Source organism: Agelaius phoeniceus, chromosome 5 (genome assembly GCF_051311805.1).
Source record: "Agelaius phoeniceus isolate bAgePho1 chromosome 5, bAgePho1.hap1, whole genome shotgun sequence".
Classification (NCBI taxonomy): Eukaryota; Metazoa; Chordata; class Aves; order Passeriformes; family Icteridae; genus Agelaius; species Agelaius phoeniceus.
In genome coordinates this window covers 48285451-48429629 of record NC_135269.1, presented here as the reverse complement: position 1 = coordinate 48429629, position 144179 = coordinate 48285451, and the positions used below count along the sequence as shown (strand labels likewise).

Sequence of the window (144179 nt, the reverse complement as noted above, 5' to 3'; positions counted from 1 at the left end):
TCTCTGGATTTCAGTTTATAGAAATCAGAAATATTTGTTTTTTCATTAGATTTTATGTACTAAATTACATAAATTATACCATATAAATGATTCCTGGATTTCCAAATAATTTGTTACACAGCATGACAAACCAGAAAAAAGGGAGTCTTATTTGAAGATTTTGATGCACAGCTAAGAGAATTCATTATATCTTCCTAACCTTGGGTCTGGCCTCTCTATTTGGAAGTACAAAATTGTCTACAAAACGAAATGAGAGGTGAATCATCCATTTGCTCTCTGTCTGTGCCACATCTCTGCTGCTTCTGGAATGACATTTCTTGGATGAGGCAGAGTGAAGAAGAAAGGGAACTGGTGAAGTGCCTTTCACTTCATTAACACACCTGTCAACAACATCCATACCTACTTCTATCGACAGTCTTCCATTGCAATTCAGTTTGGTTTCCCATGCAGGCATAAGTTCATCTCTATGGTGAATACTGCCAAAAAATCAGCACTGTCTAAGGAGTAATTATTTGAGAGACTTGGACTCATTCAAATACTGCCTGCATGCAAACAGGTGGCTTATGAACTAGCTTCATCCAAGTACTAAACAAAAAAATAAAGTGTTCTGCTAAAAAAAAAAAATCAGCAAGAATATTTTTTGAAAGAATAGAGAAAACATCACCATCTCATTTTAATCAATATAAAACACTCCATTCCAAACCCAGTAGTTTTGGCACACTTCTGATAATATGAAAGCAAAGAAAGGAATAAATTCACAACTGTTCCAGAGAGCAGGTTCCTTAATTAATAGCCTAGCAGGTGGGAAATTCACCCAAACTTTGCAAGACCTGTCTTCCAATCTAGATACATTCTCACCTGCCAAGAGAGTGTACTGACCAGCCTGCCCCAGCAAAGCTAGCCAGCCCCCAGGGCTGATCCATTTTGTATGTGTCTCTGTGAAAGAGGTTGGAGCCCAGCAATTGCTTCTGTAATGCACCTCCTCTGCAATGCTAGAGAGCCTTCTTTCCTTTGCTCCATGAATATTTAGGCACCCCAGGCAAGCTGGAACAACTTTCCTCAGAAAGGTGTTGGTTCCAGCATTGTCCCGAATCAGACAGAGTGAGTTTGGACAGGGTCCTGTGCCACTCAGGAGAGCAGCCTAACCACCACACTATTAGGTGTTCGAGTGTGGAGCTCCTGAAATCCCTCCTGTGGGAGCAGTGGCACTTGCCATAATGTATTTAAATATTAATTGAGCAAGAGAATGTGAATGACTCTTTAAGCCTGACTAGCAGCTAAGGTGCTCTCCTGGGACATGGGAGCTGCGATTTCAGATACCCTCAGGCAGAGTAAGGAATTGAACCCAAGGCTCCCACAGCTGCATCTCTCTTTTTGCCTACATCTGAAGCCAGCCTGAATCCATTCAAAACCACTGAGGTCCATGGACAGCTAAATAACCCAAACTACATTGCTCAGTGAATTTATTGTTCGCCCAGAAATCTCTGCCCCACTTACAACCCACCCCACTTTTGCCTGCCTGTAGAGTCAAGGGTCCCAACATAAGGCACCTCACTGATCCTATGGGGGTACATGTGACTTCATTTTTAAAATATTGGCACTCTTTTGAAGCACAGTTTCCCTTTACTTTCTCCTGGTGAGTGATCAGTGAGCTGAGACTGGTCAAGATGATTTGCCACAGGTGGCATTACCAGTTGCCACACTGATAATGCCACCTGTGTAGTATATGATATTTCAAGAGTGTGTCTGAAGGTAAGACAAAAGCCTGAGAGGTCTGGGGAATGAACTGGGGGTAGTTCCAAAGTCCCTTAATGTCCTTTAAAGGGAAAGCCAATACGGGAATGTCTTTACAGTACAAATTATGTGGGCAGAAACTGTAAGCCCATTCATGTCTCTGATTGTTCCACATCTGAAGGAGACCACTGCACATCTGTTATTCCACCACAAGAGTGGAATATATTATGAATTTGCCTGCACCTATCAAGCTGAGGGAAGGTTTCACTGAGTAGAAAAGGATTGTTTTGCCAAATTGTGCATCCTTTTGGAAATTAACTGGGGCCAACACAGATGTGCAGAGCAGCAAAAATCCCTCTTTGGAGCATAGTTGGTTCCAGAAGAAGCATCATTTTTCTACTGCTGGCAAGGAGCTGTTAACTCATTTATATTATTTTCTGAGAATAAAGAGTGGACGTTAATGCCAAGTGTCTCAGTGTATTTGCTATTTTAATGCTATTAAGTGACTAGGAAAAAAGAGTGATGCCACATGCAACTGCGTTCTCAACCTGTGAGAACTTTGCCATAAAGCATGGTAAAAAATACAGTATTACGAGGGGAAATTGGCAATGACACCTATGGTCTGAGTTATTCATCCAGTGGAAGGAGCAAGGAGCAGATATTTTGATGGCTTATATGAAATGATGTATTCTCAAAAAAATGCCTAATAGCCCTTACCAGCACATTTTTGGCTCTCTTACTACTCCCAGAGAAATTTACCTAAGTCAGACGAAGTTAAATACTTTGTACTACCTGAGACAGTCTTCTGCAGTTAATATTGAGGCAATACACCTGCTGCCAGGTTGGGACAGCCTGACATGTTCTTGTCTTTTCTCTGATCTTTGCATTAAGAGACCAATTTGTTTTCTACCATTATTAAATGATCATATATCTAACACATAAAGAGATAAAATGCTAAATGTCTTAGGTGAGTGCTCCGGCTTCTTAGGTCTACTAACATGGATTAAAGCATGAATTTCCTTTATAAGAAGAATTGCACAAATAATAAATTGTTTTTATGCCTTCACATCAAAAATAAAAAAAAATAATTTGGGCTTCAAAACAAAAACAAACAAACAAACAAAAAGCCCCAAAATCAAAGAAGCAATGTATGTGTGTGAGTATTTTAATTACTCTTTAATTTATCCTGTGCTGAAAAACACATATCTTTCAGTATTATTTTATTTTGAAGTCCTTATTAAAACATAAGTATTGTCAACTTTGTAATAAATTATTTGAAACATATCAGAGCAAAATAGTTGAGAATTGTTTAGTTTATATCCCCTCTTTTAAACTCAAACTATTAAGTGAAAACAACATAAAACATATGTTTAGCCTCCTGAAGTTTCCTTTTCTGCTAAGTATTTTGTTAGTAGCCTAATAAAAATTTAGAATAGCCAACATCATTCATATTAGTATTTTTGTCTTCTTTTGAGGTGATGCTGCTGGGCAGTATTTATCCTCCAAAAGTAACACATGGGGAGATATTTAGAATATTAAAAAATACAGTAAATAGTAATTATAAAAACCCTATCATTTTCATCCCTTGTAAAAAGTCAGATTAATGTATTTGCAGCAAAAATTAACAAGCAACCACAGTGTTGCATTCTGAAGCGTGCTTAGAAAAAACAAAATTTCTTACTGTACACAAAATGGTGTATTAGAGACAAAAAAAAATCATACCATCATATCTTACCATTACACTATGATCTGCTTCCCTTTAAATCTTTTGTTATGCCAAATGTACAGGCTGAAGTGGAGTGTCTGGTTTTCAAGAGCTGAATGTTACATCCTATACATGAATTAATTGTCAGGTCTATGCCATTTTTAAAGCACTGTTCAACAGGTGTTAATCTACCTGCTGATCACCCAGAAGGAAGCCTCCATTCCACAGAGGAAATTATTAGCCAGAAGCACATATTGGAAGGTCATCTCTTGACTTTTACTGAACAGCTCTCCTGACATAAAGGGTTAACAAGCAAAAATCAGTGTGATTCAAAGAGATTTGTCTTCAATAAACGAGCTGCATCCTTCTCTTGTGAAAGATTTTGTAAGACAGCAATCCTATACAAATACCACTGGTGCTTTTTTATTAGCCAACAGTCTCTGTAACTAGCACAGTTTACAGAAGTAAAAGGATTTTATTGGACATCATATTTGCACAGTTATCAATAACTTCATACACAGCCCAAAAATTGAAACAGTGAAATGGGTGTGTGTAAATGGAGGAAGAAAGGAGAAAAAAAAGAGGAAAAGTAGAGGGGATGACAAGGGCTGTTTAAGCACGAAAAATCACAGTTCCAAGGAAAAATCTGCAGAGGTCTACATAGGCATTGACTGTGCAGCTCTTCAAAAGGCTCTGAGCTCTAAAAGACATCTATTTTGTTAATATTTCTTATATTTGGATAATATCTTCTTATTTTATCTGAACAGCAGTTGCACGTGCAATGCATAGAGAATATACACCAGCAACAAGAGGGTTTATATTTAACAAAGTTTCATGATATCTAATATTTTGTCAAACATTTTATAGGTTTTAGCTTAGGGATAAATTTGAAGCTGGCTTTTCCCCAGTGAAACCTGTAACAATAGAGAAATATATATTGGAGGAAAAAAGAAACTAGGATATTGAGAAAGCCTAACAGAAATCTAACATTTCATTTTATACTTAATAATTACTTTCTACAGATCCCTTTGACTGGGAAAGCTTTTATATCTCAAAGTTGTATCTCAAACTGCTCAGCTATGATGCTGAAAATCTCCAGATTTTTCCTTGCTTCAGATTCTAAAGTATACATATGGTCTGTTTTCTGACATGAGACAGTAGTTTCAATTTCAAATAGTAACATCTCACCTGCCAATTCTTTACATAAGATTTAATGGCTAAAAAACACTTTAAGTCAACCTGTAAAACTCACTATTGAGCAGGAAACAGCTAATTTGTCCTTATACAAACAGAAACTTCATGTTTTGTTGTATAACTATGGCAACTTCTACAAATTACTCATCCAGGACTTTTGTTATGCTATGTTATGACTCAGACTTATTAGTGTTCACCTCCCTCAACTTCCAGTACGGTATCATCTTTCTGAAATTGCTCTGAGCTGCATTAATAGGTCTGAATGTCCCTATTCAGCTGCCCATTAAAAATTACAAACACACAAAAATCCTTTCTGGATGGGTGTGAGCAGTGCCCATAAACTCCAAGTTTTAACTCTGTGCACCCATACTGTTAGGTTGTGGTCTATGGCATGGTGACAAGACCTATTTTATATTCAAACTAGCAAAATTGCTATAGTATGTGACAAGGAGATAAGTACACCCACCTAGTTTGTTTCGAAGTAGAGCAGTTCTTCAGCATGTATTAAGCCCTTCCAGATTTATCCCCGGTGGCTGGCTCTTTGCCAGGGCTTGGATTCTGTTCTGGTGTGCAGTGTGTTGAGTATTCCCAGGTGCTGGTATATTTTTATGCCTTAGTCCTTATTTACAGTTTTTCTAAGGGTTACTTTGAAGTCTGAACAATCGCGATGCAGTGCACTACAAAGTTCTCTCCACATCCAGCAATCTTTTCATGTTGCCTTAAGTTAAGCCGTTTCTAAATGAGAAAATACAAGGATGAGCACTAATAAATTGCGAAAGAAAAGAGCCTGTTTCTTGCATAAAATTAATAATTTCAGTGTACCAGAAGCTATGCCAGCAAGATATCGCAGAACAAGATTAATAACTTAAAATACTCATTCACTCCATCTTCTGAAAACTCTTTCACAATGGCTACTAATACAGTACTACTTTCAACTTTATAGCTCCCCTTTTTACCAGCCCCACTATTATAACACCTGACATGCTTGGCTGCCACGGTGTAATAAAGAGGGGTAAAATGATGCATTAAAGGTCCCTGGTGCAAATTCTATTCAAAATTTTTCGGTCTGGAATAGGCAGCACAAAAAGGCAATACCGGGAATTTAAGGGTCATAAAGTAGTACAAGGCACTCAGCTCTCCAAGTTTCAGTTAACTTTCCAAAAGCCAAAGCAACAATAGCAAAAGCTGTAACTATATGTACAACTTTCTTTTGGAGAACAGGCACCTAGAGAATTGTAAGGGAGGGCGAGCGGGGAAGCGGCCGCATTATGCTGCAGTGTTAGCCAGCATCACTCAAATGTGACTCTCGGCAGCTGTCTGATGCAGTAACTGCTCAGTGCCTGGGCAAACAACATGCCATGGTAGCATGCTTCACACCGTGAGGCAAACAGCACTCTGCGGAACAAGAAAATTCAGAATACAGCTCTGGAAAATCAATCCAAGGTTTTGGGGGTTTAGTGCATTCACTCCTCAAAATTAAATTCTCATTTCTTACAGTTATTCTCACAGATTCTTTTCCTATTAAAATGCAAGTTTCTCAGTTGAGTGTATATTTATTTTTCAAAGCTTTATTTGAGAAAAAAAAATTTAAAAAATCTTTAGAATCATGTATTTGTGGCTCCAAAGTGCTTTATTTTGTAGAAAACATACCTTACTCTATACAAGCTATGGGACTTTGGTCACCAGATATTAAAAGTTTTTATATTTCAGCAAAATTGTGGTTTTGATAAATTTGAGAAGGCAGCTCTGGTTTACTGTCAAAGGACAGAAAAAGCTAAGGGTCTGTGCCCAGATACAGGGTTTCCACTTATGGACAAACCTGAGATCCTTAGCAGTCTTTGCCTTAGGTTTACCAGATGGGATATTAAATAACTGAACAAGGCTGTAAAAAGACAAACTGTACAGTGTACATTATTATATTTTGGGGGAGAAATGTACCAGTGAGTTAACTGAGGAAAAGAATACTGGTGAGAGTCAAAGCCCAGTCAAGTTTCTGACATGCTTCAGTTAACTTCTACAGTTTTCAGAGGGGACATTACACAATTTCTAACAGGTTGTGATGCTGTATAAACTGAACAATACTTTCATCTGCCTCAAAAAGACATGGAGACTAAACCAGAGGAGAAATAACAGAGAAGAATATGCTCTATTTTACCATCACAGGAATACATGTATAACAGATAAACATCCTCCCTTAGACACTGGATCAAGAGCCAAGGGAGATCCTGCATACTTGAAGCCATCAACCACTTAAAACTGCTTTTGTCAAAGCAATTTTTTACAGCAGACTGATTTGTATGCAGACCGTTTTTAATAGCACAGAAAGAGTTTGGGACCATGTGTTAGAGTACACAAGTGATTTCCAAAAGACATTTGAAATGTAAAAATTCTGGAGGCTGCCTCCTTCCTTTCTCCCCTTCCCTGCAACATGCATACACATGCACACACGCACCATCAACTTCCACTGACATTTCTTCATTACTATGAAGAAGCTCAGGCTCTCTTGAGGGATTTTGCAAAGCACTGCTCCTCTTTTTAAGTAAGGCTACACTTGCGTCTCTCAAAATGATTTCCATAAGTTTATATTCCATCAAAACACATGATTTCAGATCTTAAGGTGTAGAAGTAGTGTTAACAAGGTCCTCCTATGAAGATTTTAAGCTCTTTTGAATGCAATTTTATTCTTTCTGGTGTCTTCTGCTTGTTAAATTTGCACAGGGCATTGGGACATTCTTTGGCATCAGAAGGTGCAGTTGGGGAATAAAATGTCCTCAAATCCACGCTGCTGCACGGAAACCTTTGCTTCTTCAGTCTAGGAAAAGGCCATACCCTGGGTTCAGTGTTATCAAATCATGATATCTGCAGGAGATGCTCTCTTTCTCTAAGAAGAGTAACATTAAAATGCATTAAATTAAATTTATAAATAAAGTAAAACAAAATAATAAAATACTAAAATACTCCCCTCTGGTATCAAGCCCTATCAACTCCTTTAGGCTTTCACTTGGTCACCACATCCTTTAGGGTAGATAGAGTGATTTGTCTTTTAAAAACTAGCATGTTAAGACAGAACCCCATTTCCCTCTTAGATGAGGGAAATTACACAGGGTTAATATTGTACTAGGTTAGGATTTTAGTGGGGATAAACAAGAACCTTTTTTTCCAACTGTGAAGCTACTTAGAACCATGCAGTCCAGCTGTAAGCATCAAAAGAGGGACTCAAGAAACCTGACACTTTGCAATTCCATTTTGCTGCACTTTCGAGGTACAGTAGCAAAGGTTACAAAAGGATGTTTATTTCCTTTGTGTAACAGACAAAGGAAGCTGCAGTAGCACCTACTGTTTAAGTTTCAAGATAAGCACAATACATCCACACCAGTGACAAGAAAAAACAGAGATGCTGTGAATTGTAGGGTGGTCTGTACAAAAAAATCAATATTATGGTAATGTGTAGTAATTCAGCACTTCTACAATAAACTACTATTTCAACAGTGGTATAAATTAAGAAAAATCTTATAAATGTTTTGTGATTCTTACCTGTTCTGTCTATCATCACAGTAAAAAATTTAGTTTATAGAAACATCATATTAATTATTTTTAGGTAGTACCACTGGAGGAAGGAAAAAATAGAAATTAGTTCATTTTCCCTTTATGTGGTGCTGTAAGACAGCAAAATCTAGGGGAATGAGGAGAAAAAATGGAAATTGGGACTTGGAAGTTTTATTTCTTGCTCTTAAAATGATACACGGTTTGAATCTCAGTGAAGCACTAAACTCCCTGCCTCATCTTCACTGACTGTATCAGGAGAATAATGATGGTTTGTCAAAGTTCTGCAAAGCTTTGGACACCAGATCTGTAGTGTAAGGCTCTCCACAGTGAGCCACCAGTCCTGCTCTTGCCTGGCTCCACAGAGCACAGTCCCAGACTGAGCATCCCGGTAGCATCTGCCCGGGCTCTGTTAGTCCTCACATGCATTCCTCATGGCCCATATTTGCTGTGCAAGGACATGGTGTCCCAAAGCACCACGTGGTGAACATGAAACTAGAAATACGTGTGTACCCCTGTTACTTTGCTTCTTTTTGATTCTCTGAACTTACTGATTTTTATGCTGAATATTCTTTCAAATTTTCACCTTTTTCAGGGGTTTTAAATTCCACCTTTGCCTATGGAGAGAGCTTTTTTAAGTGTAGAATTTTGTAATGGAAACATACTTCTGTTTGGGAGACAAACTGTATTCCATTTAAACACATTTTCAATCTCTCTTGAGGAAAAAATATCCTTTTAAATAACAAGATAATTTAAGAGAGTTAAATGCAGAAGAACCTTAAATATACAGAGTACTCTCATTATGAATATTTTAGAAAAGAGGTCTTCATGTCTAGATAACATAGCTTGAGCACTGGAGAGTGTATATGAGTTACAAGGAATACAGATTGAAGCCACAAAAGTTTCTTAGCATTAGGTGTTATTTCCTAAAATTAAGTTGAAATTTTGAAAGAAAGAGACATGTTTTTGTGGTGGACTTAGCAGTGCTAGGTTAACAGTTGGACTTGATGTTCTTAAAGGTCTTTTCATACTTAAAGAATTCTATGAACCTGTGAATCTTCCCTCCCTTGGGCTTGACCATTTTGCAGAAAGAAAAGAGTAGCTGCAGCAGTACCATCCATATGACTACTCCAACATTCATTCACTCAACATGACTCCCTTTTTGATTTTTCTGCTGTCTCCACCACTTAATGAAGAGAGCACAATTCACAGTCTTATAAAAGATACTGAAATACTTCTACAAAAGGAACTTCAGTATTCTCTGAGTGTGCTATTGTGGTTCATTAGGAAAAATGTCATGGGATAACCACCCACTTCATGACAAATGCAATCAATGTCTCCCTGAGCCTACATTCTCAAATGTGCCCTAAATAGGTCTATTTACACACAAGGCACAGTAACATCGAGCCACTGCCATGAACCAGGAAAAATATACTGAAAAATATTACCCTGAACTTGCATGTTTTGTACTTCCCAGATTTAATATATTCTCACATCATTTTTAAATGACTCAGACATATTTCTAGAGAGTGGCCTAGATGACTAAAATAGGTCTTAACTGCAATAGAAAACTAGAAAAGCTGCTAATGTCTGTGGACACACAAAAATCTGGGCTGCTCACAAAAATTTCCCGAGTTAGACATGCTGGTCAGTCCTGTAAGATCATCTCAAAGAAGTGCCAAACTGTTAGAAGTAAATGAAAATAGTAGCACTGTGTTATCAGACTTTGCACATATATTCTATCTTTTCAGATCAAGTTATTTTCCCATATTAACTGGAATTGTAAATTACAAAGCTTCTTTCTCTTATAACATAAACTTCCTGAGCTTTCCCTCACTTACATTCACAGCTGCTCTACCGCTTTTTGTCTAGGGATAATTTATATTATTTTAAGATAGATGATATTTTAGAACTGAAGACCATTTCTCATAATTAAAGTAATATCTAAATTGACACTAAATACTATGACCCACTCCCCATTTAACATTGTATAGGCTTTGGTGCTCTAAGCTTAGGTACTAAGGACTCCCTGTGAGGGGAAGAAACGTATAAATGCCAGTAGATTCAATTTCTGTGGTCCAGCTGGGTATTCTGACCACATTCCATGATGAAATGCAGATGCTGATGGTTTCCTCTCCCTTCATCTTGACAGTGAACTGCATCATGAAAATCTAAAGCTATGGAGAAGGAGGCTTTGGTTCACCCCAGCTGGCCCCACAGCCCAGACCCTGACCACAGCAGTTCTCAGGCTGTCATAGAGCTGACAGCCTGGGGGAGCTCCATCTTTCACTTTGTTCTCCAAATTAATCTCTAAAAAAAAGCAAAACCAAGATAACTTTCCCTTTTTGCCAGCAGCAAATCTACTTGATAGATTCATTGGCAGGAGGAAGTCAAAAAGCCCTGCTACCATTATTTTAAAATGTACTGTAAAATATTCAAAGCTGTGTTGAACAGATGAAACCTCTTTGGAAATTGGGTTGAAGAAATACTATTGCTCAAGTGCTCAGTCCTTCAGACCACACAGCCATGCACACATTTAGTTCTTAGGCATGTGCTGCAAGGCCATCCTGGATCAAGCCCTTTATTCCTCATTTCGGTCAAAATTTGAAAATATATGCCACCGTGCAGTGGTAGATAATTCAGCTCTATTTGAGAGGGCTAAGGCAAGAGAAAGTCATTGCTGGCAAAAAAAGAAACTAGAAAAGAACTGCCTTTGCATTATCCTGTACTGTCCATTTTGTATTTCAGACTGAAATATACTTATTTCTAAGATACTTTCAAACATATTCTTTTGGTTTCCTTTGATATGACTAGTGCAATCCAATGCAGCATTTCATATGGAATACATATGAAAATCACTTGGTTGGGTTCTTAGTTTGAGTTTTTTGACTTTATTTTTTAAAAATTAGGGAAGAAAATATGAAAATAATAAAATGCTGATAGCCAAACCTGGTAGAAACATATGGACAGTCATGCTGTAGTTTCACTTATGGCAGAAAAACAATGAAACATGAGCAAGGCAACATAAAAAATTAACTCATTCACTCAAAAAACTGAAATAATCTACTCAGCTGTGACCAGTTGGAAACATGGTTTTGTCTACTCATACATTGTATCTTAATGCTTAGAAAAGTTTCCAAATGCCTTCCTGTGCTTCTGCTCAAGGTAACAGGTTTTACATATCAACAAAAATCTTTCAGAAATGTGAGTGTAAGTTGCTCTATCTGTCCACACAGAACACCAAGAGTAATTTAAAGATAATTCATCTAGTCTTTGATCCTGGCTTAACAGTGGAACCATGACCATAAAGCATAAGAAAGAGAAGTAAGTCCTGTGCAATTAGCTGTATGGGTAGTTCTTGGAGTAGCAAACTGAACCCTGCAGATCAGAAATATCAGCAGAAACAAAGTCAGAGCAATTTGATGAGCACTTTGTAGGTACCACAGTGTAAAGATATAAAATCATGTACCATAGGAGCCAGCAGAGGGTGCTTCCATTTTAGGGCTGGAATAAGAGTGAGTCTCAGCCACAGGAGCAAAAAAAAATCCTTTGCCTATCTTTCATCTGCTAAAATATTTCTCCCTAGTTCAGATACCTTTAATTTCTTTGTAAAAATGGGGGTTTCAAATATAAGGTGGTTGCAGAGTCAATCATATGCATATTTTAAAAAACGCCACCTTTCCCAAATGTATGTGTGTTGTGTCATAAGGTAAAGATTGCACAGTTTGCATGTAACTTTTTTGGTTTTTAGCAGAAACAATTCCCCTCACTTAAAGCAAGGTAAGTTTTACCTAGGCTATGTTTTCATTGCAGCAACTCCCACTCTGAGAAGCAATATGAAGGGTCACTGACATTTTTTAAACTGCTGTTTGCCTTTGAACAGTTTTTTCAGATTTCCTCAGGATTTCTCTATAATGAATATAACACTGCTGTCTCTACATCACCACCAGATGACCAAGTATGCTCACCAGCAAAAAAACCCCAGAGCGATAGGATTTCCAAAACAGCATATTGTCTAGTTCAAGGTGAGCTGCACAGATAAATACAATGACCTTAGACTTCCCAGTATGTGCCACTATTACCCCAGATTCCCTTCCCTAGGGAAGAACTATGTCTTTAATTAAAAAAAAAAAAAAAAAAAAAAGCAGTCAAAGTTAAAATTTGTAAAAGCAGCTTTTATTTAGCAGCCTAAGTGAAAATTTGCCTGGCAGTGCTGGCCCTGATAGCCTGACTGCCCAGCTCAGAGCCTCACGTTGGCAGGAGTCACAGCCCTCAGAAGAGCAAACCACAAGTACTAGATAGGATTAGAGGGCTGAGCCATGAAGCTAGCTTCAATATTTTTCATTTCCCTTTATTTTTATGTTTGATAGCACATTTAAATTAAATACTTGTAAGATTGAATTTCAATAAATATGTTGCAAGAAAACGCATCCTGTAGTCCCTTGGTTCTTTCACCCAGGAACATTTATCTTGAAAAGGTAGCACATTTCCTTGGACAGGAGCCATTCCTGGCAGCAGATCTCAGCACTCAGTAGGGAACCCATGTCTTTGAGTTCTGAACTAGCCCATACTGGAATTAAAACACAACACTAACAGCCAGAATCGGTTGTTCTTGGTGGGTAAATGTTTTATAACTGCATGGGGATATAAGAGCAGGGCTTCGAGTTTAATTCCTTTTTTACAAAATGCTGTGATTAACTGCATGACTTCACTTATTGTTAAGGTAACAGATGGAAGTGCCACAGTGAAATATTTCCTTTTTATTTACAAACAATAGAAAGTCTTTCTGCTGATAGGAATTAAAACATTACAGGAGCATTTGTTCCACAAGCTTAAATTCTTTCATGCTACCACATGCATTTTTCATGGAAAGTCAACATCTTTAACATTTTTGCACTGTCTGAATTTATCATCCATAACTTTTTTCTGATTCCTGTTCAAATGAATTTGCTTAAAGAATTATGTACCTACAGTATAATGAGCTAATTAACTAAAGAACAAAAGGTGCCTTCTGTTATATATGAGACATAACTAGGTCTCAGACAGAGGCAACACATTCTTTATTTTTAAAGGCAATCTGTATTGCTGATTTTGATGTCAGACACCCTGTATCATTTTGTACAGTGACACAAAAGGACTGATAAAACATTAAAATGAAAATTGGCTTTAAAAAAACCCATGCGCCACATCTTACCACCAGTATTATGAATTTTGAGAGGTTTGTAAAAGATGTGCACTTTGATCAATTGCAGGGTTTCTAAGAAAAAAATCACTTTTATGCTCTTTGACTGGCAATAGCACTGAGCAATGGACAAAACTGACAGAGACAGAAGTTGCATAAACAAAATAATTCAGGGATTTTATTAAATATTAATTCTATTAATTCACAGCAAAAATCTTTGTTTATTATTGTATATTAAAAATATATTTTCTTTATTCTAAATCATTTCTCCACAGACACAGTACAACTTGTCAATGCCTGTAAAGATCTTTTAGCTTGCTAGAAATGCCTCAAGCACAAAGAGCAGCAAAATATTTTTTACACTGTAGACTTAGATCTCACCACATTTAACAAAATATATTAAAATAATGATTTACAATGTGGTTAAAAGAGAATGGTAAAGAACACATTTACTTTTAACCAGCAATAATTGTCATTGTACCATTGAAAGACATCAAAAGAATTAAAAACATTGTGCAATGAAACTTGGCAGATTCTGTGAGCTGTTGTAAGAACACATTACCTGCGTTCAGTGTTCACAAATCAGCATGTGAAGCAGAAGGATGCTGCACTTCTGCATACACACAAAAGAAAAACTCTCTTATTCCAGGGTTCCTATAGGAATTACAACAGTAAATGCATTGTCAGTATAAAAGTTGTGTGGATTAGAGTTGCAGACACAACAATGACCATTCTATCCATGGCTTTCTGGGTCCCTTACACACCTTCTGTGTGAGGCACAGGGTTTTGGCTCCTCTGCTGTGCTATGGGTCAGCTCAGCCCAAAAACCTGTGATCAGCTGCACTGCGAAATCACAATAAGTCTTAGACGGTAACTGTTTGATTCTTCCTCTTCTAGGTGTCTCCAGAAATCAATTTAAAAAATAAGCTTTCTACTTTAGGAACATTCATTACTAGCCATGTATTTCTATTAAACCTAATCTCTATACTTGCAACATCAAACACCTAAATGGATCCCATGTATTCAATGGGATACCATCCTCATGGCATAGACTTTCTGCTATCCTTAATAAAAGCTCATATTTATGGTGCCTCCTGCCTATGTTGTGACAGCAAAAGGCATGAACTCCTCTGACATATAATTTCATAGTAATTCCCCTTCCTAAAGTTGTCTTGCAAAAGAGATCCAAGCATCATGCAGAGCGGTATTTGATTTTCAGGTATAGGCATACACTATAACGATTTTTTAAAAATGTAAAAAGGCAGCTATCCACCAGTTTAATTTCTGATTTTACAGAATCTAAAATGGTGATTAATACATACCATTAGAACCAAGGAAGAGTTTCCTATCATCATTAATAACCACCTTCCTTCTCTGTGGACACTCATTCACTTGGGGCAATATGAGTACACACACAGAGAACCAGAAACTCCCTTCCCACTGTCATCTAAGTTCCACAAAAGTTCTTATCCAAAGGTCAGCTGCCAATCAGTATATACATATATACACACATGGGTCCTTGGTGGGAATAAATTCCAAGTTAGTTGGCTACAAGAGCGTATAGGTACTACTACTTGAGGTAAAGAAGAATAAATATTTCTTATTTGATCTTTTCTCCTTCCTGGAGGATGGGATGTTCATATATCCTGTCTCTGTATATCTCAACAATAAATGGTAGCATATAAAAGATAGAGATAAATTTTAATTAGAATATCTAAAAAACATTAAAATGCCTCTGCGTAGCAGTCATCAGCCTCTATTATACCTTGACTATCAGGTCTTCTAACAGGTCTTAAAATCAACTTAAGCAGTAAAGGAGGAGTCTTTGCAGGGTAATTTCAAAGTTATGAATCCATCTTGGAAATCACCAGCAACCTCTTCATCTTTATGAAATCATCTCTAGAAGGTTGTGTTTAGTTGAGACAACAATTATAGAAGCCTCTGCTGCTGCTCCTTGTCCCTACAGAAAGAGCACAATAGAGTAACTGCTTCATGGCCTTCACTTACAAAGCTGGAACTGTTTTGAATGGAGAAGCTGTACAATCTTCAGAAGAGTGGAAAGGCTGAGAGTGACAGCTATGAACATTCCAAGGCAGAAGAAACAAGCAAAGTGCAACCACGTGGGATCTTAGGCCATTGTTTAGGAGAATTTACCTTAAAAATTTTGATTTTCTGTCTTCGGAAGTTACGAAATTATTGGTAATTTTGCAAATAATTTCTAATTAAAAATCAGAAGCAGTTTCCCTTTCTTGGTGAATCTGCAATGTAGTGAAGGCTTTTTGTAGCAGTGTTATAGTGCACCCAGATTTTTTCAGGCAGATGTTTAAAAACAGCAAGAAGGTGGAGATTCAGTCCTCTTACAAAATCAGAGAGCACTAGTTTGGGAGCACTTGTAGAGAGTAACATTTGCTCTTAGAACAAGAAAGGAGAAGCATTCAAAAAAATTTTAGAAAAATTAAAGTATGTCAATATCTTGGCTCTTACACCCTTATTACTCTCTCAATGATTTCTGCAGGGGACTGCTTCAAATAGTGAGAAGACATATATTCCCTTGAAAAAAATGAAAGTACAAGAAATGGTCTGTGTTGGTTTTGAATGGCCTGGTTTTTGGTAGCAGGGGGACACAGAGGTGGCTTCTGTGAGAAGCTGCTGGAAGCTTCCACCATGTCCAGCGGAGGCAATCCCTGATGGCTCTGAAGATGGACATGCTGCTGCTGGCCAAGGCTGGCCAATTAGAGATTGTGGTAATGCCTCTGGGACAACATATTTAAGAAGGAAATCAAAACAAAGACACACAGTTTTGTTTCTAGTCAAAGAGGAGGAGGTGAGAACATGTGAGGGAAATGAACTGGTGACACCAAGGTCAGAGGAGAAGGAGGGACAGGAGGTGCTCCAGGTGCCAGAGCCCAGATTTCTCTGCAGGCTGTGGTGAGACCATGGTGAAGCAGCTGTGCCCCCACAGCCCCTGGGGATCCACGGGGGATGCAGAGAGCCACCCACAGCCCCTGGGGATCCATGAGAATGCAGAGAGCCACCCACAGCCCCTGGGGATCCACGGGGGATGCAGAGATCCACCCACAGCCCCTGGGGATCCATGGGGGATGCAGAGAGCCACCCACAGCCCCTGGGGATCCACGGGGGATGCAGAGATCCACCCACAGCCCCTGGGGATCCACGGGGAATGCAGAGAGCCACCCACAGCCCCTGGGGATCCACAGGGGATGCAGAGAGCCACCCACAGCCCCTGGGGATCCACAGGGGATGCAGAGATCCACCCACAGCCCCTGAGGATCCACGGGGGATGCAGAGATCCACCCACAGCCCCTGGGGATCCATGAGGATGCAGAGATCCACCCACAGCCCATGGGGGAGGTGCCCATGCTGGAGCGAGTGGATGCCTGGGGAAGGCTCTGATGCAGTGGGAGACTCGGTGGAGAGAGGAGCCCTTGCTTCCAGGCTGGAGCCCTTGCTTCCTGTCCTTAGAGGTTTGTACTCTGGGGAAGAGTGACCCACACTGCAGCAGTTTTGGGAGGACTGCTGTTTGTGAGGGTGGACCCAGGCTGGAGAAGTTCATGGAGGTGGAGGGACCCCATGGTGTTACAGGGGAAGGCCTGTTCTTCTGGAGCAGCAGAAGAAAGCCTCAGGTGATAAACTGACCAAACCCCTGTCTCCCTGTGCTGTCAGTAGGATGGAAAGAGGGGCTGGGGGAAGATAAGGTGTTTTTAAAGTGTCTCTTTTACTTCTTCCTCTGAGTCTGTTAGTAATAAAGTCACTTTGCAACTTGAAGTTGAACCTGTTTTGCCCTTGAGGTGTTTCCTCCCAGTCCTTATCTCAACTCATGAAGCCTTTGTTAATTTTTGTTCTCTCCTCTGCCCAGCTGTGGCAGGGCAGGGTGAGCGAGCAACATTCAGGGGTTACTGGCATTGGGCCAGTGTCAAACCATGACAAGGTTTCACTTGGTAAGCTTGCTATTCCTGCCCTAAAGAACATGTTTTCTGTGGAAATTTTTCTTGCTGCACAATCTTAAAAGAAAAACCAAAATAATATAATCATGTACATACAATACAATAGAATACATACAATAGTACCATCAATACAATCTTACAGTTCCAAGAGTCGTAAATAACCCAATTAATAATTTTCCAGCTGCATGGACATGTCATAAAGAAAGGTTGATGCTTCTCTCACTTGATTACATTAGGAACACCTATAACAAGACATGGAACAGAAATATTCAAGGAGAATAGAATCAGAATCAGAAACTTTATTAATATGGGTTTAAAATTCTGTCATTTTTTGCATTGCCACACACTTCTGTTCAGGCCATATGAAAGCATGCATTTTTACAAGCAAAACTATCTGAAAAATTCTTCTTTCTTGAGGAAGATAAATAGCTGATAGCTTTTTATATTTATTACTGATTTCAGTATACAGATTTTCTGTTAAATTAACATAAATAAAATTACTTGAATCACTGTATAACTTAATGAAAAACCTTTTTTATGCATGATGATATTAAAAAGCGTCTGATTATGTATTGGCAGCAGATTCATATACTTCAGCCACTGATATCATACTATTAATTTTAATAATCAGCAATGATTCTAACCCATTTAATGAATTGCTTAGTAGTAGATATAACAAAGTTTAATCCATGTTGCAACTACTTGAAAAATAAACCCAACAGTACTATAATTTGATATGACAGTCAGGACTGCAAGTGTAAGATCATTAACACTTCACAGGTTATACCCTGAAGTAAATCTTACAAGAAGTTCACATAAATAAGGACAGATTTACACAATTATGTAGTTATGAATATCGCTGCATTTCTAACCATAAGTGAATTCTTCTCAATTTGCTGTTCATTTGACTTTGATATGCATAAAAACCGCAATCCAACAAAAAACAAGTCAACCCATTTTTCCTTTTTTCTTATTTGGTTTCAGGACATTTATATATCAGGTAGAGGTATATGAACCCAGACAGTTTCATCTTGGAGAATTTTTGCTTGTGAAAGAATTCCAAAAAGTTTCGTTTGTTCCACTTAGGTTTGCATTTTTGCCTGTTGTTTTACTGAAATGCTACAAAAGACTTACAAGGAGTTTAAGAAAAGTAAAATTTGGCAAATATAAGACCCTCTCTGGAAATAAAAAAAAAAAAAAAAAGAAAAAAAAGAAAAGGAAAAAGAAGAAACTGCTGAGAATAATCATAAAAAATTTAGATAACCCCTATGGTAACATCAATATTTTTGAATGTTTTTTAAAATAAAAAATGGAAAGACAAGGGAACTCTCTACTTTGTCAAAGAGCTTTTCATTGATATTTGAAACTGAACAACTCAAAAATGTTACACTAGCACACCATACTGCTCTTGTAATTTACATTATCTTGTAAAATTCCTCACCTCTGTGGAGCCACTGATGACATTGTTTGGTTTTTATCTGATAGGGAGAGAAGGGAATTAGAAAGGTATTATTTCAGGATATTATAAATAACTCTACATTAAACACATAGCCTTGAAATATGGAGGAGGAGGAGGTTAAATTTGCAGTGATAATGACTTTGTCACAATCAGACTTTGAGAACTAGTAGATTTCTTCTCATTTTTTTTTCAAAATACACACATACACACACAAATAATATTTTATGCAACTGTTTTAATATTTGTGGTTATCACCATTCTGAACTATTTGACCCCACCACTTTATAACACAGTTTTTCTAATGAAATATAAGAGCAACTGATTGCTCAGAACCATTATATGTGAAACTGTGAGAGACTGTATTTTTATTAATCAGAATTGAAAGTTATTTATTTTTTGCACTCCGCTTTCAGAGAGCTCACATTTAGAGCAGTTTGGAACAGTACTCAAAGCCATTCCATTATTGCTTCCAACATTTTGGAGCCTTTTGTTTTACAGACAAACTTTGTGTTACTTCACTGCACAATACACTGAAGGCTAGTAATTACTGGGACATGTGGTAGGCGTTTATCACCACTAACATCACACAACCCACTCTATGATCAAGATAAAATAGGGCAAGTGGTTCAATTAAAGGCACATTCTTTGGTGCACAACAATAGAAGGCTTGTGACATGGCAAGATTAAGAAAAGACTCAAATATCTTTAAAACTACTTATTATCACCAGTTAAAATGTGCATGTCTGACCTTTATGGTAATCAGTAATACTCCATTTGCACACTATAGAACTAAATAAGCTTTATTTTAGACACAAAGAGTTACTTGTGGTGGCCTGCAGTTAACTTAGCTGATCTCAGAGCTTATGCTTGCAATGAATCAATGGCCATAATGATAGGCCATCATCTTTATCAACCCATTTATGATGACAGGAAGAAAACAGGACTGTAGATTTTCCTGACAAGTGGAGTAGTATTTAAATGTTGACTGCTACATACATCAGATTAACAAGGTTGCAAAGTTACTGAGAATCCCTTTCCCTGAGGTACAGATTCACCCTGTGGTGCTATAATACCATAAGGTATATCAAAGATAATTGCTTAGTTTATTATCCTGTTGTCTTTTATGTCAACCCTTAATTGTGAATTCAGAAGCCTCTTGATCTCCCTGTTCCTTATGGACCTGTTATTAACCCCAATCATTTTCATTAGGATTTATTACTATTTTTATTATTAAAGTGCAGATTTTTTAACAATTATGTTTCCAAATAACCCGCAACTCCTTCATATGGCTTCAGTAAAAGAGAAATTGATGAGATATTCAGTCAGCATTGTAAATACCAGTCCCTCAAGCTCTTTTCCTTCCTCTGATAAAATTTTGCATATAAAAGTTCAGAATTTTTTACTCAGTTACTTCAATATTCAGTTAAATATCTTGTAAACATACAAAGAATTCTGTGGTAAAATTAGATTACTGTAGCTCTATTTGACTTTATAGAATTATCCCAACAGGAAAGTGCAAAGGTGGCAATGTCACTGCTACTATCTTTCCCCACGGTCCTGAAGTATGGTGGTCAAGCTTTCATATTTCTTGTGCTGCACTTCCAGAGAACAATTTAAGCAATATTCCCATAAAATACCACATGAAACCTACAGAACCTAGAAACAGTTAAAAAACTATGGCCTGGCTAGTACAGATAAGTAGTCATTCATAATTCTTCCTAATGTATACAATATTAATCTGTATGTACCTAGAAAATCTGACTACTTCCTATACTTCAAAGTCATTGCCTTTGCTACGAGGCCTAGAAAGTGCTTCAGGATTCATTATGACATGTGGAATATATAAGCAATAAGGCATGACAGGGAGTGTGGTTATCATAAGATAATCACACCCCTGGGTCATTACAAAGCATGAGGTGCAGCCGAGCACCTCTCATTCCCCCTGGGGTGTGATTATATCATGATAAGCACACTTCATGCAGTTACCTTATTGCTTTTATAAAAAGTCTTTGTTGGGAAGAAAAACTGTATTTTTTACTTAAAGATGATAAAGTTGGCAGTTTACAGTCTTGAGCACTACTTTCTGCTAAGCTCCATGGTTTATATGTATTCATCTACTCTTTTTTAATGTGCATCTGCTAAAGGTGATCTGAACTCATCAATCAAAAGGAGTTTTCATAATTCAGTATGTGTTTGACTGATCCAGTTGGAAAAGAACAACTGCATGTCCCAGACAATCTCAACAATCTCATTGTCATTGGCTGTTCACTGGACACCTATTTATTTTCTGAGAAATTAAAAAAAAAGACAATAAAGTTGCTTAACTAACAGTTTAAATGATTATATATATTACAAGTAAGAGAGTTCAGCAACTGGAATACTTGAATCTGTAAAAGAAGAAAAACTTTCTAACTTGTTTTTGCCCCTGGTAGATGTTATCCCACAAATTAAGGGTGACAACTTAATTTAGGGTCCTAGATAAACTACAAAATCCCACTGCTGTCATTCAGATTGTAGCCTAAGGGGTCTAATGTGATCTTTTGGATTTACAAACACCTGCCTTGGATTATGCCATATGTCTTCTGAGTGGCTCCAGGGGTGTATGCTCTGTCCAGTACTCAGCTCATTTCGTGGCTTAAGAATGCATAACTGAACACAGAAATATGAAGGTTTGCATCCATTTACAATTTATCAAGTGTGATGGCCATGTTCTGATTTTGGAGGCATTCAGTGGTCTGGAAAGGGACATATGTATGGGCTGAATTTGGCCCTGGGCCATTTATGAATATAGGTAACACTTTTCACCTAACATGAGCAAGTCACAAATTCAACTGTTTAATTTAAATAGGTCGTTATCACCACATCTTCCAGATTTAAGAGGCAGGGCTAGGAATACTGTCAGTATCCTGGATGAAAAGGAAAAATTCTACTAGCCTTCTATCTTCCAATATTTGGTTTGACACAGTGCTCTCACTACATAAAGATGCATACAATTTTGCTTCTTCCAATGACTGTTTGAACTCTATCATTTTGCCTTTACATTTTAATCATATAGTGGTACAATATTTTTTTTTCTCTGAAATGTTTATAGTTTGTATTTCAACTAGAAATTTGTTTCTTAATGCAGAATGGTATGCTAAAAGTATTATATATAAAAATATTTTATAGAAATACATGTATGTACATATATTATATTAAGGTTATTCCCAAAAAATGTAAATTAAATCAAAATATGTATTTCTTATCCATTTCCTTAATGGTCTGTAGACTTATAACAAAGAAATAATCTAGTCTTTCAAAAAACAATGATACTTATTACAAGTTAATTTAAAAGACATAACAGAAAGTAGTTAAACAAGTATGGATGCAACAAGATAATCTTAAGCTAGTAATTTTTGTCCAGTTTTAGAATTTTTTCAGATGAAACTTTATATGTAATAAATTTGAAGTGATTTTTTAAATAACTTTGGAAGCAGGATGGGTTAAAGTTGAGAATTGTGTCTTCTCACTTCATTACAATTAAATGGAAGGAGTAAGATGTTGAAACAGTAGAGGAGAAGTAAACTTTAGCTGCTTTGTCCTTATAGCTGTTATTTTAAAAATTGCAGCTAATAAAATTACTGTCTTATGGTTCCTAAAAGCATTCCTAGCATTTTCTAACACTAGAGGTACTAACATAGATACTGACCTCTGTTAATACATTTGTGTTCAGAAAAGAAAATTTTGCTTCCAAACTCTTACTCCACATTTTAGATTAATTCTTCATTAATTAAATGGGAACCTGAATGTGCAAGGGATACCAACCTGAATCACACTAATTTGGAGAAATGCTGTTTAGGAGTTTCCAGTGTATTTGAGGCTATAGAAAAGGTTATGTATGCAGAGTTCATCTTAATTGTGTTAATGTCTAATTTGAGTTTTACTTGTGGATATAAGTATTTTAATATAGAACTATTGTGTATGGTATAAAGTACCTTGGTTCCACAGGTCAGTAAATTATTCATAACAGTATCATGAAGCTTGTGTTGATGAATTACAGGATAGAAAGGATGGAATGAAGAAAAAAAACAGGAGGTGGGAATTTGGGAAGAAACATGGTTTGTATTAATGAAGTACTATATAAAATAAATGCAGTACCAGTGAAATTTATTTATTAATGCACTTCTACATATTCAATTTGTTCATGTCCTTATCTGCAACAAGGACTTTCCATACAGGGATGAAAATCCTGATGTTACACAACATAAGTGGAGGTACATGCAAGTAGCTCTCAATGGATAGGTGACTACCGTCTTGGGAGAATTGGCTATTAGAATGCATTTGCCCAAAAGATTTTTCAGTACTTTTTGCATAAAAGCATCACTGGGTATTAGCATATTTAAACTCTGTTCATTCCCTGGACTGGTAACCATGGCTACACTTGCCCAGATTTTCCCTCCTCCTCTGCAGCTGGAGCCCAGAACAGCTGGGGGTAGGTAGGCTTGGAAGTGGCTAGTGGTGGCTAGCCAGGGCAGCCGTACTCCAAGGAGTCCAGGGAAGGCTTTTCTACTAGAAATGATTTAGCAGGAGCACAGGAAATATCTTACTAGACAATAGCTTGCCAAAAATTCCCTTCATTTATTGTAGCAACTGCTACCCTGACACTTGTCAACACTACATGCCTCCTCGGAAAGTGGGGCAAGAAACTCCACTCTAGTCAGAAAGCCAACCACCTGTCCCCAGGAAAACAGCCTCTATATTCCTAATGGCTAAAGTTTGGAACAAAATCTGAATCTGAAGAATTTATGTTCTTTCCAAGATTGGATTCTTTTCGGATGAGTGAGGTTCTGTGTTCCAGGGGTTTTTAGTTCTTTCAGGATTATCTGGATACATTTGTTAATTTGATAAATTTCCACACCCTCCTGGATTTCTTTCAAATTTGTGACCTCGCAACACCAGTTCCTTGGCTTAATCTGTATGTGAAGATATATTTCTATTTACAAGATTTGGATTCACTGCCCCTCAATTTTGACCATCTTGCTTTGCAAGGCAAGAACAGACCATTACCATCTCTTTTTCTTTTACCTGATTCTAAAATGTTCTTTGTTATTCTTGTCTCTAAAGCAAAAAACACTAAATTGCCATTGCACAGGTTTAAGATGCCACTCTTGTTCCTCGGTGCTTTCCCCCACATCTCTCCAAGGGCAGCAATGACCCCGCACAGTGTCTTGTACAAAATCATACCTTCATTTCATATTCTGACACTAGAAAGTTTTAAACTCTTTCTCCATCTTGTTAATATATGAATATTTAATTCCCTTTTTAACAACAATCATACACCAAGCAGATAAATTTCTTGAACTGCCCATAAAGTTTTCAAGGTTTCTGAAATGATAATATTTTTTGAGTTTTGTTTGTCGTGGTGTTTCCTATTACCTACTTTAAATAGGTCCTCTTGAAATTCCTCACAAGCTTTACTAATTTACTTTTCTGCAAGGTTTGATTACTTGCTTTACTCAACCCCTGAGGCAATCACATCCTGATTCTATAGTTATCTTCTGTTCATTTATAATATATTTTCAAAGGTAATTTATTAATAACTATATTACATAATACAGGACCACAGATTAATCCATGAACCATTGCTACCCTTTCTTGTGGAAAAAAAAATCTTCCTATTCCTTAAGTCTTGAAAGTCTTTTTTCCTAAAATAATTCTTGTCCATTATCCAACAACTACTTAGAGGCTATAATAGTCGACCTCGAGGAAGGTAAAAGCCTTTTTAAATACAGAATTTAGAATATAAAAATTTCTTCTCCTTTTGAAAAATCTATGAATTTTGCTTTGTAAAGCTTGCTCTACTACAACCCCCTCATTATCCTCCAGTGACTTTGCTACTCTTTTCTACATTATGCCAACAAATTAGGTTCATGAAACTTTTGCTGGCCTTTAATTATTTTTCTAAAAACAAATATGACTTTTGATGCATTTCAAATTTTTGTCCCATAACTGCTTCCTAACAAGAAAAGAAGACAATATAAGTGCTAGCCATTTGGCCTGTTCATAGTAAAACTCCTTACAGCTTTAAAAGATTCCTCCAGGTACAGGACATGGCATTTACACATATGACACCTTCAAGTCTTCAAGGTATAAACAGGTGTTGCACTTTCTGTAAGTAGAGACAACAGGAACAAAGGTAGTTGGAATAAAATGGCTAGAATGAGAAAATACTTACCTAGTAAGCAAATAGAAGATTCATAAAAAAATTAAACAAATAATAAACATATAGGTAAATTCAGGTTACTGGTTCAAATGAAAAATATATAGCTAGGTCCCACAGTTGCCCACTTGGTCCCAGGTACAGAGTCCAGGTCATTCTGCTTCACCAGCAGTGTATCTGAGAACAAAATATTTTTTTCTTCTCTCAGACAGAGTGTTGCTGACATATAAAATATATTCAGATTAGAGTGAAATTGTAATTAGGATAAATATTTGATGTCCAAAGTGCCATCATGATAATATAGGTGGAGAAGACAGAGATTTGTACGTAGGTATTGTTGCAGTCTTACATATCTGCTGTGTTTTTAAAGATTAAACAAATAAGAAAGATGGACAGAAGCAGGCAATATGAAAGCAGCTTTACTTCAGCAGAGTTGTTAAAAGAATCTTTCAGAAAATGGAAGCAGCAAACCAAATATTTACACCTCGGTAACAATACAGTATTGCAATTTATTGGTAATGATGGAATTAGGCTCAGTAGAAACAAATTCCTGCTTTTTTACTGAGATCTCATCTATTTGGAACATCTGGGCTTATTATAGGGGATGATGTAGAAAACATCAAAAGGCCAGATAGGCTCCTGTAATGCTAGGGCTAATTTGATGTATCTTGCTTTAGTTTCAAAACTGAGCACTGCTACTCTACCTCAATACTGGATCAGTCTAGCATTCCCTAAATACTCAAATTTGCCCCTTAAATTAAGGGGCAACTAACAGCTTCAACTAATTGTGAAGCAAAGGTTTAGTAAACAAATAAAGGTTATTTTTAAATTTTATATTATATTTTTAAATAAAGGTTATTTTTTTCCAAATATAGATATATTATCAGAAACATATATCTGTGCTTAATCATGTCCATAATTATAAAATCTTATTAATGATTGTATGTAACACAATTACATAAGTGTTAATAGTGGTAATTTTAAAGGCAAAAACCTGCAAAATGAAAGGGTATAGATTTCTCTTTTTACAGGGATTTACAGTACTCATCAACTTGTATAGTTCACATTAGCATCCAGTGACATTGCTTTGTCTGTATATATTTCTAGCTGTCAACAGAATGTCCTGAGGCAATCGCATCCTGATTCTATAGCTATCTTCTATTCTTTTATAATACACAAGGGTCTAATTTTCCATCGGCAAAGCATGAAATCATGTAAGAATGCCACATAACCAGCATGTGCAAACAAGTAGCACTTTTTCTACACATAAAAATGCTTCATAAAATAACAAATAAATTAAATCTTCTTGTTCAAGTAAAGTGCTTGAAAACCTAGACTCTTTTTAGAAATTAGAGTACTGTGCATAATTTGCCATACCACACTGTTTCTTTAAACACGTGCACCACCTTGCAGCATTATTTTCTGTGGTAAAAATCATTTCACTCGGGCTGATGCAGGAGCTTTCTTTTTCCTGGATAAATAATACAGTTGCAAATATCAGGCATATTAATTGAATTATTATAAATAATAATCAGCTAGGAAGTCAACAAAAGAAGAGCATTTGTAATTGATGATGCCAGCTTATTGTTCCAACAGTAGCAGCCTTGCCCTACACCTTTGGAGATTTCTACAAAGTGCTTTTAACAGAATCCATGGGAGCAAAATGGGTACAGTGACTGCCATTTGCTACTTACAGCATATTTCTGTGGAGTTACCAGAGGAACCACTAAAGCTCAGCAGTTAAGTGATTTTAAAATGTACCAGAACATATGTGCCTATGTGGTAAGCAGACTCCAGCTCCCTGTCTGGAACTTATGCCTCGTTCTGCAGCACCATCTGCCAACAGCAATGACCTCTGTATCAGCTTGCATTGGCAATACACTCAAATCACATTCAAGACATATGTCTTTCTTCTTAGAAGGACCATGTAAGCAAAGCTCAGTTCAGTCTCAATGTATTGACTACGACTGCCAAAATCATCATCTTCTTCTTTGCCTCTCATATTTCTACAACTTCAGGGGATTTTTAACACCCTTCCTACATAATGTACAGTTTATTTAGCACATGGCTTTCAGATGTCTGGCTGCAAAGTAATTTATTGTAATTTAAGTCAAACATGTTTTGAATAAAGCAGCTAGTGTTTTTAATCTCTACTTCATCTAGCACAATGGAAGCTTTAAGAAAAAATGGATTTTCCAGGAGGAAGAGAACCACATAGTCTCTACTCATGAAAAGAACTGACCCAGAATTTATATATAAAACTTTCAATAAATTTGCCTTTGTCAAGTCCTCACCATTATAGCAATACCTCTGAGAAATGAGCCTGCCTGTGATAAAGTCAGACAACATCCACCTGTTTTTCCAACACACTCTTTGTTTATGGAAATATTTTCTAAACATTACAAAATAAAACAGGATTGATTTTATTTGCCTGTTAAGTACAGGGGATAGGAACAAGGGTGCTAGTTGCCAAAGCATAATGGACATGACTGAAGATGAGTCACTGCAAGCAAACAGCCCTGAGCTTGCAGGGAAAGTCCTGACCCCCCTCCACAGCTGGGCAGCCCTGCCCACACTGGAACTAATGAGCTTGTGAGGCTGCTGGCCCACACAGGTGCAAGGATTAGCTCTGAAATCAATCCTACAGAGCAGGAGTACAGAGACCTGGCATCACTACAACCAAGACTATGTGCTCATTAATCAGGGACAGTTTTCAGCAAGTTTTCACTGTTGCTGGTCCACAGAGGCCGAGGAAAAAAGGACCATCTGCAACATATGAAAATCTGCCCCTCCAATGTTCCTCTCATTAAAAATGGAATTAAAGGAAATAATTATGTAGCACACAAATAACCTTCAGGAAAGAAAACTCACCCCACAGAATGGAATTAATCTTGGATTTGAGTGTATTCATTTCAGCACTAGATCTTTTCTAGGCTAGATGTGTGACTTTGTAGTCCACAGTGAGGGAGCATCTGTGTAAGCAGAAGCTGGGTAAAAGGTGAAGCTAGCCTGTGTCCCATACATGTGCTGTTGCTGTGAATCAAGACTCAGTTCGTCTTTGCCTCCAAAAGCAGAGGGATGCCTCTGTTTTTACAATCATGCTGTCTGCATTGTGAAAAAAGCCAGAATAGTATCTCCCTTCTTCCCACTAATACTACAGGAGCCAAAAAAATGGAATACTGAAAGGTTCAGCCACTCTGTCTGTGGGTTACCTACCTGAGATGCAGATAAATCTTCCAAGTGTGGTAAGGCATGGTGTCTCCTCCAAGCAAGCTTTAACTTTCCTGCAAGTTATATGTCTTCTCAGCAACAACAGCAAATTAAACCTTCCTTCATCCAGATCAACAGCAAGAAAATCAGAAAATTTGTGGTAGTTATAAGTTGGAAAAAAAAGTCATAGACAATACAATCACCTATGCAATCCTGCCTCTACTACTTTTTTATGGTTTAGCAGCTGTCAAATTATCTTATGTGCATATTTAGACTGTGTTGACAGGCATGCATATTCAGAATATGCTCCTTTTCAGAAGCAAAGTTCTATCTATCTATCTATCTATCTATCTATCTATCTATCTATCTATCATCTATCTATCTATCATCTATCATCTATCATCATCTACCTACCTACCTGTCTACCTACCTATATACCTACCTATCCCATTCTGCAACTAAATACATCGTAATAACATACAATTTTTAGGGTTGGAAAAGACCTATAAGATCACCAAGTTCAACTGTTAACCTAAAACTCCAATCTTCACCACTAAACCATGCCTCCAAGTGCCACATCTATATGTTTTTTGCAGACTTCCAGGGATGGTGATTCCACCAATCCCCTGAGGAGCTTGCTCTAATTACTGGCCACCCTCTCAGTGAAGAAAATTGTGATCCTAAAAGCACATATTCAAATTTTACATTTCTCATTTAACATACAATACAGATGATGACTCAACTGCATGCAGATTTTCTGATTTACACCACTGCTTGTGCTCCAGTGGTGTCAAAGGACCAGTTGAGCTTTAAGGCAATAGGCCAAATTTATTTATTTCACATAATCTGTAGCCCATATGTTACACTGAAATTTTCCATATTCTAAATTTTAGTATAAAATCTTTTCCATGAAAAGAAAAATATTATTTCTTTCTTTTATAGTTATGAAGTAAACCTGCAATTGCTAACAGACTGCAGTAAATGGATGCAATGTCTAAGGCTGGAAACAGATGGAAAACTGGGCTTGGGAAGGCGATGACACAACTTCTCTCATTAAGCTGTCTCAATGTTGATATTAAAACCTAATTATATCTCTTTAAAACTTAGCACTATGTGTTTAGGTGAACATTCAAATACACAAGGAAGAAAGTGGGAATTAAGACCTCTGAAATCATAATGGGAAGCTATGAAGAAGAGATACAAGACTGGAAAAAAAATTGTGGAAATTCTTGTGATTATGTAATGCATGATGAGGAAATAAGAAATGAATTATAGACTTTAAAAAGTTAAAAGAATGACAGAATTAGGAAATAGTAGAATGAGGACAAATGGTAGCCATAGATTTACATCTTAAAATAAGAAACTTAAAATAGTTTCAATAAGTTTTTAGTTTAAAATATTTGGTTTTAATTGTAGCTTCTTTTAAGAACATTTACTGAATCTATCCTATTTTTTTTAATGGTGTTGGTTGAAATTGGCTATTTCAGTCATACTTTCAATAAACAGGCATCTGAAACAGTGGGATGGATAAGTTCACCCAAAAACAAAGATAATTTCTGCTGTACCTGTAGAAGGAGTGCACAACTTGGCAATGGTGGATTTGTGGAATGATACCACTGATATGTGGAATAGACATCAAATTCTATGTGGTTTGGAGCCTTTATGCTGGCTGGCTGTGATGGGGTCCCAGAGCCTGGATGCCTATTATCAGGTGAACAGGAGAACATCAGTTCCAGCGTTGTTTATCTAAAAAGAATAGAGAGCTGTGATCCCCAAGATACTCCACAAAGTGAATGAAAGCTCAGCAAAAGAGGGTTATCTGGAAATTTGCTCTTGAGGTCAACTAAAACATGAAAGTTGGTGTGTCTTTGATTTGGTTGTGTAATACTGTGCAAATCTGTACCAAAATCTGGGTGGAAGGTAAGGGTTGTGCACGTGTTGTGTACTTGCCTGTTGTATTACTATGAGCCAGATCTTCCCATCTGTTCTTTCCTGAATGGGAAATTACTGGAGGAACCTTAAGAAGGGTGCCTAACCACTTAGCTCACCCAGACCTTCCCAGGGCACAGCTAGAGGGTGAAACTCAATGCAGGCATTTCCTGCCTTGCTGCAAAGTGACTGCACATAGCCATGCACTCCTGAAACACTAAGGCACATGAGTGTTCTGTGCATGCCCTCTTCATTCATTTAACATACAATTTACCTCTGCTTTGCTATCTTCTTTCACTCCTTTCCTGCACTGTCATCTGCTGACACATAGCTACACTTATGATAGTCTTTGCACTTCCACAGGAGACACTGGGAGCACAAAACTAGGGTTGCTGGACCTTCTCCCACCTCTTTTCTTCTCACAACTTCCTCTGTCTTTTTCTTTGGCTGCCAGATGCACTGTCCTGGCAGCAGGTCAGTACAGTGAGCAGCAAGGGAGGGAGATGAGGCTTTCTGCTCCATTAGTACCAAAAGTGGTCCCTGGCAGGTAGGACAAACCATGGTAGAACTTTATTACACCCAATTCTCCAAATGTTTCTGTGTCTGTATTTCAGATAGATACAGCTTGGGAGCAGAGGGGTAAAGAATGAGGAGAAAGTTTATAAACAGTGCAAAATGCTTGACAGGAGTTAGCTGCCTCTCAGAAGAGCTCCTCAGCAGCCTCCTCAGTAAAGGCAGATTATTTGCTCACCTGAAGACAACACATGGGCTACAAGAAAGGGAGAGGGAGTACAATGAGATTCCCAGAAGGGCTGAAAGATTATAGACTCAGCTCTTCATCTCAGTACAACGTGCTCCCATCTCATCCTTTCCAGAGGCCCTATCACACACAGCTTGTGGTTTTGCAGGAGGAGAATTAACCTCTTCCCCTGTACATTTACTCAGACTCTGTCTACTCAAACCATTCACACAAAAAATTCTCAAGGGTAAAATGTGCAGGCAGATGCAATTTTAAGAATTACTTAATTTCAGAGTTAGATCTGGCCAGAAAACAGATTACATGTCCCAGGAAAATGATGGCGTTTAAGATATTTAAATGATTTTTAAAAACCAAAAAAACTCAATGAAAATTAAGGCAGAAGAAAAGAGCTTTCAAATTTCTCTTTAAGTATCATGACAAGGAATATGTTGTAATATTTTGAAATAATTTGAAATAACTTTTTTTTTAATTTGTATCTATATCTTCAGAAAAGCAGATTAAATTTTAAAACAAAACTGCTTGAAAATAAATAATTGCTTAGTTGACAAAGAGAAAAAAGTGGCTCCACCACTTCAAAAAGTTTTCCTTACTCTCCCTGCCAGCCTATATTCTTATAGGAAAATTATCTAAAATTTGTTATAACATGAAAGCATTTGTCTGTCTGTCTTCAAGTGAACAGACATGTCTGTCTGTTTATGTCTATATATTATGTTTTTATTTGGCCCACAACCTTTCTCAAAATTTGTTTTCCTAATAAAAATGAATGTGAACTGAAATCCAAACTGGTTACTCACCACTAGTTTTGGGAGAATATTAAAAGGTTTCATTCAGCTTCAGGAATTATCAAGTCTCTTGAATATAACAGTAGTTGAGAACAATTCACAACTTCAAGCTTTTCAGGATTTTATATCAGAAAGGATATCACAAGGATATCAGGATATCACAATATATTTATAAACCAACAGTGATGGGTTTCACTTGCTCTGAGTAATAATGTAATTAAGAATGCTACTAAAGCCTAAGGAGAGCCTTTTCCCTAAAACCATCTCACATTCAAACTGCCTTAATGACTTTTTTATATTTGATTTTTATTATTATTATTCCTGAGACAGTCTGAAATTGTATCAATACCAGCTCCTTTTCAAGATATGTATCAAAAAATAGCACCACACCACCTCCAAACAGATTTATTAAATGCGGTGCTAAGCTGACAGGGCACCAACAATATAAGCAGATGTTCATTTCTCATCAGGCCTTCCCCATTCAAACCATTCATCCAGAGCCACTGCAGCACCAGTTTTTAAGACAGAACCTTTTAAAGATATATTATGCACTTTTCCTCGGAATGGGCTAAAACCTCGTTGCATGATTTTTTATTATATGCAAATGATCAGTATCTGATTAGGTCCTGAGGCAGCTTCACCTAGGTGTCCATGGGAATAGTAATGGGAGATGGGGAAGAATATTTCATAACTGAAGTATATTTTCCCTTGGGGGACACCACCATTTGATTTTGACATTTATTTGTCCTGTGCTGTTAAGGACAAAACTACAATTACACTTTTTTTTTTCTACTGTGCAGTGGGCATAGTGTCAAAAAAATTAAATCAAAGGTAGTGTGTTCTCACAGAAAAAAAAGAAAAAATAATAAGCTTTAAAAGCAAATTTAAAAAACATATTCAGTTAAGTCACACTAAGTTAGAACAGCCTAAGTGATTGAAAATACATATAATAAATATATTTTTAAAAATACAAATAAGAATAAAATTAATATATAGCCCTGTTCTTGCTTTTTCTTACTTTATTTTTAACATTATTAATATTCACATATTCAACATTTTGATTTATTAATAATTTCATTAACAGCTTTAAAAATAAGATGCATAAAAAATAAATAGGTTGCTTGAGTTCATTTCTATTTTAATTCCTACAGTTTTCTCCATATTTGGAGAGAGTTGGTGTAAATTAATTGAATACAAGATTAAATGAATGGTACACATGATGACTCTTGCATTTTGCATTTCAACTGTATACAAATCTATTTTTATTATGTACATTATCATGCAACAAATAGTTTTTCTTTATTTATTTCCACTGGAAAAAAATCACAGAAGCTGAAAAGAAGTTTGTCCACATTTTATACAGAGCATGCCTGGAATTTACCAATATTAGAAACAATTATAAGCTACCACTGCATGTTTTATTCCAAGAGTTCCAAAATTCATTGCACATAATTTCACAAACTGACCTAATGTTTCCAGAAGAATTCTAGAATAAAAGTGATAGAGAGCTAGTCAAAAAGTGACACTTCATCCTCAAATTAGTAATATGTTCTTATCTGCAAATCTCATCCAAATCTCAGTCCAAACTAAAACAGTCAAACATGTCTGAATTCCCACTGAATTTAAATGCAGTTGAACATGAAGAGTTCCTAACACATCTCTAGTACATGAAATTAACTTCTTATATCTTATTGAACTCCATTAGTTGGAATAAATAGCAACAAACATGAAAAAAATAGATACCTCTTGGTAAAAATGTGAAAAAAGCACATTAAACAAAATTCAAGAAAATTTAAACCAGCATTTGGAGTAGAGATAGGCTGAACTACAATCTCAACATGTCTGCAAAAAGCAGACATGGTCACTTTGATCTGAATGCTGGTAATACCTGATAGGAAAATAGGATGAGATGGAAACAAGTACAATACATAAAAACTTGGAAGGTTTAGTTTTTTTTCATTTTCATTTAATTTGGTTTCGAATCTTTCATCCATTGCTGATTTAAACAGTGGTGTTTGATCAGCAGATCGGAGTGAGGACTTCTCTACTAGAAGGAGAAGTAAATGAACGTGTACATTTACTTTGCTCCTGCATTGGGCTTAGTTCAAATAAGAGTTGCACACTATCACTAAATCCTGCTAAAGAAATAGTACTATTTGTATGCTTTCATTGCTCACTTGCATTCCATACACATATTTTAAGCAGGTCACCAAAAAGAAAACAACTTATTGGTATGCAAGAATCCACCTAAGATCTGGAATACGTGTGTTTTTATGAATTGCGTATACAAGAGACATTACATTCAAGTCATTTAAAGTGGTTGCTCTCTGTTTCTAGAGAGGATTTGTAGTAACAACAGTCACAGCAGTTCTCTATGCCAGTTGTGTCTTTAGTCCAAAAAGAGGCCACCCCTCAAGAGTTGGAAGGCCAGGTGATCTTCTATTCACTTACTTGGCCTCTGACACTGACGCTGATGACATTGCTCATAGGAACACTAACAGATTCTAGGGAAAAGTGGGTTTTTTGCAAAAGATTTATCAGTGAAATTCCTTATGTTTTGGTTGGATACATATTTAAATGATTTGATAATAAATAAGAAATTTCTGAAAGGGCAAAAAAAATTATTCTGTTTAATATTAGCCTTAGTTTTGCTCTCAGCAGTGCAATAATGTGGAAAGTTTCCTTACCTGGATAGCTCTCAGTATGGCATGACATATTATGTGATAGATTGTACAATCAGCTTCAATTCTAGTATTAGAGAGAGGTAATATTGCTTGTTATACACATCCTCATACTGAAAGAAAGTATTATTATAATATATTTTTTTCATAACAGTCCATGCTTTCTACTGAAGGTTTCAAAATTTCGCTGAATCTCCTAGAAAACTGAAATCTACATACTGTTATAATTTCACATGGCAAATTTTAATAAAATCCCCACACATCTTTGCTCTTTAAAATGCGGTAGTTTATAATAGTATATTTTAACATTTAGGATTTCAATACCAATGTTTCACTGTAATAAAACTTTTAGTGATTCCCTGGCATATCTTGTTCAGGCTTAAGTTCCTCATTTACATATCTGATGTCCCCCAAGAGACAGACAAGCTTCAAGTTAATTATCCATGTAGCTGTAAGAACTCCTGTTTCCTTGGTAAGAACTCTCTAAAAGAAAACTAACAGTTATTAAATATTACTTTGAGTTTTAAAGAGTAATCAAATTGCATTTAAAGAGACACTAAAGAGATACTTAAATTTAATACTCTTTGCAGACTAAATAATATATAAACCATGTACAGCTTGCATGCAATTCACAAATAAAACCGTTGAAAACTAGCAACAAGCCCAAACTTCAAGGACCAATATTTTGCAAAAGAAGCAGAAGGGCTCTTCAGCAGACTCACTGCTTCATAACACAGTCATTTTACATGAAGGCAAGACAGCACCTGTTGAAAGCAATGACACATTCCTGACTGCTTCTAGTGGAGCAAGATTGCATTACTAATAGTTCAGAAAAATGTGGAGCCAATCATGCTTTTTACAGAAAATAACAAGTGAGAGAACACATAGTTCTGAAATGAAATTAAACTACAGTAAAGACACAAACATATCTCTTTAATCTCACTAAACTACAATTACAGCGAGGAGCAGTGGATAAATACTGTAGTGTATATGTTGTCATTTGTGACCAAATGCATCTTTAAAAAACTGGTTTGATGTAGCATGGAAAAGAGGAACACAATAACTGGCAAGCATAAAATGGGCTTTAATTCTAACCTTTCTACAGTGTTTCCACTCATGTAGTATCAAAATGCCTTCAGTAGAGTGGTAGACCATACCTAACATGTGTCATCCATGGCTCATTGTCATCCTCAGCTTCAGTTGGCAGTTTACAAGTACAGATATCAGGTGAAATAATTAATCTGAGTATTTTACAATAAATGAACATGTGCATCTATTTCCCACAGTCCTGTGATGACTTGCATGAGAGGCAAATTCATTGACTGTCTCCAAATTATTACATGCATCCTATAATTAAGTTACAATAAATGAATAGAGTGTGGAGGCTCCTCTGTACACAGAAGACAACAATCTCATTCCACAAGGACCTTGGAGGTCATTCAAGAAACAATTAGATGTCCTGCTTCATATACTATAAAGAAAGAAGGTTGAAGGCAGAATAGCCTTTCTTCTGTTTCCTACATCTTCAGTGCTCGTGCACTCAAATGAAGCCAAACAATATTAAGTCACAGAGCAACACACATAGAATACAAATACAAATGCCTTTGTATTTGTATTTGTACAAATACAAATACAATACAAATGCCTTTGAAAGTTGGTGCTCTTCCCAGCAAAATGAGATGGGAAGAATCATGCCTGACATTTTACAGAAAGGCATTTGTTAACAAATTTCTGTTGTTTCAGTCTCTCAGCATTACTGAGTACCAAGTTAAAAACACTAACTAAAACCATAGTATTGTTCTGTTAGGTTAAGACAGAAGAGGATACATACTGATGTCAGCTATGCACACATTCAGCTCTGGGTTAAAAGCATTACCATGAGAACAGAAAGAGGTAAGACCTAACTTTTACATATCAACCAGGAGTCTTCTATACTATGTAAGAAATCATATCTGATATTTTCTGGCAGTTTACATTTGATCAGAGTTTTGATCTAATGCAATAAAGACAGTTAAAACTCAGTAATGCTCACAGACTTTGGGAATGCAAAATCTTGCAATCCTTAGGCAGACAGTGCTGCCACTGACTTCAAAGAAGACAAAAGAAGACTTCAAATAGACAAAGTCTATTGTCACCCTGGGATGATGCCTTCTGGCTGAAACACAAAACAATGTTGACAGACAACTTCAAAATAGCAATTTCCAGGTCTCCTCAGTCAAAAGAAGGGTCACAGAGTAGCAGACCTTTAAGGGTACTTGCAGGACTTATATGGAACTGGTTCCTCCAGGAGCCTCTCCTGAACTGGGGAAATCTTAGCCTGTGAAGCTTACTTCTATAGGATTGAACTAAAATGAAAAAAATTACAAAAAAACATCCTCTAAGATACAAATGGTTCACAACTCACTACCCTGAAATATTTCAACATTTCTCTCCTTTCTTTTCAGTTTTTTCCCTCGGCCTTCCTCTTTCTAGCAGAACCAAGAAATAATTACGGGGTGAGTGGAGCAAGTATCAGTAATGAGGTAGGCTTTGCAGCTTGATCTGAACAGTTGCCTAGGTGAAGTTCAAAGAGCAATGCAGGCCACTAGAAGATTTGTTAGTAGAAGATTTGCCACTAGAAGATTTGTCTCAGAAATAATGGCTTGTTTAATGTCCATCTTTTGATCAGAGATACACAAAATAGTAAGAAGATGGCATAGTCCTGGACTCTCACTAGAGTGAGATTTTTGGAAAAAAAACCCATTAAATCCAACCACAAAAGTAAATGAAGTTAATAAAGAAAAATGCTTCTAGGTTGCCTATTATTTTTCCAATGTAAGCATTAACATTTATTCTCTTTTCATAGTCAAGTCCACCAATAAATAGTCGAAATTTCCAAGACCTGAGTACTGACTTAACTAGAGAAATTGAACAATATGGAGCAAATAGGAGAGGACATTAAATGACTACTCCTGCAAAGAAGATATGATATTTTCCCTTGGTCTGGATGAGGACCATGAGTGATTACACCCAGCACTCCCATTATCTAGAATACAGATCCAGTGTCTAGCAAGAGAGAACTTATTCTAAAGAGGAGATGTGAAATAATATGTTTTTCAAAGAAGATCAAGCTGCCTACTTGCTCTGAAGATTGAAGCTGGATTTTCCCTCATCAGAACAGTGTGTAATTGCCTTTGGATTCTTACTGTTGTTTTCAGTCCATGCAGTAGTTATTTCAAATGAAGAATCTGAAGTTAAACAGAGCTCTCTGTGCTATTGATCTTATGTATGACAGTCTTGATCCTGTAGTGAAATGAGTTCACACACAGACAGAGCACATTCTTGGATCTGCAACTAAAATGAATTGTGAAAGCGCCCGATTAATAAGAGCTAGGTTCCATATTTGTACCCTTGCATCATTCTCAAGGCAATATCTCATCACATCCTTCATAGCAAAACAAAATTAAGATTTTAATTCATTCCACAGCACAGCATTTATTATTTGCCACCCATTGAGTTTGTGTGGTAGAGAATACTCAAATTCACTTCAAATTTCATGTCTAACAAGAATTGGAACATTTTGTCCTGTATTAAAATTTACACCAGTGTTGATGGCATAAATCTCCTCACACTTCATTACAGTATGTGAGATTATTTGGACACCATAGTCAAAAGGCAAAGCATACATCCTGTCTCCTCCTTGTGGCACAGAGAGAGGCGATCAATCAAAAAGGTGCTCAGAGTCAGACAAAATGGCCGTATGGTGCTTCAGTGTTCAAATTATGTGTGTTCTTTAAAAAATTGAATGCTGGATAATGATTTTCCACACTGCTATACTACAGGTAAGTTCAAAAGCAGTCATTGTCAGTATGCTGATTGATGTAAAGCCTTCAGTCTCTGGGGGGAAGAGTATAGCACTTCCTACTGCTTGATCCATAAAGCAGCATTTACTGCAGCCCACCTTCCTGGTCTGCGCTGCATAATACATTGCCAGATTATGGGAGTTAGGGAATTAAAAGGCAAAGAAAAGAATGGATGAAAAAGCCCTGACCCCCTCCTCCACAGGTGAAATATTTGAGTCCCTGCCTCAGGGTATTGGAAGTTGACACTAATTGCCATCCAGGTACCCACTACTCACATTCACCTAAATATTTCCCACTTCTGGCTGATCAACCAATGTAAAATTTAATTGAAAAAGTTTTCATTTAACGTTTGCATCCTGTGATGACTAGCTGGGACTGGAAGCATTCACTATCAGAGCTACAGTATAAAAAGGGAGAATAGCACTGCGTGAAGGAGCCCAAGTAAAAGGGAAGAAGTGAGAAGGGGGGGAAAAGGCTCTTAAGGATACACACTTCAAGTTTCTTTCACTAAGAACCAACAACTTCCTCTTCATGTGATACTTCATGTGCCAGGTACTGTGCCAGTTGTTTGATTCTGTATTTGCTACTTAGCGATCACTATCTGGATTTTTGTAGGCATTTTCTTATGGCTGTTGAACAGAAACCTGCAACACTATCCACAGATAGGAAGGGGAAAGTATTATTGATCTGTGTCTGCTTTGATGTGCTGCTTTCTGGGAGTGAAAACCAATCTGTTACAATCAGATGCTGCACAGCCTGAATTATATTGAGGTTCCCATCAATATATAGAATATATGGGAGCAAATAAACAGTAGTCACAAAAGAAAGACTTGACCAGGTTATTAACCAACTCTGGGTGTTGAAAAAAAGAAATTCATGTGGGATCCAGACAGGTCTCATTCTTAAAGACCTTTTGGGGACAAAAGTACAAGAAAGGAAACGTTTGATATTGGAGACCATGCAGAGAAGCCAAAGAAGAGGATTTGTGCTTTATGAAGCATTAAAGTTACTTCTGTAATGACAGTCTATTTGGAACAGAAATGCCCCATTAAAAAAAAAAAAAAAAAGGAATGAAAGCAACCGACATTTAGAACTTGCAAACCTTGTTGGCAGCCTTAGAGATATTTTCTATGTTAGAGTTTTACCTGAAAGGGACAAATGGAATACGGAGCACCAAACCCGCAAATCCTTGCTCAAAATTATTTGCAATCCAAGAGAAGGAATATAAGCACAATCAGTCTTAAGAATTACTCAAAGGCAATGATTAGAAACAAGGGAACAAGATCTGAAAGACAAAAGAGTAAAGAGATTGATAGTTTTGAGCAGATAACATTCTCTCTACCCCCTCAGAGCTTGCTACCATCTGCATATCAGCCTCCAGGAAGGGCAAGCAGGCAAAAGGAAATATTGGTTACTAATGGGAATGTATGCCAAAATAAGAATTGTCAGAGCAGAAGGAACAAGTGACAGAATGAAATTTATTTAGAAACAAAATATTCATGGTAATGATTAACAGTTAAGCAACAAAGTTGAAATGCAAGACTGTGTGTGTGTGTGTGTGTGTGTGTGTGTGTGTGTGTGTCTTACAGATTTAAAATATGTTTGGATATAATTACACAATATTTTGCATCTTGCTTTCTTCCTTAAAAATCACCTGCAAATCAAAACAATTTTTTCAGAGATCTAACTACAAAAATTTTAAGTGTTATCCTTGCGCAAAACAACTTCCAGCTGCCTCTGCACATTAAGATTTCTTGTACATATCTCACTGTAAATGCAGAGATGCTAATGCTTTGCCAAGCCAAAAGTATTCCATAACAGTGGTAAACTGTGCTATGGAGGCTGAATTCATCAGTAAAACAGGTAAAATGGCCAAATATATGTTAATGAAAATAGCTGAATAGAAACAGAACTACATAGGCCTAAGGACATGATGAAAATATTGGAGGGTGGAATCCAAGGAAGATTAAGGAATATCACTTGCATGCCAAGCACATGTACTAGAGGGACAAAGTAATATAAGGAACAATCTTTCATTTTGCTTAGCTCATTCAATGCATCTTTTCAGTGTGCAACAGTAGAAAACAGAGATAATTGGAACAAAACAGGAGAGGCAACTTAGGGACTCTAAATACTGCCAATGAATTACAGTTTCTGGGACAATATATCTTCTTCTGTCAGAAGACTCCTAATATTAAAGACAAGCAGATTACCTTAGAATGAATCAAATGGCACTTGACATCTACAATGAGGCACCAGAAATATTCTCAAAGAGCCAAAACAAAAAAAAAAAAAAAAAAAAAGCTCTATTGAAATATCTCGAAGTGGAGTTCTTAAAAGAAAAGTCAAGTTCCAGAGATTGGGTTGATGCCTCTGTACACAGGTTATTTCTCCTGAAAATGTATGTGGTCATGACCTAATGAGATGCAGATAATACTGCATAATAAAGACAGAGGACTCTGAAACAGGGTCTTAACTTTAATTTTCTGGAGAAGTTTATGGCAATCATCTATTCTTGGGGCTTCAATTTTTCTTTGAAAGAGTAAATAACTCAACTTCCAGCTGTGGACAGGTTGTGAGCAGATAGATATTAACCTGCCATACCTGTGTGTAGCCAACTTCCCCCATTGTTCAGTAGCATTTGAATGGTTTGCCTTATGTCTCACTGGCTTTGACTTTGTTGAGAAGAATGCAGGTGACATTTATTTCTTAGCACAAACACATATTTGCAAGCTGTTTTTAGAGATGCAGCTCAAATGAGGGACCATAAGGCACACATATGGACAGACACATTATAGCAATTTTAGTAATAACAAAGATCAGAAGGAAATTGTTACATTTGGAGAGAATGTGATTGAAAATTAAAGGATTCAGGCATGTGTCACTATTCTCTCGATGCTAAAAGAAAGCAGGAAGATAATGACCTGTAATTCCAACAGGGAGCAAAAAAGAATCAGACCTTCTACAGCCAATAGGGGTGCTTCACCCCATATTCCTCTTTTGATTTCCACAAGAAGCCATACACTGAGTAAATTCCTGACATAGTTCTGTCAAATCTCCTATCACTGTAGCTAGCTATTAAATAGCTGGGTTCCTCAAGAGAAGGGATAAATGAGTATTACATGAAAAGGAAGTATTTTGGCATTTTGGTAGTGTCTTGACACGCCTGCTATAACCAATAAGAGCTTGATTAATCTGGACAGCAATGACTTAACGTTAAGACATTACATTAGCACTTAAAGAGCTACAAAAAGCAGGTATGCAACTGACCTCATTCAGGAGATATAGAAAGTGCTACCCTGGTACCAAAATGCCTTACAATCAATAGACAGATTGAAACTACTTAGAAGAGGGATCAAAAAAGCCCAGGGTTGGCTAGAGTTGGTCAGGATCAGGTGTGTGTCTGAGCTTTGGCCCTCACAAAAGTTCAGGCGTGGTTCTGCCATGAGGCTTCGGCCCCAGACATGATGAATGGCTTTTTGCAAATTTCTTAATGATGAGAGCACTCAGAGGAGTGATATCTGTGTTCCAGCTACTCCTCAGCTTAAGGAGATTTGATTCCCCAAAATTTTATGCCCAATGATCAACTAGAGCTAACTGCAAGAATGAAAGAGGCTCATGAAAAGATTCTCTCTAACCCTTCTTTCCAGGCTGAGCCATTGTGTAGTCAAAAGAGAAAACGTCTTGAAGTCAAAAGACAACACAGAATTGAGAGTCTGTGGATAGGTGCAGATAGGTGCAGTCCACCTGTGTATAGATAGGTAGAGTCTACTCCCTAACCATTTGTAACACTTTTAAAAATTTCTTTATGAGACATACCGTGGATAAAGACAGAAAAGATAATGTCCATTCTAGTAGCTTTCAATATTCTGCAAGATGGAAGATGACATCAAGAAATGTGTATGATTAGAAAGTTAGTCAAGCTGAGTGTTTTTTAGTATTAAGTCACAAGCGATGATAGAAACCAACACCTGACATATTAATGTCTAGAGTTAGGGATAAATTCTTCTGAATAATTAATTTGATTGCTTTATAAATTCATAGTATTTCAAAATTAAAAGGTTTGAAATTGTATAAAATTAGATAAAATTTCAGTATCTTATCTGTACTTTTTTTTTATTATCACTTTCAAATGATACATTATAGGAAGGCAAAAAAATGCCTTCACTCTCAACTCTAAACAAGAATATGGAGGTAGTTAAGAATGAACAGAATAGGAAAATGGTGTGACATCTGAGACCTGGCTTTGACAGAAATATTTCTAGCATTAATTGGAGCATTGTAAGTAAAATGTGGAAGACTTTGCACAGACTCATAGTCAGTACAGCAGTAATAATCCTTGACACACATTAGTTTTGAGCCACTGCTGCCCCTATGCAATGTGTTAAAATGAACTTCCAAACCCAGTCAGAGGATGTCACAAACATTAGTGCTCCACTCCTCTGCACAGGGTGGTGAGGCAGGGCAGGCCTCCGGGAGTGCTGAAGTACGGCAGCAAGGCAGGAGAAGCCCTCAGAGCTCTAAACTCTCACACTTCTGTAACTTGGTCTGACTGGGAACCAGCAAACACTGCAGCTGCTGCTCTTTTGTATGCTGTCTGTAAGCACATGTGCCTTGTGCATTTGGCAGGGTCTCAATTAAAAGGAAAAAAACACAACTAAACCCCCATGTTTTTTCAGATCAGAAAGAACGATCTTTCTTGTATTCTGTATTAACCACAGATTTTACTTAATCAGGCTTCTTTTTATATTTTCTTACAGTATTGTACTCCATCGCAGTTTAAAAGAAAGTGAATTTATATATGCATATATGTGTATATATATATATACACATACACATATATGGCCTATATGGACCCCAAAATTTTTCTGCATGTGTTCTCTGCTACTCAGTTTACATGGGCAATAAAGATGATAGGATTTCCACAGTTTTTGCACCTTTCATACCCATTCCAGATTCTTTAAGGTTCTCTGAGGGACTACTTTTAAGCATGCTATTTAATCATCCACAGAAAATACAAATCCACCAATCTGAATTCAAAAATGCTCACTTACTTTGCTATATAAAGCTGTTTGAAAAGTTTTTTTTTTTTACCAGAACATATGTGATGCTATTTTGAGTAATTACAGGAATTGTGAAAATACAAATTCAAAATATAAAATATTTGTTGTGTATAAAATTCCTACATAGGTGGAGCCAGGTATCGCTACCTGCTCCTTATTTAAAGTTGTCATTAACATAAACAAAAGGAAAATACTCTCCTATTACTCCATACCCCTTCTATCCTTAGAGGGTCAGAGTCTACAAGTATCCAACTCAGTTCCAGAGGGATCCATTTTCCACTGGCTCAAACTGTAGCATCAGCATCTAGCACTGGAATATGTTGAATGGCTGAGCATGTCAAGGGGTGAGATTTAAGCCTGAAGCAAATCTCAATTTGCAGATTGAGTTCATCTCTAATATATGCTCAGGTTCAAATACATACTTATTTTTAAAATGGTTCCAGAGCAGATGGAACATGGTTCCAAACTAGATGAAAAAATCAAGGTTGCATTGGTTTTTCTTTGCCTGTCTCCTGAAGAATACAGTAGTGCTGTTCAGTGGGTGGGCATGTGGAGAGGATCAGTCATCTGTGTGATTATAGTTGAGAGGCATGGGGTCCCATACTCACGTGTATGAAATGCTGGACTGAGGAAAGTCCTGAATATAAAGCTGTGTATTAGTGGGCACTTTTTACACAGTAATATTTATCTCTAGTACAGTATTTTCTGTATTTTAGTAAGAAACACTACAAACACGATAGCAAACAAAATTACATACAGGCCTCACTGTGTTTTTTTCATAAACAAGGAGGTGCTAACAAATTAAACCTTTTATGGTTCATTTGACCTGGACAACCACAAAAATTCTTCCTTCCAACTAAATTCTGAAGTAGTTACAGGCCAAATAGTTTTATCAACTGCTGATTCATCTAAAGCTGAAAATTGCTCATTCATCTGATGGTCATGACCATCATTACCAAATGTCTTGCTCTTCTACCAGTCTCACCAGAATGCAAAGGATCAGATTCATACACTCAAAAACCCCTCCTGCTTTCACAGGTCAAAACCATTCAAGCCAGCTCTTCTGAGCTGGCCCTCATTGTTACAGATCAGGGCCAAATTGTGGACTTAAATGCAGGTATTTATATGTTATGACAAAGCCATTCCTTGCTTCTCAGAGTGAGATTTAGGCAGAAACGATTCTATTCAAAACAAATCTGATAAAAGGGAAAATGACAGGAGTGAGACATGGCTCCTCCTTCCACAAAGGATGCTTCCTCACTAGCAGAATCCTACTCTCCTTTTCCCTCCCTCAGTTTGACAATTGAAGAGTGCCAAGACATGGAAATCATCTTTCCACTGGTGACATCTGTCTCCCCAAAGAGCTCTGGAGGCCGTTATTGTGAGAGCTTTGGAGTCTGTCATATTATTAGGTGAATATCGAACAATCTGGGACTTCATTTTCTTAATGCCAGTGGCTCACATTTGCCTGTCTGGTGTCCTGGTTTCAGCTGGGATAGATTTAATTTGCTTCCTAGTAGCTGGTACAGTCCTGTGTTTTGGATTTAGAATGAGAATAATGTTGATAACACACTGAAGTTCTAGTTGTTGCTAAGCAGTATTTACACTAAATCAAGGACTTATCTGCTTCTCACACTACCCCATCAGTAAGGAGACTGAGGGGCACAAGAAGCTGGGAGGGGACCTAGCTGGGACAGATGACCCAAACTGGCCAAAGTGATATTTCAGACTATATGACATTGTGCTCAGTGGAGGGGAGGGGGAAGAGAGCATCTGTGTGGTGTTCAGCTACCTCTGGGTTAAAGTTCAAGAGCTTGAATTAATACTATATGTGATTTTATTTTCATTTTTGGTGCTAAAAGCAAGGGAAGGAAAAGTTTTAACTAAATTTATGTATTTATAGAGCTTGTAGTTTAGGAATAGCTTCTCTTTCATTTATTGTGTGGTGTATATATATCAGTCATAACTATTGATCAGCATTGTCCATTTACACATCTACTAAAAATATTGAGTTTTCATTGTGGAAAGCATGATGCTTATGAACATATTAGAAAGCTTTATCTGCCACTTGTTTTGCAAACAGAGACTTCAGAATACTCTCATTAATGAAACGTAAGTGAAAAAGATTGTTTAAAGTAATAGCTCTCTTAAGGAATGGCATTTAAAAGGAGTAGTGATAAATATCAGAAAAAAGTCAAAAGAGTTGAAGAAGTTTTAAGCATTATCCTTTTCAGCATGTCTATCAATAGAAAGCTGACAATAGTATTATTGCTATTTACATATTGGTAACACACTGGTATGAATTTGCATAACGTATTGTAGTTCTGTGCTCTAGGGACTTGCATTGTAACATATTGGTGCTTAATGAACTCTGAAAAAATTGATTTTCCACAGAGTAAATTAAGGAATGCATTATAGCTGTTAAAGCAATCTTAAGGGAAATCTGAGGCTTCCACTGCAGCACCGTGCTTAGTAAGTAATAAATTACATGTTATACTTATTTGCCTTAATTCATGCTAATTTTGTCCAATTAATGTATCACAGTAATTCAGAAGCCTGTCACAGGAGAGCTAATTATTTATTGGATTTTTGTGTTCAGCTCCCTAGGAGTCTACTAGCAAACAAACTTGCGACTGTCTTTCTGTTAGGTCCACAATGACAATCTTATGTCTTACTGGGGAAAGAAAAAGAATGTTATTCTTTTTTTGTTTCAGTTATATAAATGGATCATCACTCATTTAAGTTAGTTTTTGTTTACAAATTGGTGTCACGTCATGACAGACTGGCATACTGTTAGGATGAAATCCAATGTTTTTCCTCTTCCTGTAAATGCCTAAACACGACATAATTCTTCTAAAAGACCATGGCAGTACTTTTCACCATCTGAAAGCTTTTTCCTAGTGGTGTGTAAAGTTAAAGAAAAAAAATGTTATCATTCTTTTCACTGCAACTTTCTTTTCAAAATCCACTGGCTTGAAAAATCACAACGTGCCCATAGCAATTGATACTGTTTCAAAAAAATTAGATTTTTAACTGTGGCAGAATGTTAATTCACAGCAAAAAATGAATTATTTATGATATTAATTTGTGCAATTCATACCTATAAATAATATGGCAGTTGCTAAATAATTTGCACAGTGTGATAAGATGCAGACATCACAGTTAAACAATAAGAGAGTCACCAGCTGTGAAATACCCACTATCTGCTGGCATTCTGTCATGCAGAAGCGTTTACAGAAAATTATTTGTTGGGGGTGGAAAGTATTAGATCTGATACTTGGCTTTTTCTCATGGGTAGCAGGAGAATACTTGTCAGTTGATTACTGTCTTCTACCCTACGTGAAAAGAAGTGGTATTTCTTTAAATGTATAATGCAAAGTGATGTTACCAGCAGGCTACATAAAATCATGTGATGTAACCTGCCATAATATGATGCACATGACCGACTGTGTCACAAATTTAAAGAGACTTATTTTCGGAGAGCTGCTGAGGAAAAAAAATATTACCCCTTCTTCTTTTCAGTCAGTTGCCATTGATCTGTGTTTGCCTATAGCCAAATGAATACCTGGTAGTTGGGTAAACGTTCCTGAGCAATATACAATCTTACATTACAGCTATTATGATCACTTTAAAAGCCTTTGTCAAGTACTTCATAGTTTTCTATCATTGTTCTTCAATCTCTACCTTCCTAGCAAGCACAAAATAGCTCATCAAGGAATTAATTATCCAGTCCTCGTTTCTTGGAAAACAGTTGTTTAATTGTTTATGGCATTTAGAATTTGAAATTGTTTTCTTCATTTTTGTTCTTGATTTCTGCACTCTGCAAAATATAAAGGCTGCATTTAATTTTAAGCATGTTTTAAATCCCATCAAAGCCAGAAGAGATAATGACTGAGCTCTCCTCTTAACTAGGAGGTTTATTTCCAACCTGCATTGCCATGACATTTTGGACAAGGGAGCAGAGTATGTGCACACCTTTCAAGGGTGGGAGCACATGTGGCCAACCATGCCATTCAAACATGATGCTGTTTTACAACTGATTCAGACAAAAGGGTGAACTATGCAAAAAAGCAGCAATCAATAAAGAAAACTCAAGAATCAGGAAGAAAAAAATCTTTTGGCAGTGTCAGAAAATTCTTCCTGTCAGCAAATACATCAGTTTTGAAAGCCCACTTTCCTAAAAGTATTTGTAACTTTTTTCACTTCTCAATCCTTTCTTCCTATGAGTAGTCTGCATCATTGCCTGTGTGGATAGCCTCTACTTGTGAGCCAAAATGCACATAACCTGACACACAGCACCACCTTAAACATCACTGATATGGAACAGGTGACAGAGGGTTTGCCTTGTAAAGATGTCACACTGTGGATTGATAGAATAGGAAAAAGTCTAAAATCTAAACCAAGAACTGGAATCCCTAGTTAGGACAGAAGTTTAAAATGGCCACGCTTACTCTCTTGTTAAGCTGGTACGTTTGCATCTGCTAGATGCAGCGGAAACTCATAAGCTAACATTTGTGTTACTTTAACCTAATATATGAAGTTCTAAAGAAACCCCACAGTATCAAAATACCCTTGGAGAGGGAAGGTTGGTGATATTCATTAGATATTCATTAGAGACAGTCTCTCTCTGTAACAGAGACTATGTTTGCTCCTTCCTTCTCCAGGCCACCTTCCTGTAGAGCCCAGCTGCATAAGGAAGGTCGGGAGGAATAGTATTGTGCTTTCCTCCTGCTTCTTGCTGGCTGTGCCTTCTAATAAGGACCTCTCCTTAAAACCCTATTCTTTCCATGGAGGCAGCTGCTTTTCTGCTAGCTGTTTCATTGGGTTCTTTTCTGGTCATTCAGAATATGGCAAAAGAAATCCAATTTCAAACACCTTCTTGTACCTCAGAAATGTATGGGCATCTTGAGTTACACAGCAGCAAATCACACAGCAGTGGTGTCAGCTTTAACAGCCCAAGAGTTCACCTGCAGCCTCCTGTAGATGCTAATTTCTGCATCTGCAATTTTTCCAGCACGAGTGTATTTTCTCATTTCTCCTGACACAACACAAGTCCCAACACACTATTTCTTTCCAATGCGGAGACAAGCACCTTTCTCTACACTCGGAATGTCTTTGTCTCCCTTACTTTTCTCCCATGCCCTCTTGCCACCTCTGTGGCAAAGACCCGTCAGTAAAGTGTTTTATATCTTTCTTTTCAGACTGCCTAGATTTTAGTGGTCTTTCACCACACAAAAAATTAGGAAAAGCTTCTCATGAAAGCAGAAATATTTACTTAAGAGAGCATTTACAATGTAGATTATTTTTGTATTCAGTCCCTATAGTGTTTCCTGCCACACAAAGTCTGTCCTGTTATGCCAATAGGTCGTCTTTGACAGAGCATAAAACTTATTTAAAGAAAAAGAGAAGTTTTTACAAATTGTTAAGATTCCCAGATCAATCCTGGTCTCAGTGGTTTCAGTAAACAGTGAAGTGCTATTCAAAATAGCTTCATCCTTCTAAGCCACAGCTGGATGCAGAGCCTGCACAAATGTCTTTTTGGCAGTTCATATTATCATGAACAAAATCAGTGCAGGTATCACTAGAGAGAGAGAGAAAGAAAGATGTGGAAACTCTAAGAAAACTGCAAGCTTACCTAAACTGCTTTCATTTACTCACTGAATTCAGAAACAGATTATTTAAAGACATGGAGAGCAATGACAGTAACACTTCTAAATAACTAAGCAGCAGCTAGGCCTCAATTACAATACTAAACTAAAGGAGGAGTCGTATAAAGGAAAAGACAGCCTGACTCAGCATTAATTGTAGAATGACGAGACCACGTGGGTTAGAAGGAAGCTCCAGAAGTCATCTGGTTTGACTTTCTGCTCAAAGCAAATCCAGTAAATGAGGCTGCCCTCCCAGTGAATGATTATCACAATGGAAATCAGAGATGGCTAGTCAAGTAAGGAAGTTTGGGTTTGTTATAGAGTGAATTGTAGCAATTGTAGGGAAGACATGAGAAATTAAACTCAAAAGAAGATATAAAAATGAGGCAAACTATGGCTACAAAGAGAAGTTGCAGGTAGCTACACATCCTACATCTTGCTTCCACGTTGCCTTATAACACAGGTGATTGAATGAATTGTGCTAATAGACACCCATTGCAGATTTTGCTTTCCTGCCCACCAGCAGTCAGTCAAGGTGAAGGATACCCAGATTCTTCCTTAGAGGAATTTATGACCATATGCATCATCCTGAGCACCATGAGCAGTTCTAGTTCCTGTCACACGGATGAAACTCTTGCAGTCCTGTTTCATGTCTCTCAAAACACTTATCAAAATAAACTGTAACTCTTTGTCTGTAATTTGAAAGGTGACTTTCCAATTTTGTCTGGTTTGAAAACAAGTTTATTTCTTTCTTTTGATGAAATCAAGCTGGTGAGCAGAAATAGCAGGAGTTCTGCTTGCTTATCGGGATTTCATATTATTGTGGATTCCCTTTTTTCCATCTTGGCATTCTGGTTATATATAGTTAAGTGCCTCCTCAAGAGAGAGGAAAGAACACAGGCATTGATTGTATGCTGCTTGGTGCTACAACTGCAATTGCCAACTTTCTAGAAAACTGTTTCTTGCAAATGATGGTTCCATATGTAAACACAGGATGTGCAATAGTCATCTTCAAAACTATAGTTCAATAAAATCACTTATGAAGAGACCCATTATGCAAGTGATTCCCCCTGTAGTTTATTGGAGGGCTGCACCTCACCTGCTGCTCATACAAAACTCCTTTTTCCAGCATGTTACCGCAGTTCACTGGGTTTTTTTCAAATGTTTTATATAGTTCTGCTGGAATTAACAGAGGTACTGGCTTGAGATCTTCAGGTGAATTGGGTGATAGAAATGCAAATAAACTACTAGCTTACTATTTGATGCAGAGACAGCTATATAGCTCTACTTAGACATTACATTTGCTTTCCATGCCTATCAGTATGCACTCAGAGATTGATAGATGATGGTTTCATAATTCTTAAATACTTTTTTGATATCCTAAACCTATAGAGCCTTCAGACATTTTCTTCAGGAGATCTGGAATACTTTGCTACTTGAAATAAAAAGAGCTTCAATTGGCAGGGTTTTACATCCAAACATTTAAGGCATTGATTTTACTTAGTTTTTCTAAAGTAACTCCTTTAGGAAATTGAGTGCTACATTGCTAATTTTAACTTTATTCATTTTAAAGTGCTCCAGGATACTAGCACAAAGGGCACTGTAAAAATTGCATTGTGATGTATTAGGATTGAATAGGATGAGTTATAGAACTGTTTGAGACTTTGAATTTCCAGGAATGTAGTTATTACAATGCTTATAATAATAAAGGCTTCTTATGTGTGCATTTTATGTTTGGGTTTTTTTTAATAACCATAACTTCTAAGAAATATCAACTATACATAGTCTGTAACTAATATTTTATAATTTCTTCTATTGCAATACATCTGTACAAGAGGATTTTATAGAACAGTTATTCAACCTTCATAAATATAATTTAAAATGTAAATATTCATGGTTTAATTACAGGGGAAATTCACTTTTTTTTTTTTTTTTGCAATGAATCTTTACAGTATTTCCAGTCTTGATTAATCTGCAATGGGATTTTTCTTGTGCAATACAATAAATATATTCACCTTGCATAAATCTGAGTACAGCATTCAAAAATCTCTCTGAATATCACATGGTAAGTGGAAGTGTATTCTGAATAAACAATGCAAAATGAAGCAATTTGTAATGTATTTTGAATTTTAGAGCATTTTTCCAAAAGCGATTTGGAGGCTTATGACATACAGAAGCTTAATTAAATACACAATAAAAGTGCAACGGATTGTACTCCTTTTCATTTGGTGATTATACAAATTTATCCTGAATTGTTTATTGATTTCAGTAAAAACTGGTTCAGAATACTTTAACTTTTAGAAGAATAATGTAATTTCATAGGTGGATCATTCCCATAAGAATTCACTGAAAAAGATTACAGTGTGAAAATGTAAATGATGATGATAAAAAGAGATTCTCTTTTTTCCCTATTATTCATCCCATTGTCACCTATAATTCACTGGAAGAGAGAAATATCTAACACAAGAAAGCATAGAATTACTTTAAAGGAAATGAGCTAAATTTGAAAAATACTATGAGTAGAGAGAGGAAAATAAAAAAAATATCTAAACAGATAAATATTGGCTTTGGAAGAATAAATAGAACATTCTTTATTGCTCTTTCAAGACCAGTGGAAAATATTGCTCACAGACACAGGATTTTTTTTTCCTGCTCCCTCTCAACACCGGATAATTTGTGAAGGAATAACTTAGTGTAGAAAAAACAACAAAGATGAGCTTAAGCAATGTTTTAATAGATATACCACCAAACTTCAGCAGGTCATTGGGGAGACAGATCGATGGAATGTATGTTATCACTAACATCAAAAAGAATAGATCTATCACAGAAAAAACACCCCAAACTATTTAAAAATTTAAAGCATTATCTATAGAATTTTTATTCAGAGGCTTTTTTGAACAATTGTGTTTGCTTGCACATTTCTTTGACAATAGACAGTTCCCACAAACCCTATCCTCATGGTCAAAATACTACATGAAGTTTTTAGATTTCTTGTGTAATTAGATTTGATTTGTACTTCCATTTTGTTAAAAAATATACATGCATTACTGATTATAAATTGTCTTTAAAGAAAAAGAGGAATATTGCGGCCATCCAACAGAAGAAAAACCCCAAAAACTAAACCAATTTCAGAAAATGTCAGAAAACACATTTTTTGCTTTTATGTTCTCTATATTAAAATACATATTTACTACAATAAATCTTGCACTACACAGGATATCTTGTATTGTCTGCCTGAGTCATATCCAAAAGAGACTGAAATCCATGGTTGCTTTCTCCCTGGTGTCCATATTTCTTGGAGCATGTCTTCTTTGTATTTCCAGTGTGTCCTTCACCCTGATGCTGTAGATCTGCCTTTTCCCTTCCTCCCTGGGCCAAGGGAATTTGTGAGTTTTTCACTGCCCACTTGTTTCAGTGCTGCAGTACAGTAGGCCCTTTATTGATGAACTGAAAGTGCAGAGTTTGTGGAGAAAGACCCCTTGACTTGAATAGCACAGGAGTTCCAGAGACCTTCACCCTGCTCCTCAGACATGGGCCAAGGAGACTGGGGAGAAGAGCACTCAGTAGCAACACAAACCAGGAGCATCACCTGGAGCCACCAGCGTGTGTGTAACATTCATGTCCTGCTGGTAAGCTGGGGAGACCGGAGAATTCTTTTCCTGAGAGAAATAATAATCACAAATTAATAGAATTTTGTGAAAGCCAGAAGGTGTAATGGAGATACATGATGTGTTATACAGCTTTTACTGTAAAATAATCTGATTCATCTGAATTAGTCTAATGTAATAAACTATTACTTTTCCAGTGGTGAAATCTGCAGTGGGCTAGAGAAGAAGAAAACTGTTTTACACTTCTTTTACAAGCTGTATAATTGGCTGCTTTCTTATTTAGACAATAGAATTTTACATACAAGTGGGAAATGTTGCTCATCCCCATAGAGAAAAATTTTCATTAAAATATTCTGGTTGTCCAATGAAAAGTCAAAACATTGTCTATCAAGCAGGAAATAAAGTTATTTTTAAAATTTCTTGCTTTTTCCATCACATGAGTTTTGAGTAAGCATATTCAATTTTATTTCTATGAGTTGCTTTGCTGGAACAAAATATTTGTACAAAACAATCAATGTTTAAAATAAAATCATTTTTGTTGGCTGAATTCAGCCTTTTTCATGTCCTAATCAGGCCTCAAGTTTCATTCATCATGGTTATTTTGGATAACTCAAACCATTTTTCCCGTTGTGATTGGGATAAAAAGCAGAATACTGGAACAAATTCATTGAAACGTATTTACAGTCAGAATTAGTCAGAAAATTCACCTAATGGAAAATTTCAATTAGGAAAGAAAATGTAAGAAGTGGAAATATTTTCATATGGAAATCCTGCCATATTGTCTGCCAAGAGTTGTCCCCCAAGTCTCCCTTTCCAGAGGAGTATTGCATGACCAGGACATTATACATCCAGTGGCAGCCTTTCTTAGCTAATCTGACTAAAGGAAATCCCCAGATGTAATGTAGCTTGGCAATCCAGCTCTCCATTTATTAGTGGAGAGACAGGGAAGACGACCTGCTGCCCTTCTAATCACTGCACTAAAGGCACTGGAGTAGCAGCCTTCCAGCCTTCTGACACGTGGCTCTTACACTCTTTTTTAATACAAAAACCAGATCTCTTCTATGAGAAAAGAAATGGGTTTAGGTCACAAACCCAGCTGGCCATTAAAAAAAAAGCCCAAATATGAAATATAACTTCTTACACTGTTTTGACCCAAGACTCTCTTCATAGTTAGTGAGAGCAGCAGTCACCTCTGAGCCACAATTCCTCTAAAAGAGGTCAGATACATTTTACCCAAAAGTGCCTATTTGTCTCCACGGACTCCGAAAATTGTTGGGGTAACTCCTTCAGATATAGATCTACAACACTATGTGAGATTAGTCCTCTCTCTGGTCTTCAGTCATATATTGGTCTAGAGGAAGAAGAGAAAATAAAGGGAAAAAAGATTTCACTTGAATTAGGAAGTTACTTTTACTATCTCTTCTAAGCTCTTTTTGCCTGGGCCTTGATGCTGTTTCACAGACCTCTTTCAGAAGACTTTTATACTATTTCCTGAAGAGTGGCGACACAGAAATTTTCAGTCCCAAATCTTCTCTGTACTTCCATGTGGCTCCCACAAAATTTCAGCAATCAAAGCTACACTAATATTCTGTAAAAAAAACCAAAACCCATCTTTGTTCTGAGTAGTGGTTTTGGTTCAACTTCCATATTCAGCTCAGTGAAGTAAACCATAAAATTATGTATGTACATTTTCATATATTTCTGCAATTCTAATTAATTTAACTGTATTAATATTTTTCAATTAATAGTTTCAAGAAATACTAGTTTGTGCTCTGCATTTTGCATCTCAAGTGCAACATTTTAAATTTATATGGACTTCTCTGAAGTCAGTGGGCTCAGTCCACTGTAAGTGACAACAAAGTCTGCTCTGTGGCCATAACTGTCTCCTAGTAGAACTCCATCTGTAATTGTACTTTATGGCATATTACAATGGAGGATAAAAATTGCTGCAGAAATCCAGTTTTGAACTTTGATTTTTTTCACTTAAACTGCTAGCTTAATGAAAGAATTTAAGGATATTTTGCCAGCAAAGTATGTAAAAAAGAGATAAATGCACTCATTATGCTCTTTATTCTTCATTCATTCAAATCCCTTCAACACCCCTAAACAGCTATTCTTGCACTTATACAATTAAGATAGAAAACAACTATGATGATCTGGAGAGATCACTCAACTCATTGTCTACCTCAAAAGAGGGATCAGAATTTAGGATGTTAACCAAGATATACAATATAGCTTTCTTTTTTCCTATCACAACATGAAGGTAGCAAGAAAGTAATATTTTCAATATTTTTCAGGAGTTCAGTCCAGGAGCTGAGATATATAAGGCAAATGAAATAGCAGTTACCTCAATGTTTGTATTTTCTAGTTCCAGTTGGCAAATTATCTACATCTGTGCATAAGGCCTGACCTAACATCCATTGAAATTGATGTTGATTACTTTACCATTACATTTCATGAACTTAGGAGTAATCCCCTATCCAGGCCCCATGTGAAAAAATTACACACACAACTGCAAACATGCAATGTTTCAAGCGAATTTGACTACTTAAAACTTTTTTACTGGAAGATTGACCCTCAAACAAGCAAAAATCACCTTGTTAGAAGAAAATGTCTCCTGCTAAATTGAAGCATCATTTTTTAAATCAGAATATATTAATTAATAAAATCAATAATGAAGGGTATTTTCATCTCTTCTCACATATTATTGCTGCAGATGACTTCATACACCTGAATAACTTGGAGTTTCTTCAAGCAGCTCTAATAACTGCTCTTAACAAAGCAACAAAGACACACATGAAAAATTTAGATATCTATAGAGAACCTTTAAAAAACACTAAAGCTGTGTTTTACTTCTTGTTTCTTGAACAGCAGCCTTTACCATTCTGAGTATTTGCTGTACAATGGAGATGTTAATAGTTACCCTCAGACTGTACCTTATCTTTTAATGTAAACCTCTTAGGCAGTGCATTCACGTTTCATGTCCTTTCACAGTGCAGCTCACTTAGAGACAAAAGCAAGAGGAATTTGTTTCAGTTGAACTATTCCTTTTTAACAGACACTTTCCACCTCCCTTGCAGAAACTGCCAAAAGGAAAATCAAGGATTGATACTACCTTTTTTTTCCTCAAGATCTGAAAAACCTGTAAGGTCGTGGAGATGTTTAAAACTTATTTGTTTGTTGTTAAAGTGTCATAAAAGCATTTGCTAGTTGATGGGCTGTCAACTATGAGACAATCCTACACCTCTAATTCTCTAATTGTACAGTCTTTTAAGATGCTATCATCAAATCTTAAATTTGTCCAAGTGGAAACTGCTTCCAAGTTTTACACTTTTCCAACCACTGCTAATGAATTTGTTTTTCTACAAGAACAATAAAAGACTAATTATGTTGATCATATATTAGTCTCAGGCTGGGCATTCTAGACAAAGTGCTGAACTTTCATTTGTTGACATGTTCAAATCTAATGTTATTATAGATGTGTATGAATAGGAAGTATTCAGTACAGATATTTTTAAATATCCTACTAAAATTAGAATAGTAAATTTTTATAAGCTTTTCTATTTTCGTATGTATGTTGCTTATACATAATAAAGAATGAAGTCTCATCCAATCAGAATTTAACCAACTTAGAAAAGTATGCTTTTGCTATTGATGTTACACAGAACATAACAGAAAAATATGTATTTCCTAAAGACTTTAAGAATTATTATGACCTTGTAATACAAAATATTACTCTAAGCAGAGGTGTTCCCAGTCACTAATTGAAAGCCTCATAATGAGGGAATTTATTTCATCAAGAATTTGTGACGGACCTTTTGTCTCTCACTTTCCTCTGCAGAAATGCTGGAAATCATATAATAATGCTCATATCCATCTTTCTACTGTATTTGCAGACCCTGCACAAAATCTCAACGCAGAGGGACTGCGGGTGTTCATGGAGTCAAAAGTTCAACAATTTTTCTTGTCTCTAAATGGAGAAGGGAAGGTAAGGTTATCTCCAACATACATCCTAGCACTAGGTAAGCACAGAGTAGAAAAACCTCTGTATCAATACTCAGAATGGGGCTACAGCTGTTTTCATGCTATATTCTCTAAAGCTCCAACAGAGTGACCTATCTCCAACCCCTTTTGATAACAAGATCTGGTTCCCTGGCTTAAAACCACAACAAGGTCATAAGTAACAAAATTACTTTAATATTTCTTGTATTAAAATATACCACATAAACGTACAAAATTTTCAAAATTATTAAGCAGCAGGAGGAGCAGAAATAGAATATACTGTAGCAAGTAATACAGTATGTTTCAATAATTTCTTTTAAGATTTGCAACCAGATCGTGCAAGATGTATTTAATCAGTGTAAATATTATCTTTTGGTATTTTCTATAGATCTTCCAAACTGGGGTGTTGCTTCTTTCTCCATCAGAGGTCTGTGCTGAGCACTATTGTCAACATTCCCACCAAGAAAAATATGACCAAAACTGGTTCATAATATCTTAGACCGACACAAGGGACACGGCTGCTTTTGGGAGACTTTACCTTAATACTGGCATTGGACATAAGCCTTGATTTAAGTTCCCAGGCAACGGATCTATTAAAGCTGTATTACTGAGGTTCACACTGCCCCTGAAAGCTTTATTAAATGATTATTTCATAGCATGGAGGGAAATGTATTGAAAATTAATATGCAGCATCAGCCAGTCATGGCTCATAGCTGAGATATGCTCTTTGTATCCAAAAGTAGAAATTTCCAAATAAGATAGGGTGAGTGAAATTCCTCTGATTAACTTGACTTTTCTAATCTGACTTCTACAGCTACAGTGAGTGGGAGAAATGGCCATTTCTAGAGCTGATTCCATTTTTCTTCTGCCTTCAGAGCCCAATTTCACACTGGGTGCATTGCTCTTTGGCCGGCCCCTCTGCTTCTGCAGACCATAGAAGGAGCCCAGCAGCCTCACTTTAATGGCTGAAGTGGAACAACAAGAACCACAACTTATATCAGAAAAGTGAGATTTGATGTATCCATCCAACCCATGGGATTCTGACAGACTCAAAGAAGCATCTTGAATATTTACAGATCTCGGTGCATTAAGCCATTCTTTTTGTAGAAAACAATCTGAGGCAACTAATTCCAAGTAAAATCATGTACTTCTTCAAAAGGATTTTTCAGAAACAGCTAATTAGTTAAACTTCTACAGTGTTGCTACACTCAGAATATACATAATTTCTTCTATAAAAACACAATTACATGTTTTATGAAAGTGATTTTTAATGAATAGTTAAGACCTCTAAATAATTTAAAGATACAATTTCAACCTAACAAAGTTTGTCATTTTACATTATTAAGCTGCTAAGAAATATATTAATTCGGATCATACAGTTCTAAAGTTATGATCAATTAAGAAAATGGGCAGGTTCTCTTGTTGACTCCCAATGAATTTGGAAGGTGAGGGCGAGGAAAAGCCCAGGCTGGCAGCTCCTGCCCTGCGAGCACCAGGTGGCAGTCCAGCGTTGACTGACAGCTCTTCAAGTTCTCCTGCACTCCCCAGGCCAAAAGCTTTCCTTGCTAGAGTACTTGTCTGCCTAACCCTGTTCTGAAAGTCTTCCATGCTTTTCTCTATGCTAAATAACATATATTCACTCTGGGATTTAAGGGCAGAGAATAAAATTAATGTCTTTCATAAACTTGCCCACACTGCCTTACTGATGCTGAAACGACAGGGAATTACTTAAAGTGTATTTCCACAAACTGAGCTCTGAATTTTGCTGGTCAAACAGACCACATTAGTACACCCCAAAAGTTTAAACAATCTGTAAAACCATGTACAGGAAATATGAGGCATATAAGTCTTTTATCTACTAGAGCATGATGTTTTTCACAAAATATATGGCAAAGATAATTTCAAGTCTCTCTTACTCAAAATAAAAAAAAAGTAAAAAAGTAAAAAATCTTGCAAAATTGGGATTACATGTACAAATAGCTTTAATTTCTAAGAAGGAACAATTCTGATAATAATTTAAGTCCTTTCAATGTTTGTTGGGATGGTCATTCTCCTAAAATGCTGCAGAACTGTCCTATGAGGAAATAAACTTTGAAGTAAATACAAACTACAGATCTTTGCCATAGCTGTGAAATGGATCTCACTGTCATACTTCACCTATCTGTTTTCAGGGATCTACAGTTTTTACTATTTAATTACAGTTTATCATTCGGTATCAACAGACTCAAATACTATTCAATAAAGTTCAAATAAATAAAAAAAGAGGAAATATCTACACAAATAAAAGAAAGTAAAGTCATATATTCTAGAAAATATCACTAGTGATGACCAAAGGAATAGCAATTTGACAAACTGCACTAGCTAACATCAATGAGCCACAGTTAAAATGGAGTAGTCCTGCCCTTCTCAAGTCTTTTTTACTCTTCTATCCTGAAGTGGTACAATTTCTGAGTAATAATGGCATGGTTTTATTCCACAGAGCCAGTCCTTTTGAGCATTCTGAGTGGGGTCTGCTAACTACAGTAAGGAGGTAAAAGAAAGTTTTAATGTTTTTTAATGCAGCTAGACCTACAAAGCCATCACAGCTGAGAAAGATGGATTCTCTTCCTTCCTGTTCATCTTCAATAGAATTCTTCAAAATGGCAATGAAAAAATGCCTAGTTGATATAGGTCATTAAATGTGGAAGTTCTCAGGCCTGAACTGTGCTAAAGAAGCAGGATTCTGTGCCTGCAAATAGGCTTTCAGGACAGGGACCTCATAAATGACTTGGAAGCAATACAGATTTTACCTCAATAAAACATAGAAGGGGACACACACTATGCACTGAAAAGCAGCTCCCCAAGAGTAACCACATTTCACTTAAAAGTAATCACAGGACTTTCCCAACCAGAATCCTGCTGGCTCTGAAGCAGCTGAGGCAACTCCATATCAAGCCTCGTATGTACAATTCCAGGCCAGGCTTTTGCGTGCAGGGATTTTGTGTGCAGGCAGTTCCCCACCATCTCCCTACCATCCAGTTTCATATAATCCAGAATGCTGACTCTCCTTAGTATCAGAGGGAGAGGACTGCTGGCAGAAGGCTGTTTCCAAAGGTATGCTGACACAGGAACTGTCTTTTGCTGCCCATCTGTCCCAGCTTTGAGTTGCTTGTCATCAGTATGTAACAAAGCCTGCTTTCCTCTTGGGTCATCTTTAGCACAACTCTGAGCTTCATTTAGAGGGATGGATTTTTGTTATGAACTATTTTCTATTATAGTTGCCTTCAAATTTTATCCATAGCACAAATTGAGCCAATGACTGTTAATATTAACATGGCAAATAGTGCATAATGTAGGCACCTACTGAGACTTTTTCATCAATCAGAAATAAACATTTTTCTAACCACACATGCAACACTTGTTTTGCCATGTCTTTAATAATGTGAACTATTTGCCTGTCAATTTAAAAGCAACTTTAATTGATTTTCAGATTTCAAGCACCTTTACAAAGAACTATTTTATTTTATTGCACTGGTTTCTACTTTATTGTTTCATTTTACATTAGTCTGTTGAGGTTTATTTATGTGATGTCTTTTCTTCTTAACCATATTATATTGAAATGCCAACTAGGACTAGGGAGCTTTCCATAATTCTTTTGAAATTTAGAAATAGCACGGCTCTTACATGATACTGTCATAATGTTACCAATCCTCTGATAAGTTGTTCACATCAGATATTTAGCCCCAATACCTACTTCTTGAGAATCTGCACTGATTCTCTTCACGTTTTGCCTCTGCATTTCAAGATTTATGAATATTAAGTTGTGCTTGCCCCAAAGCAAAAGTATACTCACTAAGATATTTGCTGAGATCAGGAGTCTCTCTGCCCCATTTTTAAAACAAAGGCATTAACAAGGAAGCACTATAAAATGTACGACATTGAAAAATAAGGAAAATTCAGTATTTTTAATAAAGTGAGAAAAAAAATCCTCTAGTTCAAAGCACCCTATCTGAGCTACCCTAAATAATGCAAAAGAGTAACAATTTATGGCACTTGTACAGGATTATTTCTGCTAAGTGTGAATATACCCTGATTTCTAAAACTATGACCATTATTTTCAAAAACAATGGTCACATAGGGTAAAAGATATAATTATCTATCATTTTAACCCCTAGAAACACATGGGCAGATACTATATAGAGCATCTATGTAGGTCAATTAGACCCAGTGGCAATGGTTGCATCATTACCCAGCACACACATAATTACTTTGTGTACCAAGCACAAAAAAAAAAAGTTATGGACACATTCAGAGGGTACACACTTACATATTATAATACTGAGACATCTTTCACAAGGACTCAAACAACTTCAGAATTTAAAATGCATACATAAACGTGAACTTTAAAAAATTCCTGAAATATCTTCTTTTTTATTATATTTCTTAAATTCTATTCCAAATGGTCTCAGTCTTTGTGCCTTTGTGATTTGGTCTATTTTTATGTGTACATGAAAATAAGGAAGTTATATAAAGCAAGTTAAAATTGGTCCATGTTAAAATGAAAAAAAAAATCGCAGAATGAAGAATATGAATGAAGATGTTTATAGGACTACAAACAGGTGGAATAAATGTGCTGTGGGGAAAACATCCTATTGAGATGAATGCTGAAACAAACTAATGGAGACTTGGTTTCTAAACTGTGACTACACAATATTACTTCTGCCCCTCTGTTTGTAATTACATTCCTTTCAGTTTTATATATTAAACAGTTCCCCAGCTGCTCTTTAGAATATAATAAATTGGTTAATTCTAAGAGCAACCACATATGGTTAAGATAATTCAAGAGAGAAAACTGAGTTGTGCAATTCATCTCTTTTTTTCTTTTTTTTTACACAAATCTTTTTATTAAACTGAAAATAGAGCTCTATTGTGTTTATTACAGTAGATATTCTTACTGAAGTCAACAGTATATGGATATTCACAGCGGGTTCTGTACAAGTCATTATTGAAATATCTTATTGCAATTATTTTTCAGCAATTTCCTCCCACTGTTATTCTATATATTACAATATATCGAGCACAAAATAAGATGTGGGTATCTGTCAGTATAGCTTCTATTGGGTTATAAATGAAGATAAGTTGGATTGTCAATTAAGAAACTCAAAAAAGTCAAGGCACCCCTTGGATTTAGAATTCTCACTCTGCAACAGAGCCCTCCCCACCAGCATCAGGGCTGAAGCTTGAGCCACTTCAGGATAATTCTCTCGCTCAGCATACAGGCAGAAAGAAGAAATTTCCCTGGCTTCAAGAAGTAATGTTAGAGAATTTTTTCCCCCTTTACTGGCAATTGCTATGTAGGACATTATATGGATTCCCAGATAGCATTAATGGTTCTGTTTTCTGCATGCCTCAGGCCACAGGGCTGTGATTACTTTTAATCAGTTTCAAGACTCCCCAACCTCAGCTGTGCTTTGGTTATCTTCAGACTGGATCAGTACTTTGTAGCCTACCTACCATAACACTTGGAAGTTTCCCTGAGGCTTTCAGGCTATGCAGAATGCAGCCAAAATGAAAGTTAGGTCCCTTTCCTTCCCCTTCCTCTCCCTACAGGAACTTTTCTGGCTGTTCCCTGTTTCCCATCACTAGTCCCCAGTACAACATAGCAAGCAGATATCCCACCCTTTTTTCTATAAGGTTTTATGCAATACCATAAAACAAAACCAAAACCAAATCAAACCAAAGCAAAAGCAAAATGAAAATAAAAATATAATATGTAAAATAAAATTTGCCTGGAAGTTTGCAATGCTTATTTATGCCACTCTTAAATTCCTTCTGATTACATATGAAAATACACATAAATTCACTTCACACAGATTCCTTATTAAAAAGTAGTCACAAAATGATCACTTTGTATTATCAGAAATAAATTTTTTTAGTCAGAACCTCCAAAAATCAGTCTAATGAGTGTAATGGGGAGACAGTGTGTGGTACTTGCCCATAAACAGTGAAAATGATTCTGTCATTCACTCACACACACTTGTTCCTCACTCATTAGCCTTCTTCATTTCAGTCAAACTTATGTGTAATTGACCTCTACCAATGTAACAAGCCTGCTTTCTGTTTCATGTGATCTCTAAGATAACTGTCCCTGTACAGGGATGCTGAAACTTAATGCAAGTGCTTAAAGAGGGTGAATATTATTGAAAACAGTAATTTTCATTATCATATGCTAACTATCACCAGCATAACAAACACTAATTTTTCTGTCATTGTAGTAAAATCATATCAGGGTGGGTGGGGGGGGGGAATGGGAAGATGTAGTGACAGTACTCTGAATATCCAATTGCTATTATTCAGAAAAAGAAGGGAAGGGTGGAGGAAATTTATTTATAAAAATCCCCAGTAAATAATATATTAATTATCAAAAGGGGCTCAGCCAAACACTCCAACAGTTTATATAGGACATCAAACAATAGAGAGCAGCTATTCAGAAAAGCGAGGCAGATGAGATGAGGTTTGTGCAGGTTGTGTCACTGACATGCAGCCTTCCAGACAGCCAAGTGAACATGCTACTAGACAAGCAAGTGAACATATTACACAAGGACCTACGCAAACTACAAAACGATCAAAGACTGCTTCAATATCATAATGTAAAATTGTAATGGGAATGCAGACAGGATGATAAAAAGAAGCAAATCTCTTTGAAATGTGAATCAAGAGGAAAAAAAAATGACAGGCTCATAACATTTTCAGATGAGGGTTTAAGACTATGGCACTTTCTGCAAGAGCAACACAGAAAGTGAACACTAACACATACAGCTCTTAAAACAACAAGATTAGCATATTTTTTACAAGCTGTAAAACTCCACTATTAGAGGACTCAGCTAATTTAGAAAGGAAAATATCCCAGGACAGGGGGATGGAAGGTTTGGTTAAATGGAGAGTAGTGCTGCTAAATAAAGGGTAGTGGTTTTCAGCCTTCAGTACAGAAACTATCTCCTATAAAATAACCAGACTGGCCTTCACTGATTTCCCAGCAGTAATTCCAAAAGGAAATGCAGTTAAATAGCATTGTCTTTTGGTACTTTGGCGATGACAGCCACAAACTTGAGTTTAGTCAAAAGGAGAGTTTTGCAATTGCATGGGCTGAAGTACCACCAGTGTTTAAGGGCTGCCACTTGCAGCTCTGACTGTGGGAAGCCTCATGCAAGACTAGCTGCAGGAAATCATGTTTTTATTTACTGTTGACTACAATACTTCTCTTTACTCACTGTTGAAACGTGTTGCCAGAAGAATAGGTTTGTCCTTCAACTGTAAAAGTACCCAAGTTCCAGTTAGCTTCACTCTAAAATACTGGCTGACTGGCCTTGCTGTGATGAAAAGAATGACAGAATATCTGTACAAAGAGAGGAGACTATCATGAGCAGCCATGAAAAAGACAGGCCTAAACACAGTGCAATAAAGGTGAAAGAACAATAAATAAATAAAGACAATTAAGATAAAAGACACAGCCAAGTTACACTGGAAAAAGCAAATCCACTAAACCACTGTTGTACCATCCATGGGAAAACATGCATTTCAAATTATGGGGAAAGGTGTACTTGGGCTGCCCCAAGTACAGGTGTTATAACTGTCTGGTTTCAAAGTAGCACAAATATTTCTGTTAAAATCACCAGTACAATAAGAGGACAATTGGGACAATTTGATAATTTTTGATGGATTCTTAGTTTGGCTGCCTCCTATAGTTATTCCATAACATAAATCTTCATCTTGAGGCATAAAAAAACACCAGACAGCAGGATAAAAATGCTTCTTGAAGTAGCAGTCAATTTGGTCCTACCAAATTGGGACAGTCTCATATATAAACACAGCACTATAGAAAAAGAAACAGCAAAAAGAAGTTGCAGATTCAGATTAAAGTTCTTATAATTTCATGATAATTAAGAAGCACTTGCTATTAACCAGAAAACAAAGCAAACAATTTGTGATCAAGCTTATAGGGACAGACCTGCACACAGATGTAGGAGGTTTTGCAAGGTCTTGTGTGGCCTCAAGCACAGGATTCAAATACTTCAGCATGTGTGTTGGTTACTTTTCAATCTGAAATATTGTGATAACCTCTTTGAATATCTCTTTTTTTTCTAGTGAACATTGGCTCAAGCCCGAAGTAGCTACAACAAGAAATCAAAGCAACATAAAAAATAAATATTTGCAAGCTTGCATAGCAGGGAAGCCAAAATGGGAGTAAGATAAGAAGCAGTAGACTTTCTCTCAGTGCCAGGTGGTAGGAGGCATGCTGCTAGCCCCATGAGGAGGCAGGCTGTCTGGCCCACAGGAGCTCCAGTACCCACAACTGTGATTTGAGACAGGGAGTAAACTCTAAAACACTTAAATCAAGAAGGAAAAATTCAACAATTCATAGTACCAATGACTGAAAAATAGATTAAAGCCCCCACAACTGGATGCTTATTCAAAAAATAAATCTCTTTTTTTTTTCCAGAGAAAACAGCAATTTACTCCTGCTGTGTATTGCTTTCTACTAAGAGTGGTGATTTGCCAGTGTATGCAGGGAGGGGGAGGACAGAAAAGGAGTTCCAGTTTTTAAAATACATGTTTATGAACAAGTATGTGGCTTTGGTTCAAGTCTTTTTGTTTACTCATTCTGACCTTAATACAGTCCTAAGCAAAGTAGTTTCTACAGAACTAGGAGAATCCTGCATTTAGAAGGGGTACAAGTTTTGTTGCCTTGACAGGGGAAGGTGGAGGGCTTTTTGGATGCTCGTGGGACTTTCACTTTTCCTCATTTTGAGCTTAAAAGAAAGACAAATGTTAATAATTCTTCATTTCTGTTGAATCCTTAGGAATGTTTTTCTGCAGCTTAGCTACTATTGTGAATGATTCCTTTACATAGCTCCACAAGCTACTCCCATACAAGAAACAGAAGAGCAAGTTAAGAAAATGATAAGAGAACTGCCTAGGGAAGACAGCACTGCACTGTACATTACAAAGATCAGAGGCAGCCCAGAAGCAGAATTAGGAAAAACCCCTCTGCTCACAACTTTCATCACAATGCAGAAATTCTCACAAATCTCAAATACCATCATTGTCATTTCTGAAATCAAGAAAGCTGGAGGGAAAAAATTGCAGGAGGGACCTGATAAAAGTGTAAGTTAACAAGTCTCTTTTGCAGAAGGTTTTACTGAGACATTTGACCTTAAATAACAGATACAGTAGATTTTAAGTCAAGTCAAAAGACTATCTGTCCATAAATCCAAACCACTTTCATATCTGGTGAAGAAAGCTACTAAAAATGAACGTTTTCTTGGCTTCTTTGGAAGGAATTCACTGAAACAACAAACCAAACAAAAAACACATTCAGCCCAAGCAAACAAACAGAAATTGTGTTAGGAAGAATTCTGAGCAGCTTATCCTTCCTAATATGCTGATCATGACAGAGGAGTATGAAGTAGGTGAAAGAACTAAAGGATCTGTGCAAAACAGAGAACGTGACAGGAAATAATCCTGAAGTTTGTACATACACAACAATATTAGCCCTATTTCATTTGCTGTCACCTCTCATTGACTGGCAACCTCAATCCATGGAAGTAGTTAAGAGAGCATATTTTTGTGATGTGTTAACATATCATACCTATGTCTATGATTGTAAGAGAGAACACCAAGAATAGAAAGCAAGTGACTGGTTTCTTAGAAATAGAAACAAAATTTTCGAGAAATAGTGCTTTAAATAGCTAACTGTAAGAAACTGGAATAAAATTTTCAGACCAACAGACAGAAATTAGAAATTTTCATGATCACTTAGTGGACTAAATCACTTGGAAGACCTTTCAGAAAAGATGAGACACAGAGATCCATGCTGAACTTTATCCTACTCTACATGAATTATAGATCAATAAACTAAGATACACAGAGGCTTATTAATTCATAATATTTACAACGCTTCTCTGAGAAGCATGCTGAGAGTTTACCGTGTTCAAGAGGCATCTGGATCTGGCACTGGGTGATGCTGATCAGTGGTTTAGGGGTGGATGGTTAGACTGGATGATCCTAGAGGTCTCTTTCAGCCCTGATGATTCTTATGAGTTTGAGCAAAGTTTACTTGTCAGCATAAGAAGGAGAAAGATGAGGCCCAGCTAATGCAAACATTGCTAATGAAATAAAGATAAACCTTTGTGCTGATGCCTGGTATTTCACTGCAATTTGTATAGTATCTTGCATTGTCTTTTGAATGTCAGCTATTGCAATAAGCAGTTCACAGAATCACAGACTTATTTTAGATTAAAAATGACTTTGAGATCATCAGGTCCCACCTATCACTGAACATCATGTCAACTAGACCATGGCACTGAGTGACATATCCCATCTTTCCCTAAACACCTCTAGGGATGGTGGGCAGCCCATTCCAATGCTAAATCACCATTTCTGTGAAGGATTCCTTTCTAATGTCCAACCTAAACCTCCCCTGGCAGAACTTAAGACCAAGTCCTCTTGTCCTATTTCTTGTTGTCTGGAAGAAAAGGCCAATCCCCACACAGAGACAACCTCCCTTCATATGAGAATCTTTGTTTTCTTGACTTTTTCTTTAAAATAATTTGTGCTACAGCTTTTTAAGGAAATATAAATCTCTGGATTCCAAAGATTGAAAATAGAAGCTGTGTTCTCAGGCATCCAGCTACTTATCTGTCACCCCAAATCTGGATAGTTGTAGATCATTCAGTCACAGATCAGTGATCTCTATTGTTAAAGATATTCTAATATAGAATCAGTTCATAAACATTAATACATATGGATTTTTTTTCTACATAAAATAATCTAGACATAAATCTAATGATGATATTCTGACATTTTGTTTATTTGATGGAGGAAAAATAACCCCAAATCAAATATGAATTACAGTGTGGCTAAGTTGGGAATTAGAAGTTCTACAGGATGATGCAGTCTACATCTGTGTCAACTGGGAAGCACACATTAACATAAATTTTGCTCTTTCCTGGATGGCTAGACTTGTGATGCTGCTACCAACCAGAGAAGTCCAACTTGTACATGCTTGCATGTGATATTCCCTTGATGCAGTCTCCACTAATCTTCTAAGTGTTGTGTGTGATTCCTTCTGTGTGCAAAAGCTACAGGGCAAACAGCAATCAATGTGTAATTTGACTTGATGCCCTTTGAGTTTCCCAGTACTCTGAAACAGGCAAAATCACTTAGAGCAGATGATTCAATTTGTCAGGCAGCACTGTGGGTAATGTGCATCGGCCTTAATTCAGCTGTAGCAGAAGAGGGTGTCTTGTCAGTCCGTCAGCATATTGGGCTGGTAATTCACAGGAGCAAGGCAGGGTAGGATGTGAGCCATAAGCAATCCAAGCAAGAATATTTAGTTAGAGAGGAACTCATGTGCATGAACAAATATTAACATTTATAGTCACATAGCAATACATTTATAAACATAAATACAGTGATTGTAGCTATTGAAAGGAAAGCTCACAGACAGGTGCTTTCCCACATACCTCACCAAAGCTCATCAAAGGAACAAAGAAATTCTCCCTTTGGCTGTTTATGAACAATTTGGCTTCACCTGTCCCAGAACTCTGAAGAACAATTCTGAGAATGGGAAGGTAAGAGGGAAATGCAGGTTCGTCCATTCAATATGGGTTTCAATGGTGAAGTTTTTTCCATATATATTAGCAAAGACAGAAGGACCCCTTGCTACACTTCTGCCAGATCTTTATACACAGTGTTTGAGATCATGTAACAACAGAAAATGATAACAGAGCAAACAATGCATATCTGTTTAGTATATTAATCTCAGGAAATAATAATTTACACTAATTGTATCTACATATGAACAATCAGCTCTGCTGTCTAGGGTTTAAAAGCCCATTAAAGAAGACTATGTTTTAATATGATACCCTTGATTCCAGGATTTACCTGAAGGTTATAGTAATATTCATACATGTAGGCAGACAGTAGGCCTATGCAGATGCAGATTTATAAATCCCTTTCATAAAAAATAGTTTTATAAAATATACAAATATGGTGATTGAGAATATCCCAGGATCACATCTTAGCTCCTATTTGAAATATGCTAGAATATCTTTGGCCTCTATTGAAAATACAAAAAGATCTAATCTGAGAAAATAGTGAGATATCCTACAATTACTTAAACCACATAAGACACTGAAGAATCTTTTATCAGAGATCTAGGAGTACTTACCTTTCCTAATAGACTATTGCTTGAAATGTCAGGATGCTAGAGAATTACCATTAAGCCTCCAGAGAGCATGTACTTTTCCTTATTGCCTCTTCTATTGTTTATCTGAGCTCAAATTTGGCCCAAATCACTCATACACAAGATTTCAACAAGCACATTAACCCAAGCAGTGCTGGAAAGAGTGTTTCGTACATAATTAAAAAATCAAGCATGTGTAATACAGTCACCACAGAGGATGTCACAAACAAGTGTGGCCTTCCCATTTTAGTTTTAACAAAAAGCCTCAGAAAGCCTTTACACTTTTGTGCAAATTGCCTGCCCTTTTTGCAGCAGTGTCCTCGCTGGGATGCTGATAACCTACGCAGGGCACCTACAGTCAACATGACTTTGCCTTTCACTACCCTGATTAAGTAAGTAATGTTCACTTCCCAGGAATCCCCCATGGAGCAGCAGCATTCCTATGTGCCCAGCCGTAACAGCAGTAATGACTGGATTCTGAGAGAATTTGAAAACCTTCCTCAACACACTTATTTCTGTTTTTCAACCTATATTCAAAGCGATAGTTTGGCATTGCTATGTAATTTTTGACAGGGTTACAGTAAATTCATCATGCTAAACTGAAATGTTTCTGGCAGATGTCTACTCTGCACCAATCAAGCTGTGTGTACAGTAAGATATGACAGCCACAGAGATACTTCTAGTTGTAAAAATTACACATATAATACTTTATTAATGCTAACTTGGAGCACAATTATGCAGTATATTATTTATTATTTTAATTAGGGAATATTTATTTCAGAAACTTGCTTTAGGTTGTTATATGGATAAACATTTTTAAATTTAGTCTTGAGTCAAAAAGTATTATTGATAAAAAGGAAATAAGCAAATCTTTTAATATCAACAGAGCTCCTTTTTCAATCCTTCAGTCTTTTCTTTCTTGACTACTAGCAAATTATTTTTTCAGTAATTTCTACTTTTCTTCCTCAAGACTTCCTTGGAACAACGGATTTTGAAATCTGTTTTGGGGGAGAGAGGGGGAAACCTTGAATCATTAGAGGGGAGTACCACAACATTTCCAAAAGTAAATGCTACAAAACAGGAGACAAAAGAAGGAGAATTTATTTTGAAAATAATTTCAAAACAGCAGGTTTTGCCACTATTAAATATTTTTGGTAAGTCTCCCTTCTGTGGATTCCCGGACAGCTTACAGGAGCTGCCCAAATTCTGCCAGTGTCCTCTCACTGGGGTAAGAATAAGATCAGTTTCCTTTTGATTTTCTTTGGCTTTTTTTAATTGCTCTCACTTTTCATTTCATTTAAAGGAGACCACAAGGCTTAAAATCCTTAGTAGGGACTAAGAAAATGGAGTAGGAGGGAGTAAGAAAATAGATAAGCACACATAGGGAGTAAGAAAATGGATAAGCACACATAGGGAGTAAGAAAATGGATAAGCACACATGCAAGCATATAATCACAGTGGATTATTAAACCCTTTTCTCTCTGGAAACCAGGAAAAGAAAAGGGTAAAATTCATTTGGTCATTGCAGAAATCCCCATGTCACATAATACAGTCTTACAAACTACTAATGATTTCCATAGGGGTCAATTTTCATTTTATCATTTGACTCCCGTAAGAATAACACAGGACCAAGATAGCCTAAGGGAAATAAATAAATAAATAAACCTAATGGTATAGTTTGTGAGCTAAATTTCTCCTGGAGTAGGGGAATGCAAAATTACAGCTGAATCAATGTAACACAGCATTTTATTAACCTCTAACTAAGGAGCAGGGAAGTGAAATATGCAGGAAAGTCTCCACACACGTCTGACCTCTCCACCTGCTCTATAATTTCCTGCATTGCAAGGTGTGGAGGGATAGTGTACAAAGAACAGTCAGTATCCACTTCCTTTTCTCAGCCCAGAGGAATTGGTCCTTCTAGCTCTGTATTTTTGCTTTTTTAACATTTCAGAGTAGATCTGTAACAGTTATGATGGGCCTACTGGCAGTTCACAACACACAAATCCCATTGGTCCTTTGTTTAATACACCAGAATGCATTTTGTCTTGTGAATTTTCCATAAACTTCTATATCATAGATGAACTTTCATGCTTTATTTCACTATGAGCGAACTATTTATCTTAACACTGCTGCTTATCTTCCTTTCACAGCCCATTTTATTAACTTTTTTTATATTAAGCAAATTCACTTTTTATCTGTGATGTTTGTTTTACAGGTAATTCATCCAATTTAAGGTATTTTCTTAGGGACTTCAATTTCATTTTGCCCTTGAAATTAACATCTAATGTGTTTTACATTTTTGAAATAGAAATTAATCTTTATTTGAATTATTAGTCCAGAACTATAACCAACATGCACCATATTTGAATGTTGGTATGAGAATCATCTGTGACCACATATTATCCTGGACAACTACTGTGATAGAGAACATACATATTTGTGTTGTGGAGATCCTGCAGTGACAAAAAACATATTTCTTTTATTTTAATGTTTGACAAAAGTTAGAATTCGACAAACCCATTCACACAGGGTAATCTCTTCCTGCCACCAGATGAATCCATGAGGTAGTACTGTAACATCTCATCTAAGCTCTCTAAGATGAAAAGAAATAAAATTCTCTCCAGCTCAGCATTTCTTGCCTACATTTTTGCTCTGTATGTGCTATATATATATATATATATATTCATATCCACACACAGCCTTTTAAAGGTAAATGTAACTCTGAGAAAAGCATCAGTTGTGGACCAAGACTGCCAAGAGGTGAGTAATCAAATGCTGGGTTTGATGGTTTGTTCAACTCATTACTATCTTCACAGGTACATTTGGGTAAGAAATTGGACATCCATTTATGTTTGACTATAGAGCTTAGTTCTTTCTGTATCTCTCTGTCTGAATATGATAATCTTCAAAGCACTGTAATTTGTGCCTGAGAAGATACCAGGACAGTGTGATGGAGTCTTCTGCTGGATAAACTTGAGTAGAATAAGCTCTGAAATTCTCTCTTGCTAAAAGTGATTCTATATCTCTAAGTAATTTCTGATGTTCTGTTTTGACCTTTCTGTTTTTCAAAACATGAAAGCCTGAAAGTGTGTTTTTCCTTAGCACACTCACTCTTCCTTGCTTCCACTCACTATCCATTGAAATATTGAAAGGTCACCATGAAAGGCTGCAGGATTTCAGCTGAAACTCATTGTTCAGTACCTTTGTCACCATGATCCTCAAGTCCTTTCAAAGTGTTTGAAATTATTCTTTTTTATATGAAGTAAATTCTGAATATTTCCTTTCTGTTTCATAGCATGGAGAAGCATTTTCTGAGAAGAGATCCATCCTACCAGGTTCAGATTGCTCTAAATAAGCACCTTGTAATGATACGTATTCAATTAACTGTTCCATCAGCTATTGATTAATCTACAAATTCTGCTAGAAATGTTTCCAGATCATTGATTAAAATGTTGAAGAGTTCCAGGCACAGTACCAATTTCCTCAGAACCTCTCTAAAATCACCCTTTTAACATGTTTTCATTGGACAACTATGGCTCTGAGAGCTATCAGTGACTTGGTTTCAGTCTACATCACCTGTACATATTAAAGAATAATACTGCAAGTCAGGCTGTCATATCAGTCCTAAATCAAAAGTGTTAAGAACTCAGGTACATAATTTGGAAAATTATTTTTATTAAACTTTTATTCTTATTAGTGAATTATAATTGAGAAGTATTATAAAACTACACTGAAATACATTAGATCTTCTCTGTGAATAAATTTTTTTCTAATTACCATGTTTGGACATGAAGAGTAGTAAGGGAGCACTAACCTTTTGAAACAAAGTTTGTTTATATTAAAATTCATTCTCACCTTTGTTCTTAAAACCATATTGCAAGGCTACTACAAGGTTACAGGTAAGTTCAATAAGAAAAAACATCACTCTTCAAGTAGCTTTTTTTTCTTTCATAAATATGTATTAAGCATCAATGAAGAAATGAGACCCAACAGAACTGGACAAGAAGTTTCAGTGAGAACACAGAGGACGCTGGATTAGTAAACAAAGTGCCCAAAAGAGTGGCAAGAAGCTGAAAGCTGAGATGGAGTGAAAATACAGAAGTAACAAATATAGATAAGCTTTAATGATAGGGTCGATTCATTTTCTCAGTTTGTTTGCTAATACAACACTTGCAGGTCTCCATCCTGGAAATTTTTTAAAGTGTTCTGCAAATCCCACAAAAATCTTTTAAGGGATTATGTAGATGATCATAATGCTGATTCTTTGGACTGTTTCCTTTGCAGAAGTTAAGCTGCAAATTAAATACTGTCACTTTCATGCCACAGAAATCCATGCACATTATTGACATGAATGTATCTCTTACCTCAATACACTACCCAACATTCTTATTAGCAGAAAAAAAATTCCTTCATGGGTTGCTCCCTCAGTCTTTTCATACTTTGAAATGAGAAGCACAGCTCATACAGTTTTATAATGCTTGAAATTAATGTTGCACTGAAAAACAACAGGTTGGGACTATACTTTGAATTAGTCAAGAGAAGCTAGGCAGGAGTATACAAACTATATGAAAGGTTATGATATGAGAATGGTGATTGTTCTACACATCCACTGGGAATAGAACATGGATACATCAGTTTTATTTGCAGAAATGAAAATAAGATTAAATGGGATGTAAGGAAAAAAGCTTTCTTTTACTGTATCACAAGTGAGAACTACCTCTAGTGTCTCCCTTCATCAGAGGCTTCCAAGAAATGTCCTTAGACACTGTTACAGCCTAGACGGGCTGAACTGGAAGTTCTCTAGAAGTTTCATCCAATCATGTAATTCTGTGTTTCTGCAAGATTTGTATGCACATTTTGAGATTAATAACTTTCAGTATTAGCCTTATTTATACAAGTGATTATGCAAAGTAATGTCCAGAAAACTTGGAAGTTAATATTACTAAGAAACACAATAAATTTTTGTTGTTTCCAAACAATGTGTAAGGTAGGAGTTCAGTATGAAATAACCTTTTTTTTTTTCATTTACATGTACTACAAAAATACTATGGATCTGCTTTCAGACATTATAGAAATTAATATCAGCTTTAAAGGTATGTGATACATGCAAAATTACCATTTTAACACCAAAAAAGAAAAGAGATTTTCACCACAGATTTTGTAACAAGACTTGCATATGCAATACATGGAACAATTTAAAAATCATTTTGATGCATTATGAATTACCTGTAAAAGAATAAGTAAGTGAGGACATTCTCAATTTTGGTAAATATTTATAGAGCCAAACAATATGAAGTATATGTAACAATCAAATTTCTAGTGAAAATGTGTGCAAGAAGGTTTATTTTGAAAGGAAAATTCCTACTCCCAGTGTCATACCCAATTAAATTCTCCAGGTAATGACCCCATTTGCATAGAGAGCTGAACCCACAAGTGGGAATTTTAATGGGCACAGCACCTGAGTACATTAATTGAGAGTGACACTACTTGAACTAGTTTTGTGCTTACCCCACTGAAAATTCTACTCATATTATTTTTAATGTCAAGCTACAAGTCAAATTTCAAGATGATGGATTTGTTCTTTTTTAAGCATTGAATTTGAATAAAAGGCGGCTTTAATTCTGTTATGCATTGCATAGCTTTAACTAATATGTAGTTCTGATTCTCACCATTACCTCATTTTTTCAGTGATTGGAATTTAATTTTATTCATTAATTTGCAAATAATTAGATAGAAAATAATGCCTTCTGCAGCTAAATTGCTTCTGGATCGCTGTTTAATGTACTTTAACCAGAATATGTGTTATAGTTAAGCTGACATAATAGTTTACTAAAATGTAATTGTGTAAATATGTCTAATTACTCCTTCTGAAGAAACAAGAGTGAATATAAAATTTCAGTCATGGATATCCTAATTTTCTTTCACTTAACCCCATGAAAGCTTGGTAGTTGCAAAGCAGATTACTGAGGCAGAGACAGCAGTTGTCAAGAGTAGTGGGAACCTCGTAACACATTTCCCTTTATCTTTCACATGCTACTTCTAATGACCTTGAAGTTATTGTGGATTCTAAACCACTGCTGTTAGTCTACATTAAATATGTAATCAAGGTGTCTCCTCCTCACATGAAGAAACAGACAAATGGACTTGCATTTCCTAGGGAGGAAAGAAATATCGCATTGTTTAATACATTTATTCTTTCTAGCTTGTTCTTAATTAGTCCTCAGTAACTGAAGATAGCTCTGAATCAAAAAACTAGCATATATATATATATATATATATATATATATATATACATATACACACACAGAGATATATATATATTGCCACTCTCAAATGTGCTAGTTTGAAACTAACATGCTAGTTTATTCTTGTAAGCAGAACTATTTTAAAGATTGTCAGTTTGCAAAATTCTGCGGAATCCATCTTGATAGAACTTCTGGCGCTTTATTTAAGCAAGAAAGACATAATCAATTCATCTTCGTTTTTAAATATTTCAATACTATTGAGCTTCAGCTATTTAGATGCTAAGTCCAAAGTTCCAAAGACATCATTTTTACAAGTCTCTGACTAGAAGTTGCATATAACAGAGAACATAGAAAAAATGAAGAAACAACTTACAATGCAACATGTATCTTGATATTGTCCCAGATTTCCATAATGAAGACCCTTTCCATTCTCTTTGAACCAAAATTTAAAAGCAAAACAAAACCAAACATACTACCTTGCAAAAAAAGCTAAGGAAAAAAAGGTAGGCACTGTGAATCTGGTGCCTCAAAAAGTAGGAGTGTAACATGAAATATATTGGAGTACAGCATATTCACAGTGTGGTCACTTTGTGCAACTTGGAGATGAGACAAATTTCTGAATCCTATATCACTGATTGAAGAGGAATTGTGTAGTGCTTGGGCACCAATTACATACCCTACTGAGATGATATAAAGAGCCCCAATTACAGTGGAGTACTTTGTCAGTTAAAATAGCATACGCATACCAGAATAAAAATCAGTAGGGCACTATAAAATGTATAAAAGGTATTATACAGTCTTACATTCCCTTTTTATGAGTACTGAATGGAAATGTACTAACAAATGCTATAATATGCGTACTTAAAATAAGAAAACAAGATTGTACACAGTGTTTTATGAAGTGTGCTGAACTGATAGGAGAATTGGAATTGTTCAGCCTGAAAAAGGAGCTTTTGGGTGGCCTAACTGCAGTCTTCCAGTTACCTGAAGGGAGCCTAAAAGGCAAATGGAGAGAGACTATTTACAAGGTCATGTAGTCATAAGATGAAAGGGAATGGGCTTTAAGCTGAAAGAGGGGAGGTTTAGATTAGATATTGGGAAGCAATTCCCAATGTGAGGGTGACAAGGCATGAAAATAGCTTGTCCAGAGAAGTTGTGGCTGCCCCACCCCTGGAAGTGTTGAAAGCCTGGTTGGATGGGGCTCTGAGCAACATGATCTAGTTGAAGATGTCCTTGCCTATGGCAAGCAGGTTGGAATCAGATGATGCTTAAGGTCCCTCCCAGCTTAAGCCCTTCTATGAACCTATGATTAAAAACCATAAAGACATTAAGAACATCTAATTAAACATCTGCCTGTTTTGCAGACTGATAATTCAGAGAATGTTCTCTTTCCAACTATAGTAGAAAAAACCCATCATATTAAAGATTTCAAAAGGTGAGAAAACCCATCCTTTTATGACACTAGCACCAAATCACTGGTAAATAGCATCAGCAAGTGTTTAAGAGTAGGCTAAACTTTGTACAAGCAATCAACTTCACATTCAAGTGCATTGAGCACAGCCAACAAGTGCATCTTGGAAGTGAGTGCAGCGTATTATTTTTACTGAACTTCTTTCAGTGTTAAAATTGAGTTAAGGTCTTCCTGCTTTCTTTGGAAGTGCTAAGAGCTGGCAGAAGGTTTGGAAGGTAAGGGAAAATGCAAGATTAATGTCTGTCGGATTCTAGAGCTACTACTGTTACCATCAACAGTTTGTCCAGTCTTCCAGTATGTGGTGTAGGCACTCAAACGCTAAGATAAGACACTAGGGAGATATTTCTCTAATGTTTAACTTAATTTTGGTGCCAAGAGTAAGATTTCAGATACATCATTCATTCTATGATCTGTTTCCTTTTAGAAAGTTACAAGACTGAAGACAATAAAAGCTTTAACATGGAGATACATCAATACAATTGGCACTGCCCTCCAAGAATATACACCAAATATTGCAACCATTAAGATAATGTAAAAAAAGTCCAAGTGTGGGAAGAACTCAGGAAATTTTCTCTTTTAGAATATTATAAAATCAGTGATTCATCTAAGTCAACATACAATTCTTAACATGAGAACTATGATTGAAATAGAGCCATTAATCAATCCAAAACTCCTGGATGCTCCTGATCCTTCTTCAGGAGCCATTTTTTTCTACAAATCTTATGTATTATAGATACTGGCTAGACCAACTAAGATAGGTGTCAAATGATGCTATTTTTTCTATGCATTTATAAGTTCTTTTACTAAAACAAATATTTTGGTGTACAGTCTCAATGCAAGACTTCATGATACACACTCAAACACCATTTCTGCCAGTTTTATCATCTTTTCTCTGTAATGGCCAGAGAAGCAAGTTTTTTTGACCCTCTATGGTGGTATAGATGTAGAAAAATTAGTGCAAAAGACTGCAGACATGCAGTTTCTGCAGTTTTAAAGTATTATAGGATGTTCACACTCAGCTTAAGCTGACATGAAAAAAAAATAATATGAATACTAAGAGCCAATGAACTTGCACTCCCAGTTCAGCTTGTTTTTAGTAAACTGAAGACTTGCAATGGATGTATTAAAATAACTTTCATTTTGATAAAATTTAATCATTACCATAATTTCACCTAATTAATCCAATTTCACCAAGGAATGCTTACTGACAAACTTTTTTACTGCTGGAGGCTTCATGTTAGCACAGCTTCTAGTGCCTGAGCTGGCTCAGCTCCATCTGTAGGACAACTTCTACACCCAGTCACCCTCTGTGCAAGTTATCCAAGGGTTAAAGTAGAAGAAAAAACACAAAAAGACATTAAATTATTGTTTAGAGGAGTAACAAGGCAAGACTACTAAAGAGTGATATCCAAAAGTTTCAAAATAAAGATCTTTATTTCAAAATAGTGTTTGCAAGTAGCACATCCAATTGATATAAAGTACAAACATCATGTCTTTCAAATGGGCCAGTTTGCAGAATAAACACTGTACAAGTTCACAAGTACTATTATAAAATAGACAATTAAATTCTAATGTTTTCATTTTATTTAAACTCTATTTTCACATTTGATTTCTGATTCTGTTTTTTTTTATTACACAAGGTGCTTACAAGACTGATTATAGAGTGAAAATTACAAAACAGAATTTAAGGATGTAAATATTGAAAGGAATTCCTTAAACTACATGCTAATATTCTCTGCTACAAAGATACATTTTTCAAAAGTGCTAATATCTCTATGAAAACAGCAGCAGATTACATTTAAATGTCAAACAAAATACACAATTTTTTATTTTTTTCAATTGTCTGTAATAACACTATTTTCACTTCCTTGTATTTCACAAAAAAAGTGGGAAAAGACATATCTGTGTGTGCATATCCAGGTGTGTGAGAAAAAGTATATACACATATGCATGAACAAAGTTCTCATAATTATTGCTTTTATAATTTCAATAAATCAAAAACCCACTAAGTTCCAGTAAGTAGAAACAAGGCCTTGTGCAGGACAAACTCTGAAGATAACTTTTACACAGAAAAATAACTCCCTAGATTGGTATTTTTTTTTTTTTAACCACATCAATCTGTGGTAAAAGTAATTTTTAGTAAAATCTAGCATTCACTAAAAGCATGATAACAAATGTGCATTTTCCAAGCACAGAACTGGACCTGTTCCAGCAGGGCATGGATATATTGGGGCAGCACAAGAGACAAGGAGTCCTCTTCCCTGTCCCAAAAGCACAATCAGACAAGAAACAGCCCTAATTCACCTCTGTGACCAGAAGGACATGAGGAAAGACAGTTCATGGTGCTGTCTAGCCCCAGAGAACATGTTCCCACAACCACGGTGTCAACCACACACCTACAATGGACAAAGTACTGTCTAGACTTTTTCCAAGGTGCATTGAGTCCCAATGCTCACTGTGATGCCCCCAATTTCCCCAGAGGCATTATGCCTTACAAAGACAAAATGCCTCCAGGCAATGCCACTCAACCAAGGCACCTCTTCCCCCTTCCCAATGTGGTTCAGCCTTTTAGGAGTCATAATTGAGCCCCATGAGCCTGATTCTGAGCACTGGGAATTTATCAATTTAACTATATTATTCCTTATTAGCCTGCCTATTACCATAATATTTTTGTGCTCTCTAACTGGAATTTAACCAATAAAAAATTCTGACATGAATGGGAATGCACTTAGTTTATGGAATACAGATCAGAATCTGGCCCAATATACAGAAAGAAAAAAAAACATAATAAGAATAATACTTGTAGTAACTATCAAAAAAACAGATTAGGAAACCCTCTGAGGGTGAATCTGCATTGCATCAGAATACACCACAATATTGCATATGCTAAGGCAATATGTAACACTTCCCAGCTCCCTAGCAGAGTTAAGGATTTGGCTTCAGTGATAACTTGCAGTAGTAGGCACTACTAGTCAGTGTTCACAAGAAGAAGCTTTGGTTAATATCAGACCATTTGTCGACTTAGCTTCACACTCCTGTGATCTTTAGCTTGTCACATTTGCATAAACTGAATTCACTATAGTAGAAAGAGACACTTATGGCCAATTCACTCAACCCACATGCTATTGGCTATTGATGACTCCTGTAACAAGAACTGAATTTAGGACATCTACAAATCTATGCTCTACAAATGGAATACCTGGAGTGTAAACAGGAAAGTTTAAGTATGTGAGATCAAGATATGTGGGTGGTTTACAAAGAACAGTTTGTGAGCTACACACCTGGAGGATAGAAATGAGCAGATGGTGAAGAAAATGGGTGGACTGATTCCCTAAATCTGGGAATGCCACAAACCTCTTTGTGTTCGACAACTACAATTACAAAAGAGAGATATTTCTTGGAAAACCTTAATGGTGTAAACAGGGAATATACAGTTAGGTCCAACAGATCCTAACTGTATTTTTCAAATATTTTAAATACCAGTCCTTTTATTTTTAAAGCATATAATATATTTTTATATGATCTTTTTTTACACCGTTATTTAAAAATAACATTTAAAATGTATCTGAGAATAAACATTTTTCACTTGCTTTTTGCATGTAAGAATATGAAAGAATTCCTTAATAAAGTCAATTTTAATTTGTTTTTATGCCCTGTTTAAATTCTACAACCCTCTGTAGGTCTTTCCTACACCATAAAGAAATAAACAGTAAGTTATGTAACACTGGCTCCAAAGCCACAAAGAGCCATGATCAGGCCACTGGCTGGTGGCCACTGGCCACCACTTTATGCACTGGTTTAGATTCTTGAGTTAACTTCTAATAATTTTCCTCTAATAGCCAATTTTTGAAGTATCGTTAGTCTATTAGTTGGTTACTCTGAGGATGTGTTTCATGTCTACACAGATTTCCAAAGTCTCTTTTAAGAGAAAGCATTTCAAGTAATCATAGTACTGAACTAAAATGATAAGGTGTCTATTCTGTCTTGACTGATGACAAAAAAATCCTGGTACTCTTCTAGCCCAGGGCAAAACTTTTATTTTACTTTAGATTGTCAGATAATCTCAGCAATGGAAAATACCAGGAACTTCTCTCTAATCAATGAGATATTCAAAACAAAAGACATATTGCCGACACGACCGCTATAGCAAAACCAGTGCAAGACTTCTGGCTTTTGAATTAAGTTTAAAACAACAGAGCAAAGTTGCTTTCAACCCAAAGAGAGAGAAACAGAGATATCTTGATTTTCAGAATGCCTGTAAAGGCATGTTATGCATGGAGGCATTTGAGTGTTTAAACATTAAAGTAGGTAAAGGCAAATACTTAAGGTTTGCCTTGCAGTCTGTTCTCTGACCAAAACCTATCACTCGATTCAAATGGGAATTTTGCCTTCATATGGCCTGCAGTATCAGGCCTATAATTCACTTTCAATAAACTCTTCCATTTGCAAAGCCAAAAGGAAGCTGGAATGTAGCTTTAGTTTCACATACAAAACTATACAATTTGTATTAGAATACAGATTTGAGGATTGCTTTTTAAAAAAAATATTTATATAAAGGGAATTAACAGTGCAAGTGTGAAAATCTTACCTTGTCTTTCTTCAAATTTACTTAAAGAAAAGCTCTCCAGTTTTATAGAGAATAAAATAGAAAGGGATAAATTTTCACGATGGGAAGCAGATCCCACAGCATTCCATGCAGATCTCCAAGCAATCTGAAGATTCACAACAGGCGTCCATGATGCCACAGTCCATGTCACATGGGCAGTTACAGTCATCCCCCACCTCGTCCCCACAGCAACAGCAGCACGCTTCCGACGTGCAGATGCCACAGGACGCTTGTCCCAGAACAATGTTACAGAGGGTGAGAAATTCACAGAACAAGCAAGCCAGGATACAGTGAACACAGCAATCTTCATGTGCAATAGTTCAGTAGCATGTCAGGAGCAAACAAAACAATAAAAAAAAGGCAAAGAAGAAAAGAGAAAATCATTAATATGTCATTCTAAATCCAGATACATCACAATGTCAAGTAAGCAGCTGAATGAAAACGGTTCGGAGTAGACATAATCTAGTACAAAAAAAAACATCTTCGTATCTTCATGGTCACTTCTGCAGCTCAACTCATCTCCAATTCTGTGTAAGTTTCCTGACACCACTTCACTTCATATAAATTCCAAGTACTAAACTGCTCAGAGCTGCTTAGATCAATCTCCTTAGTCATTTATTATGTAAAATATCCATATCTATTATCTTCATCTATACATTCTTACACAAACTGATAAAAAACAATTTTAAAAACAACTAATGAGGGAAATACCTCAAATCATTTCCAGCCCTTCCCAGTTCATCTCACCTTTCTGAAACTATTTTGTTTGCTCAATACATGTGAAGAAAAATAAAGGAGTTGCCTAAACACTGTTGCTTTCTTTATTGTTTTTTGCACACGTTAAAACCAGCTTAACTGCATGTTATATGCATTTCTTACTTTCAACAATATATAAAATATTCAGTCAAAATACAGATTCTTCTCTTGCTTTAATACACAAATCTACTAAATAAGTACCATTCTTTTAATGTACTATTTGAATCTTCAAGAGTTCTTAACTATACCTGAACATCAATATCCAGCTTTTAGAAGTACTACTAAATTACACAGATAATTAAGGTGTCCCATAAACTATCTGCAAAAAATACGGCACCCAAAGAGTAAATATATGGAATAACTTCAAACAATAATACATCCATGAGACATGACAGGAAAACAAGGATTGGAACTAAACATGTGCCAGTGAAAAGGAGACTGCGGGATTGAGGGATATACTCTATTTACATAATGTGTATAAATTCATATGTATAAACATATTTAATTTGTCAGAGGCAGTGAATAGTCATTCAGAAACAAAACAAAAAATTGAAAATACAAGATGTGTTCAGGATGGAGAAATACATTTATTTCCTAGCTTCAGCTTTCATTCTTTTTACGGCCTGTAAACTTTGAACTCTTTAGCCACAGACAGGTGAAGACTGGAAAATGTTCTGGGGGAAATATCCTGCACAACCTTACCCTATCTCTTGTCTCTTGTAGGACAGTCGAGTCCAACAAGTCCCTACAAGTATCCTCTATGAGAGTCTGTTAGGAACCACAGAATATTGAGCTATATGGACAGTTGGTCTGAGCACCTACAGACATTCCATTCTATAGAGGTTAAGTTCTCACAGTTCACAGGCTGAAGACTGCTGTCATAGGGGAAAATTTGCAATTACTTGCAACATCAATACTATTATCAGGCCTTCTAACCAAAATTATAAATGTTAAAAATTGTGCAGTAGCCATGACAGGTATGTTGATTGATTCCAAATACCTCTAACATTGCAGAAACTCTGACTGTATGATACTGCAGTGGTGACTTACACAAGCAAGCATGAATACCTTCAGCAATGCAGCAACAGAGGCTCAGACCAGCCAAATCTGTCCCAAGAAGCAAAGGAACTACTTGAACCCTTAGCCCATTCCTACTTACTACACTACTTAGATGCAAACTTAGCTTGGACATTTCTGTACTGCAATGTGGCCACAGTCACAATGTACAACAGAACCCTCATGCCCAAAATGAAAAAGATGGAAATTTCATAAAAAGCAAGAAGAGGGAAAAAACCCCAAAACTCTAACCTTAAAATATCCCTACTAGTGTGCAGGAAGCAAAACTGAGAGGAAACCACAGGTACATTTAACATGCTTTAAAGAAAATTGTTTCTTGTATTAAAAAGCTTTTATTCCCAAAGACATAATGTCACTAAATAAATGACCTTCATAGAAAACACAGAAGATATGTGAAAAAAAGCTGGAGAGTATCAGTCCACTGAAGAGGACCAAAGCCAGACTGATAGCGATTAATTAGCTGGTTGTCATGGTGATGGTGTTAAATATGCTCAGGTAGAATCTCCTTTCAGATTTTCTTTTAATATGAAGGAAAAAGATAAAGAAGCCAAGAGTTCTATCTAAGAAACCTTTATATTTGAGGAACTAAGGTTTTAGTATATCACATCTTTAAAATACAGCTTGAAGAAGCTAATACAACAACAAATGTCGTTCTAGAAATTTGTTTTAGTACACCACAATGAAACTTTGTATGTATATATATTGTAAATAAGATGTCCAAAAAAAATCTTGCCTGCTTCATGCAAGGATATGTAAAATTGCAGGGAGAGGAATACACATTCACAGACATTATAACACATTTCTAGTGATGGGCAAGGAACAGAGTTCATAGGTTATAAAACAGAGACTGTACTCAGAAAGCATTTTCTGGACCCACAAAAGAACTTTTCCCTCCTAAGCTAAAAAATCCACCAAATCAAGACTTACAAGAAGAGGCCACATTGATTTAAATGAACACATTTCAAAGGTAAAAGCTATGAAAAATGGTCCAAGACACAGTAAAAAATTTTGGCCATTAGTATTTTTATGGAAACTCTACAGAGGGTCTTTATTTCCATCTCTTTTTCAATGACTGAAACACTAAAAGGATTTATTTACCTACTCTTTATTTTTATTTCCTTCTCCCCAGATGGCAAACCTAATATTTGATTCAAAAAATCTTTATATAACAATTTTACTTAACCTGCACAAACAATTGAGAGAAAGCAGAGATACCCTTTAGTGCCCTCTTCATTCTTGCAATGACTCATTTGCACAATGAACATAAACTTTGATTCACATTTCAAGGACAAACCTGAAATAATCATGCTTTTATGTTCTTCATGTTATTGACTTTTAATAGCTATCCAGGTAGCAATTATTTAACACATGACAAAGCATGCTGTTACCTAGTCCTACCTAACTAGGTGAATTCAGAATCATGACTCTAAAGGGCTGTAATACAGTTGGATAAAATGGGTGGAACAATTTCTTCCATGTTTGACCCCTATTTCTTGGCTTCTGATCTACAGATGCAATTATAGGAAAAAGATACACTGTATTTTTGTAGTAATAACAAACCACCATGCCACACAAAACTCATCCCTCTCTAGTATCTACATCCCTGCAGCAACCTGCCAGTTCCACAGAAAACATTACACAGCTAAAACTGACTGCTGGTATGATCAGTGGAATACAGCCATGAAGGGGCTATACAAAGCTCACTTCAAAAGAGATGACCATAGGTTTTTCATTACCATCTTGGCGACCACTACAATATATTTCATTGCTTGCACAAGACACTCCAGTAATTTTTTCCTGCTTATAAGACCAAGGAGACTATTTAAAATTACATATTATTCTAAACCTTAAAATTAACTAATAACTAAGAATAACATTCAATTAACATTAATTAGATGTTAAGATTAACATTAAGAATAAAGACTATACTTAACTTCCACTCTTTAACCTCACCCCATAAAAATCTGATTTTTTTTTTCAGGTGACTGAGGAGTGGATCACTTTAATCAAACTAGAACTAAATATATTTTATGTATTTGTAAACTTGGTGATTTTAATGTCTGATAATGTGTTTTCTGGAAACCTTGAGTATATTCTAGTCTTTTCTAAAAAGGAAATGACACAGCAATACCACTTATGATACGGGTGCCAGCTTAAAATTTCTTTAAGCTCTTTTTTGTTTATTTGTTTGTTTGAGAATTAGAATCTTCTTTTCCCATTAGATATAGTAACAATCAAGAGTTAGGGGCACATCTTTATTGTGGACAGAACTCCATTAGTCTTGACATTCATGATGCACTGCTGTTGATAGTAAGTTAACTCTGAAGTTTCTGAGGTTTAAGCTTTCATTAAAGCGATTTCCCTCTCTTTGGAAGTATTTAAGTTTCATCGCATCAGACAGGCAAATCATTAATGAAGATAAGCTTTTTCTTAGGACTTCCACACTAAACCCACACCAGTCTCAAATTTCCATTGTTTTTCAATTCTTATATTACTTTTTTTCTTATATTACTTTTCTTTAATTGAGAAATGCTGCACTAGAGACTGTCACTACCTAACAGTGAGGATGCGGGGTGTGAACACTGTCTAGAGGAATACTTAAAAAAAAAATTCCAAACCACTATATCTACCTTAGTTATTTTACCAAATGCTTCTGATTTCATCAAAACACTCTATCACATTTGTTGACTAGATCCAAGCTCCCATAAGGTATGCTAAATGGCATAAATTACAGCAGTCTTGATCTGTAGGCAGTGCTAGTACATTTTATTAGACCAACTCATGTCTGGGGAAGAAAGGTGAGCTTTCCGATACTCAAGCTTATCTTCAATTATTCTTTCATTTTGTCTGGAATGAAAATTAGACCTGAAATTAAAAGGGGCATCCCATCTGACACTCTTTAAAACCAATGCAAGTGAAGGTGTTCCCTTAGTCCTTTGGCACATCCCAAAAGGCACAAATTTCTTAGGGAATTTCATCAAAACTGTTAAACAATGCCAAGGCAAACAGAACCCAACCAGCATGTTCAAGTTTTTGCTGCTTTATATCACACACACACACCCACACCCAACCATGTGCTGATTTAACCATAAAGTGGATACAGTACATGTAACATCTACTTTAACTGAGTTTTAAATATTACCACAGACAAGATCCAGACAAGAAATAGGCCTAAGATCCCTTCAAACTGTTTACACACTGTTATAAAAGCTGAGAAGTCTCCATTTCTAACTCACCCCAGTTATAACAGCTACACTCATTTAAGGAAAAGAAACAATATAAAAATAAAACTATTTTAATGTTTGTCTATGTCTTTAAACACTGGCACGTTCACACCACTTTTTTCTTCTAAAACTTCTGCATACAGATATTACTATGGTATCCAATTTCTTTCAAATACTGAAATATACATTTAAATTATTTAAATTTTCCTTGTATAACCTCCTTTTCATTTCTATGAAAAGCTGCAGCTCTACTTAAAAAACAGATTTTGAAGAGAACTATCAACCATCAAAACTGTACAGGAAATGCAGAAGATGAACTGAAAAATGCACAGAGAAATGCATGTACCAGCTGCTATGTGCTGCTTTTGTAATGTTTGACACTAGCCTGTCACAAACTGACTCAAAAAGCTTTCATACCAAGCAGGCAGGTCATATATGATTAAAGTTTTTCATGTCTACAGTGATAAATAAGCTCACTTACAGGATGGTGACCTTGGTCAGCTTCTTACTAACTATATTCACCAAGTTCAGACCACTCAAAACAAATCTCCAGGCACTCTGCTGTCTCACAGAGAGAATCAAAAAGGGCAAACCCACAATCAAAGTGACAGCTGAGGTCTTCAGCAGGGGCTTGCTGCAGAGGGCCCCTGCAGAGCCCTGAACAGAAGCCCCAGCAGGCGCTACAGGCGTCCCGCAGCCCGGCAGCGCGGGCTGGCAGCGCACAGCGCGGGATGAGCGCGCAGCCGGAGCGGCACAGCCCCAGCCAGCAACCACCCGGCACATGGCTCCTAAAGCCCTGCCGGGGCAGGGAGGCAGCAGAATTCCTGAGCAGCGGCACACGCGCTGTCACACCTCCCACCGCTCCTGCAATGGGGCTCATGGGCAGCCTCTGTGACCCACTGTCTATCTTCAGAGAAAAATCACTGCACCCAGGAAAATGTCCACAGGAAAGTAAGCAAAGGTTGGAAGAACAAACTGACATGTTGTATGGAGTATGGTTACTTCTAGTGAAAGGCTGACATTTATTAAGACAGGGGAAAACATACTTAAAAAGGCTAATATACGTGATATTTCACCATTTAAAATAAAAACCTATTATCTCTATTGAACAAGAAAATTAAAATGTTGCCTGAACAGGCAAATCACACTAAACACATGGCAACTTTCATCAAAGCTTATATTCTAAGCCCTCAATACAGATATAACCTCAGGAATAATTTCAAACATACAGATATACTAAGAAATCTGCTAATTTCCAATACCTAAGACTTCCTTAGAATATGAAGCCTTCATTGCCACTGCTCACCACTGCAAATACTGAGACAAGTTAGGTCTAGCTAGACTATGTCCTTAGGTGCTAGCTAGACTATGTCCTTATAAAATAAATGCTGTTGAAAGACCCTCTTTCTGTTACAGGCCCTGTTTTCCACTCAATCCTGTTGAAAAACAGGTAAATTACCTTTCAAGACTTCTGTGCAAAAAAGTTATGTAAACCATACTTAAAACACATCACTCTTCAAAATGCATTCTTAAAAAACACACATTTGACCATATGATAATGTTATTTGCCCACTGCCTGATTGACAACTGTGTTCTGATACAACCTTGTCTAACAAAGACCCCTGTTTAGCAATTCATGCTCACACACAAATCCACTTTGAACCAATTTCTAAAACATAACAAAATTTCAGCTGAAGTAGAAAGATTGCAGGATACTAACAAGTAGCTGCCTAAATACCACTTAATGCTATGGGATGGCTTTCAGAAGTGTATGTATGTTTAAAAAAAAGCCAGGTTGAGAGATGGCCAATAGATACTTCTGCAATGTTAGGCTATTGATGCACACTTTTACTGAATTTCAGTAAATAATACCAAACAAATGACTGAACAGTATATAAAGAAAACTTAGTGCTGCTGTGGTGTCCCTCAAGAGGAAAAAAAACTCAACACAATCCTATTGCAAATCATGTGCACTAAAGGACAGTTTCCTGGAAACCATTTTTCCTATATAAAGTTATAGAAACCAAAGTAAAACACTCCTACTTCAAATAGAAGTCTGCTAGCATGCTAAGACAACTACACATTACTTTCCATGTATATGCACCTACTGGCTCTTAAGACCCTTGCTTAACACAAAGGCTATTTGCTGGATTTGCTTCATCTTCAGTTAAGCCATCAGTACCACTTGGGATATTATAATAAATTAATGTTGTCAGCAGCATGAGTTAAATAGTGTCCACCAACCCCATGCTTTGATTCAAAATCTAGAACAGATGAAGTTGCATTATACTAAAAAGAAGGGGGAGGAGGAGAGAGATGTCTCTTTCAAATGCACCCTGAAATGTTGAATTTTAAACACTGGATTTAAAAAAAAACATCCACACTTTCTTTCAGTGAAATAGTTCATCGCATCTCTAAGCTCAGCACCAAAAGAAACACAGTCTACTAAGTTGAGGAAGGTTGCTTCAGGCTCTGCTTCTGGGAAAGCATGAATGGTAACTTCAATGTGGTGGCAATTCTGCACTGGCTGTCCTTCCCCAGAGTCTCACCCCCATGCTGCAGGCTTTCCTTATCTAGCTCACTTCTGTATCTAGCCTTATTACACTTCCTAAAGATCTCTCCTGAAAGAAACCCATTGCAAAGAAGATGCCTTCTATTGCCTTTCTGATTTAGAGAGCCTGGGAAGGAAAGAACAAAGAAGATCTCACTGTCCGTACAGGAGGCAGGCTCATGATCTGTTCAGCATAGTTTAACAATCTACTGTTTCCAAATGAATACAGCAATTGTGTATGCTCAAAGCCTTTTGAGTGAAGTACCACATTAAACTCAAATTATCGAGGCATTGGAGTTGTGGGAATTTCTCTGCCAAACACAGTAACTTCTGAGGTCACAACAACTTGACCAGAAGTGAGAGCTTCATACCAAAAAGAAATAAAAATCTGTATTCTCTCTCTCCATCCTTAACTTTTCATAAATTATTGCTCTGATTCAAAAAATGTATAACATCAAGCTTCATAAGGACTTGGTAGGAAAACTTGGTTTGGTTTTAAGACAATAATAAGCACCTACCTTGGCCCCTCACTCCCTTAATTAGATTCCTCTTCCATCCTTCCCCTGCCCAACTTTCCTTTCCTCCTCCAACTGCATGTCATTATTACTTCCCTTCCACCACTCTGATACACATATGTGTGTATTCAGTTACTCATCTGTCTTCATTTCCTGACATCTAGAGATACTGTTCTGCTGCCTCATTGCTGTCTCCTTTAGACCTCCTCACTTCTGTAAGCCTCTCTGGAAAGGTCTGCATCTGGATCTGCATCAGGGCTCTGGATACTCTGCATCTGAACACAGCAACTAGACTGTCTTCCTTTTTACTCATTTACAATAGCTTTTTTATGTTTCCAAGGTGTTTTTCTCCACTGCTTATAACAAATGGGTGCAAAATAGTTACAATTCTCTTTGCTAGTGGCCTACCACCCAGAATTTTGGAAGTACTGTGACACCTCTGGCATCAATAATTCAAAATATTATTAAAATTTCTTTGAGCTAAAAATTTTTTTATTCCCAATATTCACTGAAACCTATCCAGTCCCTTTGAAAAATCTTTAGAACTGAAACAGTGTTTAAAAACTGCTTTTTAGGAGTGACACTCCAACTATTTCATAATTCCTTTGGTTTTTTGTAGTGTAAGTTATGGAGCTGAGTAAGATTTCTTCAGGGACAATATGGATTAATAATAGATGTGGAGGAAAAGCAGAACTGGTGACTGCACTCACAACCTCCTAAGTCTCACTGGATGTGAAAGTGTTTCTAACCAGCATATTCTGGAATGCTGACATGGTCACATATACTACAGACTCACTTAAAAAGTAGTTTTTAAAGCTTTTATACCACTGCTATGAAAATATCTGTTACAATTTAAGCATTCCCTACACAAATTCAGCTCCAAAAGCTCACAAGATATGACCCACAGCACAAGTGGAGTTTTCAGCTGGAACAATTAATAAAAGAGTTCTTAACTGTGGTGGGTGAATTTTTGAGGGTGGCAGACTGGGAGGTTTCATAGCTTGTGTTAGGACTGCCTAGTACTTTGGAGACCAACAGGAGCAGCACCAACCTTCACAGGCAGATCTGCTAGCCAGGGTAAAGTAATACTGAACTTCATTTAGCTTTTCAGTATATATACTGAAGTCTGCACTATGAAGCAGCATGCTACATTTCAAATAAGCATGAGCCCAAATATGCTCTTGTGCAGAATGGGGGGCATCCTGCCCATCAGGTTTCTTGATTCTATCCTGCTTGAAGCCCATCCAGGCTTTCTGTTCTGTCAACAGATACAATACTCTAGAACAAAGTACTAGATCAGGACAAACTTTGCATTGCAACCAAGTATGGTGCTCCAGAAATATTCACATCTTGTCTTTTAAGAAGAATCAAGAAGAATGCAGCTTTTGGGAAGGATAAAAATGAAAAATATTTTGTCTTTCCTATAGCTTAAACTCAGTTTGACAGACAAAATTTTTGCTTGTCTTCCTTCTGAGGACATAATCGATTCCTTTTCTCTGGCCACCTTCCTTCACTTAATTTCATTAGTCTCCTGACTGACAACAGATCAAAACACTCAAAGAGGAAGACAAGGCAGATGAAGTAAAAATACAGGGTGTGTATTTTCAGGTTTAAAAAACCAAACAAGGTTAGCAGTTAAAGAATAAAATCCAAGGTACTACATAAGGAATAGCAAAATCAAAGTGAATTGAAACATCTGAAAGTGTACAAGTTTACCTTACTTCTTTCTACTAAAATTTTCTGGATGCTACAGTAAACTAGGCAGGTGAGTTAATTTAGGTGATTTATTACTCAAAGTACAAAAGAAATATACTCTGTCTCTTTCTCCAGAAGACCATTTTAAAAACTGCCTAGAAGTTATATTGTTACACTATACGTATATGTGCCTGAATACAAACACACACCTTCAAGTAAATTCAAACCCAGCAACTCTTCAGCAGTAACCAGTGGCATATGAGGTTAGCATGGTACAAGTTAAAGCAAAGCCAAGTAGTTCAGCAATGTCACAAATAATTTTCAATAGCTTTGTATCTTTTCCATCTTCCTGGAAGCTCTGACAATAGCCTCTACAGAAATTCAGTGAATCAGAAGAGGCAACTTCTCAGAAAAATGCCTCTTTGCCCAAAAATTATACAAAGAAGCTGCAAAAGTTAGGTTCAAATTAAACTGTGTATACCATTTTGAAAGAATGTCTATGCAATCCTCAATCACTGAAATTAATAATATACTCTTCTGGCGTAGTATAATTAGATTTATTTATCAAGCATATCCATATATAGATATACATATATTCCTGATTTAAATACAATTACAGTCCTTTAAACAAGTAACTGGGCTAATTATATCAGGTTTTTGTAATGCAGTCTTCCAGAAGTAGTCATAAGGGGTTAACATGACATGTAGTCATGTTATAACACAATTATTTTTAGCTATCAATAAATCATTTTTCCTTTAAATAGTGAACTCTTCTTTGTGTTAATTTAAATATTTCAATTGACTGTTGCCAGACTTTCTGATTGTGCATCTTCTAAAAAATTGGGATGATAGAATAAATGAAGTATATATTAATACTTCCTGAGAGGTAACAGCTTGATAAGAATACTACTTATAATTTATCGTTCTGTCATGTAGCCCCATAGGGTACCTTACTGAAAAACTGAAGAAGCTGTCAGAAAGCCTGTATATGTGTGCATGCAGATGTGTTTACACAAATATAAAACATGCCTGTCAGAGAACTGTAAAGCAAAATAAATTTCAAAACCAGAAAATCACTTCTAAAAACAAATATTCCCTTATGGGCATATTCCAATACACCAGACATTAATCATTGCACAATACAACCTGGGCTTTGCTCAGACTGAGTAACAGAAAAGTTAGAGCTGCAGACATTTGCAGAATGGGACAAGCTACTCAGAGCATACATCCAAGTTCTTACATTCAAAAGGACATTTCAATGCCAGATGTACAGTGTTGACTTTATTTAACCTTAGCTTTTAGGTGACTTGTGAAATTGCTTGTGACAATAAGGACTATCCTCTATTTCTCTGCTTTGAAAGAATGCAAGTTATACAATGTGACAACACTATTTAATGATCTATATTCTAATCAGAGATGCCTTTAAGGATAACAAAATTTCTACTGCATATAAAAATATTGTGTGACGGCAACTAACACAATTGTGTTGAATATTAAAATCAGACATTAGAATTTAGAGCTAAACCTAAGACAATAATAATTTTCTCCTCAATCACTTTTTAATTTGACGTAATTATATTCAGTTATTAAACGGAAAAAAAACCCCAACAACTGTTTTTGTTACAGGATAATTTTACAAGAATAAAGGAAATGTTTGCCATAATTAATTGTATAGGGGAATGAACAGGATAGGCACTGCCTCTGAAACAACAGTTGGTTTTTTCCTTTGGAGATTGGATTTCTTAAATTCAGAGGCCTGCACTTTGTTTCAGTCACATGAACAGATGAATGATAGACAGACTGTACCTATCTAGGATTTTTAAGATACAATCTTTTCAAAGTGCACTAAGGAGAATGATATAAGGATATTTCACATAACAGAAAAGGGAACACAGGAAGTATGAAGTTGTGATTTTGGAAAGAAATGTTAGAGGACTAAAAGTGCAACAGAAAAGTAACAGTAGATTCTTGAAAACAGACATGAAAATAAACAATAGCCAGGGGGACCAGCCCATGGAAGGGTCTGATTGAAGCTGTTGTTGATATTACTACACAGATTCACTACGTTTGACTAAAGTAGTTGAAGCCAAAAGGAGTCACTCCACTGATGTCAGGCTTCATTCAGGGCACTACATGTGGTCCTTCTGATCCCTCATCCTTTCATCTAGGCTGAGAATCTTTCCCATTTCACTGAACACTACCATCTCCTGTTTCTCTAGGAGTCTGTGTCTGTCCCCTCCCTCCAGAGGTGTTTTTTCTTAACCAGTAACATCTGTGCCTGCCTCAAACCCATAAAATTTCTAGTGTCTCTACACTGCTCTCATTAAGGGCCGTAGCAAAGTCCATTGAGTATATTAGTACTAATGGGAAGGCAGTGGATTGAGAAGCTCAGGAACTCTGGAACCTTAAGTGTAAATTCAAGAAGTGAGAGCACAGAGACACAGCTAAAACATGGGAGAAATTATTTACTTTTGCTTATTTAAGTTATGCAGGAGTATGAAGCTTTTTCATGTGCATTATCTACATCCTAAATATAACATAAGGCACACTGAACACTGAAGCACAGGTCACTGTTTTATTATCTAGTGTTTAGACCTCACAGCTAGTCAGGATATCAGCTAACAGAACATTTCAAAAGCAAAGTCTACCCTCCCGGAGCCTGCCATTACTGGATTTAAATATTTACTATGACTCAAATTAGTAGTACTTTAATGGGTTTTTTTCTGATGTACGTGTGACAATGTTGACAGGAATTTCTATCAGTTCAGGATACCAAGTACAGAGACTAAAACATTATCAGATCATGTTGACCAAATGTCGAAAGCAAGAACTCTCCCATTCCTTCCCTTTCCTTCAAATACTTAATATTTTCCTTTGGGAAAGAAGCATGTCTTTTATCTTAATAACTTCTGTTTGCTTCTGGAGTGTGAGTCACACTCTTCAATTATTTTCCGTTGATTGTATAAATTTTACTGAGGTTTGGTTAGTCTTTATTCAGTTTGGTTTTTTTAGTAAGAATATCAGCTTACCTTCTGGTGAGGTACCTGGCTTTTGAGAAAACACAGAGCTTATTTTACTCTTCTTGCTGCTGTTGCTGTTGACAGACAAGGTGGATTGAATTTTTCTGTGCATTTTTTCTGAAACAGGAGACGAAAGCTTTCTGTTGTCTGCAGGCATATGCTTGACCCCGTTGTGAATTCCACTTCCATTACTCAGACCCACATGGCCATTTTGGATTTTGCCACTTTCTTCCTCACTCCTTTCCAGTGCTGAAGCATTTGGCTGAGGCAAACGTTGAGGTTGTGCTTAAAGAACAAGAAAGAAAGGGTTAATTTAAATTGCAAATTGATAACTGACCACTTTAGGCTAGACTGGGAATGCAACTTTCTTTGCTGTTATTGATCTAAAAACAAAATGACAGGTTAACATTCCCCATCAAGACAATAAATCAAAAAATATCTCTAGATTAAAAATAATTATTAGGTATTCAAAAAGCATGTCACATCTGCTGAGACCTAGATTGTCCATTTGACAATGCAAGGAAAGGCTTGCAAAGCTCTATGAACTACACAGAGAGAATAATGCAAGCAACTTGAAGAAAGGGAAAAAGTCAAGACTGGGAAGGAATGTAGCAAAACTGAGATAAATTTGTATTGATGTAATCAAATTAATAACGTGTGAAATACACCCAAATGAGAGAAAAAGTGTAGGAGTAAACATACAGACCACAGTAATGGGCTAAGATGCAGGCTGCCAGCCTTCAGAAAATAACCTGAGTGACGTGGTAGGGGTCCCCTGACACTCAGCCACCCAGTATATTGTAGAAGAACAGGAATATCCAGGTAACTAACAAGTTTGAGCTTCAATTCATAGAGCTCATGGATTACAGAGAAGTACAAAACCAACCAAGATCTGGTTCTGTGGAAGAGGTAACCAGAAAGACAGAAAGAACATGCATTCAAATACCACGGAGCTGTGGCAAGCCAGAGTCCCCCCCGCCTCTGCATTTTTCAACTCAGAATCACAAGTTAAGAAATGTCTGTAATGGGCCAGTTCAGAATTTAATGAAAACATTTAAATGGTCAAAGGAATAAAAAGAAAAACCCTGTCAAGGCAAGTATCTGCAGTGACCTGGCTAAGTCTCCAAGAGTACATGCTATAAACTCATCCTAGTGAGTAAGCATGAAACTTGGCCATTTTGTGTTGAGCTAGTGTATCAAAAAAGAGAATATTTGTAACATGGAAAAGGGATTTTCCTATGTATTCTTTAGTCTGTAACTAAAGAAAATATGCACAACTTTTTAATGTAAAGCTTTGTAATAAAGAAAAGTGGTTTCAATGTAACAACTCTTATTTAGAAAAAATAATGCAGATTTCATGGGGGAAAACTAATTAAACTATAAACACAGTAACACAACAAGATTTCACAATCAAAAAGCATCAGCCCAATCATCTCTCCTAATCAAAACACTGCTGCACCATGCTTGGAAATAAAGAGGTTTCCAGACAGTCCAATCTTCACCTATTTAAAAATGTTATGTCAAAGAAGAAGTCCAGATTCTATTAGATACCCAATGGACGAGGAATTAGTGCCAGCAGTAAGGAAAAAAAGTGTTGCAGTTCATTCTCTTTTCAGATGATTCATATCCATTTTCTGATGATTTCACAGTATCAAGGTAAAAACATACACAGATAATTATAGGCAGCTTGTTCCAAAAGATGGTACTCTACTGATCACTTCAGGTACAAGTTAACAGATTTTCCAACAAATATAACTGGGGCAAACAGACCAAGGTGGTCACTAAAAGGACTCAGTTCTAAATTTGCCTAAACAAACCCACAATGCTTTCCTTTTATCCAGAACACTAACACCGCTCTCATATTGCTTTCTCCATGATCATAAACTTTTCCAGATTAAACTTCACACAAATCTTAAACTTTATGTTCTGGTCACGCTCACAGGTAACAAAGGATTCTTTTTCATAATAGTTTAAATATGAACTGGTTCATGCTTTTCTTGCCACTTGGTATTTCAGACACTGCCACTTATGTTTTCAGAAGATAGCCTTGACTGCCCACATCTATCTAGGTCAGAGTAACCCTGCTTGAACCTACTTGACCAAAGTGATAATTTTCTGTTGCAGGAAAGAAAGAGAGGGCTGGGGGAAACAGACATGTTTTAGACTCCCCGAAGATATTACAGGGAATACAAAGATCAAAGATCATTCCTTTCCATTACCAGTAGTAACTGCTCAGAAACATCCAAGCCAACAAAACAGGAGCACACTATCTGAGACCTGAAGTAACTGTTACCCAAAGGCTTTTTTATTGACAACTCTGAAACTGCTCCTCCTTCAATTTTGCATTAGTGTTTGTAAAATCTATGAACAGAAGCATAAGAAAGGCACTTTCTTCACTTTGGAATTCAATTTGTGCTATTTATGCCTTGAGAGGCTACCTAGAACAGAGGCTAGACAGTGTTAAAGGAATAAAGTAGGTGTTTATTAAAAGGCCTTCAAAGGACACACTTTGGGCAGTACCAGAGCCTGGCTGAGACTCCACCCAAGATGGACCATGGGTCACACCTTTTCACACTTTTATAAATTCTGTTCCATTTACATATTGGGGTTAATTGTCCAATTACAGCTTCAGGTTATGCAGTTCCATCCTCCCAGATTGCTCCTCAGTTCCCTGTTGTTTATACTTTTTGGGCCTGAAGCTGCAATGGTGTCCTTGGTTCTCAGGCTGGAAAAGGATTGTTTTGTCTCACTAAACTGTGAAGAGAACTTGCTAACACTTTATATGAGGTTCACAGTTATACACTAATGCAGTACAGAATCTGGAAAATATGAAAGCTAAAACTTAAGACATCACTATATATTTGGTTAACATTTCCAAACTCTCATAAATGTCCCAAACCAAATTTTTATGGAGTTTTCTCCTATTTGAATACATATTATTAAAAGTATACTACCAGGAACCCTTTGTGTAGATTCTCTTTCCATGTATGTGCAAAATAGTCATAAATCTTTGCCAATATCAGAAATGAAAATTTACTCTCTAAAACTCAGTGTTTATGTCTACAGCACCCCGTAGTTTTATCTTCATTATCCCACTTAAATGTAAATTTTGTAATTAAGGAACAGTGTTTTTCACACTGTCGTGTAATGTTTCCTCACGTTGCATTGCCTATGATTCTACTGTGGAGTGCAGTTGTACCAATGAACTAGAATTGCTGGGGAGCAGTTACCCTCCCTCAATAAACACAAGCAATAGACTTTTCTAAAAATTCTCTATGTCTGAATGTCAGTTTATAAAACTGACATCTATGACCTTTTGCTAAGCCAGTTAAATTGGTGGTGGCAGCTTACAAATTGTTTGTATATTTTAGGGGCTTTGCTACAATACAGTAACTTGACAAAATATCCAAAATTCATTCTTTAAAATTAGGTGTGTTTCTGTCAAACTGTGGATAAATGGAAAGTCTTGGAAATCTGAACAGTTACAGGTTTTTGATTTTATTATTATTTTTACTAATGGTTTAGGGACTTTTCTATGTTTTTTTTATTATTTTAATTTTTTATTAAGTAATCCTGCTCCCAAAGTACTCTTACTTGCATCTTTTAGCATTAACATACAACTTTTTAGCTGACTGGCTTTACAGTATTCACTTGTGATACGCAGGTCAAATCAAAATGGAATAAAACCCCAAATGGATTAGTTATCTCAATTTAAATTTATTTTAACTTTATTGATAATTTTGCACTAGGGAGACTTGAATCTTATGGTTAAAACACACTTGAAACCAATTAGGAACCATATGACCGCATTCTAGCATAAAGAACAAAAGCAATTGACAGTTCCGAGATTAAACCACAACTACTCAGTTTAGTACAGAAATATTTTTACCTTATTTTTTAAAGGTTGTGTATGTCTTAAAAAAAAAAAAAAAAAAAAAAAGGTGTAATATGGAGAACGACACAATGCTTCTTAAAACACAGTGATACCCAGGGACTCTCACTCTCTCTTTAATGATCCACTGCTCTCATTCAGCTGTCTTTCTTTTTTCAAATCTTTACATATGTGACAGCTCTCAAAAGTAGACCATAGACCATCTGGCATTTTCCGAGGTGTAACTTGTGCAAATTCAGCTCTACTGGGAACACAATGCTATCTTCTGCCTGCGTTATAAAAGATACAATAGAATGTAGAACTTATGAGTTGTTTTGAATTATTCATTTTTTGCCTGTATATTCAAGAAATTTTACAAACTCTGCATTTTGTACTACATAATCACATGCGTTAAAGGTACAAAGAAACTTTTTGACACCTCTTTTCTACAGAAAGATGGCATTTTGTTTGATATGTGAACATTCAGCGCCTGTTATATCATTCTAAACAGGCCGTGTGCTGCTACAAAAGATCCCATTTTACACTCTATGTATGAGCAAAAATGTTATTCTTGATATTCACTAACTAATGCAACACACATCAAAATTTCAAATGTGTGTTGGATGAACATTCAGCATCATCAAATCAGGATGGTACTGGTCACTTACTATATGTTAAAGATTTAAGAAAAAAATCATTCCTCAGACAACGCAGAAAAATTGTCGTTTCAAACATCTACAATGAGTAGTTTCAAAATGTCCTAAGAAATACCATGCTTTTCAGGTTAATATGTTTTTAATCTTTAGCAAAACCAGTAGATTTAAGTCAATATTTTATAAAGTGCTAACACTAGTGGATTTTCAATAAGAATGATAAATATTAGATTAATGATTCAATAGACTGAATCTTTTTTGATAGAAAACTAGCAGATAATACAGGTAGTAATAACTGCACATGAATCTGCTGCCTTGGAAAAGCAATAAAAAGGCCATATATTGCTATAGCATATAATCTATTAGCGTGTTTCACACTTCCTTTTTGTTGGTTTCCTTGCAAAGTGGGCCTTAATACAGTGACTTCTGCTGTTATTTAACTGACTTTGCACAATAATTTAATTGTAAGGTTATTATCTGGTGAATTCAAGTAGTAAACATTTATAATGGTTTTTGATGGTTTTGAAGTAACTATGCACATTCTCCTTCAGACTGTAAAACTCTTAGCACACTTTAAATGAATATTCACATAGATATGCACCCTGACTGCACACTGATTTACACCTTGCAAAGTCCCAGCTGTTCTTAAAAGAAAAATTCTGGTGCATGCATTTAACAGGAAAATGTATGTCAACATAGGGAAACTCTCAACCAAAAGAGGACCAAAAGAAGACAGTCTAAGCTATCATTAGGGATTTTATACAAGACACAAAAACAAACATACACTGAATGCAGACTGCTCTGAGTCAAAGTGAATCAAAACAAAACATCAGGCGGGAGAGAAGAACTGAGACAGTTAATTAGTAGCCTAATCACATCAAAAGCAATTCCAAAGCAGCTGATACAGACACCCGTGGAGTTTTGCTAGTCTGGCCAATGAAGGTGATGGAAAAAAAACTTTCCAGTTTACAGCCTGAGTTATCTGAATACACACCCAGAGAGGGAAGAACAATTTTTTTCCTTCTGTATGACACAATAGTTTATGATGACAAATCAGGCCACAGTAACAGTATTTTTGCAGGTGGTTGTGGGAAGAATAAAATGCACAACTCCTCATTGTAAAAACTGTAATTGTATTTTCAAACATTGAGAAAATACATCATATTGTTTCACTGTATTCCTAACCCTTCTCTCTTCCCCAAAAGGTTGCAACTACAGTAAGATGAGTTTTTTTGGAAATACAGAGGTCCTGGTCGGTTCCATTAACACTGAAAGTTAAGATCTAAACATTAATTTGAGCTGGAGGAACTGTTTGATCTCAGTGGACACTGCTCCTACTCCCTCTGCATGGATCACATGGAACAGGCCACATGTAAGGGAGGTAAGCAATCAGGCCTCTGGTTTTTATCAGTGCTTCTTTGTAACACTGATTTAAGCATAAGGGGGAAAATAAAGCAGATGACAGTCAAGAATTGCACAGTAAAACCAGGGGCTGACTGAATTCTAGAGTAAAATTAAGGTGATTCTAAATTACTTCTGAAGAAAACATAAATTCTTTAGATATAAAAGGCAACATTTCCCACAGACTAGCAAAAAAATCTTAACTTTTCAAGAAAATTATATATTGTATGTGTTATAGGCTCAATAAGCATAAAATTTTACTGAAACTGGGAGAACTCAAGTATCTCAATCCTTCTCCATCCCCACTTTCTAACTAAATCCTGACTAGTCTCTAATATGATCTTCAAACTACATCAATAGTTTTCTCTGTCTAGCTATCCAGAATATTAACATTCAGATTACAAGAAGTACCTCTGAGTCAACCTGTGAAGTGGCTTTTGTCAGCAATTATTTTTGAATATTTTCTGGGACATAAATAGCATATACTGCAGCTACCATATCACAGAAGGCATACATTAACTAAATAACAAGGTACCATCAAGGCACCATCTATCTTTTAAAATCATTTTTTTACACTGAATTTTTTATACCATGCTGACTTTACAAGGAAAACAAAGTATCAACTAACAGCATCAACCACCTTTTTAGAATTCCTTCTTGTAAGACGTGAGGACATCTTCAAAATGAATACAATATATTATTATGAAACAGGATGTCCTTTGTAATGAAAATACTGTAGTAAAATTGCTGGTACGAGTTTTACAGGACCCACACTGAGAGCACTTTGTTAGAATACATCTGAGAGCACATCCAGGGAACACCTGGTATAACAGAAACAAGGCTGGCAGGGGACAAAGGGAAAAGACATTTTATCCTGTCAGCTTTCACTTGGTGAAGGGTGGACAAGAATGGCAAACGTGTGCATGTGTGTCCATGGGTTGAGAAGCAACACAAGTGCACAAGACAGTGTCCAAAGTACTCTTATATCTGTGCAAAGACACCTGCAGTGCCTTCCTCTGGAAGCACTGCAGGACTTTACACACTGTTTGAAGGCTTGCAGGAATTGTATAAAGATGTCTTTGACATACCCAGAGAGATGCGGTTAGCACAGGGAAGCATAAAAAGGGCTTGTAGCCAGGGTTTACAAAGTTGATAAGCATTCCAACTGGCAATATGGCATGACTTTCTCTATTTACAAATCCTACATCCTTCCTGATGTGATTCTGCAAAATGAACAAATGCCCACTGATTTTCTTTAATGACTGCAACAGCAAATTTTAAATATTTGCTAAAAGGAGTAAAACCCCTAACACTTTTAGTTACCTATCTTGTAACAATTATCTCAGAATCAAAATACCCTTTGGCTTCTAATTACCATTAGATTGTCAGTAAATTTTTCTTCTTTATCAAACACATCTTGCCATCATAAGCAATGTTTTTCCTGAGACTGCAAATATTGTCACCTATGATAAACTTTGCAGATGATCTGGGAATTTTTGGTAGATCGCAATATAATTAGAAATAAAGAGAATTCACACAATGCACTGATTGTTAAACTACATCTACATAAAGCTGAATACAGTTCTTACTGTAGCACAGTTTGTCATTTCTTGAGAACAAACAACAGGAACTCACCACAAAATACCAAGAGCCAAACACAAACCAGGGCATTATAGGCAACAGACACCCATACACCTGGGGAACAAATCCCTACATAATGTTTCATTCAAGAGTGGAAAATTTTACCACAAACTTTCCACTTGCAACATTTCTGTATCCATTTTTCTTCTCAAGCATTCTGCTAGAACTGGAAAAGAATTGTACTGTATTTGCTCTTATGTTTCATAGCATTACAAACATGTACTGCAGTGGTAACAGTTGCACAGACATGTGGAATAGCAGGTTTACTCCTGGTCACCAATCCAACACTCCTAGGGCATATTTATGGAATTTAATAGATTCATTAGTTACTACTGCAGCTAGTTTCTTGTTTGGTTGTTTGCTGTTGCAGCTAGTTTGTGGGTTGGTTTGGGTTTTTTTTAATTTAAGATTTTTTTCTTATTTAAGGTGAGATCTTTAGTTATTTCATCCTGTGTTTTCTACAGAGGTAATTTATTAAGAGGTATCTTCATCTACTTGCTTTGTTGTTTTTTTTTTTTTTGTTTTGTTTGATTGGTTGTTGTTACATTTTCCTTCATAAAACAGTGGCTTGTAAAACACTGGATCTCAGAAGTGAATAATCAGTGCATTAAGAATCAGAGAATTAGCTTTTTGGTAATTCTTAATGTAATAAAATAGATCTATTTCTTCAACACAAATAATCCGCAATTTCCTAAATGTGAAGACGGGCCGTGAAATGATAAAGGGCACTAGGAGTGCAATACAATCCATCTCACTGAGGAACAGAATGCTTTATTTCTGGAGCTCCAATTTTAAAAGAAAGTTTATCAACCACTAAAGGTAATCCAAGCTGGTGGCGTGCCATTGCAGCAGTTATTCTATTTGTATCTGCAACATACAGTAGTACCACTGCATAAAGACACATTGATGTCCCATGGAATTTGACACATTAAGTCTCAAATATTTGAAATAGTTTTGATGCCCCTCACCATTGTGTTACTTGCTCCCAAATAAAGTAAAAAACATCAAAGAGAAGCTACAAACAACAGGATATCGCTTGCTGGGTTTTGCCTCATAAGCAGCACAGCAGGATGCACCAGACAGGAGAGATAACCTCAGTGTCATTAACAGCCGTAACCTGAGCAAGTGCACAAACAGGTCCTCTTGCCTCCAGCACCTCCTGCTCCCTTCCTCAAAACCCCTGCAACCACTGACAAACTAGACTCTGTTTTACCACAGGAAAAAATGTGGGATGGTGAGGCAACAGTTTCTCACACAAGCCCATACAGCATTCACCTCTGAGTATGAAGATATTCTGAAGTCAGGTTTATTTTCCACTGACCGTATATATCAAGTGTCCACATGTCAAGATTACAGTGGTCAGCTAAACTCATACAAAAAAAATACATATAAACTGGCTGTACTTGGTTTTAAAAAGAACCCAAAAGGAAATGCTTGGAATGGGCAATTCCCCTAAATGTTCACTGCTCCCTTGATTTGTAGTCCTCAACTCACGTAAGTGACAGAATTTCAGAAGATTCTAGAAAGTGTTCCACCTCAGGTGCAATCACCTGCTCTCAGTGTACCATCCTTTGTAATCTCTATAATTTTAATACCCAATGCTACTATTAACAAAACTAATTGCAGAAATCAAAAACAGGAATGAAAACATAGTAACAGCAATAGAGAGGATAATATGAAAAGATGGCAGGAAAACACAGAACATGAGTACAAATACAGTAATATATAAATTGATAACTGAGTTTTTGATTCCATTGCTCCATTTATTTTCTCTCTGCTATTCTTTCTTGCAACATATAGCTGATGCTAAGTTTGGCATTGGCTGATACAAAGTACCAGAAAACCAAAGAAAGAAAGAAAAAAAGCACAGCTGCAAGAAAAATGTAACAAGGGAAGCAAATGGATGATAATGCCAAATAACAGCCAAAACTTGGGATTTTACATTATTAAAACAATAGTAGAGCAAAAACATCAAAAGAAAAAAGAGCCTATAGGAACCACCCAGAAGAAAAGAACACTGGAAGGGAAGGAGACAAAGAGAAATAATACATAGTGAGCTGAGCCACTTTACTTCTGTGAGGGCAGAGAAGAGTATGGAAGAAGAAACAAAAAAATTTCACAAGTAAAATCCCAGCAAATCTGAAGTATTTGCTACAGATTTTACAAGTAAGAAAAGAACTAAATGATAACTCATTCGTTGATAAGCAGTGAAATATAACAAAGATAAACATTTCATACTTATACAGAGATTAAGTGCTGAAGCAATAGCTCCCCTTCTGCTCAAGGTCAGAGAGGATCCTGGAGCCCAGGCCAGAAATCAGCCACACTCAGCACTAGCAGCACAATGGAAAATGGAAATTCTGTGTCAGAAAGCAGGGTGAGGACTTGAGGTCCACAACAATAACTCTTCATGACCCATCTTTTCATAACTGCAGACTTCATAGTTAACAGAGTGATTGCCAGTAGGAGAAAAAAGATGTGGAAAAATGGCTGAGAGAGCAGCAAATGTCCATTTATTTCCTGATCCTGAAAAAGCAAAGTGTGGAGAAAGAGAAGCAGCATCTGTCTGCACAGACAACACACTGAGAAGCTTTAGTCTCCTTTATAGATGTTCTTCAGCTGCAAGAATTCCTTTATGGCAAGCAGGGTCCAGCAGATGGATACAGGATACCCCTCACCAAACCACCAGGTTTCTAAGTCCATGGGCTGGATGAGTGGGGCATCCCCATCCCAAAGTACTCCAGGGACCCCAGGTCACCAAAGGATTTTGAATCACACACAAAATCCAGGCAGAGCTCCTGTGACCAATGCTGTCTCAAGGGCTGCTGTATGCCACTAATGCACCAGCTTGGCATCAGGATGACCCAGAAATGAGAGCTCTTTTTCCACATTTGAACTAACTCTTTGGTGTACCTTGAAGTCATAAGGCAAAACCCAAAATATTTTTGTGAAAGCTCTACATGTAAGATTCTTGAGAATATACTTTGAAAAGTGCTCTTTTTAGAGTCCTTGAAAAAACCTATATTCTCTTTCTTTCTTCCCTAGATTCAAATCTACAAGCAACCATGGACTAAAAGGCTGATCTCTGTATCAGAGCTGTCTTTTCCCTTCCCCACCCCACCCCACCCCACCCCACAGGCAGTTTAACTTTGACTCAAAAACAGTTGTTTCATATGCTAAGGGAAAAGGCAAGGGAGTCTTTCTGAACATAAACCTTTTTCAACTGAGAGCTTTGTGTGTCAAATTCAAAACTGAATGCACTGAACATGCAATCATTGTCACCAATACTAAGGACAAAGGCAAATATTTTTTACTTAACTGCTTATTTATCACATTCTACCAAAATGATCTAGCAAGACCTCTTTCTGACTTGGCTGGAAAAACCCACACATCCTGGCCAAGTTTTCATAATGACCTCGATTACATGAATTCAATATAGCAATAAAAAGAAAAGCTAAATGAGCTTTTGCCAGCTGCTCACAGGTCCATCCCTTAGAGCAGAGCAAAAGTCAGACTGCTGACCGTGCCTGCTGTAAACCAAACTTCCTGTAAAAACGATGCACTTGGTTTCCTGAAAGGAAGCAAAGCATAAGCTGCTCAAACAATACATAAGAAAGCTCTGATATCTGAGCCACACAGTTACAAATCTGTCCTGTTAAAAAAATACAGTGCCACCTCAGTGACCAACAGCAACAAGCGCAAAAATTCAGAGAAACAAATGCATTACCTCAATAGGACAGCATCAGATTAGTTGAAAAAATAGATAAATTGTTTTAATGGGATGTAATTACCTGTAAAACATTTTTCTTTCATTCCACAACTGAGCTAAAATTCTGATTCTCCACTCTGTTCATGAAACAAGATATAATTCCCTATGAAATTGTTGCGCCCAAACGATATTAACAGCAAAATACTAGTTTTTATCTCTAACATGCAGATAGGGATGATTCTCATTCCAGCATGTTTAAAAGCATTCAACAGTACCTATGGAATTATTTTCATTCTCTATTAAAAATAGTTCTTTCAACTTACAAAACTATGCAATTTGACCCACTGAAGTTTATTTGGTTCTTTTTTTGGTTTAAAATATTTTTAAGCAGCATTTAAATTTGAATTAGCTCCATGCTCGGAATCAGTGCTTCTTGCAACACAGTTGTTTTGTTTTAAAACCTTTTGGTTTGTCTTAGAAGACATACTTCTCTTTATTCACAGAAAAAAAAATCCTTCTGCACTAGTCACAATTACTTTTTTTTAATGGAGTGCAGATACAGAAATGAAATCCATGCTGTGTCAGTATTATTTGCAATACTGAAAAATGTCCATTTATGCATTTTAAAAACATTTTATTACAAGTTTTTACAGTAAGCTGAAGGATTTCAAGAAAAGAAACATCATTTTAAGTGAAAGCATTAGAATTTAGCTACTTTTTTTTTGTCCTTTTACAGTTTAAGAGCTTTAAAAAGTCACAGCTGAGACAGCAAGCTTGTCTTACCCACAAAGATCCAACGCACAGCACAGCAACCACATCAAACACAACCCACGTTCCCTTGCTGCTTACACAAGCCTTCAGCCACACAAAGGCATTCCCAGCATCATCAGCAACAGCAGGACCTGCCCAGGCTGGTGACAGGTGAGCCAAAATGCCCCTGTACTGTGCAGCTTTTCCCTGCCTGGAAAACACTGCAGCCTCACTTGCACTTCTTGGCCCCAAACAAAAACACTCAGGGAACCACTCAAACAACTGCTATGGGGGCAGAACTACACTGCTCTTGATACCACCATATCCACTCTTCTGGAGAGTAACATAACATAACATTTTCTGAGGCTGCTAGAACTAACAAATCATTATGGAATATTTCCCTACTACCTTTTATTTAATTAGCATTATGATGATTCAGCCAAAATTCCCTGTTTCTGTACAGTGCAGTACAGAGAAGCCAACCTACTCAAAAATCACCAATGTTTTATTTTTAAATACATGCTTTTTATTGGCTTCCCAAGTTTTCAGTCTTTAACTTTCTGCTTTTGTCAGTAGCTACAAACTAAGACCAGGATAATTTTTTTTTTATTTTATGAAAAATTAAATCTCATATTATCACATGGCTCTAGAAGCTGAGTTTTGTAGTGTGTTGTAAAATTTAACAGCTGAGGGCTTTGCCTGAATTGCACACTATCTTTACAAAATTCACTGTTAGCTCTCCAATAGTCAGATTACTCATGCTAACACAAAAAAGGTCATTGCTGCTTAAAAACCAGCTTAAATGTTGATGTTAACACATAGATGCTGAGACAGGCTTTTGTACTGAAGCACCTTAAAATACTTTCAGTCAACCTCTAAGCACAACCTCACTGTCATTACTTACAGGTTTGCCATTGTATTTGAGAAAGAAGTGGGGAAACAAAGGACTGTTCAAGCAACCAAACAGACAAACAAACAAAAATAGGAAAAAGGGGCACTAGAGAAAATTATGCAAACAGAGAAGAGAAAAATGGCTTGGCATCAGAATTATTAGAGGGATGGGTCAGTCTTTTCTTTATCCTTTTACTTTATAAAGGCAAATAAGGGAAAGAGGATACAGAGTAATTTATTAAAAATGGGAACAAACCTTCAGCATTCCTCCAACTTTGATTCCACCATATCACTGATATACACCCTTTACTTTCTTCCAAAATTACTCTAAATTCTAAGGAGTTTTTTTAAAAATCAATAGTTTGAAGTGCCATTCCATTATAGCCATTGTGAAATGCACTTCTGTCCCTAAGTTTTGAAAGTAAAGTATATTTTCCATCGAAACCTTCCCTGTGCTTTCAAGCAAGTCTTCTCTCCTTTTCCATAAGGACCCGCTTCAAAAAAATTCAACAAAATATAAATAATGAGACCTGAACTTCTTGCCCTATTCCAGCTATCACAGCAGAATTCCTAGTGTGGATGCTGATTTGATAACAAACAAAAGCTTTTGCCAGGTTATTTTCTCTTGTTCAAGAAGGGAGCATAGCCCAGCAAATGGGAATCTCTCTGTTCTTCTGAAAATGCTAGAGTAGCGGATGTTCTATAATAACAGTCAAAACCAAATAGTGATTTACTTAAAATTGAGTCTGTCAACTAAACTGTAAGAAAAAGATTCCTCAGACAAAACACCATGCTACAAATGGGAATCAGAAAATCAAGCGGACCAAGAAGTATATCAACTAACAGTCAAAGGAGTGGAACAAGAAGAGGAGTGGATAAAAACCAGATACCTTTTACTAGAATTCCTCCTTTAAAAAGTGTTCTGAGTTGTTTTTTTCCCTTCCATATTTCCAAAGTTAAACACTGTCTTATTTGTTGTAAATACAAAACTCACACTAGTTGCAAGTTTCCAGGATTTGATCCAGCACAGGACAGCTTACAGGAGGGCTGTGCAGAGACTCTCGCGGAGCACGGCGACCTTACAGCTGCTTCAGCTGCATTAATGTATGCTGCCAGTTACTTCATAGCGTGATTAGCGCACAGTCCCACCCAATCATCTATCCACTGCTGCATAAAAATATTTACCAAAACTGATTTTACATTATAAATATGACAGTGACTCATCACTAAAAAGTCATCACACAGTAAAAAGAATATATATATATAATGAAGTAGGGAAATACTTCACAAAGTCATACTTACAAAGTGAGCTGCAAAATACTAAATGAGATTGTGTAATTTGATAAAGTCACCTATAAGAAAACTACATGTACGCTATCCAAGGTTACTCTGTATCCTGCCTCACCATCCAAATATTTTTCTGCATCATCTCTGTGAAAAACTGAGGTTGATCCCTCAGAAAAGTTTTTCCAGGCAGGTTAATCCCAAATCTTCTCACCAAAACTTATTTTCTTTCATTTTGAAATTCAAGCAAAAAGAGTACTGTTCACTGATCTCCTGTATTCCTGAATTGTACAGTCCTAGAGGATGCTCCATTCTGGTTTGACACTGCTTTTACAGCCAGTTCTGGTCAGCACAATAATCTTTCATTGCTTTTCTGTCAAAATGTGAATTTTATTTCAACTTGCAACTTATGGAATACAGTCAAAATACGCACCTGTCCTATTGAAGAAAGGAGACTGGGAAAGGTGGATGCCTTCTAACTGGCTGAGGTTTTATTTTTGAAGGTGTACTTCCGAGTTACCTGTACACCTGAGGACAGTCTTGCCCCTGATCTGCCAAAGAATGGCAATAGTTTATGCTGTCTCTCAGTAGCAAAAACTTGCCCTGAAGGTCAAATCTGACTCATAGGCCATTTTTTAATAGGTTTGCCTAACTCTTTGCTCTACTTGACTTCTCTCAAAAGCAAACTTCTTGACATTTTATGCAAACATTATACAACCTTAATTTTGAGTTATAAATCAGTAAAACTCTCTTAAATGTGAGGATCTTTGCAACAGGAAATAGTCTCTTAGCTGAAATTCTGCTGTAATTAAGATTAGCATTGCTAAATTTTCTCCAAACAAGTGTCATAATATTTATAGTTCAAAAAGAAAACATGATAATTGAGATACTTGAGATACTAGAATTTGAGGGAAGAAAGTTTACAAGTAAAATTTAAGCCTCTAAAAATCATGGGTCCAGACAAACTCAGAATTTGAAAAGTTCTTCTGGTAGGATGCATGAGTTTGCATTTTATAATCACGAACTTCAAGAGCAGTATCCACACAAAAACGTTTCTCACACACCAGAACACTCCAGTTCATTCAAAAAGAATTAAGGCTCAGGTATCAAATAATCAACCGTTCTCTTATATCAAGCCTCAATATATGTGGAAGCCTACTTTGCCAGTAAAATGATTTTTAAAAATTGGTGTAAGAAATAGCCTGAACTGTCAAACAGCTGTTTGACATTTTAATGTTTTTCAAAAGGCTCCTTGGGTTTGGATTATGAAAAAATTTTTAAGGGAAAACAGAAAGCCACACCACAAGACACCAATAGGTCATAGGCTCCTGTTTGTCCTTTATAAAAATACTTTCAAGGAAAGGTACTTGCGGGTTCTTTTGCACTATAGGTATCATATTATCAGAATGCATAAGAAATAAGCAGTATTCAGATCTCCCTTTCCTCTATGTAGCTATATAAAGAAGAAAAATGTTTAACTGTGATTACTTAGCTGAGGCTTATCCTGTCACCATGAGTCCCTCTTCCCCACTTTCACTTTTTTATCAGTAAATAAAAAAATCAAAAATATTTAAAACTATTTTGACCCTTCAATTTTGAAGAATTTAATTCATTATTATGATGTAAACACAATATACAATATACTGCCTTTGAACTGTATAAACCTACACCATGCTTTTCACACCAATGAGAGCAAATACAAAATTAAATCTAAAACAAAAAAAGGAAACTTTTGCCACGGTTTAAATTCATGACATTTTTGCCAGCAGACAGGTTCCTTAAAGTATGTCTTAGATAATGACACTTTCTTACACTTTGTAATTCAGTGTTTTCTTTGCTAAATATGGCTAAGTAAATACTGTTAGTACTGAAAACAGAAGAGTAAAACCACACTGACTCATTGGCTTGGTAGTATAATATTTCACATAGAATGCAGTCAAGAGTTTTCTTATTCCCCCTCTTTAAGGAACTACTACAAGCATATTCTACTTTTTTTCCCTATAAGAGGAAATAATCAGAAAAAGAAGATAACTATTCTTTCCCATATAGGCATAACAGCATGATTAATTCTGAGACAGTACCAATACAACACAGGAAAATATTCTGAAATAAAGATACAATTTACTTCAGGCCCAAACACAGCAAGCCAGTAATGTTCACGCTACTCGAAGAATTTCACCTTTGTATGTTACTGGTGGTTATTGCCATCCAAACTTCCTCAGCCTCAGACCATAAATTCAGATAACATTTTGAGAGTCACAAGTAAAATAAAACAGAAACTAAAAGGCTCCAAGTAATTCTGGCTATTAGTGATATGCAGAATACATACACCTATCTTATGGCCATCTGGAACAGTTTAAGTTTGACTACTATTCTGTAATGGATAAACAAAAGCAAAAAGTTTATTTCTTGACATGGAGTGACAACAGAGTATACAAATTCCTCATCTATCTCAGTCCACCATCAGCTGCATTGCCTTACAGCATGCAATGTAGAGTTGAAGGGAGGAGGGTAAACAGAAAACAAATACACCTGGCAGCAGCTGAGTGTACAAGGGACTATTACAGTAACACTCAGGTCATTCTGTAAGCACAGAAACACACGGGATCAGTTCGGTTGGAAACAACTTTTGAGATCATTGAGTCAAACTTATGACAGAACACCACCATGTCAACTAGATCATGGCACTAAGTGCCATGTCCAGTCTTTCCTCAAATATCTCCAGGGATGGTAAAACTACCTCCCTGGGCAGTCCATTCCAACATCTGATCTTCCTTTCTGTGAAGAAATTCTTCCTGATGACCAACCTAAACCTCCCCTGGTGCAGCTTGAGACTGTGTTTGCTTGTCCTGGGAGAAGAGACCAACTCCCCCCTGGCCACTACCTCCTTTCAGGCAGGTGTACAGAGTGATAAGGTCTCCCCTGAGCCTCCTTTTTTCCCGGCTAACACCAAAGACCCAGTCAGACTCTGAAGAGTGTAACTATAATGGTACAGCTACCTGTGAAAATCCCTCTCTACCCAGGAGAGGGTAAAGTGAAGATCAAAGGGAAAGGCTTTGATTGTGCAACTCACCAGGCCCCTCAATAGGCCTGAGAAGGTTTTCCAAGACTTTTGGAGCAGCTGTAGTAAAAGAACTGCCAGGTCAGGGGAGAAACAGAAGCAACACAGGCTAGTTCTGCGTTGGGGAGAGGATTAGAAAATCTCTAGGAGAGGAGTTCTCAGGGAGGACCTCTTTACATCTACTAGCCAGATTTGTCATAGATTAACCTTTTTTTAAAGAAGGTTCTAAATATCAAATACTGTGCTGCTGTATAAATATTGAAGTGATTAAGCTTTGTTCATTCATAGGTTAACAGATTTTTATACCTGGGTCTATTTGGAACATTGTACATAAATCACTTCTTTAACTAATAGAATACACCTTTCAAATCCAGTAATATATTTTGAATAATTTCCATTAATCTATTCTGCACAATTTCTGTAGTCACACACTGTTATGCTGCAAGAAGACTGTATTTGTCATACTTTCTAGCTTTGAAAAGAACTATTTAAGTTAACTCAAGCACTTTGCACCATTTTATAGACAGAATAAACAGGATCATCTGAAATCACAGTAATTGTAAGATGACTGTGCATCATAGAACAGCCAAGAAATGATATCTGGATTAATCTCAAACAAAACAGACTTCTAACAGCAGATTAGCTACTTCTTGTTGAGAAAAAAAAAACAACAAACCAAAAGACTCAAAACCAAACAGCATAACAAACTACAGAAATCACTCACTTAGCCAGACAAAGGAAAGGAATTTCCAAAGCTTAAAATTAAATAAATAATCATGTAAAGTGAAAATGTCAACATAGAATACAGAAAGCAAAAAGATAAAAATATTTAGGTTTTTACTCCAGAAGAATATAGTAAATAAAATAGTGGCCACAAGACCAGGTAAAATTTATCCCCACAGAGCTGAAAGAAGCATCCCTTTCTCTGAAGAACCACTCTTATCAGGAGTGTGTTCCATGGAGGAGAAAGAGACAATTGAAGCTAGAAAATGATGGATAGCAATGACCTTTCTATCTGTAAAACATGGGCATATTTTAGGTATTTAATCTTCAGAATTGGATTATTATTAATCAATTATTCATGACAATTTGAATCTATGGTAGATGTTTTTTGTTTTCTTAAATATCACATAGCTAAGCTTCTGCTGGAGAACTGGAAAGGAGATTAAATCCTCACAAGCAAATAGTGTTCAAGACTGGCATTTTATTCTCTCCTAAACATTCCCTTCCCTGCATAGCAACACACGTTGAAGATAACCTAGTGCCCTCTGCAAAAATCCTGCCTAAGTATTCTAAAATCCATCTTTATAGCCTTTTTTTCTCTAAGAGGGAAAAAAATCCCATACCTCTTCCAGAGAACAAAGAAGAGCATTGTGGTTACACAGAGCAGCAAAAACTGCTATGGCTTCATTCCTATAGCCACAGGTTACCCTGCTGCATGTTTAACATGCACTCCTCCTCACTTGCCAAGAGTGAGTGATAACAGAAGCAGAACCACTTCATTATGGGCCACCAGACCATACAATGAAAATAAGCAGAAGGTGTTTGCAGATATTTTAAATGCACTGCCAAAAAAGATAGCAGATGGAGTTATTCTAAAGCTCTTTTGTAAAGCAGAACTCCTACAGTCAGAAATAATATAAAAAATACTTATGTGTCTGCGAAGAGAAGGGAACAGGTATCAACATTTTCTAGAAGAATAACTGTACTGAAAAATATGTGTCTTCCCAGCTGGGGGAACCACTATGGAAAGACTCTACTTTGGTCCTAAAATTCAAGGATATGGATAGCAGTTGCCACCTTATGATGAGTAAAGCCAATCTAACACACATAAAGCCACCAAGGATTTGGCAGTTTTTCCTGTTCTCAAATACTCTGTTAAAAAAAGTACACCTTATTCCTAGTCTAACTGAACTTCCTGACATTATATTTAGTTCTCCCTTTGTCTTGCTATAGTTTAAGAACTGTCTTAACAAATTTCTGTTTGTTGTGGTTTGCTTCTTAGGGACTAGGCAAAGCCCCTCTTTATTCCCTTTGTTAACACCAAGCAGATTGAATTCCAGGAGGTTTTCCACAACATGGCACATTTTCAACTACTCCAGTCATTCCTGAGATATTTGTGGTTCTCCCCTGACCCTTCTCCAACCGAACGATCTTCCAGTAACAGTTATGCAAGTGTATTAACAATTACTACAGAAAGGTAATACAACTGCTTCCTTCTTATGCGGCCCTTCATTGTTTATATGTCAGGATACAGTCATCTTTTGATTCTCAAACTCTCTTCAAAAACAATAAATTCTTTGGTTGAGGCTTCCTGTAAGATTAGCCATTTACCCAGGATACTCTGAACATTTTCATTAATGGGGAGAAGGGATGCTCCAAAGGAGACAGGGAAAAGGCTAATCTGGAGGAAATCTCTGGAGGCTCAAAAAGGGAGCTTGAAAAAAAGAGCGAAAGGGCAAAGCAAGGTGAACGTAAAACATCTTACTGTGGAAAACGGGGGCAGTGTTTTAGTTTATTGATGTTGCCTGGTAAACTGAGTTCACAAGTGCAAATGAGAAATCATACATAATGAAGTCATTACAGGGGCTCTAACACTGGACTTCGTTGTTAGTGTGCCAGTAAATCTGACTGATTAATCTAATTCCATATAACAGCAGGATAAAACAGCTGCAAACAAGGAAAACCTTGGAAATTAAATGCTGGAAACATTTATAAAGTAAAAGCTAATGCTAAGACAAATGGAGTATGGATCAACTGTGGGGATGGAAAACAATCTGTATGGGAAAAAAAGAAACTGAATCATTAGGATAGTGTGGAACAGTTGTGAAGTATGCGCCGTCTAAAACAATTTTTAGAAAGAGTTTTAAAATATACTGTAATAATCAAAACACTGTTTATTTCTAACCTCAAACTTCTTTCAATATACAACAGTCTGTGAACTTTAGTCTGGTGGGGTAATAGATCTGGTTGAATCAAGACCATTTTGAGCTACAATACTTATTTTTTACATGAAATACCCAAGTACTGTTTGTGATAAGAAAGCTTATGTTTGTTTCACTTGTTCTAGTTTTCATACTTGGCTACTAGGTATATTGAGTTGTAAGACTTCTGCAAACTACAAAATGTATAACTGGTCAAGCACTGTTCCCCATTTTTTAAAAGGAGAACAAACTTCCCTACTCATAAGCCTCGCACCCCCAAAAAAACCCCAAAAATAAACTGCTTTGATTTCATCATTTTTGTTTCTTCCATGTAGAAAACTTTAAACTAAAGGTTATCTGAAGCAAGGAGAGGTTTGCATCATAGCATCTAATCAAATATGACTCATAATAAAGCCTCTACTACACACTTATTAAGACTAAGTGTTTTAGAAACTTACAGCTTTCAGCTAAACTTGCTTTCCACAAGTCAGAGTGCTACTCTGACTCAAAGTCAGAGTAAAGCTACTCATGACTCCAGGATGAGGACAGTCATGCACACTGGAACACATTTTATCCTATCTTCCCCCTTTTCCCTTTTTTTTTTTTTTTAATTCAGCAGCAACTAACCCTTCCATCACAGACATATAACTACATATAATCATCAAGTCACTTTACCAGAAGTTTCCACTATCTGCTGCAAATTCTACTATATGTTGAAAAAAAAGTATCATTTCCTCACACTTCCCAGTGCAGCCACTGCAGTATGTCTCAGTGGTGAAGAGATTATAGAGGATGCACAGAATCACCCTACAGTCCTCAAGGGTTTGGGAATAAGGAAACTTCTAGGAAAAGGGAATGAGAAGGAGGCTATTCCAAAAGCAGAAGATGCCATACACACCCTTCCATATCCTCAACATAAGCACAAAGCAATTGCTTGTCCAGGGACAGTTAGATCTAAAACAATAACCTTTTGGAATGAAGTAAATCTTAAGTAAACTCTCAAGCTGTGCAGGACAATTCTCCCTGTTTATATCCCCTAAAGAATTATTTTAAATCATCAGATTTAAATATCTGATATGGTAAATTCAAGTTTCCTGTAAAGGATTGAGATAACTATTCAATATATTAGAGGTGTAAGCATTTACTGGGATTAATTATTTAGGAAAAAAAAAAGGATTAACTAAGATTTGAAAATAATTTCAAATACTAACACAAAGTTCCAGAGAAGATAAATGTATAGGTAAGACTAAAAAACAACTAAGCAAAATAACAAAACAATTGAAAAAACAACCTAAAACAGAAACAGATAATTACAGCAAAAAATCACAGGTTTTGACAACAGCAGGTTCAGAAATATGAATTTACTCCACTGTCAACAGTATAGTGTGTATTGTAAAGAGAGACTAACACTGAAATGTGTGATCAGACACCTCAAGAGAGCTGAAGCACCACTCTGCATTTAGTCCATTTTGTTTCTGAATCCACCCAATAATTAGAGGATAGTTCCTTATGCTGCCCCTCCCTTGAGCAACTAACGTTCAAGCATTCACAAAATTTTCGAGCATTACAGAGTATTACCTCTGGCAATTGACAGAAATATTTTTGCCTTAAGAGGGTACAATGGATAGCATATGATCTTCAGTCCAAGACAGGAAAATAGGAATGATCTTGCATACCTTTTTATGTTTTAAAGCATACAGGACATACACTAGGAATGTGGAGCTGTAAAAACTAATTTAACAACTCCACAGTTCCATAGCATGGGTCTACTACTTCAGGACTCAAAACCCTTGAAAAAACTTACACCTGACCAGCACTCAGTGCATCTGGAAGCACAGTTTACTCTGCTACTTATATATATGCATTACCTGGGAAATTGAGGGTGATGACACCTAGCACAGCTGCATACATGCAGTACTAACAACTGTACTATTAATGAGAAGAATGTAAGACTAAGGCTTTAAAAGCTTAGATGCTACAGAGGTCTATACCATACTATACCACTTGAATCACACCTTTCTTTGTACTTGTTGCTTATGCATGCTGACAGGAGTCAATCTGGGGAATAAATTCAGTAGATGTGCATTAGAGTTGCAACACAATTGCATTTGACACACATTTAACAGAGTCAACAGGCAGTATCCCATTACACTGTGAAAGCAAGCCTCAGCGGCAGCAATTTGTTCTGGAAATACTTACTTCTGATGAGGTCACCATCAGAGCGATTTCCCCAGATGGACTGCTCTTGTATCTCTGCTTGTATACTTGGATTACTGGAAGGCTGGTTTATGTCTTTATCTTCTGCCACAGTAGTCTCTTGGTCAGTTTTTCCTAAGTCAAAAGAAATTTCAAAATATTATTTTCTACAGTATTTTTTCTCTATGTGAGTAAAACTAATTTTGAAAATTAAAAGTAAGATGGCATACATTATAACTTGTCTTAGCATCGCCTTTTGTTTCCTTAGAATTAACTTCCAATAAAGTTGATTTTCCATTTGTTTTCTGGCCTAGATCAATATAATTTCTCATTAACAAAGACTTTTAGTCATATTATATCCAATAGTGCAAAATAATACTCAGCAACTCAGCAGCTTCTGTAACAAATTATATTTTTGGGGAGGTGAGGTGTTTTCTTATTTAGTTACCTTCCACAAAGTTTTCATGTAAAAATTTTAATAGCTTTGTCACACAAAAAACCATTATTTTTTACCCACATACATGTGGGACTAGCACATAAAAGCTATAGTAATTTCACAAAATTTTGTTCTCTGTTTTTTATAATTAAACACATAATCAAAGACAAATACAGTTGAAACTTCAAAAGTGACTAGTACAAAAATTCAGAAAATTATTAAACCACAATTACCTATTTTTTGTTGAAGAAAAATACTTTTAAAAAACCACTGCTGACTAAAAGTAAACATTTAGCCAAAAATTAAAAAAAAGTATTTCTTCTCTCCAAGTATACATAAAATGCAGGGAAAATTACATAGTAAGGTTATTTGAAGGATTCTTCAGCTTATTTCACAATGTAACAGATGTTTTGATGATGTTGCCAGTTATCACAAGGAGACCAGAATTTCCTCAAACCAAGGCAAGTGACAGTTTTCATCTTCACTGCCATTAATGTTTTAATAATCAAATCCGCACACACAAATCTTTCTGTTCTTGATTGTTCCAGGTTTTTCCTACTGGCATTCAAGGAAACATCTCTAAATCTGGATTTACTTTGTTCATTATTCACAGCAACAGATAATCAGTTTATATTACTTACTCAAGGGATATGTAAAACACTAAATATTTTCATAATATGTATTTTTTTCAGTATATCTACAACATTTAATATTTACAGTAAACCTAGATGAGCAACTACTGAAAAGTCTGTTAACTCTATTTATTTGTTTCAAACAAATACATTTATAAAACCTGTATTGCACTTTTATATACTGTATCCTCTAGTAAAGCAATTATTCCAGTCCAGAGACACAGAAAAATCACTTTTTGCTACTGTGACATAGTAAAGGTTAGTTTCTTATGTAACCTACAGCACTTTTATTTTTAATCCTAACTTTCTGCCTTTGTTATCCACCCTATTAAACTGAGGCACTGGACATCACTCAAAATAATATATGCCATCTTGTGTGTATAGTAGCATATGCCTTCAAGCACTGCTGCTCCCCTTCCATCAATTTCTGCCTCTGAAATGTCTGACCTAGCTACCTCCGTGGTACTTTGCTCTCAGTCCTCCCTCCCACCAACAACTTGTCAGTATTTGCTCAAGCCCATCCTGAGAGGAACTGTTTCACTGGGATTGGTGTAGTTATTGAAATGAATGGGAAGATATTGACTTTAATGAGTTTTGCCCCTTACCCCAATGACTTAATCTTACCTAGATACTCATCCTATTAACAATAAAAAAACAAAAAACCAAAACAACAAAAAACCCCAACCAACCAACCAACCAACCAAATAAAAACCCCAAACCAATTACAACAACAACAACAAACAAAAATACAGAGTTTTTCAACCCCTTTGACAGACAGCAGATACAAATTATTTCTGCATGGTATCTATCAAATACCAAGTGTCTGTATTGAAGTATGATGATTTAGCCTGTGCAGTTAATTATTAGGTGCAAATATGTTTCAAAAGTGTTTGAAAAGTGCTCTGGAATAGACTGAATAAAAATAAGTAGTGTCCTGACTAGTGTAAAAGCTCTCTGCTTTCCACAAACACTAAGCTTAAATGAGCTATTTTATGAGATTTTGCTCTTAAATTACTTCACTACATTGATGGCACCAAAATTACAATATGTACCCAGCAGTGCTAGTACAGACCCAGAGAGTAGCTGTATACAATGCTCTCATATAGGATATGACTTTGCAGAACCCTTTTATTTCATGTAGTAAACAATGAATGGCTATAAGGAAACAATAATGTTAATATTATGGGGCCCTTAGAGCTCTAGATTACATTTTTATCTAAGAAATCTGAAGGAGTGCAGAATACAATCAGTCATCATTACTCATATGAATTTATTTTTCATCCCTCTTCTTGTTTTCAGTTCAGTATTTTTTTCTCTTTTTTTCTTTTCATTGTCTAGGCAGTATGTGTATTTTTCATGTGCACTTTTATTGTCCTAGCTGGATATAGTAACTGGCCAGTCAAGACCATGTAAACAATAGTAGAAGTTAACAAGAATAAAGAAGCACCATTAAAAAGTTAAACAGAAACAATATTGCAATTGAGCAGCAAACAATTTTGCTAGAAATTTCAAAACAATTAACATTAATTATCTCTTTAATCTATTGAATTCACATGAAGACTTCCCTGTAAATGCACATAACAGAAACCTACACCTTTAAATATGTGTTTGGTATCTTACTTTGCACCCCAACATTACCCACTGGAGCAGCTCATCCTGATAGATGCTGCTCTGTGGCATGGTGAGCTCACCCTGGGCAGCAGCAGCTAAGGACCATGCAGCTTCTCCTCCCTTGCCCAGCTCCCAGCAGGATAAGGGGAGAGAACAGAAAGACCCAAGGGAAGAAACTTGTGTGTCAAGATATAGTTTAATAAGTGAAAAAGAAAAGAGGAAGGAAAAGTAAAACAGGAGATGCAAAGGTAATCACTTATCATCTCCCACAAGTAGACCGATTCCCAAGCTAGTCTCTAAGCAATGGCTACCTCCCCTAAAACCTCCTCCCCTGTTTTTATTGCTGAGCATGACATTCTATGGCATGGAATAGCCCTCTTGTCAACCTGGGCCAGCTGCCTGGATCGTGTCCCCTCCCAGTGCCATGCCTATCTGCAATCTAGTCACCGGAGAGAAAAGTGGGAAAAGAGAAAACCTTGACTGATGCTGTGCAAGTGCTGCTCAGCAATAGCCAACCCACTGGTGTGCTATCAACCTTGCTTGAGTCACTGATCCCAAACACAGCACCACAGGGGTTACTCTGAAGAAAATTAACCCCATCACACCCAGACTTAGTTCAATGGGGCTTTAGAAATAGTAGACCTTATGATCTCTTTTATATATTTGAGCATTTTTTCATAAATCGCTTCTGGTGCATCACACTACCGAAAACAGGCACACACTGGTGTCTTGAGTCAGTTGCTTTTTCTTGAATATGTACCATGTCTCAGTTTTTGTACAAAGGAATTTATTAGTTATTCCCTTATAAAAAACAGTTGATAATGGGATCATATTTTCTTTTTTTTAATATTAGAGGTGCCACTACAACATACCAATTACAACAAATCACACATGAAGACAGCCTCAAGACCATTCCTGTCTTTTGTTGATGCCATTACTTTTATGTTAGGTAGCTAAGAATTTTCACAACAGTAGTTTATGAAGAATCAACACAAAAACCTTACTCTGACAAAAATACTAATCACTGGATCTGGTCATAGAAAAGCACGACTTTTTTTTCCACTGCATCTTCAAGTAAGTTTGTAACACTTTTCTGTTTCAATCAAGCTTACCCTTAAGAATTCTTTCTGTAAGACTTCCTTAGTATTTTAGCTTCTGCTTCCTTTAGCACACCCTTCCACTCTCATGTGGCTAACCTCCAATACTGACAGCCAAGAAAAAAAAGAGATGCTCTTCTTAACAGTTCAAATAATGGAAAGAAAAGACTCATTATGTTCTGAGTCTGGCAGAGCTGAAGTATAAATCCAATCTCTCTTCAAAACCACAGTAAGTTACTCTAGGTCAAGTCACAAAAGCAACACAGACTTCTTACCTACCACAGTTCAGCCCCAAACCAGCAACTTGTGTGGCTCTGTACTTCCCCTAAACTAACAGCAGTGCCAGGGCTGAAAAGCTTCTAGTCAAAAGCCCCAGGGAGTGACACCCACACAGAACACCTTGTGATTTATTCTGAAGGTAAGCATGGGTAGAAACTCTGCTTGTCCAGGGACTAATGCAAGTTTAAGATTTAAATAGTAAGAGATATGACATGCTCACAAAGTATAGAGTTGAGATGGCTAAAAGCCAAATCATACCTATGATACAGACAACTGGTAAGGCACTTAATGAAAAAAATTAAAATTTTAATCACATCTCAAAGTTACTGCTTCATTAAATAAGTGAATAAACTGAATTACTGCTTTTTCTCTCTGGAATTACTTAAATACATTAAATCATTTCTATAGCCTATACATTCATTTTACCATAATTTTGTTATATTTATTTTTAAATTACACAGAAATACACATATTCCATAGAATAGAATAGAATAGTTTTCACCTTTAAGACTATTTTAATATTGATTGTTAACTTTTGTTCTAGTTTGGAGAATGCCTCTGGTTACACGTGCTCCTTTGCAACATGACAAATACATTCTGCAAGACTCCACCAACTGAATAATGTCAGCAGTCTGGATTAGCAACAACACTACTATTACAACAGCTACATCAAAAAGTAAACTTAACAAATAGTCACCTGTCAAGAAAGACAGAAAGACCCATGTATATTAGGCAAAACAGGTTGCCTATCTGGCGGTGTCAGCAAACACGAGATCGGAGTAGTGTAGGCACCAGGTATTTGCCTGGTTTTGGCTTTCTTTGCCAGCAAATTGATGCACTTGGGCTGTGGTGGCACAGGGAAATGTCCAGATCTGGGCATCTGAGATACAGGGCAATCTCCCCAGATTACTTCTAGTCTGCATCCTATGCCTTTGGAAAGTTGTTGGAACATATGTCAAACTGATTCCTGAAAAATTCCTAGACCATCCCAGTGAATAATCTCTCTTTTCAGAGCTACATTTGTGTATCTTTCTCTGCAATGTAAATCATATTAAGTAAAGATGAAATTTATACACAAAACTGATAGGAAAAGATAGGTAATGGATGTGTGTTTGCAAGATACAACTGAAAGAGCTCAAGTCTCACAAACAACCAACTTTTCTTCTCTAAGGGTTTGTCTATTCATACATTCACATACCAGCTGCCCCCAAGAGCCACATCACACCTTCTTGTTCAGAAATGGGTCTCTGTGATTTCATACATGTGCTATCATGCATCATGAAGTATATAACATACACAAAACAAAAATGGAAACAAGTGCCCCCATGAAGTGCAGAGTTCAACTGGCAACTGATTTCTGTTCATTAGAGGACACATAACCTCATATAGTGACTCAGCCATCTCTTCCAAGAATGTGAATCATTAGAGTGCATGACTTGCAAAATGACAAACTGGACTTGAGAAACAGGTTTAGAGTTTGTCTTTAAAATTTAGGAGCTTGTATATAAAATGAATTTAATGAATACTGCTGCAACAACCAAAGCCTTTGCCACTACGACACATTCATTTTCTGCTCACCAGCAATGTGGTGGACTGCTCCAAATAGCATGTAAAGAAAAAAAACAACTGTTGGGAGAAGTTTCTGGAAACTTGAGTGCATCATTCTCATCAAGGAGAGAGAAATAAGCAAAATGGACTGGCACAATGATCACTGATCTCCAAAAATGCAATCACAAATGGTGGTCCGACAGTTTTGTTGTGTAGGGGCAAAGGAAAGATTTGGAAGCAAAGTTACTTAGGCACCTAAAGCTGACCTAGTTGTTGGGATGAACCATCCTTCTGATGGCTCATCCCAAGAACTAGGTCAGCTTTAGGTGCCTAAGTGTTTAGGCCTGAGTGTTTCCTACAACAAGGAGATGCAGATTTAAAAATAAATGTGCCAGGTTCAAATCATCCCAAATGAAATTTTGTCCTTCAAAGGAAAGAGCAATTACAGAAAATCAATTGCCACAAAACATAAACACAAACACATAAGTAGATCTATGAGGAATAAAAAAAGTCAAAGAATGTTCCCAAAAGGAAATGTAACAATCAGTTCTCTGTATACAATTGCTGGGTGGGATTGAAGAGCATGTGGCAAACACTGCATTTTTAACACTTCCTTTGTTCATTAATAACCTTGCTGGCAAGGAACCACTAAGGATGCTACTTCCTACTGAAAGTTCCACTGTTCACAACAATAGCCCAAAGAAACCCTGATAAAACCACATTTCACAGTGTAATCATTAACAGTGACGCCTCCCATCTACTTCATGAAATGCCTAAAACTTCTAGGCATCTTATATAACAAATAAATTCAACAGTTCGTGTAACAGAATACCTATTCCAGCATTTACCTGAAACAATCTCATTTCATTAATGACATCTAACTAATAATGATAATCCATGACTTATGGAGTTAGAAGCCTCCAATTAGATGTTTGTTTTAAAACTTAAAAAGAAAAAACTTATTTGCATTAATTTAATTTCAGTGGCTTTCACTTAAGCATCTTGTTGTAACTTTCAATGGCTCCAGAAGTGTCACAGAAAAAAAACAGTTTCTCAAAAATTAGAGCAATTTAACTGAGCAATTTTTTGGAAAACTCTTACACAGGATTTTCCAGGTGCAAGCTATGGAATAACTATGAAAGCACTAGAAGTTTTGACAGCCATGAACAAATTTGAGTCACGATAAATTAAAAATGGACAGCAACATGCAAATAGGTATTCTGCATTATTTTAAGTCTTAAAAAGGTCAAATACATAAGTGAAGCCTTTTCACAAATAATCATACTAATTATACAGTCAGTTATGCATGCGTGTCATTCATCCAAAGAAGTTTCACATGTATACAAAACCAGTTTCATGGAAGTGCTAAGCAATACTTGGCAGCTATAGCTGTACTAGCAATGGCCAATAAAACTGGGCCTGTACAGTGAAAGAGTTAACTTTAAGAATATTCCATGTAATACATGTTCCAGGGGCTTTCTACTTTGAACTAGTTCTCAGATATAATCTTAAAGATTCAAGGCTTACTAGTGGCTGGAGTGTATTAGGCACATTCCTGCAGCTTTCACATTATTTTGAGCAAAAGGAATCCCATCCAGGTCACTCCCTAGGATCACTCCACAATGCAAATCAAAGTAGAGGCGAACAGATTTACTTCAAAACTGCATGGCTGATCCAAATAAAAAAAGTAGGATAACACACTCATTGCTGAATGTTACTTACTAGGGAAAAAAAAAAAAAAAAGAAAAGATAAGAAGTGTTTAAAGCAAAGAGAAATCTAACTTCTGAGAGCCCAGAGCTGAATTTAAGGAGAATTACTGTGATATAAAATAAACCTGTGATGTAAGATGGAACAAAAATATTTCAAACTTGATACAAGATCTTTACAGTCAACTCTATGAAATACAAGTCTATCACACCCATGAGGGCATGAATCACTTGACTGGAACAGTATGCACGTGAAACTGAAAGCAGACATATGCTTTCATGACAAACTAGAGTCAGACACCTATTTACCAAAGTTTTAGATATTTTAGTCAGTAATATTAAATAAATGCCTCAGTACTGGCACATAGCAATGAAACAAATTAATACAGATTCCCTCAGCTCTTGTCAGATAGCAAGAGGGAATAAAATTATAGAGGAAATAGTTGGTAAGTTTGAGCAATCTGAGTACACTGGTTAACCGTTAAAATAAAAATATATTACTCACAACACTGGTAAAGTGGAATAATTGTTGTGATAGCAATCACTGTTGCCTCAAGAACGTCCAAACACACCCTGCATTAAGTCTTTTGTCACCCAATCTCATCTAGCCATCAGATTCCTTTCGTGTTCCTCATCATGAAAACAGTTAAGCGCTGAAAACATGAAAATTAGAATCACATTTTTGAAGAGGAGTACTTTGTACATATTCTGAATGGAAGTATTACTTGCTGTGCTGCATATAGTTTCTTGAGATACCAAATCAGAGCTGCATCTCCATCCAGCAACAGTGAGATGATGTGCACCAGAGAGAACAGTCACTTATAGAATCTGATCCTTGATATTTCTAGTATATTTCTCCATCCTCCCCACCCCATCAAAATAAAATGTTCTAGTGAATTTCCATCATCTAAAGATTTATTACAGTGAAATCAGTCTCAATTTTGCAATAAGTTGCTAATTATTATAATTACTGTTTTTATTTTCTTTCTTAATTGAGAAAGCTAAATATTATTCCTTCATTATTCTGGCTTACAGTTAGTTACCAAAAAGCAAAGATAAAAGCATTCCAAATAATTTATAGATGACAGCCCTGAATTTCTCTCTTGTATTCCATGGTTTATTCAAATGTAGAGGATTTAAAAAAAAAAAAGCATACCCATAATCCAGGCAATAATCACACCATAACTTTGAATATATTAAACATTTTCCTTAAAGCATAGAGTCCAAGGGTCATGAATTGCAACATTCCTTCCTCAGGGACATTATTTTGGTACCTATGAGTTGAGAAATACCTGATCACAATCAAATTGAAGTGGTCTGAGCAGAGACCTATTCAGTGACTACATCACACAAGTAGATGTAATCATAATTTGGTTCCAAGATCCATGAGCTAAGGGAAGAAGGAAGGCATCACTAGGATCTTCAACAAGGGTGCACAAGCAGAGCTACACTTTTTTGAAGGATGTGGCAAAAATTAACATGTTTGCAGAAATTACATTAAACCTTCCACCCTGCAGTGTGTCTCTTAGAGCAGCAGACCACACTGACATAGATAATGGTTCAAGGACTGAAGTTGAATTTTGACATTGCCACAAAAGAAGATGCCATGATTTCATTTGCTCTCTCTCACAGCCCACTAATTGTGGATGGGTGGCATCCAGATTCTCACTAACATTTATGCATTTATTCAAAAATGAACTAATAAGGAAGAACAGTGACAGGGGATATGTTGAGAGAGCATATTGGTTAAAGTAACACAGAAAAATTCTTTTAAGTTGTGACAGCCAGAGCATACCACATCTGTAGGCCAAATTCTACCTCAACCCAGTTTTCACCATGTCCACAACTGATGAATATTCCTGCGTACTGCCTAAGCTTTATTAAGTTTGCCTGATCCTTAATTACGTTGTGGGATAGCTATTTTAGAATATTCAAAATGCAACTGAAGTTTCTTTTCCTTTCTTCAGCATCTGAATGTTTATGATAGCAAGCAAAAGGAACACTGTATATCTGGATTTCTTGATGATACCTTGCAGAACTACAGAAGAAGAAAAGTTTGTTCCTAGGACAAGGTATCTCTATCAGTTAAACATATACAAAGCACACTAAAGTATGCTGTTACAAATGACAAATTCCTTCTCATTAGAATGCACTTAATACTTTATTATACATACAAGATAAGCCATCTTCTCCTGATTAAGGACTCTTTAATTCTAGGTCAACCCAGATTTCAGATATCTCACTGTAAATATATGAAGTCATTTATAGGTCAATAATATGAATTTCAATCAAAGCTTTTAAAATTATCACCAAATTCTAGAGAAGTCAGTGTAATTTTGGATGTCCTGGGGGCAGAATAGGAGGATAGGGGCTGTTGAAAGTCTCAGACATACTATCTTAGTTTTTCAGCCCTGGAATATCTGAATTACCTTACCCTGTAACCACACACCACAAAGCTGACAACAGAAATGCTGGAATATAGACTGGAAATGTTATGAACTCACCTTTTCCTCTTTCCACCCCCACTTCCCCAACAAACTTAGACTAGAAAAAAACAACAAATATCCACATTAAAAATCGATATTATCCTTAAATATAAATTCATTAGAATAAAATCAATGTATTTGAATGCTGAATTCTGTTTTGTCTTTATGTGAACTCTACATAAGCTTTAAAATTGAGCATGTGCCTTGATAGGTGTGGCCAGTGAACAAACCATAATCATAATGCTTATTTGTGCCTTACTGATCCCTCAGAAAGCTGGGAGGTTTAATTATGTCATTTAGATTTTCTGCACATTACTTGTCAGGGGCAGATCTGTATTTGTTTCCTTACTTTTCATTAGAAAAAAAAAAAGCATGTATTTACAATCATACATAGGACTTTCACTTCATAGTAAACACTGTGTTTGAAGTGGTACTGTGAGAATGAGACCACTTCCATGCTAGTTAGTTCACTGACTTACCACTTCAGTAATTTGATGTATGGCCTACATGCAGAATTTAACCAGTGTGGTCAGTTGCTACATGGCAAATAAAAACAACACACTGAAATTAAACATATATCACAGGTATTGATGGTTCTGGCAAAAATGTGATTCTAGCAGTTCAGTTCTGCATGCTTGATCTTCTGCATTTAATCTCTTTTATTATTATTTTTTACTGTTTAGAAGTTATGAGTCATTCTCTAGAACAAAAAAAAACCCCAAAACCCATCCAACAATAAGATAAGTATAAGCCAACTTGCTATGCCCCCTTGCCAAAACATTTTTTACTTAGCTACAGATACTTTCTGGTTTCTGAAACAAGTCTTCAGCTCTGATTACACATAGCTATTGATTTTCTTAGTTACAAAAACAAGACTGCACTTTTAATCCACAGTTGCACAACTGTATTACCAGGCTCTGCTCCAGTTAACCAGTTATGAATAAAGCTACAGTTCTTGAACAAGATTATTTGTCCGTTTTTCAGGGACTTTTTAAACTCCTGTCAGAATTCTGGAAAATCATAGCTGTAAATAAATAAAGTCTCATCTTCACAGACCAGGACTTGACAGGCAAGCATACTTCCCAATTTTGAGGATAACCTAAAATATACTTTGTCAAACTTCTCTACATGAAGGTGATCAGAGTATCAGTGTATTTTGTTCAAAAGAAAATAAGACATAAATAATTTATCTTTAAGATGAACATACTTTTAAATAACCTTTTGAACAGCTGATATGAAACAAGTTATATTCTCAGAGATTGATTTTAGCTGCAGCATCACAGAGTAATCTAAGAAAAAAACAGCAAAGTGACTTCCAACCTGAACAAGGCTCTCACTATTGGATCAAACTTCCATAATTTACTTCAAGACCTGGAAGGACAGCTTTATAGGAAAGAATTTCTAAACACGAACACAAAGCTGAGAAAAACAAAAGCGATTTTTAAGGAGCAACATCTGCCTCTGAATGACTGCATTTTTCAAGTACTGAAAAGCAGGGTTGAGAGCAGCAAAATTTTTCCTTACTTTATTATTTTTTTTTTTGTTAATTTTTTTCATGGGAATTTTGGGTTAAAACAGTAAAATGGTGAAGCGAAAGTGCTACAGAGATACACTACAGAGGGGAGGGGCAAAAAAAGAGGGGTTAAAACCCACTAGTCAAATCAGTAAATGTATCATTCAAATATAACGCGCAAAAATTACAGAGAAACTTTAAAGCAACTTACCTCGAGGGAGAGAGATCAAAGAGCTGTTTTCAGTCGGAGCTTGCTCTGGCCCTCCAGGCCCCGGAGGAAGAGGTTCTCTCACTTGGGACATCTGCCAGCTCTCTCGCCAAGTAACAGAGAGCCTGCACCCCTCTCCAACAAAACTAACACGCGACCCTGAAGGAACAAGCAAATGAAAGGACTCGTTAATGTATTTTACGCAGAAAACTCACGGTTGGGGGCGAGGGACCGAAGAGGGACAGTAGGGAAGCGGCGGCAACTTTCCGGCGCGGCGGCGGGCGCGCCCCCCGCCCCCTGCAGCGAGCACCCGCGGGGCCGGGGGCGGGAGCGGCCGTGAGGGTGGCCGGGGGGGCCCGTCGGCCGCGGCGGAGCCGGCCGGCAGCGCGCCGCGCCTACCTCCGCATTTCCTCCGCTCCGCTCCGCCCGGCCCCGCGCCGCGCCCCGGCCGCGGGAGCTCCGCGCCGCTCCCGCCCCGCTGCCGCCCGGCCCGGCCCGGCAGCCGCCTCCTCCGCGCCGCCCGCCCCGCGGCCGCGGGCCTTCCCCCGGCAGTGGCGCGCACAGCCTGGCACTCACACCCGCTGTCCCACCGCCGCCACAGTCACTCCTTCTCCATCATTTCCGGACAATGAAACAGCCCGCTCCGGCTGGCGGCGGCTGCGGCTCGGGCGGCGGTTGTGCAGCTTCTGCCGCCCGCCAGCGACGGGCCCGGGGGCTGGGCTGGGCTGGGCTGAGCGGGGCCGGCCGGCCGCGGGGCGCCGCGCTGGCCCCGGCCGGGCCTCCAGCCATGGAAATTCCCCCAGGAGACCGTAACCCGTCAGACAGAAGTAGGCAAGAAGGGAAAAAAAAAAAAAAAAAGCGCCCCAGGAGAATGTGAAAGGGAGGCTGTCCAGGCCGGGCAGGGTGTGCAGCTCAGCGCTGGCAGCGGCGCGAGGCGCAGCGCTGGCTCCCGGGCGGGCCGCGGTGCCACGGATCGCCCGCCACCGGTTGCGCCTCGGAGCGCGGAGCGGCACGTGGGGCACCGCAGGCACCCGCAGCCTCCGGCGGGCCCTGCTGCGCGTACCACCCTTCTGCCCCTGTCCCTGACTGCTGTCGTGCACGTATACCCATTGGAAGGACTTCAGAGCGGGCACACAGAAATACTCAAAGAACACGAGGAATAGAACAAGCAGTTTTCAAAAGTAGAGCCCTAAAGTGCAAAGTACTTCCTCTGCTACCATCTGCCAAGTAGTGTTACCTGGACTTTCTCCTTATAGGAAATAACACTTTTTTCCCATGGCACAGTGTGATGTGATCATCAGTGTTATGCTCTGTTCTTGCCCACAACCTAGGGTACTGCGATTATTGCTCACACGTGTGCTGGTGTCCATAAGCTACATGCTTTGCCTTGCTTATGGGAACACAGTATGTCACCTTTTTCAATCAAGTGTGTCCAGGTTTAATATGTATTTTCCTTAAAATTTACAAGCAGATTATTTTATTATGGTTTAGTAAATATGCTAGGTTTACTGGTATGTCTCATGACAGTGAGATATCTAAATATATTTTTTGAGAAACAAGAGTAGGAATATAAAATATACAAGTTTTAGACTGTCAGCATCCTAACATGAGAGACTATAGCTGATAGATATTTATTTTGATATCACACATGCTAAGCAATATGCTCAGTTATTAAACGTTAACTTCTTAAAGTTTAGCTTTTCCCTGACATGCTTGCAAAACAACCAGGATGAAGTGTAAATACCTGACTAGGAGCCAGTTCTATGTGAACTCCACACCCTTCAGAGCTAACTCTTATTTCAGAAGTCATCAGTAATTTTGCACCACTCTACAGCTTTATTTTTGTCATTGTTGGTGCAGAAGAGAAGTGTGATGAAAGGTGCACATGCTTTCCTCCAAAAAATACTATAATTTTTTAGTATTTCAGTAACCTAAGGTGTTTTTTGCTGCAGCATAGTTTTTCTTTAAACATTTATATGGAGAATGGGGCGGGGGGGGGAAAGATGTTTTATGTAGGAAAGAAGCTGTGTGAAAAAAATCCATTTGGGGCCAACGAAGCTATTATTTTACTGTGTAATAATAATGTTGGTCTCTATATCTACACTTTTCATCTATGCAAACATTGCATAACTTTCCATAGTCCCCTCCTTGCTGTCCCAGGGGCAGAGTGATCAAAACATAAGGTAGAATGACTTACCTCAAACTCCCAAGTGAGTCAGTAGCAGAAGAAAGGTTATGACTCACTCTCAACATACAAGCTTGTGTTTTTCTCTCTGAAACTGGAAACATAGAGGAGAGCTGTAGGAGGAGCAATAATTTAGCCAACCACACCCTGCTTCCAAAATATTTCATTGGATAATAAATGCCTATGGAGAGCTGATACCACCCAGGGTTGGTATTTCGGTGGGTTTTTTTAACCTTATCTGTGAAACCCACATGGTAAACTCCCATGATGTTCAGTTTATCTTCTTTAAAAAGGTGATGGGACGAGGTCACCCTGACAAGGTTCAGTTGTAGAGTTTAAAGCTCTAACTAAGTGAATTTACAGGATCTTCAGCAGAGAGTACAACAGATGCAGTCGGAGGCAGTCCTAAACAAAATCCGATTAAGAAAAGGTAAGATAATTCAATACACAAAAAGCACAATTCACTGAAATTGTACATTAAATTTATTGTGCAATAGGCAGCACATTGCATACCAAAGGCTGTGATTGTAAAAAGATGGGTCCAGATGTGGTTCCTGTTAATGAGATACCACAGATAGGCAAAGCTCATTGGCATACGCACTTCCTGTACAGCATACTTCTAACAAATGCACAGCAAATCTCAAATATTTGTTGGATTACTTTCCTGTAAAATACATATCATTCTAAAATATTATTGACAATTCTCAGGAAGTGGGCAGTTCAGATACTAACACCAGCAGCCTTTCAAGTAGGCTACAAATATGAGGTATACTGTATCTTACTATAGCAACCAAGTTACTGGCTGTTGCAGATATGTATTCTGATATAGTCTTCCATTACTAAACCATAAAATTCAGGTCTTGTAGGCAATTGATGGCAAATCTTGGGATTGATGTAAAGAGAAATTCAAAAGCCTAGTAAATAGAAAATAGTTTGTAGGCAAGCTAACATTTCATGAAAGGAAAAAAAAAAAAAACAAAAAAACCACCCTGACCAAAACAAACAAACAAACAAACAAACCACCAGAAAGCCCAAAAAAACCCCACAAAACCACACCTGGCAAAAAAACCCCACACACTACTATCACCATGGAAAACGCCCTCCAAGTTTCTTTCGCTATTAAAAAGATTCTTTAAAACACACTTCTGTTAAAAGTGCACTAAATGTACAATATAATCCCATGTCTTCAGGACAAAATTGTTTATCAACTGTTCCTAGACTGAGCTCCAACACAAGCCATACAAAAGATATTACCTGCAGTCAAAATAACTTGTCCCTGAACAGAATAAAGTGTTTCAGAAAGATGCAAGTTGTTTATTTAAAGTAAGCCCACAACATTCCAAAATTACCAGCTGCAGAGGTTATTTACTCACATTATTAAAAATTCGAGCTATATTTTGAGCTTGAATTTTCCAAGGCAAACTTTTAGTGTTTGTGGGTTTTTGGATTTTAAATCGTTTGTGTTGGAGGAAGTAGCGGATAGCAGAGATGCCCATCTCAGAAATGCTGTAGGAAAATTGTGCATAACTCTTCAAATAAAAAATGTGGTCAATAACTATTACTTAGGGATCAATGAAGGTCTGGGTACTCAAATTTTCCCTCCATCCTAACACTACCCTTTCCTTCCCCAAGGCTGTTCTTCAACTGATGCTCATTTCCTTCTGTCAGGAGGAAATGAAGACATTTTGCTTCCCTTTTAACACCCTTAAATAGTTCTGAATAATGGACAATAATATTATTGAATCTTTTTGTGATTGATTGCTTGTACCTCAGTACTTGTGAGTTCAAGTTATTCTTCTGCTATGCCCGAGAACATGATTTTCAACATTGTAATATGTAATTTTAACATATGTGTATTATTCTAAACTTCACCAGTTTTTTCAGTATTAGGACCATGGCAGGATCTCTGTCCTAAATATTTTATAGTGCAGCAGTGCTGAAATGGAAAGACAGTTATACTTACAAGGGCTAAATAAAAAACTTGGAATTAAAACCAAATTATATTGTAAAATAACATAATTACAACTGAAGCTTATAAATTTTTAAAAAATATTTTTTAAAATATAGATTAAAAGCAGAAATACCCACAATATATGCATAAAAGGACAGTAAAAGAGAATTTGAAGATCACTATTGTGCTTGGTTTGGAGTACTTTTGGTTCCTGGAGTTCGTGACCTAGCTTTTGTATTACCCTTCTGCAAAGCATCCTTTAAAAAGCCATGTAAATTGTCAGGTGCCAGGGCAAAGCTGGTTGCAGCTGTGTTGTAGATGAGGATTTGTACTTCATAAAGCATGACGTGCTGTGGGATTGATGGTGCCTTACACACCAGCTGGTCCTAGCAGGGCTACTGCCCCCTTTTAGGCCAAGGAAATCCACCTCCAGAGAGCACTAACAGAAACAAATAAACAGTCAAATGTCTAAAATGAAACTAGAGACATGCAGATTTAACTCCTTCTGTAACCAGAACAGAAATAAAGATATGCATTATCTTTTAGAGGAGCATCTTGGTCCAGTAATGCTGTAGCTGGGAGCAAGATGTTTTCCTGTGATAAAGAATCCTTATCCAGGTTTGTTGTTTTCTGCCATGGGATGGACTCTATAATGGGGAGAAAGGGAATATGAGGCTTAATGATTTCTGCCAGCTCAAGGTATTTTTCTCCATTTTGTTTTTCTGTTTAGACTAAGTAGAAGAAATATAGTAGTATAAGAAATAGTTTCTGTAAAATATTGTCTAACACAGGTGGTAAAGATTTCATTAAAATTGATAAATTATTAAGTCAAGCAAAGAAGATTCACCAAGATTAATTTTTTTCTGATGTAACTCTAATGAAGTTCAAGGAGTTGCATGAAGATGAATTCAGCTCAAGCTTTGTCCTGCTTAGGGCAAAGAACATCACATGGCCTGGCTGGGGGTAGTTTCAGCTGTTCCTTAGCAAGCTCAAGCAAGTAGCTCACTCAGGCAGGTAATAGATCTCATGAAAAATAACAGATCATATATTGAGGCATGGAAAATGACGGTTCATCACAACAAAATGTCAACTAGTAATTCATTACATTCCTACAAATAAGTCAAGAAGTGTTCAGTGTTCACAATTACAGCTGTGCTGGATTGCAACAGTTAATTAATTTGCATATATTCCTTCAGTTATTCAGCTTTTCTCTTAGCAGTTAATATTGCACCTTCATTAATAAAAACCTTATTTAGGACATCAGAAGAAATAAAATTGAGCAAAAACTAATTTTTCAAACTCTGTACTAATTTTTAAGGCATTGAAGATTATTTGGAACTTGCAGTGACATTAAAGATCATCTCAGCAAAGGCAAGTGATGGACAACAGCATCTTTTGAGTTAACTGGGTAGGAATTTTAAGAGAATATTGATTAAAAAGTGTAGCTAGCTTAACACAGAATATTGTAACATGAGTTATATAGAGACTTGGTGAATTTATAATCACTTAATGAATTTGCCTGCAATATTTAGTCCTCATAATCCTAGAGGCTGTATTTATAGCATACAACAACAGAAAAAAAAAATTGAACCAAATATTTCTGATGCTTTTCCAGTTAACAAGGCTCCTTATGCTTTTTCACCCTGAGAAATATCTGGATCTGGCATTATTCTACATTAGTATTTCATGCACATTCCTTACAATTGTGAGTATTCATGAAATTTACATTACCTTTTCTCAGCAGTATCAAACTAATCACCAATATCAAATGATGTTTGTAAAAATATCTTATCTAGAATTCTACAAAACCAAAAATATTTCTATGTGAAAAGAGTATCTAATCAATCCATTCCCAAAGATTTTAAATCTGAAAATACTAAACCAAGAATGTTTTACAAATAGAATAAATAATGCAGCAGAACAGAAGACTATATGTTATATTTCTGTGTGAGGTCATGGTAACACATCCTGAGATCTATAAAAATTTAGTTAATTCTGTACATCTTTAATATGAGCTGATAATACTGAGTACAGATGCTCCTTTTGAGCTGCAAGAGACTACACTATGAATGAGTATTAAAAATACTGTGCATTCTATTTTATATTTTCATAATATAGAATGCTCTTACTTCCAAATTGTATATTATTCCTCATACATATTCAGAGCATATATTGTAACAGTTCCTTTGGAATCACTAACATGTAAGCTGTGAATGTGTATTAACAGCCAAATGCATTTGCATATTGAGCCCATAATACTGAATGCACAGCCAAATTGTTGATAAAAAGTCATTGCTATACATAGAAACAGAATTTGTTTTGTCATGCTTCTCACTCACAACTGTGCTATCTTGCAGTTATTTCTCACCCGTATGTTGACAACTGAAAAAAAGAAAAAAAATGCCAGTACAACAACAATTGGGAATTATAGTTTTCTTGAAGTAAAATATTTTGGAAGGGTTTTTGTTCTGTATCATGATCAATATTTCTTTTAATTGCCTGAATATATATGCTCCTTGTGTTTAATTTTGGTATCCATATAGATGACTGAAGCAAACCCTTAGCATCAAGTGCTCATTCAGATAGTACATGTAAAATGCAGATGATAGGAATAAAGAAATATAAATATTATTCTCAGTCAGCTCCACTAGTATTTTAACTGTCATGATTTTGTTTATTTGTATATTTGCCTAAAATAATGGGGGGTGGGTGTTATCTGTCAGGAACATGCAGTTCTCTACATTGAACAATTGAACAGAACTAAATTTACAGAATAATATTAAACAACAACATAATTACAAAACTCCATTTGTATCAAAAAGTTATTGTCTGTCTACATTGACAGGTGACCATTCTGGCAACCCATGCAAGGATGGAAAAAGACACCATTTTACTTTTCGAAAACAGGGAATGGAGGAAAATAGTCCTCTGCCTCAGTTTCTTAATCAGAAAAATGAAAGTTATACAAATATTAGGTCCAGGTCTGGTCTAATTCTGTGATTGTGCTGCTAGGATGGGGATTTTCCCCAGGAAGGAAAAGAAAAGCTAAGGACCAATTGCCTTTACCCCAGTTCCCTTCCTCATTCTATAGAGTTGCTGAAATAACTGGAAAGACACAAAAGGAAATTACCTATACCATTTCAAGGACTACACAGTTGTCATACTGACCATTAGTTTTAGAATAATTTCAGATGTGTTATTTTAATAAGCAATACTGAAAGCTACTTTCTATTTCTAATATCACAACAGAGATACTAACTCCAAAAAGTATTCTGTTATACTTTCTGCCAATTAATGGCAATTCTAAACCACCTACTCTGCAAGAACCAAATATTTACACAAGGTCTCATAATACCTCAGCTAAAATACTGATAAAAACAGAAAATGCAAATGAGGTTTAAAGTGACTCCCATATAGCTGGTAGTTTTGGATCCCATCTAGGAGATGCAGTCCTGCCTGGTGAATGGTGGCACAATGATACTGTTCACTAATATGTGTAATATCTGCCACATATCATTGAGAGAGAAAGAATGTATGTTTGTATGTGGACATAAAATCACTGGAATTTTTGTGGTTTGCCTTTAAAAGAAGTTATTACATTTTAGTTTACTGTAGGAGCCTATTACAGTGTAAAATTCCTTTATTTCTCTTTAACTATTTCTGTGGTTTGTTTAAAACATTTTAAAGTACTAATGAAAAAGCTGTATAAGTCCTAATGTTAGAGTTTAATTTTATTTCATATTGTTTTATATTTATAAGATGTATAAATAGGCTCCTGTAAACATATAAAATCAGTTATTTTAAGGTCAGAGCTGTGGGCATTTTTCCTTTTATTGTTGTAAATAAAATGAGATTGTTTGTACCTTGGTTATTTTATACTTCTAACATACTAGCTGCTCTCTCAGAGAATGTTCCAAGATACAAATGCCAGCAGACTAAATTACCTTGATAACCAGTGATAACCTAAGCAAGTGAAATATTTTTCTGAAGTTTTCCAAAGTGGTCTTTATATTTTCTCAATAAATTATTTGTACTTTTGACTTAATAAAATTTTTTATAGTCAAAGTAAAATTCTGATAACCATGACCAACAGACAAGGAAGATTTAAGCAATTGCGGCAAGGCTGCTTTCACTTCCATATCTCTGATGTTCAAATCCTGGATCTCTGACCACTTCCCTAATTTTTTTGGCCAATTTTGTTATGTCAGTATTTTTTATTTTATTTATTTTTAAGTCAGATTTGATTGTGTAACAGTAGTAACCAGTCCTGACCTGTTCCAGTCCTCTCCAGTGGCTAGTTAAACTTTCAAGCACTACTACTCTGGTCTTCAAAAAGATTTGATACCTGTTTTTTAGAATAAAAGGTACATTTTTAGTCAATTTGCACCATAAATATAATTAAGGAGTAAACCAAGTGACTAGCAAAATGCTGGTGCCATTTTCTCCCATGACTTTGTCACTTGCAGTGTTGGGAGCAGAGACTTCCACTCACTCCACTTTTCCAAAATATGCACTTGGAAATTTAAGTGAAGGAACACTTAAGGCATATATTCAATATGTATTTCTTTCTGCCTGCCATTGTATATGGGATCAAGTATGTTAAGAATTAAAAAAAAAAAAACTTAAATTATTTGCTACAATGGGAAAAATATGGAAGTTAATCTTCAGAAACAGAATTTATCAGCCATTTAATTTTCTTGTTGTATATATATAAAACTGTAGTTGGAAAATACAAAACACGAGGCTAAGCAGAAACACTAAAAATGCTGCTTTCCCCCATTTAATCCCAACAAATAACTCTCTTCTATGGCATCCAAAGCTTCTCATGTCTTATCACATACTAAATTCTCCTCTTGTATGAGATTTCTGATTGAATGAGAGCTAATAGCACCAAGGTGTCATGACACAGAAGAGCTTCTTAAAATAAAGCAGAAGATATTTTGTCTTTTTCTCAATGTAATTGGTTGATCTTGGGAACAGAAGAGTGACTTAGGCTTCACACTGACCAAAAAAAAATCAGATTCTTGACCCATGGATACAGCAATTTGAAAACTGCTACAATATTTTCCTCTACAGTTTTCAGGGTAATACACAATCTGGGAATTTGGTAAAACAAAGTGAAGAAAACAGATGACAGATTTCTGTACATACTCTGTAATGTTTGTGTAAGTGTCTGTCTAGACACCCCGTAGTTAACTACACTCACAGTGTGCATGCGTAAAGGATATGCTACACTAGACCATGAGATTATACATTTATCCTCATTTGTGAAGGTGGATGCCTAGAACTCATGAATGGAAAAAGATATGTTATAAAGTATTTAATCCTAATCAATATTTATTAAAGGAGACAAAGTAACAGTAGCACAAACCTACGGTACTTTGCCAAAAAATCCAGTAAGCTGGACTTCTTATCATGCAATAATTAATGAAGTTTTATGATTTATTTTAACCCTGAATTGGGTTTTTTAAAACTGTAATTATATTAATGTACTAAAAGAAATACAAATGTCACTAAGTTTCATTAAGCACGACAGGTAACAAAGACAAAAACTTTTGAAAATTGCAAGTTCAGGTTGAAGTGACAGTATGGTATCAATGGGATGGAATTGTGCTTCTCACTGCATTAATCAGTACTAAAATTTATTTTTTAATGTGTGAAGGATGTTTGGTTTCATTAATTTATGACTAGGTTCTTTCTACTTATGTCTTTCTGTCTTTGGATTTCTGTCCTTCATTTTAAAATGTTTTGTCTGTTTATAAATCCACAGCCAATCTCATAAAATATTACTGTTGAGAAAGAATCAGTTTTCTGCATGCCATGTGCAGTTTGTGATATTGATCATGCAACTAAGTCAATTAAAGGAAACATAGGTCTGTTAAAACTGGAAAAGTACCATTGTCACCTGTGCTATACTCTGTGCAAAATCAGAAGATTTACATTTGTTCAGTTTATATCTCACTCGTCTTTGCAAACCACAGGCTGTACCTGCAATCCCCTAGCATAACCTAGATTTTTAATTTCCACTTGTGAGTACATAAACTACTGAACCAAGTCAGCATCATATTTAGCTTAGCAGAGCCTGTGTCACAGGTCACAGATCTGATACTCTTGAGCTGGAACTGAGAGGATCCTGCCATAAAATATTTTCATTACAGCTTTATGGTTCAAAACAAAAACACACACATGCTCCATGCTGCTGTCCATAGATGGGGTTTCCTTATGTTGCACTTTGTGATAGCCCATGTAGTGAAATTTTAGCACTTTGGGATAAGTGAGCAGTTAAAGACTTTAATTTCCAATGCACTTACTGAGCAGTGGTAAGGTGTGTGTACAGTAGATTTTTATGGACAGCTATCAGAAAGAATGCTTACAGAGCCTGAACAGAATAGAATAAACAAATATTTTAACTATTTTCTCTAAGTGTGGGTAAATAATGTATAGATGATAATTGATACATAAATTTAAAATTCAGAAATGACAGGAATTAAACCATTTAATCAATCTCTTCTACAATACTATAAAGTCAATACATGAAGGGTTTCTAGAGCAAACTATTAGTTCTGTGTTGGGATACAAAGGCCTTTCCAAGTGAAAATATAGTTAGTACCAAATATCAGGCAGTACTGAAACTTACCCCTGTCAACAGGTCTAAGCTTGCTAGGGGCAAGACATAATCTAAACATTTTCATGTTGAATGTAAATGACTGTGAACCTGTTGGTAGCTTTCTCTGCTAACAGCATATATTTCTGCTCTCTGCAGGCTGTGTAAGCTCTAGGTTTTGGACTTACAACTTTTATTGCTCTTTACATCTCCTGTACATCTGGCTCATTATTCCCATAACCTGCCAAAATTCACATATATTGTGGGTATTGTCTCTTAAACTTATTAATCCAGTTTGATTAAGAGACAGTGTTCATAGTGGAGGAGTACACGAAGCAATTTATGGCTTTGAGAGTACATAAATGCTGAAATGGAGCTGAATTTGATAATCACAAGAGCTATTTGGTGTTGGAATATTCCAGCCACATGACTATTTTCCCATCAGCCAGTAAGAGAAGCACATTTAAAAAACAACATTAAAAAGACAGATTTTTCTGGGTAATTGAAGGTCTGAAAGCAGGTGAGAGCCCCAGCTCATCTCCCATGAAGGGCAGGCATAGGTAAAGTTTGTATAGAATTTGGAAGGAGAATGTTCCTCTCCCTAAGAGCAGGGCTAAGGGCAAATAATTGCCCAAGGGAGTTACCTGCATAGAAACTGAGGCCTGAGACTGAGGTGTGAGCATATGTGGTTTGAGGTAGGATTTATGACTCAGTTTCATATTGCCACTGTGAGAGGGTAACAATTATCATCTGCCAGACTGGCCTGTTAGCACATGCTGGAAACAAGTCCAGCGTGGTGGCAATTCTCTGGTCTCATGGGAACAAGCCTCTTTCATTTATATCCCCAAAAGTATAGATGAAGTAAGGATTGACACCTAGGAAGAGGCCATTACAGAATTAGAAGGGAGGTTCTGGTGGAAAAATCTCCTAAGAGCTTGGAGAGGAAATTGAAGTTGAGTTTGGAGGATGGTTTTTTTTTTTTTTAATGTTGTGAGTTATAAGTAAAAGGCCAATGCAAGTATATTACTTCATATTTATTTAGACAGTGAATACCAAGAAACTCATATCATTCCCACACAGTAGCCTGCTATATATAAACCAGCCATGTTTGGTTAATGTGGGGGGTTTTACAAAGAAATAATTACTGGTACTCAGGTTAAAAGGAGATAATGTCTTCTGCAGCTGAACAACTAAATCCCAGAACATTAGTTTGTAATCTGGTGATTTCTAGAACTGGGGAAACTAATCTAATGACATTTCTGATCATCATTCTCCCTCTTCCTCTGAATTCATATGTAGCTGTCTAAAGTTACATAAAATTCAACCCTTTTAATTTAATGGAAATGAGGAAGGAAAGTGGAAGATGCTGAAGAGTTGGGTGGGCAGGTGTGAAGAATCTCTCTAAGCAGGAACCAGGTAACTTTGATCTACTGGCAAGCTGGCACTTCCTGGAGTGTTAGTCAGAAAAGAAATAGAACATGTTTATCCTTTTCACTGACCATTATGGGGAAAAAAAAAAGAATAGAAGGCCTTATTTACTCCAACAGTTTTCTGTCTTCATCTTTCTGATGTTCTCACTTCATATCCACAAATGATTCACACAGACAACAGGGAGGAAATCTGAATTGGTGAACATACTTAATGATGTTCACCATACTTATGCTTTTAAAAAGCATACTGGAAAGGACAGGAGATGGACTACAACTGCACAGTAAAATACATGAGGATTTATTATAAAAATTCTGAGTCCCAGCTGCATTTCTTTAAACATAGTTTCTTCTGCCTTTTTTTTTTTTAACACAGGAAACCTCAACTCTTCTAAAATCTACCACAAACTTTCGCTGCATCTATAAGCACAACACTTAATCTTTGCACGTCTCCTTTAATTACCTATGAAATAAGAATGGCAGTATTTGCTTCCTAGGAAGGTTAAATTTGCCTGGGATCCTGGGATGCCAGGATCCAGCGAATTCCAAGCAGTTATTATTTGTTAAGACTCTCAAGGCAAAAATTTGCAAAATCAGTGAACACACCTGTAAATAATCTTCACCAGGACCATGTCAGGGTGTCCATTAGGAGGCACCATTACCAGATTTTTAGTCTTGCCTATTAGCATTCCAGTTTGGCCATTCTCAGCTGTGGTATTATTGACAGAGAGGGCTTCACCCACTTTTGCTTTCCTCAGGCAGTCAGAAAGGATGTGATGACAAAATCAGAGTTTCCACCAAGATAGCAGGGTAGTTATCTCTGAAAGCATACTGGGCCACGGTTTCAGAACAATCCCACAACATGATTTAGAAGTTGATGGGGCTCTTGTTAAAGACATAACAAATCAGCTTGTTCATTCTTGGGATGATAATGCCATTTCAGTGAAGTACAACTGAGTTCCTTTTACGTTTTTTGTGTGCAGCAAAAAACTCCATAACAATACTGTTGAGCCTTCTGAAATGAATGCCTCTTGAAGCAATAAATCTGTTAAAGAAAAAAAATAGTTTCTGGGCACCTGGGCTCTGTGTTTAAGGATTTGAACTTTCCTAATGCCTAAAATCTGGTGAAAAAGTCCAGAAAGGACACCCAATTAGAAGGATATTGACTCATCCTGACAAAGAGGTGGGGGGAGGGAGAAAGGGAGAAGGAGGGAAGAGATCAAGGCTCACAACAAAAGGCCTATTCATTTATAACAGCTTGGCTGTGGAACCATTCCAGCATGCTTAAAAATACTTTATCCATTAGTTGGGAGCTCTTTTCTAAATGACGACTTGCTACCCACATCTGACCACAACCAGCTCCCTTTTCACACTGAACATAGTAAGGTTCACGTTGTCAAAAGCAGCTTGCCACCTCTTCTGGACGTTGTAAGGAGGTGAGGCAGAGTAAAGCAAAAGTGCTCTGAGAGAAACAAAAATCCCTGACCTGAGCATATAGCGAGGGGAAGGACAATGACACTCAGTTCCTCCCAGACTATTTTAAAAAAAGAGAACAAGCGAATACAGCATTTAACTAGATTCCTCCTTGTACAAAAACAAGGAAGAGCATTTTAGGGCGATCAAGTTATTAAAAATAAGACAATTTATTGCCTTAGTATATAAGCTCAGCAATAGTCCTTTGCAATTTTATATGAGGCTCTCTATGGTAAGCTCTGATCATACACCTGAATAAAATCATCAAACATATTTCACCAATGTTCTTACATATTAGCCAAGAGATATACATTTTTAATTACAAATACTAAATACTTGTTGAACATCAGGATTTTTTAAATCAAATTATTCTCTCCTAGGAGCACTTCCTCCTCAGTTATAAAGCAGTATAGCTGGAATTATTAATATTTTATGCTGGGGACTGTGGGTACAACTTCATACAAAAGCTTTTCTTTATCTAAAATGTGACTGTTGCTGTAAAATTTGCACTCCTATCTTTTCACAGTATTTTGTTGCATATGATTTCAGAGTGTAGTTTGAGGAAAATGAATGTCTGGTTTAATGTGTGTTTATTTCTCTTGACACATACATTGTGTCCTTATGTTAGTTTGCATTGAGACTCTGGAGAAGATTCTGGGAGAATACTGTGCAGTTGATCTTCTCATCAAAGTATCAGCTTTTCTAAATGTGTCATTCAGCTACAGCAAAAAGTACTCTATATTACAATATATGCTATCTGATTCACCTTCTTACAAGGATCATCTTTGTAACCTTCTCTCATGTGGATATTCTTAATAACACCAGCTTTATGTAAATGCAAAAAGACTACATCTGTAGCTACAATATCTGTTTAAAGTAAAAATGTGGGGAAAAATACTTAGGTTCTTATTACCAAGTATTCAATAATTTATATTTGGAGTTTAGATTTTAGATATAGAACAACAAGGTTTGCGAGAATTCCTTGTTTTCTTTTCTTAGTTTAGTTGATTATTTTCAAGCTAGCATGCAGAAGCAGTGGTTAAAGTTGACATTGTAAATAAATATTCATATGTGTCCACTTAGTTACTCCTGAACATGATTTTAGTGTAAAGAACTGAGTGTACAATAGCTGTCTTTTTAGTTTTCTAAGACAAGATAGCTCTTAACCTAGGTTTGCAGGTACCTTGAAATATTTATGAGCAATACAGTATGGATTCTAAAATATATTTCCTTTAATGAATACTGGCATGTTGTAACCCACCTCTGCAGAAGACCTAAGAAAAATGGCAGGGCAAGATCAAACATTTGTTTACATCTCACTTCCAGCAAAGTATTTTACTTTGGCTGGCCTTTAAGTGAATGTAAAATTACATAATGCAGTAAACCACAAGCCAGATAGAAAAGAGAGACAACAGGTCACACTATCCAAAAGGAAGAAACCAAGTCTGGTTATAGTTTTATCATGAGAAGTGCTATCTATGTTTTATGTGCAGTGCTGGGCTTGTAAATGTTTCTAATTTAATGGGGCAATGTATCCAGACTTTAATAGCTCATTTCATTTTCTAGACTACATCAAAGAGCAAGATGACCTCTATGCAATAGCAGGAATGAAAAGATTTCCTGAATTCTGAGCCAGATGCAAGGCAATTTCAGAAGCCTTCCTGTCACTGCCTGTCTCCTGTCTTCTCATGAGTTGGCTGGTTGGGGATTTTTATTTAAGAGCAACATTTACCTACTGCATAGGAATGCTCTGAAGATTAATTCATTTGCATACAATGTGAAATATGAAATGTGCTAGCAAACAGATTCCAGTTGTGGAAGTTAGGGTGCTGCTATCAAGCTGTGCAGGAGAAACTGTCTGGTGGTGTCTGTTGGCTTTAAGGTCCTTGCTCTGTCACTTCTCAGAAAACACTGGGGCAGAAGGAAGGGGTATCAAGGACAGTGTCCTCTTTCTAATCCACAGTGGGAAATGCCCTGTGGCCCTCAGCCAGAGGGCATTTCTGCAGACTGCTTCCATGTCCTTATGGCAAGTGAGGTGTTGAGCCTTGAATAAAGTTCTCATTCCCACTTGGGCTTCTCTGTCAAAAGTACTTTTAGCTGAGGTTGAATCTTAATGTATATTCACAGATGTTAACCAGACAAATTGGACCCTCAAGCAAAACAGAGAATGATCAGCTTGTCTGTATAGGTGTAGCTCATATATCATGTTCCACTTTCTTATTGAATTCTAATTCATGGGGCTAATGGACTCCTTAAAACAAAGAAACACTAAGGAATCCCTGACTCATCAAACATAAGCGGTCTTAAGCCAGATCTTAGTACCAAAAGAAGCTGATTATTAATAACAATATTACAGTGAATACCTGAAAACTAAAACATCACTATTCTTTTTGTCTGCAGTAACAATGTCCTGTTCTCCATCCATAGCATGAAACTTGAGGTGCATTTTCATATCTTAATAAATTAAATTAACTTTTCTTGAAATAAAACTATACCAAATACAACATGAAGCAGAACTGAGCACTTAGTAATCCTGTTTATAGGAATATATAAGGAAATCAATGGTCCTTTAATGAAATATGTAAAATAAAGAGAGAACATAATAAAACACTCATCCCTGAATCAGGTAAGATCAAGTTCAAAGTACCTCGTTTCCTTGTCTCTAATATTAGCCTGGAGAAGGTGCTTCTGCAAAAACAATTATATTTCATAGAATAATAGAATGTTAAGAGGTTGAAATGACCTTAAA

At 36.6% G+C, this 144179-nt stretch overlaps 1 protein-coding gene and 2 long non-coding RNA genes across 8 annotated transcripts; 1 reads left to right on the top strand and 2 right to left on the bottom strand.

Moving 5' to 3' along the window:
- Nucleotides 1-77850: 77850 nt before the first annotated feature.
- On the bottom strand, nucleotides 77851-130117 carry MDFIC (MyoD family inhibitor domain containing). 3 transcript variants are annotated; one of them, XM_054632307.2, is made up of 5 exons: nucleotides 129988-130117; nucleotides 127794-127949; nucleotides 116277-116408; nucleotides 93902-94177; nucleotides 77851-81358 (listed from the first exon to the last, which is right to left on the bottom strand). In XM_054632307.2, exons 2-5 carry the CDS (start codon nucleotides 127882-127884, stop codon nucleotides 81111-81113), a joined length of 747 nt encoding a protein of 248 aa, XP_054488282.2. In that variant the 5' UTR covers nucleotides 127885-127949; nucleotides 129988-130117; the 3' UTR covers nucleotides 77851-81110. The 3 variants fall into 3 exon arrangements, with proteins under 3 accessions (XP_054488282.2, XP_077035078.1, XP_077035079.1); XM_077178963.1 differs by lacking the exon at nucleotides 129988-130117 and adding an exon at nucleotides 128367-128507; XM_077178964.1 differs by lacking the exon at nucleotides 129988-130117 and adding an exon at nucleotides 128190-128292.
- Nucleotides 122995-126132, bottom strand: LOC143694153 (uncharacterized). Its single transcript, XR_013182449.1, has 4 exons — nucleotides 126088-126132; nucleotides 124740-124857; nucleotides 124089-124236; nucleotides 122995-123597 (listed from the first exon to the last, which is right to left on the bottom strand). It is a non-coding gene; the product is annotated as an uncharacterized LOC143694153 (long non-coding RNA).
- A 150-nt stretch (nucleotides 130118-130267) lies between the features above and the next one.
- On the top strand, nucleotides 130268-135530 carry LOC143694152 (uncharacterized). Of its 4 annotated transcripts, none has more exons than XR_013182445.1 (5): nucleotides 130268-130405; nucleotides 132473-132625; nucleotides 133245-133297; nucleotides 133542-133631; nucleotides 134284-135530. It is a non-coding gene; the product is annotated as an uncharacterized LOC143694152 (long non-coding RNA). The 4 variants fall into 4 exon arrangements; XR_013182447.1 differs by having other exon boundaries at nucleotides 133245-133334; XR_013182446.1 differs by lacking the exon at nucleotides 132473-132625.
- Nucleotides 135531-144179: the final 8649 nt, after the last annotated feature.

Coding starts and splice junctions, on each gene's coding strand:
- MDFIC (XM_054632307.2), bottom strand. CDS start 127,884: ATGTCCCAAGTGAGAGAACCTCTTCCTCCGGGGCCTGGAGGGCCAGAG. Junction 94,178..116,276: donor TGATGGTGACCTCATCAGAA/GTAAGTATTTCC, acceptor TTGTTCTTTAAG/CACAACCTCAACGTTTGCCT. Junction 81,359..93,901: donor GCCAGGTACCTCACCAGAAG/GTAAGCTGATAT, acceptor TTGCACATGAAG/ATTGCTGTGTTCACTGTATC.